This window comes from Pezoporus wallicus, unplaced genomic scaffold (assembly GCF_028554395.1).
Source record: "Pezoporus wallicus isolate ANWC-B61680 ecotype Strahan unplaced genomic scaffold, APGP_CSIRO_Pwel_v1 contig_7901, whole genome shotgun sequence".
Taxonomy (NCBI): Eukaryota; Metazoa; Chordata; class Aves; order Psittaciformes; family Psittacidae; genus Pezoporus; species Pezoporus wallicus.
The window spans coordinates 469,379-600,802 of NW_026641041.1; the positions used below are offsets into that span (position 1 = coordinate 469,379).

General features: G+C 43.9%; 1 protein-coding gene and 1 long non-coding RNA gene across 5 annotated transcripts; one reads left to right on the forward strand and one right to left on the reverse strand.

Annotated features, from left to right (window-relative positions):
• Nucleotides 1-3,690: 3,690 nt before the first annotated feature.
• Nucleotides 3,691-111,157, reverse strand: SFMBT2 (Scm like with four mbt domains 2). 4 transcript variants are annotated; one of them, XM_057421898.1, is made up of 21 exons: nucleotides 111,091-111,157; nucleotides 98,452-98,609; nucleotides 93,513-93,607; nucleotides 90,091-90,331; nucleotides 62,818-62,906; nucleotides 59,448-59,694; nucleotides 53,052-53,149; nucleotides 41,701-41,802; nucleotides 40,992-41,139; nucleotides 35,978-36,060; nucleotides 32,954-33,080; nucleotides 28,497-28,610; nucleotides 27,144-27,186; nucleotides 26,520-26,590; nucleotides 25,200-25,339; nucleotides 17,387-17,496; nucleotides 9,617-9,792; nucleotides 8,432-8,604; nucleotides 6,403-6,651; nucleotides 6,124-6,252; nucleotides 3,691-4,113 (listed from the first exon to the last, which is right to left on the reverse strand). In XM_057421898.1, the coding sequence occupies exons 2-21, from the start codon at nucleotides 98,555-98,557 to the stop codon at nucleotides 3,973-3,975; spliced, it is 2,682 nt and encodes an 893-aa protein (XP_057277881.1). In that variant the 5' UTR covers nucleotides 98,558-98,609; nucleotides 111,091-111,157; the 3' UTR covers nucleotides 3,691-3,972. The 4 variants fall into 4 exon arrangements, with proteins under 4 accessions (XP_057277881.1, XP_057277880.1, XP_057277879.1 ...); XM_057421897.1 differs by having other exon boundaries at nucleotides 98,452-98,621; nucleotides 111,091-111,106; XM_057421896.1 differs by lacking the exon at nucleotides 111,091-111,157 and adding an exon at nucleotides 102,641-103,000 and having other exon boundaries at nucleotides 98,452-98,621.
• A 9,881-nt stretch (nucleotides 111,158-121,038) lies between these two features.
• LOC130606000 (uncharacterized) lies at nucleotides 121,039-128,076 on the forward strand. The gene is made up of 2 exons (XR_008973849.1): nucleotides 121,039-121,853; nucleotides 127,918-128,076. It is a non-coding gene; the product is annotated as an uncharacterized LOC130606000 (long non-coding RNA).
• Nucleotides 128,077-131,424: the final 3,348 nt, after the last annotated feature.

Below are 131,424 nucleotides of genomic sequence, written 5' to 3' on the forward strand. Positions count from 1 at the left end.
TGATTCTGTCAAGGTAAGTGCTGAGGGGTTTGGGAAGGTAGCAGGGACTTGTGCATGGGTCTGTTCAACCTGACTGAGAGCAAGCTCAAAAGGAGCAGATGAAGATGGGCAAGTACCATACACTCTTCAACACCCTCCTTCTGCTCCAGAAATGCCCACCCTTGGCCCTATGCCTGAACAGAGGCCAGTAACAGTTGCCTACATCTTCCTGTGGGAGCAAAGTGGTCCCTATGAATGTGCTGAAGTTCAGCATCCAACAGCCCAAAAGCAACATCAAGGTTGCTCCTCAGCCCTGTGCAATGGTCTTGGAAAACCATGAGTTCAGCACTTCACAGTGATCACCTTTTGTAGCTGATAACACAACAAACTTCAGGCCTGGATGCCAAATTCAGAACAGGGGTGGGGAGAAGAAGTGGCATCACCAATGTCATCGGTGTATGTGAAGTTGCACCAGCTCTGAATTTAACTAAGACTAGAAAAGCCTTCCAGTGGCTTGTATTTCTACATTGCAAAGTAAAGTGACATTTACCCTAGCAAGATCAGATTTCCAACATCTCCTTTGAAGCACATTATTCCAAAGCCCTTCTAATGTTCCAAAATTGAAATGAAGTCCAGGCAAGAGTAAACGGTTCCTTCTGATCTCTGCTCAAGCTGTAAGTGGCAATTCAAGCATACCATTCATTTTCCACTTGCTTAAGAAATTGTCTAAGAAGTTCAGCTCCAGCTTTTCTGGAAGGCATTCAGTGCAACAGACAACAGGAGCCCAGTCCCCTATTTCTTCCCAACCTGCAGACTAAAAGAAATAATAAAGCATTTACCACCCAAGGCAATTTTAGGACACAGATTCCAGTCTATCATCTTCTCTGGAAGAACAGAGAGTAATAAATGAGACCAAACCGAAGAACAATAAATTGCAAGACAAATGGTGAGGAGAAAGAAACCTGAGAAAATAAAAAAGCAGGCGCAAGGTAAAATTAAAACTCTTTTTTTTGTTGTTTAATAGGTGAGTTTTAAATATGATTTAATTTCCCTGAACAAACAGTAAAGATTCCCATGTGCTTGGGTCTATGCTTCACCCATCCTTTGTCTGGCCACCATCAGAGCTGGTTGCTCTCAGAGTCTGTGGCTGTCTGCTCCCCGGCTGTAGCTCCATGAGTAGTTAGCTGCCATAAGAGCATTTACAGGTACAAGGTTGATGAAGAAAATAATGATGGTTTCATCCCAGGAAGTGTTAAATGTCTCTGACAAATCCCAGAGGCTGGAAACTCCAAGTACATCAGAGCAGCAAAGGAAGCTCAGAAGAAGGTGGATGTGCTAAGTAAAGAATCAGTGCTGGAATGTTGGTTAGAGAACAGCCATTCTGCTTCGCTTTCTTGAATGTCCTCATATGTCACTTCTCCTGGCAGCAGTCTTTTGGGAGCTATCTCCTGCTGACAGATGTTGTACCAGCCATTGGAAGGACTGTGCTCTCATTTTGCTGGGCACAATCCTTTTGTCTTCAGAGACAAATCAAGGAGCAACATCTTTAAGGGACCCTAAGATTGATCCAGAGGACTTGTCAAACCAGTTGCATGGACACAGTCCACTGCTACCATCAGTAGGAAATCCAGTCTAAAACCCAGTGTCTGAATGTCTGTACCACTACTGAAAACTTCTGGATTTCTGAGAAACAAAAAAAAACATGTGATACAGAGGTGACTACTTTTCTGTTCAGCTGGTTCAAACTTGAACAACAGGATCTTCAGTACGAGACAACATCAGGAACAGACCCAGTCCTGCTGATCTCTCAGGTCAGGAAGTTTCTGATGAAGTCTCAGGAGTTGGCAGGATCTGGCCCAGCCCGCAGCAGGTGCACCCATCACATTCCTCAGTGGAAAATAGGGAAACTCAATGAAAGACTGAAATTCCCCAGTGATGCATGGCAAATGGAGTCAGTAATTCTTGCTTAACACATGCTCTAGGGTGAATTCAGATGAAATCCAGCATATTTATTTCTGAGGCTTTTCCCCTTTAATCCCAGGAATTTAAGAAGGAAACTGATGAAGGAGAAAGCAGCAGCTATAGCCTAGTGTTAGTCAATAAGTTCTGAGCACACAGAGGTCAGCAGCATTATCTGATCCAAGGCTGTTGTCACCATATTGCATGTGCTTGAGGTGGGAGTTATCTGGCCATAAGGAGTGTCTTCAGATTTAGAGCTAGAAATGAGATTTCTTTTTTAAGAGGTCTTCACCGAGTGGGGTTTGGCATCACAGCATCAGAAGAGAGCTGTGTACAACTTCCAAGCTGAGTTTCCTGAGCCCAGGGAACAAGGGTCTGTTTACAGTTTGAGAACAACAAACGTCTGCCAAAGTCAGTGCTTTCTTATGAAATCAGGCTAAAACTCAGCACAAACCATCCAATTCACTTCTGAGGGAGGGATTCACTTCCACCTTAGAGCAAAATTCATACTTGGTCCCAGTTTGGTTCTTGCTTTAGGGAGAATTTTACATCACTGTGATGCCACCAACCTCTGCTGAGTTACAGCAAATCCAGGCTCAACATGTGGGACTAACAGGGTCATATAGCCCTGCAAAGAAAATTGGAAATATTTCTCCTATAAACACAGCTGAGGCCAACCCAAGGTGCCCGACCCATTTATTCACCCTCTCTGGTGCTTAGCCTGCTTGGCATGAAGCAAGTCCCCTGTTTTGCTATCTAGGGTAGCACTTGGGACAGCCTGGCTTTCTATAGACTGTGTTGGGCTGTATCCTCAGTTTGTCGAAAGCACCATGGTGTAAAAAGCCTGAAAAGACTGATGCTTTTTATTCCCACCTAGCAACCAGATTCATGAAGGTGCAAACGAAACCAGCATTCACCCAGTCTCATCATAAAATCTGAATAGCCTTTTCTTTCACACCCTATGGAGCTCAAAGTCAGGTCTTTCAAGCAACTTGGATTTAAAGAGGATGGGCTTGACTACGGAAGCTTTCATGCATATTCCTGTACAAGAATGCAGTACTGTACAGATCCCATCACAGAGACATTCAGCTTATTGTGCACAGCCAGCGTGGCTCAGGATGCGTTACACACACTAGGTTTTGTTGCACCCCAGTCAGTTCACTGTAGCTTTGTTTGGTACCGTACAAAGACTGTGGGTCGAGTCCTCTGTGATAAATCACTCGGGAATAACAAATAGCATATGACTGGCATAACTCTTTTTCCTTTTGTAAGATTGGAGAGGCAGGAGGAAAAAAGCCCATTGATCACTAAGACCAAATTTGCAGTAAGACCCAGGTAAGGCTAAAAATGATCACTTACATTTCAATATGAAAGAAGTGTGTCAGAGTTGGCTAAAAGAAACGTTCATGTCCAGAAACTGGCCTAGACAAACTATCATCATCTGGAAATGTCTGACCCTTCTCCTTGGGAATGCATTTGTCACTGGTAGCTTTGTTTTAATGAATGACAAACCATCAGTCTTAGATTGGATATAAGAAAGAAGTTCTTTACTCTGAGGGTGGTGAGGCACTGGAATGGGTTGCCCAGGGAGGTTGTGAATGCTCCATCCCTGGCAGTGTTCAAGGCCAGGTTGGACAGAGCCTTGGGTGATATGGTTTAGTGTGAGGTGTCCCTACACATGGCAGGGGGGTTGGCACTGGATGATCTTAAGGTCCTTTCCAACCATAACTATTCTATGATTCTATGATCTGATCTGTGCTGGCCTTGCACCACTGATAGGCTGGCGAGGCCCTTGAGGAGAGATGCCAGCAGTCTTTTAGTGTGCTTTACAAGTACAGAAAAATTAGTCCAATTTGTTGCTAGTTTTCTCTTGCAGATTATTGGGTTTTTTCTTCCCTCCAGATAAATTCCCAGTGCTTCCAATTCCACATGTTCTTGGAAAAGAAAAAGGGAAAAAAACCAACCTTGAACAAGTTGAAATGTTAAAAAAGAGAGGGAACAAGAAGGAGAACAGAAAAAAATGGGGAAGTGCAGTCAGTTGGCGTATTGTGCATAGAAAGCAACTTTTACTCGCTCGATCTGGTGACACAGTTTGATGGCTGGACCAAGCTTCAGCTCCATGCATTCCTGCACAGTGGGCAGTGTCAGCAACAGAAGGGCTTGGCCATCGATGTCCTGGGGTAGAAAAACACAGTGAAAATGGTTTTATTTGTGGACTCTGGAGGGCAAAAAGCATAAGCAAGAAGGGAAGTTTGCCCCCAGAATTGAAGGCAGTTTTGTCCTCTGCCTTTTTCTCCTGTTCTGATGCTGCTCTCATCTAGTTTCTTTGGAATCCCTCATGCTTTTTCAGAAGTTGTCTAGCATGTCTCCATAGGCCCCCAGTTTGGCAAAAGCCTCCCAGCTAATGAAATGCAGGACCAGCTCCTAAAGAAACTCTGCAGGGTCCACAGAGGTCTGATTAGTCCCATTTTATGAGAGAGGAACCAAAACAGGGCAGACCATGAGATACAGGAGGGAGCTGAATAGGGAAACTGATGCTGGTCTCTGCCAACTCACACCCTTCCACCACGTCTTTTGGCCATGATTTGCTCAGCACAGGTTTATGTCTGCCTTGCTCCATGCCATGTTCCCCGGTGCACCCAGGACCTGCCTTGCTCCACCTGAGCTGCTGAATAACCAAGATGGAGGGTCCTGGACCACCCAGAGCTATTGAACTCCCTAATGTCCCAGAAGCACAGAATGGTGTAGGGTGGGATGGACATCTGGAGGTCACATCCTTCCCTCAGTCATATCTATATACCAAACTCCATGACCTAGCACCCAGACAAAAGCAATTTTATTTGGGATTTCTGTTGGTTTTATGATCCTCCTCTTAATTAAGAGCTCAAGTCCTCTTTATTCTTTAATGGACTGAGAAGCAGACAACTACAAAACTCCTTTCTACCCCTTAGGAAGGATGAGAATGTAAGCACAGAAAAAGCACTGTAACTCACAGGCAACATAAACTCCCCAGGACAGCCCTGGTTAGGTAGCATTAAGCACAAGGAGGCTTTGGACACCTTATGTATGCTTTGATCAGGACTATCCACTGCCCAGGTTCTCCCTCCACTGAATCCTGATGGCTTGTCCCATTGCACCAGAGCTTCCTTGCAAATCATAAGGAAAAGCTCCAGTCATCTGTGTTTGAATAAAGTCCCCATAAAACCCTTTGGCAAAGGAGAGACAGGGTTGGCTTTCAGGCCCTGGAGTTACTCCAGGCTGATTAACAAATGGTCGGAGCACGCTGTGACATAGAGACTACAGCATCTCACTATAGAGTGTTTCAGCCTTGCTCTAGACTTCAACTTCTCCCAGTTCAAGCAGCTTTACTCAAGTACAGAGTCACTCATGGTGAAGAATCAAAGGTAGTTCAATGTGCAGTTCGCCATACCAGTGACTGCCATTGGCTATGGACTAATTAAGCACTCTTGCTTCATTCTAACTATGATTTCTTAGCATTTCCCTTTACTTTCACAGTGGCTGTCACTCATTAACCAAAGAATGGCTGTTTCTACATAAATATTACATGTTCCCACTGATTTGAGATGAAGAACATTGGCTCCTGCTCCTGAAAATCTATCTGCTTACTGGGGAGATGCCTGGCATCTCCTAAAACTAGGTCATCCAAGGGCCTGACTGCCACATCTTCAGGGGGATGTGGATGGGAAGCAGGCATCTACATCCTCAAATTATTTAGGTGTTAGTGACAAAACTCAGGCAGCCAGTTGTGGCTTCAAGTAGAAGTTTTCTGCTGCCAAGGCTGATGTTTTTACAGAGGGTGGAATCTATGAGGACAGGGGAGACAGCTTGCTATGTACCAGATACCCACTAACTGCTTCTACACTGAGATGCCCACCTATGTGACACCAGGATGGCACTATGGACCTTGGCATGAACTAGAAAGGTCTAAACCTTCTGCTTTTCACAAGGAATCAAGCTATGGGGTTTTTGGTCTGAGTATCAGGCAAGGCTCTGACTCAAGCCTCTAATGGTTTCCATGCCTTGCCAACTTGGCCTGATGGGATCTAAAGTCTGCTCATAATCTCTTTGTCAAAGCCCCAAGCCCAGCTACCAAGGTGGTACATGCTGCTCTGTTTTTGTGATGGGAATAGACACCACAAAGAGGTGAGTTATGAAGACTTCTACCTGCTCCTGAAATATTTTGGCAAGGGGTGCACAGTCCGTCAGTTTAATAAACCTCACGACATCAGTCACAGTCCACTCCAATGGATTACTGTCCAGGATGAGCTTCTCCTCCTCTTCTTGCTTAATTTCCTATAAAGAAAATCAAAAGGCCTCATAAAGAAAACTACCTTGTGTAGTACCAGGGCAAGGATGCCCTCCTCAGATGAGGAAGGCTTGGCACTGAAGATTGATTTAGGAAGAACACTGCTATTGCGAGTGAAAGCCTATGGACATACTCACTTCCTTGACCTGAGTACACTTCTCTGCCTCACTGTAGGAATGGGGTTGTGGTCTCCGGCTCCGTCGGGCTCTCTCCATGGGAGGAGGTCTGTCTGACTCAGTACTGCTCCTTAAGGTGACTGCTCGCCTGGGTCTGGTGGAGGGGACCTCAGCGGAGGAGGTATCTGTCTGGTCATCCCGGAGCTCTGAGCTGGTTTCCTCACTTCCTGTCTCATCCTCCATCACATCTGGCTCGTCATCTTCACTCTCCTGCACAAGAACCATCAGAGAAACAGGATCCAGGCTCAGAGATTAATGCAGCAGCAAATCAAAAGGCACTAGGTCAAACTGCATGTCCATCCCCATGCTGGTCCAGGGTAACATTTATTTTAACTGAATTAACTTATTTTCATTGCAGTGCTAAGTAGATTAGCCCTCAATTTAGATTTGTAGAAGAAAAAAAATGCATGACGGGCAAATCATTCATCTGTTTCTAACAAAAGGTCAACAGCAATAACTCATCTGGCATCAACTGTTCCTACATTGGGCTGGTATCTCAAATTGTGGCACTGAAGATGGGCATGAAAAGGGGAAATGGAAAATACTAAAAGGATAAAATGAAACTCAGGATGCTTGAGATTATGTAAAATAAGAAATAAGCTTGAAATTAAACCTCCACCTTGCTTCAGGTGTCATGGGTGTCACTGGTACAGGAAGGCAAGAAATTTGGGTGCCTTTTAAAAATATCTAAGATGTACAAGTGCATATTTGTCCTTGACTCCTTATCTGGCATTTCTGTGAAGAGGATTTCACCTGGATTTCCCTACTTTCAGCCCGACACTTAACTGCTGAAGGTTAAGCACAAATTTAAATCTAAGGGATATTGTACTAGATTCTTGTTATTTCTGTCACACAGAGCCTGCAAGCACACACCAACCGATGGAAACTGCATATTTGAACTTTGTATACATATATTTGAAATTTATATTTATGTGTATACATATGTGTATATATATAATTGTTCAAATGGTTTCAATAGCTTAGCTCTAATCAAAGCATAAGCATGTATCCAAGCCATATCCTTAGGTCTTAAGTGGAAAAGCAACTGTAGACAAAGTTATTTTGGCTGAAAGGTTGAAAAACTTGGCTAATGGTTGATTTAGGCTTAACATGAGTTAAAAATCTTTTGAAGCAGATATAATCTAAGGAAATCAAGCAGAACTACACCTAAATGAGGATCAAGTCATGAAGATGCAAGCAATCAACTGAAAACTAACTAAAATATTCCCCTCCAGCTGAAGTAGAGGGAATTTAAGTAAATCAGTTTTATTTCACATTGCACAAAGCAGCAATCACTGGCACTCAGCTGAGGAAGGGAAACCACACATAAATGTTGTCATTACTGTCATGGGAAAATCACTCAGGAACTGTACACATAGAACTAGGTCTGCTCCACCTTGTATCTGGACACAAATCACTGCTGAAGCTAGGACATACCACACAGCATACTGGAAAGACTGAGGCCTCAATTACTATGTATTTGGGACACAAACTATTTGCTTGTGTTCTAAAGCTTCTCAAAAATCTACTGGTTGATGTTGTGAGTCAAAGATACCATGAATGGTTAATGAATAAAATAAAAGCCCTTGAAACCACGAGTTATTATTATTTATTATAATTCTTAGAGATCTTGGACATGGATCACAGACGTTCACTCTGTGCACAGCACAGGCTCATCTGCCTGGCTACAGGCTTACAAGCAAGGAAAAGAAAACAAAGATATAATATTAGGCAGCATGTTAGCTAGTGAGCCTTATGAAGGTGGGAGCAAAGCCTCTAATTGCTAACTCTAGCATGGACAACGGTAAAAGTCCCCAAAATGTCCCAATAAAAGAAGACTGGCTTTAGAAGAACAGAACAGCAAGGAGGGATTCAAATGTGAACTGAAAGTGTTAAGGTTTGCTAAGAAGCTCCCCAAAAGCAAGATGCAGATGGGGAGACAAAAAAGCACTAAGGGTCTATTGTTGATTTATCCCAGAGCAATACATACTTCTGCAGAGCCCACAGCATTCAAATCAACAGCTGACGACCTCCTTTTCTTCTGCACAAAGATGGATTTCCGCCTTTTCCTGCGTCTGGCTGGCTTGACGTGTCCGCTTTTCATGTTGTTATTTTCTCCTATTGGTGGCTTAATGATTCTTTTCCTCTTCCCATAGTAATAAGCTGGAGAGATGGAGCACAATACCCATTAAAAACTTTAACACCAAGAGAAGGAAACTTCAGCTTGCTTCTTGCTACTGATTCAGTACTGCACTTCTAGGAGTGCTTTTACAAGGGACTTTAAAAGACACTGATTTGGAAAAAATATCCAGTTTAAATATGTCATCTTGGACTAGCACAGACAGCTACAGCTCTTGTGTGTACAGATTTATTGATGATGAGTTGTTCAGAGTTCAACAATAGGTACTTAGGCAAAGCTTCAATTAAGCTGAGCAGTGATCTGGAGGGAGAGAGGCCAACATGCTTCAGATTTGATCCAATGTACTTCTGCATGAGTTATATGCTACATACACTTTCAGTTGCTAATGTTTTCAGCAGAGAGTGGACCGTATTAGTTTCTTGCAACCTTTGTGGAAGAAAGACAGCACTTACACAACTTTCTTGACCTGTTTTGGAATCAATAATACCAGTAACATTGACAACAAAAAACTGTTGAACACATGCCTAGCTTCGGCCTTCCTGAATAGGCAGGAATATGTTTAAATATTACAAACCCTGAGAAGAGAGTCAGTGCTTCCAAATCGCTTCCAGCACCTCAGTATCATGATACTGGCTTGTGCTGCTGTGTATGCCAGAAATTATTCACTGAGTAGGACAGGATTCATCTCACCTAACAAAGCTGTCTCAGAGGTAGTTTAAATCTCAGCTGCAGCTTCCTTTTATGTGCTCCTTATATTAACTTTACATGTGAAGAAAAGGCAAAACTTCCAAAAATAATTACTTTCAAACAGATGTATTAGGATGAAGTGAGATGGAGATGCCTATTTCTCCGTACATAATATTAAGGGAGCTTATGGTGGCCTGGTCAGGATTAAGTAACTGCTCTTAGATGAGATGAATCCTACTCAGTATTAATGTTATTACACAAATCCCGTTCTCCATCACTATCTGGTGCAGAGTCTTCCACTGCTCTAACTCCCAGGTAGCAATGGGAAGCCTTTTGGCCAATACTCACTGTACTTAGTTTTAGTATGAATGGAGCAGTTCTCTGGGCAGACTTCAGCCACCAGCATAGGACTGAACAAGTTGGGGCAGCACTCCAACTTTGCACAGACTCTTCTGCAGAAATCTGCCACCTGATCCGAAGTCCTCACAATCTTAACAGTTGCCCTGTATGTCTTCCCTCTGTACCTAGAAAAGAGTACAAGACAGCTTCATGTCACCAACCAAGTGATGTCCTTCGATGCTACGGACCAGTCTCCTCTGTTAGGGAGATACCTTTCCTAATGATGTTTGGAGTGCCTCTCCTAGGAAGGCAGGATAGGTCCAATTGTTTTAGTGGCTCCATTTCAGATGGACTTGAGGAAGGAAAGGCAGGGTGAAATGAATCAGACGTGTGGACATGATTTGTTAAGGAATGCATACGCAGATTGAATGTATCTGTAGATGGGATGGAAAAAAAACACAGTAGGCTTGGTGAGGACACTACACAGGACAGCAAGTCTATATTATGAAAGGATGTTAAGTTTTACAGAGAGACATGCAGTCTCTCTTCATATAATGACTTGTGATGAGAAGCTTATATGCCTTGCAGAGCCCTCTGGTCACCACCCTGTGGGCAGGCTGCAACTGAAGACCCCTTCTATAAGCCCCCGATACACCTCTAGTCTTCTCCATTGCCATCTTTCTTGAGGCAGCTCTCACTTCACATTCCAGCTCACAACAAGCCCCCAGTTTCATTGTGCCAACTGTGGTTACTGGGGTACATACAATGTGAAGAAGTATCTGAGTGAAACTGCACTGTCTGCCATACTGGGACCAGAAGGCTTCACCAGTATGTGATGTGGGCATTACAGAACCTGAGGAACTAACCAGGAGTCTCTTGGTTAGTTAGCTGCAGCAACAGGCCCTAAAAACTGATTCCTACAGGGAGTGCTTAGAGCAGAAACTGCACTGAAATGTTTGCCTTAAATTTGTTGTCCATGTGCTACTAAAACATTTATTTCACTGTTTTATATGAAGTGTTTCTGAACAATAAATGGCTAAGAAAGACACAGTTACATTCCTGCTGGAATACGTTGTAGATGTGAACTCTGAAAAACCAATTATCCCTATAATTTATTAAACAGCAGCACCAAGCTATTGTAAACAGTGAGATAAGGTTGTTAAAACATCTCTTACACATCTTAGGGAACATAACACAAGAGGCAGTCATGCAAGAGCCTGGTACTAAGGCATTATAAATGTTCTTAGGTGAGAGAAAAGTAACAGACACAAAAGAGGAAGAGACAGTGGAAGAAAGATTACTGGATGGGAGGCAATGAAAGACAAAGATCCCTTCATGACAGTCATCAGGAACAATGAGAAAAAGCATTTGTAAGTGTATTAAGACTCACATTTCCCTAGCAGGGAATCAGCTGCTGATAGTCAGATATGGAAGAGGAAGAGGAGAAGGTGAAACAAAGGAGATGTGGCTGAAGAACTAAAATACTCGGTGTATGTCCAGACCCTATTCCCTCTCTAGAAGTTTTAATGAGCACAAAGCAACTGAGAAACCACATTTTGCTGCTTTCCCTCCCAAAAAGCTCTTTCCTGGTGTACAGGGAAAGGGTTTCCAATGGTGGTATATGAAGTGTTATGAAGTGTTATGAGGGGTATCCAAATGAAACTTGGGTCTGAGGAGAGCCTAGATCAATCATTCTCAAGTCACAAAAGACTTGATCCAAACTGTTACCTCAACACAAAACTCTTTCATAACCTAAACCAGCATTTCTGCAAGGCACCAGGCTCTAACAGCCCATGCGGTGCACAACCAAGGACCCCAGGTCATGGAGACAATGCTGGATTCATTCACCTGAATGAATGAATAACTTAATAAGCCAACACTTCATGCACCCCAACAGACCTGGACAGATGATGTAAAATGGAAAAAGTGTTCCTTCCACGTACAGGGAACTGTTATCCCAGCTTCCCTACAAAATAACTTCATAGGCAAACTAGCTAAAGAGGGTTTGGCAATATACCTAATATCAAAAGAACAAATTCCATGGGCATTTAAATATATACTTCTAAACATTTTATATTTCTTTTCAGTGTGTTTGAAGAGATTCCTGCCCTTATTACTTCTACAGGAGCCATTAAGTTTAATGACAGCCTAGATCATTAGGTCAGTAAGTCTGACTCCTGTGACAGGCTGCAGTTTCAGTGTCTTACCTTCACCTGAACCCCAACAACACGTTGGTTGGACTAAAGCATCACTTCCTCCCCTTGAGGGTCTCCACACTGGAAGAATCTTGGCAGCAGGGGCACCTGTACCTCTACCTCATGAGCCTGGGCCTCATTTTATGCCTGGATGTGTCTGTATTTAAGTTATTTATTTGTCCTTGTTCTGACTTTCACCACCAGGATGAAAAGACTGCATCTGGTTTTGTTTCCCTGCAAAAGTGCTGTATTCAGCTCTTCTCTTGATCTTCCTTCTTATAAGCTAAGAAGCTGCCTGATGGGTATTATTCAAGGATGGCTGACTTTTTCTGTGTGCTTCCTATTGTGTTGGCTGCCCAGAAAGGACCCATTGAACTAAACTTCCTGGTGAAAGAAAAAGATGAAACGAGAAAAATGAATAACTGACTGATTTCAGCCTGGTTTGAATGTAACACACATTGTAATTAACAGAATGAATGTCAAAATGGGAATCAACATGACTGTAGCAATCAGTCTCAATAAACCAAGGTGTTAGTACTGGCTGCAGTAATATTTTTCACATGGTTTTGGCCTTGGCAGCACCTCTTTCAACAATAAACCAGGTTCTAGTAATATTTTCCATATTCCTCACATACTAAAGATTTTTAATACAAACACCACCAACTGTAATCTGAGGGGTTCTAGGACAGCCATGTGGCAAGAGCTCCTTTGGATATAATCAAGAAAACCCTATTTCATTAGCACCGCTCAAAGAATTACCAATTACTGACACTCCTATTGATGCTTTCTATCTTCCCAACCACTTGTGAGCATTCACAGCATGGCAGCATAACATTTCCAGATTTCTTAGAAATCACTGTTCTTTTAACAAAGATTTTCCAGCTGAAGCAAAAGAAATATTTCTTTCCTGTCCACTTCCTTCCCCTCAGATACCCAAAACTGAGGAAACCCTTATGGCTGAAACTATTTCCATGAGAAACATCCTCAGAATATTGCTGATCCATGAGCAACAATATTAAGCTAATAGTACTTAGCTGGCAATATCATTCTTCTGTTGAAGCTCCCTTTGGTAATAAAAGAGATTGTGAGAACAAAATGCCTTCTAGGAAGGCTCTATTTAGGGATTGTGTGATGACAGCCTAAAATCTTGTGCTGAAGACACTTCAAACAGCAAGAACATTGAGACTACCCTCATTTTAAATGTCTCCTCATAAGGATACAGCCCACAGTTCTGATAATCTTTAAGACTAGTTTCAGCTCAGTAGCTAAAAAGCCTGAATTTCCTTTTGGGGAACCAAAAACTTCTATCTATTCTTGTGCAAGAAACTTCTGGTTTGTCTTATTAGCCTGAAGTCTGCCAAACATGAGAAATTATCTTCCTCCAAATCATCCAGTGACATTCTGTACTCTTGAAGACAGGACTCAGAAAGAGACCTAGAATTGTTCTGGTTGTAAGGAGAAGTCTCCTGCTGACTATGGAAAAAAAAAGGGTTTAAGTCATTCCACAAGGTCATAATGACTTCTATCTCCAGTATTTGGCACAGAAGACCACCAGTCCAAACTACTTCATCTCTGCAGTGCCTCAAGAAGTACGTGGCAGAGCTGATGTGGAATAAAAACCAGATCAGGAGGAGCACCGTTTTTATCTGGCTGCCACCTGGACTTCGTATCATTTGGGTTCAGTTGTCCAGTCAAGTTTTCCATCACCACATATGTTCAATCCACATATCCACAGCTTGGTTATAATGACTTACGGGAGACTCTGTCAAAAGCCTTGCCAAAGTCAGCATAAATAACTTCCACGGTTTCTCCTTCAACCACCAAACCAGTTATCACAGTTAACACCAGGCACAACTTGCCCTTCATAAATCCATGCTGATTCTTGCCACTCGTATATTGGTCCTGCATGTTCCTGGAAATGTCTTCCAGGAGGATTTGCCTAATAAACTTTCCAGGAACATTAAGCTGACAGCTTGTAGTAACTTTGATTCTCCTTCTTGCCCTTCTTGAGATGGAGGTGTGATTTTTGCCTTTTTCCAGACATCAGGAAACTTCCCTGATTATCAACAACTTTCAAACATGACAGGCTTGCAATGACACTGGGCAGTTCTCTCAAGCAGAGCTGGCTGCATCCCATCTGGTTCCACACTTGTGCGCATCCAGTTTGCTTTGTAGTTTCTTTTCCATTTACTGTGGGTAACACTTCACTCCCTCAAACAGTAACAGGGACCTGGGAGTCCTGAGAGCAACCACCGATAGCAAAGAACACTTTGAACACCTCAGCATCATCTATCATAAGTGAAAGGCTTCTAAAGCATCCACAGTGAACAGACTTTCTTTGATATGCAGCCTCATAAATAAGCAATAGTGTCTGTGATGGGGTGGTAAACAGTCCTAGAGTTCAGATACTTGACTTAGAATTAGGCAACTCTCAAGATTTCACCTAATGAAGGAGTGCAGGAATACTCATCTTTCTTAATTTGATCAAACGGGCTTTATAGAAGACCCAGAAGGTAAGTCTCTGCACACACCAGTCCTGTTCATGTCCAAAGTCCTGCAAAAACAGGTAAGTTCAAATAGCCCACTTACAGCCCTTAGAAACTAAAATCCTTAATAAAGTCCCTCAGGCACTTCATGTAAAATTGGGAAGCAAAATCTAGATGTAGGCACTTAAAGCATCGAAACTATAATGGTTGAATGCCTACAGCTGCGGTTGACCCTCATGAGAATTCAGAGGATCGGGCCCGACATTTCTAACTCATCATCACCAATAAATCAGGTTTGACTACTTTCACAGAGCACCAGCAGCACTGATGGGAAGCGACTGCCATCACACATTGAAGAAAAATCTCTTCAGACAATCTAAATTGTTTATCTTCTTTGCAAGGCTAGCATAACTGGTTCCACGCTGGTCACTCCTGAGAGCAGAGTAAACTAAGTGCAGGTTGCCCTAGGACGGAGGTAATGCATTCCTGGCACTGCATACTTTGGCGTTTGGGCTGATGGGAAAACCAGCCTTCTCTTCACCATCCTCCTCCCTCTCCTTTTTGCTCTACCCTCCTGCTGCCATCACCGCAAACAAACAACAACATTGTCAAGATCCAAAGAGTTGTCAGTTTACATCAGAAGGAAGGCGGCGACACGACATGTCACATTACAGCACAGACGCTCCAGCTGGCTGTAGAGCTGTCATCATTAGCAGCAAGACACCATTGGGAGATGGTGTAGTTGCAAGTCGGTGTAGACAGGCGTTTGCTCATTACAGGTCTCTGATTGAGATTCCGGAGCACAACTGACTGTCATACCTGATGTAACGTGTCAGGTGTCATTTGTGCATCTCATTTCACGACCATGTTTTCTTTTCTGCTTCTGTGCAACTAAATGCAATTAAACCTCTCATATGCTTCTTGATGAAGCAACTCAAGCAAACTCGGGAAGGAAAAAAGAAGAAAGTCCGAGGGTAGTCAGACAGTCTTAGAGCATGTCAACCCTCTGTTACCCACTCTTTAAAGTGCTCAAACTATCCATAGGCAAGCTGGTATGACCACCAAGCTCTGTCCCAGCTCTGAGCCTGTGATGATTTATTCCATGGTTTGATGAAGTTGAAAGATGCTGCCTGATGAAGTTGAAAGATCCTGCTTGATTCACTAAAGAGCTGAGGTTGTTACCTCCTGGGGCAGCCATCATACAGCAACACCTACACAACATGAGACTGAACAACATAAAACACAAAACCTCCTTGCTAGAAAGCAGTAATATGCTTTCACTTGGCAGGCTATATAGATCTAAGTTATATCCCAGCAGGCTGGCTGCCCTGTTAAATAGATGGGAGGAGGAAACAGATACAAGAAGCATCCTGGAAGGAAGTAACAGAGATGGAGGTGCTCATTAGTATGATTAGCACAGCAAGAAACAGTGAGGGAGGGCAAGAAACGATGTGATACAAATAAGTGACAGTCTTTAGGAGTGCACGTGCTCATAACTAAGTTGGTCTTCCTTGCGTAAGCACACCCAGAGTCAACAGGCTGCCTGGGATTGCAATAGATTGGGTTGTAGACATAGCAGACTATCAAGGACAAGACACCCCTGCACCCGAAGGTCAGTTAAACGTTTTCATTAGAAACAAGGATTAAAGCAGCCTTAAGAATCAGACTGCTGCTTTCGAACAAGGCAGATCCCCATACTCAAATGAGAAATCCCAACAAAGTCCTATTGTGGATACTGCTAACAGAAAAACTGCCCATACGCTCAATTCTTTGCAAGATAGGCTATCAAGATGGGGCACTACAACTTGGTTTCACAGCTGCTAAGTACCTGTAGGAGTGCATTATCTGACGTTTGCTAGTACAAGGTGTGGAATCAATGAAAATGAGGTCACAGACTATGATTTTTAATGTGTCACAGACACCTTAAAAATGAATGTTTCATTTTTAGAATGAAATTCTGCATGTGCAAGGATGACTTTCAGGTTTCCATCCGCACAATTCCAGTTGACAAACACAAAACCAGGACTCTCCACATGGGTGAAAGCAGCAAATTAAAACCAGGATTTTCTAGCAGCTTTTCATTCCTATTTGCAATCCTCCTGTAGAAAAGCAGTTTCGAGTACACAGAACAAAAGGTTCTCAATTCTCTCCCTCAACCACAGCACACATGAACCTTCTGCAATATCTGCATGGCCAAGAGCACGTACAATAGCAATCAACAGTGCCATATTTGACAGCCAATCATTTCCAATAACTAAGAGAAAATTGCTTTTCTTTGAAAAGGAGTATCAGAGTTCAGTACAAAGGGTGAGATTCACTGCATTTAACTACAGTACTCAGAAAGTCAATGTGACCAAGTCAGTCAAAGAAGATAGCTGTCTTCAAAGAACTGTTTGTTGACATCCATCTCGGAAGTGGGAAGAATTGCTCTTTGGAGGGACTTTTGAGAGTGCTTAGGTGAGACTCCCCTCTTTCAGAGAGACAATGGCTGTTGAAATACATCCTAAGTGTAGTGCCCATTACATAAAGAAGACATAAAGGGGGAGATTTTAAAGTTGGAAGGGGAAATTGAGTATTTTATGGATACACAGGTTTTTAAGGTGCTGTTTAGATGAGAACTGAAGCGTATATTCTGGAAAGGCCCCAAATTTTGACATGAAACTCAGATCTCTTCTTATTTTGTCCTAACACTCTCCTGCTCAAAAACGTGTCCTTGCTGTTTTGTTTGCACTTATTTTTGTTCTCACCAGGTTTCTGTGCATTAAAATGACAGGTTCTTTATGAAAATAAGTAATACTCCTACATTTAGAAAGCCAGGAATTGAGTTAATTCAATAGTAGCCAAGCTTACAGGAACAGCTTACAAAATTCAGGACTCCACTGAAGGAAAATGACATTTTCCATCAAAATCTGGATGGCTGCTTGGAGAAAGACAAGAGAAATGAACCATTCAGGTGAGTATTTCATTGAAGTTGCTAGAGAATGAGCCAAATAATTCAATGAAGCAAAATGATAATTAGAAAAGTAGAAATCTGACAATAGGAAAAAAAAAAAAATCTCTTTCTCTCCCAAACAAAAGAGCACACACTGAAGACTTACTTTGCTTTAAGTGTTTCCTCTTGGAAATTCCACTGAGGGTCTTCCACTAGCTGCAGTTCTCGTAAAACACTCCCTGGCTTGTAAGCTGCATTGATCACCATGCTGAGAACCTATTAAAGAGACAAAACAGACAACGCTGATGGGTTTAAAAGTAGTCCCTGACCACAGTGAATAGGAAACCAGGTGCTGCACAGGCAGGAGCAGTTTACAGGTGCCTATTTTGGTCCAAGGCTGCACAGGGTAAGTTTCAGATGCAATTACAGGAGGTCCCAGATTCGATGAATGTACCAAGCCTATTGTAGATGACACATTGGCCTGGTATGGTGACTGTATTAAATGCTGCTATCTAACTCCCAAAGTCTCACGTTAATCAATTTTTCTTTGAGACAGACCCTCACACTCAAAGGAGATTCCATTCACTGTGTCCACAGTTGCTCAATTTAATAGAAAATGAAAATACTTCTGATGGCTCAACCATCAGTCGTGTACCATTACACACAGAACGCCAAAAGGGGAATTCACATACTTGAGGCCAGCAATATGTGTCTTAAGTGTCTGAGTGCTGCGTGCCTTGACTGTATTAGCAGAATATTAATGAAGTCTGCACAAAAAGAGTTTGCAGGAGGTGTGCCTGAAACCCAGTGTGGGTCCACTCTTTACAACAAAACACATGTGCCAATCCATTTAATCCAAAGACTCTGAGAATAAAACCAATTCCTGCTGTTGGCTAAGGGAATCCAAGCTTTAGCAGTCTACACTTGGCCTACGGAGATAAATACAAGAAAAACAAATCTCTTAACAGCACCAGACCATGTGTTTGAACACTCTGCATTGTATGCACATGAATGACCCCACAGTGAGTCTGAATTGGTTTTGACATAATTTAGCTCTTTACCTAACGCCTGTTCTTAATTCTCTGTGGGCCTGCAAATGATTCCAGCATGATGAGTATTCAGTTTCCCCAGCACCCATGAATATGGTTCATCAGAGATTAAAACCTAACTAGGTCATACTGCAAAATGCAATGTGCTTTGAGTGGGTTCTGCTTGTTGTTGGGGTTTTGGGGGAGTTTTAGGTTTGGGTTTTTTTAATGCTTTTTCTTTCCTGAGTTGTTGGTTTTTGGGTTTTTGTTCTGTTTTTAAATCCAGCAACCTGAGGATTCACTCACATTTTGAAAACCTTGGATAATTAATAATTTTCAGGCAAGGGCTTCACGTAATGCTGCACAGTACCACGGAAAACAGCAGTGGCTTGAGTTGTTTAGCTAGGTTATTTATTAGAAGCAAATTTTGACTTATCATTGGGCCCTTGAAAACATTACTCAAAGCATGCTTCAAAAAAGTACAATTAGAGACACCTAAAGCAACGGCCAATAATAGCACCAATGTCTTATGCAGCTCTGATCATCTGTACATCTCGGAGCATTGTAAGAGGAATGGCAGGAGCACACTCCCTGTCTCACATATGGGGAACCTACCACACAGATTTACCCACAGCTTTCCAGCTGGTTCCCATCTCCTCACACAACTAGTTACTAAGTCATACAGATTCCCAAGAGAACAAAAGAAAGCTGAGTGAGCCCATCCAGTTGCTCATCTGCATATTTTCTTGCCTGCCTCTCACCATACAAACTGATGGACACTGGCTTCTGACACAGAGACCCTGAGACTCAATCTAAGGAAGCCAAAGGTGGGTTTTCAAAACACAACAAGTGCCTGGGTAGCTCCCACACGCATTCACAACTTATCAGATGTGTTCCCCTCTTGACCAGCAAATCCAGGGAGTTATTTAATGCCTATGTAGGAGCTTGTTGGGAAAGGTCTCCTTAAGTATGCTTCTAAAACGGCCCTACTTGCTGGTGGGAAAGCTGTTTGTTTCCCACAAACAGTGCTGTCCTGCTCCTTTATCAGGGTGATGGCGTTTGTAGTCGTCAGAACAGTTGGGAAATGAGCAAGAAAATAAAACCCAACCCTTTAAATAACTGCGTGACCACGTCTGGACGTTATCCCAGACACCTAATCAACTCCAGGCCTGGACACTAACAATACTAGGACTTTTCTCCAAGCTGGCTTGCCATCAGCAGGACTCTGTAAACTTCGAATCCAAGTTTTAAAGAGTGTTTTGTAAGAATAAACATTTCCCTTTTAGGGAAAATAAATTAATTTTTTTTAAAACCTCTGGTTTTTACTCTTCTTGCATCTCAAACAAGTCATTGGACTTGGCATTTTAACCCACAGCAGAAGTCCATCAACATCTTAACACTGTTGCCTTTAAAGATTATCACTTTATATTTCACACTATTAAACACTAGGGAGAAAAAAGAACACTGGTTCTTGTGGGAAAATTACCTTGATTAAAGCAAAACCAGTGAAGAAACCTAGACTAGTTTCCAACTTCCTCTGGAGATGGGAAGTTACTTCACCAGATCAGGCTGGTCATATTATGATCTGACTCACAGAGTTCCTTTCATCTGGAGTGTGACCAGCCTGAGATTTTGGCAGTTTATTTCATCCCTCTCAATCAAGAGTGGTTTGGGTGCATCCAGCAGTGCCCTGGAGCAGGGGGGTGGATTAGATGACACCAGTCTTTGCTGTTATGCATCTGTGAAGTTTTATTTTGATGCTGCTGAGTTCATAGGTTGGAGTCATAAGCATGATCACACAGCACCACTACAAGCCTCCACCCAACCATACAGGCCCCCTGACATCTTAACTATGAAGTTTTCCATATCACAGATTCACAAATGCCCTTTTCTGAGCATGTCTAAATGTGCCTGATCCACTGGGCAGTTCATCACCTTTCTTCTCATCATAGCTTCTTGGTATTCACACATTTCCCATCCCTCCACCCTTCTTCATTAATAGTCCCAACCTTGGATGAAGCTTTTTCAGGAGGTATAACTGAGAATACACAGTTCAAAACACTAACATAGAATCACAGAATGGTTTGGGTTAGAAAAGACCTTAAGATCATCCAGTTCCAACCCCCTGCCACGGGCAGGGACACCTCACATTAGACTATGTCACCCAAAGCCCTGTCCAGCCTGGCCTTGAACACTGCCAGGGATGGAGCATTTACCACTTCTTTGGGTAACCTGTGCCAGTGCCTCACCACCCTCACAGTAAAGAACTACTTCCTTGTATCTCCTCCTGTTCAGGAGCCCAATGATCAGTATCTTCATGAGGAGAAACTCAATTTTCCTCCTATATCTGAGATATGAGCCCACATTTCCTACCTATCAGGAGAAACCCTAACTAGCCTCAGGCAGGAGAGTAAACAAATTATTTTACTTGGAATAATGACACGTCTGTGGGACAGAAAGAGAAGGGAAAAGAGTTCTTTGGGATTCTTGCATTAAATGATTCACGATCTAAAAGTGAGCTTTTATCACAGTCAAGGTTGTAGCGCTTAACTCTTGACGTGCTTATGACAGTCCATGGCACTTCAAAAACACATATGTCCAGATGTAAGTTGGAGGAACTACTACAGATGAGCTGAAGTCCACAGAGCAGTCTAGGGGAGGATTTTAATGAGCCCTCTTGCTGAAATGCAGTTTATCTCTCCAGACAGTAGAGGTTTCTGCCATTCCAACACCGTATCTGATCACTAATGATCAGCCCAGCTCAGACACCTAAAGCTTTATGCAAGCTACTTAATTTTCTGAGCACCATGATTTAATTATGCCAATTTCTCCGAAGAAGTCCTGCTGTGCCCCAAAAAATTCCAGCTGCCGATTGCAATAGCTCCTTGACAAATGCTGGCTGATTTCTCCTCTTTGCATCAGCTGGACAGTCACATTACCTCTAAGTCCTTTTTCTCTTTAAAAAGAGAAAGAGAAAAGTGCCTTAAAAATAGTAAGAGCAATAAGCAATGAGGCTAATTAATCTTGACAGCACATTTCCCCAAGATCTAGTGGCTTATAAATCATCCGAAGTCTCAAAAAGACATTTCATTTTGTTTTACAATGTTGCCGTGGTAAGTTGTTGGCATAGACTGAAGAACTGCTCACAAGTACTTTGTAGATATTCTGACCAAAGAACTAAATCTAAAGCTGACAATCTGTTCATTTTAATTCAACTTAAAGCTAGCATTACTTACATAACTACTACAGGGTCACTATTTTTCAGCCTAGATGCAGCTGTTGGATGGCAATAGTTGATGTCTCCACTCTATCTGGATGCAAGTTTCAACTTTTGTTCCAAACAAGTATCTCAGGAATGAGATAAGCTTTGTAGCTGATGTTAAACAAGAGGCATTACCATCTCACTTGCCTCTTGGGGTGAAAGAAACCATAATAAGCCACTGGTCCCAGCAGAAACTTGGGTTGGCACCAGGAATAATGAACAGCTAGGCTTTAAAAAGAAGTTTGGCACTAGATAGCGGAAGAGTTACTTGTCACTTGCCTAAAGCTTGGCATGGATGCAAGGATACAAACACACAGAACTAAAATCAGTATTCTTGATCATACTTCTAAATAAGTTGCAATTGCTCTCAAGATTTTGCTTGGAATCTTGCTCAAGGGCTGCTATTCCTGAAGGTACCCTAGCAGCTTCCTCCTGCAGAGCTCATAACCTCTGAATCCAACACTCAGACAAAGCAATGGGGCAGAAATCAGGGGGATGCAGTAACAATGCAGAACTCAAGTGCCTGTTCAGTTGGAAAGGAGGTGCTGCACAAAAGCAAACCTATCTGTGCAGTCTCCCTCCCGATACCCCAAGTGAGAACAGCCCACACTACTCAAATGGAAGGTGGCGCTCCTACTCCACACTACAATGGTATCTTCAGAAGCAAGCAGTACTGATCCACAGCTATCTCACTATTAGCATGCTGGTGAGTAGCATCAGTTTATGAGGAGCTGGATCCAGAATGATGCTTCACTGCATCAATGATGGAGGTAAGGAAGGACAAGACGTTGGGGGAAAAGAGGGCTGAGGAGCATCATGAACCACAGTTGCACTGCACTTTTTGATACAACCCCCATGGTCGAGTGTGGAGGAAGGCAGAGGATGCACCCAAACCCCCTCAACCTAGACAGGAGCAAGGTCTCCCATCACCTGGTGCTAGCGGGGAGATGACATATCCTCTTGTTTTAGGTAATCCAGGCTGGGGAATGGGGCAGGAGTTGGTTGTTCCAGCTGGTTTTAGTCTGGGGCTTCCATAAGAGCCAAACACAGCAGCATCTCCATCACAGAGATTGCTGCTCACTGTGAACTGGCTGCTGACTGGCAGAGATTTTTAAGTAGAGCATCTCTAAAGGCAGTGAGTTATGGCTGGAGACCATAATTTGAAAGGGTGACTTAAAACCGGGTGATTTAAAAAGCTCTCACTGAATACTATTGACTCCACTCTTCCTTCATAGTTGTTTTGTCTTTCTAACCCTCTCCTGTGTGTTGTCAAGGGAAAGCCCATGTATAATTTATCTATTCCATAAAAGTTATGTTGATGTATGATTTACAATGACCTGCAATTCTCCTATACAGTGAGAGAGCGATCATTATAATGCATTTGCATTCCTGGGGCCACATCAACAGTGGGTGTAAAGCAAGACAAAGGCATCAAGCTCAGCACCAAGACTCATTTGGAGGGATGGCGACCCTTGTGAGCCCTTCAGCCATGTAAAGCCTTGTGGCTGTGGTCTTGGGCTGGAGGAGATATCTCCTGCACTATTCTCACCACACACCTTTGCAGTACTTTTGGGTGCTCTGGCAGATGCTAAAGATCATCATCTCAGTGTAGGGATGTCTTCTCTGCCTCTTCTTGCCTCTTTCACATGCTAGGTACCCTTATCCTCTCTGAGCTGCTGACACCTCTCATTTTGGCAGTAGCAGATAGAAACCACATGTATCTTCCCTACAGCAACATCCCGAATGTCTTCTCTTCACCCTTTTTAGAACTTGGACTTGGTCCCCATGGCCAGGATGAGCTTGAATTCATCTTTAAAACAGCACTGACCAATGCTGGGCCACTGCCATTGTCCTGCTCCTTGGGAAGTCATTCACGTCTCCAAAAGCAAGATGCCCATGTCGCGTTGACACTATTGCTCCTTCAGTAAGCAATTCTGTAAGGAGGCACAGCATGAGAAAATAGGATTTCTGCAGGAAACTCAGACTGGTTTCCACAGTTGTTCCCATTCTTAAGGAATCTGGAGAAGTCGGTGCTATCCTACGAAGCACAGCACTAAGATTCTAGGGGAGAACCTGGCACTGCTTATGTTTTCACAACCCAAATTCCAGGAAGAAAGGAGGAAGAAACATTAGCATAAGTATTGACTGTGCAAGCCTCCTGTTTCCCCCATGTTGCTTCTTCATTGCCTGTTTTTCAAGGAGCAGCAGATTGCTAATGCTCCCCATCAGCAAGCTGCTATGGACTTGCTTTCAAATTTGGCAGCTATCAACTTCTGTTCTGCAATCATTTTATCCTGCTTTCTGCTGAGGGCTATTTTTGACTTGTTTCTTTGAGACCCAAGTGTCCCACCTGCACAAGCAGCTGGATTAGGCTCTCTCCATGGCCCAGCTTTCAACTATGTGAGACAGCCAGCAGTGCTGTTGTATAAAGCAGTGCATGCAGGTGATGAGAAGGGAATGGGGACACAGGCGTCACTACAGTACAGAGGCGTTTTCCAAAGTGGGGAGTGATTTGGGAGGAATCTCAGCTTTCAGGTGTTTCTGTTAAGGGCTGGGATTTGTCTCCTTTCAGACAACTGAGGACATCCAGAGCTGGGCACTGAGGGTCTTGCAAATACATAAGATTCGTAAAAATCACAGAATGTTTTGGGTTGGAAGGACCTTAAAGCTCATTCAGTTCCAAACCTGCCACAGGCAGGGACACCTTCCACTACAGCAGGTTGCTCCAAGCCCCTGTGTCCAACCTGGCCTTGAACACTGCCAGGGATGGGGCAGCCACAGCTTCTCTGGGCAACTTCTTCCAGGGCCTCACCACCCTCAAATAGACACCTAGAAATTCCTGTGCTTTTCCACCAAGGGTAGATGGAGCTCAACTATGCTCCTGCATGCACATCAAGTGCAGTTCATATAGGTACAGACCTGGAAGTTGAAAGTTCTACATTTCTAGAAGACCCAAGTCAAACTGCAATGGTGTCCAAGGCACCAACGGCACCCTGCTTATTCAACAGTACCACACTGCTGTCCTCTGCCACCTGCAGTCACCTTGGCTTTCATTTGTACATGAACTGTAATCTTTGTGGAAAACATTTATTCATTTTTTCAAAGAGGTTAGCTTTATTCTAAGGCCACAGCAAGTGCTCAACACTCTGGCTTCATCCCAAAGCAAGCACTGATTGGGTCAGGAGGAAGAGAAGAGATGGTGGTACTCTGCCATCCCTGCTGCGTGGAATTAACCTATCCATATTGAGCAAAAGCTGGGCACACCACAGCTTCCACTCATCACAACACACACACCTCTGCTTGGCTTTCTGTCCTGATCTCAATGGTTTGGGCCCCACCAGACCACTTTCATATATACAGAGGTGTCATCCACACTGGATCTGCTGGCCCAACAGCATCATGGATGGCAACAACCACAGAGGTCAGTTTTAGGGACAGCTCCAACAGAACATGAATTCTCTTGAACACAGTTAGACAAAACTTGCTCCCAACCAACAGAACTCCCCATGTCTCAAAAATGTCACCTCTCCCATTAAAAGTCACAATGCACGTATGACCCTCTTGCAGTTTTGAGTTATGGAAACCACTACAGAGCTCTGGGACAATTTTAGGTGCATTGCTCTCAAATTCTGGGGCTGGCAACCCATGCTTTCCCCCTGAAATCCCCCCAAAAGAGAGCTGAGCCATACCTCTTTGAGGACCAGCACACACTTGCCAGGCCCGACAGACTGAGGTAGCTCTGCTATTCTGCCTTTGTTTAAATATGGACCTGAGAAGCAGCGGTGGTTGATGTAGAGCTGGGGGCAGCAGTATCTCCCATTGATGGTGCCTGCAAGGAGAAAGTAGCATTGATGTGCATGTAGCACTTCTGTACAATATATCAAGGGCCCTTCTTCTTCCTCCTAGATGTGGTAAGGAGGAAAGAAGAGTAAAGGAGGTACAAAATGTCTTCCTTGAGATAGAAGGTAGAGAAGCCTCTGCTCCTTGAATCCATCCAACACAGCAAAGTCAAGTGCTTTTAATAGCAAACGATTTGGCTGCACACCCTACTGAAAGGAGACTCAGGAAAGGATTTATTCATAACATGACCCGAGGCTCTTTCATAACTCACGCTGCAGATGGGTGTGAGGGACTCAGTTGCAATTTGCCAGAAAGGGAATGTATTAACTTCTTCTCACAGATATAGAATCAACTCAGGGAGAAAATTCAAGTGGAGAGTTCTACAAAGCCCTCTTCAGCTACTGTCCAACACAGTGAGCACTGTGGTGCCCTTCCATGACCCTACATGAGGTCTACAGAACAGTTTTCTTTGTCTGGGCTAATTACTCTGGGCTCCTTTATAGCCCATGGAGGGAAGTGGGTACATCTCAATGCAGTTCATCTACCATCCAAGTGGTTATCCACTTTTTGGTTATCATACCCAAAAAGAGCCCCTTTCTCCCCATTTGGTTGTAATGGGGCCCTGGGATGTTGGCTCAGATGTCAATGTGTGTCCTGCAGTCTGCTGGAATAAAGTGAGTTAAGTCCTGATGAGTCTAAGCAATTAAATAGATAAACACTGCACTCCCAGAGCCTCCTGCCATTGCTAAAAGGGAGAGAAATCTGCCTTTAGCAAAAGGACCAGCCATGCCACAGTGTCTTGATGCTAACACAGGGACCCATTAAGTCCTGGTGTAAGCATTTTCATTGATGCCAATTAAAAAAACACATCCATCTCCACCAGGGCTTCATTAGCCTGGCCTTAACATCATTAGGTGAAATGGGTAAGCTGCAGGGGAACTCAGCCCCAGCAAGACACAGCATTCACATGTGGAGGACAACACCCTCACATGCTGTACGTCAGAGACTCCTTGTAATGTTGGTGGGTCCACACCATTCCTACACCCCTGAGGATGTGGGTCCATCTCCAAACCCATATGACACAGTCACTCCCTTTTTGGGGTCATCCGCCCCCCATAGAAGCAATAGGTCCTTGAAATAAAGATCTTGCCAGTGCTGAGCAGCCTTACCTGTGGTGTCTGGCTGGGGAACCGGGCAGAGGTCATGAGGTATTTTCTCAACAGGCACTGTGGATGGTAACCTGTCAAACAGCAGTTTGGTGTATTTAATAAGTAGCAGACAAGACAAAGGGGCAGAACCAGTATTCAAGGCTGGACAGAGATGCACCAGCACCTGCCTGGGCTGAGGAATGGAGATACCACAAATACAACCTCATTTCCACATGTTTTATCATAGCCCAGAGCCTGCATACTGCAAAAGAAAGAGCCAGATCCACACCTCCTCCAAAGGTATACTCTGGTCTGTAAGCTTTAGCCCAAATATTCACACTTAATTCCCTTAAATTCTTGTTTCTAGCAAGTGCAAGGGCTAGACAGGGAAATGCCTTCCTGGTACATGTCCGTCTTCCATAAGCATCCCTTACTGGCCATCAGACACTGGCTATGCAGCTCCAACTGGTAACAAACACCTATTATAAAGACTTTCTAATATGCTCACAAATATTTCAAAGTATCCTCTTGTCGATTCTGCTGCAGTATCAGGGCAGTAGTTACCAAAGTCACTCTATGTATTACCTCCCCTGGAAGACCTGACGCATCCCTGTAGAAATATCACCTTAAATAACAAAAACTTACTGCTTTTCTGGTTGCACAACTGCAATTCTTCTCTTCCTTCTCACTGCAAAAATGAAGCAAGGAAGAAAAAAAAGCACACGTTTTTACCCTTCTGTCCTATAAAGTATACCCATAACACATAAAAAGTTGTATTAATGCACTGACTATAAAATGACTTGTAACACAATGAAATGGTACTTAATTACTATCGCCATCTTTTCTTGGTATTTTTTTAAGTCACTACATCATTAAAACCTACTTTAAAGATCTAATAATACATTTAATCCTTCCTCTGGAATGCTAATATTGTGCTTTATGTGTAGAAAAAAAAATTAAGATAAAAACACAAATATCTTTTCCTACAGAAACACATATGGGTAAGATTACATTTTACAAGCATGATTACCTCCAGCATCATTTATCCCTAGCTATAAATTGCGATAAGGCTGCATAATGTTGCCATAGCAGTATTCTCCCAAATTAGGCCGCGGCTGCTGATTTTTAACTTAAGCATATTTAACTCTTCAAAAGGGTTGACACATTTTAAAATTTGCCTTTCAGATGTTAATTAATATAAACAGTGAGGGTAATTTTTCATCTGGTGGCTTGAGACTGGAGTTGGATAACTTCTGCGAGGAACAGAACAGCACCAAGCTACTGAGCGCACAAGAACAGCCTTCAAATGCAAATGGAAAGGGAAGAAATTCATCTTAATACACACTGAAGGCAGGACAAAACACTACAAGGCTTAATTATGCTGAGAGAGATGTAAATTGAATACTAAGGAAATCTCTGAGCTGATAAGGGCACTGAAATAACTGGGTAGATATCCTGAGCAGGAGCAGAAACTCCCTTGCAGGAGGTCAGCAAAAATCTCTCAATTTAGATGGAGCAGATCCCGTTTTGGAGACGAAGCAACTGGATGGTCTCTTTATGTCCACTCCACCCTATAGTTCATGGGGGTTTTCCCAATTTGAGGTTCTATGTCCCTAATTCACTCAGCTACACAAGCGAACTTGGGTCAGCACAACAAAACCTGGTTTCACTCTGACAAATCCATCACAAACCCACAACCCGCAATCTCAATTCACATAACAGTGCAATCTCAAACCACGTAACAGCCTTTCCTGGTGCAAACAACCCCATTTTTTAGAGGAACTGATCGCACAGACAAGTACAAATCACATAATACCAGTGCTGCAGTCTGGTCACTAATTAGATTTATTGCTCTTTACTTACAGTACACTTACAGCCTGGTTACTAGTATGCTTGTTAGGTGGGTAGTTCTGAGAATGGGATTACAGACATAAGACAAACTCCCTGATATATATGTTGATGTAATACCTATGCTGCTTGAGGTTTCCATGTACTTACAAACAGCTTTGTGTGGTGGAGTTAGGTTATAAGCATTCGCCTCACACCAGCCAACGGGGAAAATGTCCATAGACTCTACATCAACTATGTACTCTGGAGAGGGCATCTGTAAACCTATAAACACAGATTTATAATGGAACTTAGACATGGAATACCAAGCTCAGAGCCATTGGAGCATTCATCATGAAACAAGCGAAGTAAATGATGGAACACGTGAAAATAAATCTGCATCCCTGCATCAAAATCAGGCTCCATTTCATCTTTAATTCTGCAGAGACAGCAATGACAAGGCTGCTGCATTTACAGTGCAATGTGATTCCAGAGAAAAGTCCCATGAAGAGCACTCTAAGGGTATGCAGCAAAGCAGCCAAAAGCCAATGAGGTAAAACGTGTGATTTTCCCCAGCAAGACGGGCTGATAGATCCTTGGGGTTGTTGTAGAGTTCACAAGTTAAATTAGCCAAAGTTGTTGGGTGCTTGCTCTTAAAGATGTACATAAGACAATGTGATGATAGGCCTTTATGCCCCAGTGCCCCTCCCCTGAAGAATTTTTGTGTGGTTCTGCCCTTAAGTCACTGTTTTTAAGGGTGGGAGATGGCCATTCTTCTGCCTAGAAGTGCCATGAATTCTCCTAGGGCTCCTCACTGCACATGAAACATGAACTGATCACTCAACAGTGGAGAGGCAATATAAAAGTCCCAAGTGGGACACATGCACTAAGATCTTTTTGCCATAATACTAAATCCAAAATCCCACTGAAAATCTCTGCTTAAAGCAAATACAGCTTGGTCATTATGTCTCCTTTAGAAGACATTCTCCTGTCTTGGTTTATGTGGGTCATACTCAAAAGCCCATTGCAGCAAATGGAAATACTCCTGCTGGCTTTGAGTTATTCTGAAAGCAACTCTGGCTCCTGAGCCAAGACACCATTTAATTACTCCAATTCAAGTCCTCTTGCACTGGCACAGCCTGGCCAGCAACTTCACCCCCCTCTGCCATTCCCACCCTAGGACCTACAGCTCCAGCATCAGTGTGAGATGATCTCCTAATAAAAAGAGACCGAAGGATCAGCAGCTTCCCCTACAGCATTCTTGCCTTCGCATCTGTTACAGCATCTTTGCCTCCTGCTTCAGGCAGCAGTGTTTGACTGTGCACAGCTAGATAGCTACCAGGAGCTCCCCACTAATGAATGTTCACCAAGGGCTTGCAGTGTAATTGAAACAGTAATTGAACTTTGTGAGGGGAATGGTGTTGAGACCGAGATGCAGCATTTGGATCAATCTTTTCTCTAGTAATAAACTTGGTGCACTTTGAGAGTGGCTGCATGAAAACCCAAAGGAAGGAGGAAAATAGGTGCTGGTGCTCACAGTGCTGGAGGAAGTAATTAAAAAAAAGAAATCATATGTCTGCATAGATTCATGGGTGTCTTCACGGTATTTTTCTGAGCCCTGCACCATGGTTACACTACACATTATACACTGAAGAAAGAGTTTCTATTCCACTGGAATATGGGGAAGGGAAAAGGATGGGATGAAGGCACAAGATACAGAACACAACCAATGCAAGGTCTCAACAGCTGGCATGCTCTGCAAAACCATTTCCCTCCAAGAGATGTCTGCTCAGTTTGAACCTGATGAAAGCTGCACCCTCCAATGGGCAAAATATTTTCGCCTAACACCACAAATCCAGCCAAGGAACTGATGTGAGAGCTACTGAAGTCAGTAGCAAGACATGCATCAAGTGAGCAAGGCATGGATCAAGCCCTAAACAGCAAGAGATCAACACATTCCCCACTGAGATTTCACCAGATCAGGGAAAATCCACTCTTTTCATTACTGTAACTGTTCTGTGGTGTTATTCTGACCAAATAAAGAGACTGAATGCACTTTTCTGCTTGCAAGCCACTATGGATGTGACACGAACATTCTGGTGTTGAAGTTTACAGCTGCAGCCACCCTGATGAGCAAGGAAGCACCATAATGTCTCTTCAGCTGTAACACCACTATTCCTCTTGTATGATATCCTCAAAGCTTCTCTGTCCTCCTTGGCACTGCTTCTTCCCCCTGGCAAGTGATAACCCTTCCTTCCACTCCCAACATCTTACTGCTTTGTTTGGCCTCACTCATATAAGTGGAAAACAGCTTGTTTGAGACTCATTAGTTTCAAATTCTGCTTTTTATGCTTCCATCTTCTCAGACTAATAAATATCCATAAGGCTTGAGAGGTTAAATAGAAGAGAACAGGGAGACTGAGAACAGAGGGAAGAAAAATTCCATGCTGCTATGAATCTTACAGGATGGGCAGAATAGAGCAGCAACTCTCAAAGGGAAAATTATGGAAAACCTTGCTGGAGAAGTGATTAACAAAAGGGTTTTCCTTAAATTCCTTGGCTCTGCAGAGAGTGAACATTATTACTTGTATAAATTCACACCAGAAAGCTTCAGCTTTAAAATCTAAAATGAACCAGTAAAAATTAACAATGCAGATGATCAGTAATAAAGCAGCAGAAAGTGATGGGATGCGCACAGCATCGGATCAGCCCTATGCTTCTTTTCCAGCGTGGGGTAACTCAACTGCTGCTCATTAAATGCTCACTCTGAAGTTTACAGAGTTTTGCTACTGTACAAAGCATGATTTATTAAGGAATGTTCCCTCGTGTCCAACTCGATGCTGCTTAACTACTGCGTACTGGTTTACAGCTGCAGTTTGGGCTGTTAAACAGGGCAACAATGAAAGCTTCAGATGCTCCCATGATAAATGGTGGGACCCGAGGCCTTCAGCGATGGGCTCCTATGGTAGCTGGGGAGTCTTGCTGCTACCAGAGTATAAATAATCAGTTAGAAACAATAGCGTATTAATGGAGTAAAAAAAAACCCATGCCACACACAGTTCAAGCCACATTTATTTTACAACTCTGCAAGCAGGGTTTGGGTTTTTTTTAATGCCTGGCTTTAGCATAACACTATGCATACTGAAGTCATACATTTCACCAGCAGCAAAGATTCCTCTTTACTTTTTGCAGTCTTTTGCATCTTCCCCTTTTACTACAGTTCTATTCCTGGCATCGAGATACAAAACATGAGCGTAAAGCATCTATGTATCAGGACTCAAAAGACAAGGAGATGCCCACAGCTATTTTTATGACAAGTTGTAAAGTCACCCTTTAACAAATTAGAAGTATAAAAGACAGGGAGAAAAAGATGAGGGAGGGGAGCAAGGTCAGAGCGTGAGGCCCTCTTCCTGCTTCTATCCAGGGTCTTGGAGGACTAGTTGATTTAAAGACCTAAGAAACAGCACTTCCTATTACTATAACAGGCAAAAGTTTAATGAACACCAATTCTCTTTGAAAGCATTACAGCTTGGGGGCCAGAAGGAAGAAGGATTCAAAACCCCACAAAATCTGTATATAAAAGTGAAGGCACCTGGCCATTTAAGAAGGGAAGTTGCCAAAATGGGTCTGATTCCTTGATCAGATATTCAACAATATCCTTACTAAGAACTGAATCTGCAGTAAGCTTTTTCTACCTCGAGTCAGAAGGCAACCAGTTATCTCTGATGAAAAAGACAAAACCTGCTATTGCACACAGCTCTGCTAAAAGCAAAGATGCAAAGCTGTAGCTGCTCTTCACACTGGAGATAACCACGAAGGAGACAAACTGCCCAGGGTGACAGCTCTATGTCAGGGATGGAGAAGGAAGACAACCCAGCTCTCCTACATCCCAAACCACCTCTTCTGCATTCAGGCACATGTCTGCAGCTCTGCTGTTACCACCCCTCAGCCAGTCCAAACCATGAGGCTCAGCAGCAAAGACACAAGAGGCATGAATGATTTGGCCTGCCAATCTTTAGGTCAGGAGGAATTTCTCCTTTGGTAGGCACCGAGTTGTAAATCTGAAAATGGGATTTATCATGGAGGTGTCAGGAAGCCTTGTCTACCATATAAAGCTACTTCATAGCGCTAAACACCACTGAACATCTACCTTTTTTACATACAGAACAAGCTGCTGGCACAAATGAGGTACTTTGGGTTATGTGACAATGTTTTTACTAACTTTAAGGGTTTCTGACTAGAGACCTTTTCTCTAGGGAGGGAAGGAGAGAGAAAAGGAAGGAATTACAGGGGTCAGGTGATCCCATGAGAGCACATTGGGAATAACAGTGGAAGTCTCAGCCACACAAGTGAGGCAAACATCCATTCCCAGGATGCAGTTCTATCATGTTGGCAGAGAGGAGGTTTCTATCATCAACAGAGATCACACTGACAGAGTCCGCATTGATGGGGGCATGGAAGATCTTTGTGTCTCCCTTAGGGAAAGATAATTCTTTATACCATATTATTGGTCAACGTGTATATAATGGAAAGGATGGAGAAAGCAGTTTTGTGCAGAGGATGAAGGACGAAATTAAGAGAGCGCTGGAGTGAACCGCACAAACACAAGAAGCCTTTACAGCACATACCTTCAAGGTGAAGCCACATTAACCGTCCTTTAACTGAGGTGACAGAAGCAACACATATCTCTGCAGGGTTCCTGGGGTTCACCGCCTCCAGCTTCATGTTCTTAGTAAAGCCACGGCTGAAGGATGTCTGAAAGAGTCAAGAGCCAACATGAAACATGGAAGTGCAGCACTGTGTGACTGGGAAGCGTAAGTTTAGCATGGTTTGATTTTCACTGGAAGCGCAGGATACACTGATGAACACAAAGACATTCAGATTCAAAATGGAGCTGCCCTGACCATCTGCATTGGGGTTTGGTAGTGGGGAATGCTACAGGGGTGGTTTCTGTGAGAAGCTGCTAGAAGCTTCCCACATGTTTGATAGAGCAAACACCAGCAGCTCCAAGACAAACCGACCACTGGCCAAAGCTGAGCCCAGCAGTGATGGTGGGAGAGCCTCTAGGGTAACATAGTTAAGAAGGGGAACAGCTGATGCACAAAAGCAACTGTAGCTGGGGAGAGGAACGAGAATATGTGAGAGCAACAGCCCTGAAGACCCCAAGGCCAGTGAGGAAGGAAGGAAGAGGTGCTCCAGGCACCAGAGCAGAGATTCCACTGCAGCCTCTGGTGCAGACCATGGTGGATTAGATACCCACCTGCAGCCCATGGAGGTCCATGTGGAACAGACAACCACCTGCAGCCCATGGAAGATGACATGTTGGAGCAGAGGGATGCCTGAAGCAGGCTGTGACCTTCATCCTTACCTTCTGTCCCTTCCAGTATCCCCTCTCCTTTCACTTAGTCTCAGTCCCTTCCCCATATCACCACCACGACTATCCCATAAAACACACTAACACACTGGGGCCATGCCATGGCTTCCTTTCCTTTCATTTTCCTCCTCTTTGTCCCACCTGTTTTGCAACACATCAGCTCCAAGTGCTTGCATCACTCTATTTGCACACAGTAGCATGACAAAATTCCCTCTGTTGGCAGAGATTTTGGCTAATAATAATTAGGATGGGTAGTAACTGTCACTAGCTCAAAATGACACCAATCTGTCATCCAGCAACCCCATGTGAACAACTGGAAGCCAGACTCGAATTCAAGCCTTCTGCTATGCATACAGCACCTCAGACCATGGGCACTTCACTGGGAGCTCTTTATGAGATGAAAAACTTCTGAATTTGATCTGCTGTTCGTAACGAGGCCTTCCAAGAATGTGCTGCTTGTCTCAGACATTGCTGGGACTGTTGCAAGTCTCGCTCAGCACACAGATCAGCTTCACCCTATAAAAGCTGCCAGTGGCTAGGACTGCATAAAAGCAGGCCAAGTTTGTTTAAATGCCTTTCATGTTGCCTAACAAGGAAACATCATTTATCATCACATGGGCTCCTTTCATTGCAATTCAGTGCTGGAGGCTATTTATACCGAATCAATGGCAAAACAGTTAGCTGGGAGTTTATTTTACTAAGCATTTGGTCATGTCAATCCATTTCATAACTGCTTCTCCTTGTTAAATATCCACCCCCCTGGGGGAAACAGTTACAGCACATCCACTTCTAGCACCACATCTAGGTGGAAGATGTGCCTGCAATACAGCTTCTATCAAAGAGCCTCTCATGGCCATGCAACAGATGAACCGACCTGCCAGGGAGGTTGGACAAGCAACCTGCGAGAGATTACATCTCTCTGCAGAGAACTGTTATTGAGGGTGAAAGAATAACAGACACATGTTCATCTGATGAACGTTTCCTTACAAAAAATGAAGTAAAAGTGCTTAGATCTGATTTAATCTTTGGATGCTGTTACACAGAGGCTCCTCTCAAGGCTGAGAGCGCAGATCCATTACCTGACAAAATGAAAAGAGAGAAAAAGAAAAGGGAGGGGAGCCTGCAGGAGAGATGTGATAATTGTCCCACTCCATTGGTGTGATGCAGCACTGTCCAGCTTCCCAAAGTGCTTTCAGGAATCTTTGCTTAAAGCGCACTGAGGCATAGCATGGCACAATAAATGGAGCAAAGAAATCCCAACTCTGATTTGATTCCCAAGCCAAACTCTGTTGATGATACAGGTCTTCTGAATTCAAAAAGTGTCCAAATTCATCAATTCACCATCAAAGGTCTGTTCAAGGCTGCTCTTGAGCCACCACCCATGAGGAAGGCCATGCAAAAACACGTCTGGTGTCTTGTGAGCCTGTCTCCATCCTGATTTTCATACACACCCTGTCTCTCAGTCTTCTAAGTAAAGTGAAAGGCTATGTAATGCCTGAAGAACCTGCTTGCCCCTCATTCACACACCAATAGATTTTGTCCATTTTAGGTACCACCATACTGTCAGCTCCTGATGGGATCTCAACTTCCATCAGTTGATGGGAGCATGAAGAGCAGCACCTGGTTACTGGAAAAGGCAGAAGGTTACATCTCTTTTTCACTGAGTGATTAACACGTCAGATCAAGCCATATTGGACTGCCATTCCCAGAAAACAGCCTGCAAAAGACTATTGCCAAAGCTCTGAATCTTGATGGCCTCCAGCGTAAAGGTGTTGCTCATGCTCACATCCCTGTTGCTGTATCAAGGAAGCACATGAACTGCTGGAAAGATGAGAGCGCCCATTCAGGTTAATCACCCCTCTCTTACTCTGAATCAACAGTTTCAACCTTAGCTTTTAAATGCATTTGGTTTGGTTAAATGTATGCCTCTGGGAAGAAGAGAGAAATGGGAAAAGGGCCAGATGATATCATGCAATTTTTTACCTATTGTTTCTTAATAGCATTTGAATTACTTGTAATGAGATCCTTCTTGTGCTAAGTGATCAGAGAAGAGATGAGGACCATGAAATCTAAATGAATCAGAAAAAGACAAGAGTAAGATACTTTCTCTTCTCTTTTAGGGATGGAGACCTGAAACACTTCTCCAGCTTGCTTTCTGTCAGACTTGTAGTAGAGTGGGAGAACCTCTCAAAGCTTTGCTGCCTGTCGCTTTCCTGTGCAAGCTGTTTTGTTTCACATGGATCAACAGGAGTGACACAAAGGCAAAAGGATAACTTACGTTTCTAAAGCACAGGTGAGGCGCAGCCTCAGCTCCACACTGCTTCTGGTAGTCTGCCCAGTCAAAGTCCTGGCCAGAGTAACCTGCAGTGTGACAGAACAGAAAGTGCCATCAGCCACCTCTTCACACCAGAGAGAGAGCACAAAATGAGCCCCAAGCAGACAAACACTTGTGTTCTAGCATCCCACCTCAGCGAGCTGTGCAGTGCCAGCAGGCAGGTTCTATGGATGCCAGTTCATACACCATGAGAGCCAATGCCAATGCTTCTCAAGCCCTCACTCACACACCTTCTGTATTTTACTTTGAAAACTTCAGGTCTGTGTTAAAAGTAATAAATCATGTTTATTTTCCCTATTTTCCCTTTCCTGTCAGCATCTCCCAGGCTTTAATAAACCCATAACTAGTGAGGTGTGTGTCTGTCCCAGTTTCCAGGTGGGACTGACCCAGGACTTCTTTCTCCTTCCTTTAGCTATCTAAAAGATGGGGTTATGGAGCTGGACATCAAGGATCCCAACAGCAGTGGACAGGGAGAGGATTAGCACAATCAGAAGCTGATCCATCCTCTCTTTCAAAGCATGAGATAAATTCTCTCTCTTCATGGATATGGATATACCCTCTAAGGCTGACTTTCCAGCAGCTCCGCATACATGAGCTGAATCCCATCATAGTAAGCATGTTCTCCAAGGCTGTATAGAAATCTGAAGCAGAACAGGAAAATGAATGCAGATTTCCAAGACTAAAGCCTCATCAAGTAGAAGATCCCTTCAGCCTCTGCTTCTAGGAATTAAAATGAGAAGCAACATTGATTTCTGTGAGCATCTCTCAAACAGTCTCATCACAGAAAGACAAAACAGAACTCTGCTCATCCACTCTTTTTACCTGGGTATTTAGGAAAAAAACATCTTGGAAGAAAAAGGGTTTTCTTATTTTCTTTTGGGTTGTTGTTTTTTGGTTTGTTTTTTTTTTCTTTTGGTCTGCCTCTTAGTCTATATTTTTATACTGCTTGAAACCAAAGAGTGCTAATCCTGTCCAGGGCCCTGTGATGACACTGTCAATACTAACATTATTGCAGAACTACTCTCAGTGAAGTCTCAGGACTCACCTAAAGGCCTCAGCCTCTCTGTGTGGCATCTCAGTTTGGCCTCATTTAACAGAACATCCCTTAATACCTTTTTCATTGATAGTCAAAAAGGAACACTCGAGATCAGATGGGAATTAATCATTTATCACAATGAAAATGATGACATTTTTGTAGGCAAGGACTGGAATACTGAGTGGAGTCACCTCACAGTCACCCAGAACCAAAACAGGAGGTAAAAATGCTGAAAAGAAAGTCTCAAGCATCCTGCTACCATGCAAGTGTATGGGATAAGATGAACTTCTAATGAGTGCCTGACAAACAAACTAATGAGATAAAGCCTTGAGCCAAGATGCCTGTCTCCGTGGGGCATGAAAATGCATAACAATTGGAAAGCTAGAAGTAAACATGCACAGGACAGTAAAAAAGGGGCAGTTACTTATAGAGAATGTTCATTTTTCATACAAAAATATATACCCTTGCATTGTTTTTTAACAACCAATTTCTGGAACTGTGTTTTCATCCCGCTTCTTCTTCCATCCCCTTTTTTCTTTCCAGTTATTTGTGTGCCAGATACTTTTCAGCTTCATAAAATGAAATGGAAAAAAGGAGGTGAAGTGCACATCACATCAGAAGGGGATTTGTCTGATCACATACAGATCATCTGATCGCATACAGGTGTTTGCAGTGGGAATGCCTGTAGTTTTGCCTGTCCCCCTGGGTCCCCTAAAGAGTCAACAGGGAAACAGGCAGGTCTGGAGGTGATCTGTCTGTCCTCCTGCAGAAGGAGCCTTCTGAAAGTCCCTCTTGCTCCCTATTGACTCCAGAAGAAGCCAGGGTGATGGGCTCAGTTGTCTACATAACAGCTATGTAAGTCGTAGCACAGTTGTCTACATTAAAACATATGGGGTCATCCACAGCTGCCAGGGCACACTGCCTTCAGGGACCCAAAAATCTGTCTGCATGTTCTCTCATCTCTGATTTAAATGCCCAATGGACAGGTTTTGAATCTTTACTGCAAGTGACACAAAATCTTGGCTGAGTGGATGGAAAAGGCACATTGACATGGTTTCAGTGAGGTATAAACACTTGACTGTGCTGTCACCACACAACCAACCATTGGCTTGGCCTGGAACCACTGAGATTGCTGGAAGACCCTTTGCTGTAGACTTCAGCAGGATCAAAACCTGGGAGAGCAGTTAGAGTTTGCCATAACTCACTTCAGTAGCCCAACAAGGATGAATCCAAGATGAGCATACTCAAGAACTGGCTTCAAACAAGTCTGGACTTGTATATGGCCTTTTCATAGAACATCATGATATAAGCTGCCTCCCTTAGCACACGGGGACGTACTATGTGCCCAGCACCTCCATTAGCATGTGATACTCACATACTGTTATCCTTTACTGCTCAGCTCAAGTAATAATGTTTAAAACTTTGTATGATTCAACTGTGCTCCTCAACCATGTCATTCCTCATCGTGTTTGCTCTCGGCATGGAAAAGCCCAGTGGTCTAATCAGAAGCAAATATAACACCACAAATACACTGGAAGTTTTGGAAGTGGCATTTCCTTGCTTAGCCTTATAGCTAGGAGCACCACCAATATGTTTTTCCCCCTCTTAATAGCTCATTAAAAAGGAACAATAGGTGTTACTTTAAAGGGAAGTGGTCTATAAATTCAGCTCTAATAAATATAAACAGTGCTTGTTCAGTGTTTATACAGCAGCAGTAAATGGGTATTCATTTTTGGCACTGTACAGGAAAATACTGCTCTCTATTTCTAGTAGCAAATGTTTGCACCTCCTGTTCATGACTCATCTAGTAAATGTTTGGCTTCAACAAAGGCCTGATAGGGGAAAAAAAGGCAAGAGAATAGGATATCAGACAAATAAAGGACTTTGAACCCAAATACCACAACCTGGCACGCTGTTCTGATGAAATCAAACCAGTTAATTTTAAAATCAGAAAACTTCCTTGCCAATCATAAATTAACCAAAAAAAACCAAGTCCAGAATACAGCAAACAAATCCTTCCAAAGAAAAAGTTCTTCTTCCATCACCATCTTTTTCTCCATGGGAACTTCCTGCCTTTCAAAAGCGAGAACCATTTGGGCAATGCTAAGTGTTGTCAGCATACTCTCTGTTAAGGGTGATGCTGGTTGGGAATGTGTTGAGTGCTGGGGAAGCAGGAGCCTGGTCAAATCTGGTCTGAGAAGGGGCAACTCTGAGTACCCAGGTAGAGCTGCCCAGTGATTTGGGTGGAAGTGGTGGGATTTCCTCCTCCTGCAGATCTGCTCTTTAGCTGCCAGCTCACACCACAGCCTTCTGCACTCCCACGGCACTGCAGCCCTCTCCTATCAGTCCTGGTTATTTCTTTCTTCAAAGCTGGTATTACTCTGCTCAGAGAAGACTGGCTACCTCAGTGCGGGCTCGGATCATTTCCCTGTGCTTTCTTTTTTTGGTGGTTTATGGTTTTTTGTTGTTGTTTTCTAAAACAAAGAAATCATTCTAACAACTGATTATATTTTAGTGACTCAAAGAGCATGTCTGCCAACGAAAGAGGGTTTTGACACCAAAGGTGCTAAAATGCAGTTTGGGCGCCCAGCCCTCTTGCATAGTAAGAAATACAGGAATATACAGCATGTATCTATCTGCCACTTGCTTTATGCCTTTTTAATAGCTTCCCCCCAGTATTTCTGATCTGACAGCAGAAACCAAAATTATTTCATCAGGGGAATGAGGGGAGACTTCCTATATTTTCTGAGGAGCTCACGTGGACCCCAATCCCCAGGCACCACACCAGATAACTACTTCTCCTTTAGACATCACTGGCCAAGTTGAGAAATATCCATACAACAGATGCTACAGATACTTCTAAAAATGTTGGCATTTAAAGGAGAGTTCAGATGCACCTGGCCCACAAAACACCATCTCAGACAGGCTTTGTACCAGCATGGACTGGAAAATACTGGGCCACGAACATGTAAAGAGAAATGTCTGGCCTATGTTCAAGACCAGGTTGGACAGAGCCTTGGGCAACACAGTCAAGGGTGAGGCATCCCTGCCCATGGCAGGGTGCTGAAACTGGATGATCTTAAGGTCCTTTCCAACCCAAACCATTCTATGATTCGATGTTCTATTTTAGTTAATTAGCTGGCATGGGAGAAGCTGCATGTGAATTTGGGGTGGCAAAACCAACACATTCCACTGACTTTCATTTGTAGCAACTTTTCTAGCCAAGTATCAGCGAGCAGTTAGACAGGAATTATCCTTCCAATGGGATTCAAGCAGGAGAGAGTCTGCATCCAGACAGCACATTTATGTCAGTAAAAGCAACAGGGTAATCACGGATGCACCGTATGCAGATGCACGCACAGGACTCCAGGACATTGTTGGGAATTTCTAATCCTGTGTGCTGAAGAGATATGCTGGATACACATAAGAGGACTCTGAATGTGGTAGGGAATAACCCTTCACTTCCATGGGCTTGGCAGCAGCATGTTTTTTCCAAAATTAAGACAAATCTGTGTGTACAAAACTTAAGCGTTTGGGGGTTTTTTGGAAGGGGGGGCTTGAGGAATTTCAGGGAGATGCCTGGTTTGCCTCTAGTATGATATGATTTTTAATGCTCCTTTTGCTCTCTACACACACAAAGCATCACTAACAGGCATTTCATGGGAATACACTAGGTTTCAATGCAGCCTGATTCAGACTGCATTCTAAAGCAGGCTGCACACGGACATCAATCCACCAGCAAGACTTGCTTGCAGAGATGTTCATGGGCTGGTATGAGCCAGAACAGCTGCAATGACTCAATAGAGCTACTCTGGTTTCAGATACTTATGGTGATGGTCTGCAATGAACGCATCATGGTTTTAAAGGCAATAATAACAAGCAAGCTTCCTTCAGAGGAAATCAGCAAGAAGGAATACAAACCCTTGGGAGGTGTGAGATTGACTCCGTTTTTAAGGCACCACTGTATTGGCAAGATCCCTAAGGAATCCGCATGGCAAAGCATTGAGATTTTGCTGGGTTCAGGCCTCAAATCATCAATGGTCACTTGTAAATAATGATTGTTAAAAACCTAAGGGGTGAAAAAGAAGAAAACAAGACCAGAAGTTAAATTCTTTGTAACTTTAAGGAATGTGGACAGCCAGGCCCTGGAATCAAATCATTCATGGAAATAACCCACTCTAACCTAACACTTCGCATTAAAGTGTTTCCACCAAAGAAATCAAAGCCTGAGTTTTAGACGTGGGTAAACTGAGGCAAGGGGAAGCGCTGGGGTTTATGGTCACTCTGTGTGCCCATAGCTGAGCAGGGACTGGAGGCAATCCTATAAACCCTACAGCCTCTCTCTCTTCTCCTTGAAAGTGTGGATCCAGCTAAAGTGTCCATCCACCTGCTTTATTTCAAAAGGCTTCCCAGATGTGCACAGAAAACACATATACATGGAGGGGAGATAGGGATAAAAGAGGGATCCTTTTTTTTGCATGGACGTGGTAGATGGACATGCCTATCCCCACTGGATTTATGGGGATGTAATTAGCTGGTGATGATTGTGGGAACGAATTAATTCATTAATTGGGAACATCCACGGATTTTTAATGTCAGCTGTTTTCATCCCTCTTTTCTGGGAACTCACCTTGGTCACTGATGCAGGACAGATATGAAATGGCTCCCTTATATTCACCGCCTCCAGCTTCATCCCCACAGTGAAGAAGTGGTTTCGCAAATCAGCATGGTCCTGCAGGAAGAGATGGGAAGAGAAGCACATGGTATGCCTGTGCCATCCTCAAAGAAGAGGTCAGCATATCTATTTGAAATGCATCCATGTGGATTTTGTCACTTAGCTGATTAGGAGACTGACTCCCAACTGGCTGCTCCTGGTCCTGTGCTCTTTCCATGCCAACCCAACCACACAGAGGGAGCAGCCTCACTCCTAGAGGACAGATCTGCAGTACCAAGCCCATCATATTTAAAACATAATGTGCATCCATCTTGTCAACAGCGTCTAACCTGACTTGGTCAACAAGGAGATCCTGACACCAAAATGAGGACCTGTCTGAGAAATGAGACTGGTTTAGGGACCTTAAGGAACATCCAGTTCCAACCCCTGCCACGGGCAAGGACGCCTTCCACTAGAGCAGCTTGCTCCAAGCCCCTGTGTCCAACCTCGCCTTGAACACTACCAGGGATGGGGCAGCCACAGTTTCTCTTCCAGGCCCTCACTACCCCACAGGGAAGAACACATTCCTAAGATCTGACATCCCCTGGGGTAATGCACAGCATGGATGCAAACAGCTCAGGGTGGCCCTTATTTACCCTGATGAATGTCCAGCTCCTGCAGGGCACCAAAAGAATGACCTGGACTGGTTTCCATGCGCTGCAAAATGGAAAGATCTTCTCTTCACCCAGGAGACTAAAGGTGGAGTAGGGCGCAGACAATGAACTTGGACCCAAAATGTGGGCAATCATAGAACATGTCGGTGAGACACGCAGCTGTGCTCAAGTACATGCCCACCACATTTTTACCCAGGATCAAACCTGGCTGCACCCAGAAAACTGCACAACGAGGGCTTCACCCCACAGCTTTGAGGTGGCAGCGGGATACAGATGTGAAATGCAGAAGCAACTGAGTTTTAATTCCCTGATTTGCCACCAGTTTGGCATTTAACATCCAGCAAATCACTCCATCCCTCATGACCCGTCTAAGACGCATACAAGTTGGCATCCTAATTCCAGAGTAATTATCATATTTTGCGTTCATTCAATAAAAATGTCCTGCAGTATTTCTAAACCATCTGTGCATTAGCCAATACAAGCACAAAAAGAGATGATGTTATATTTAACACACACATACAGGCGACTCCAAAATGCATGCAGAAAGCTTGCTCTCTACTATGTGGTTAGCAATATCATTCCCATCTACATTCATTGCTACATGTTGTATTCTTGTTCTAAAATGATTTTCTATTGATCCAAAGTTGTATGTCATTGTGCTTTCTTTTCCCAAGAACTGTCTTCATTTGTACACTTAACAACTTCTATTTTGGGATCTTACATCACTGGTGCTAGTAGAGATAAGGATTTTTACAAGCTCCAAGCATGATTAAATGAACCGCTATTTTCATCTCACCAACCTGCAGCATTAGGGAGCCTTTTCTGTGGGAACCAAAAAGCAGCCAAAAAAAAAATCATAATGGATTTAGTCTCACAGAACAAGCACAAACTCACGGGGAAACTGAGGAAGATGGAGTGAAAATGGCCCAGAGCCCAGTGAATGGCTGAGGAAGGAGAAGACATTCAGGAGTCTGAGCATCCTGCAGTGTAGCATAACCATCAGCCATACCTGTGCTTGCTGGCAGTCACTTCCACACCACTAAAGCCCCAAAGAGACCAGAGACCCATTTCTAGCAGCTTTGCACAGTTTCATTGAATAGAAGCAGGAACAGGGGAAGAAAATCTGGCTCCTTGTACACAGAGATTGCCTAGCACCAGGGATGCATCAAATGGACAGGTCACCAAATTGTCATCTTGGGAAAAGGTGATGGCTGCAAAATTCAGACCTCACCAGCTCTGAACTTCAAATTTCCAAAGGTAAGAAGCATCTGTGCCGGAGTGCTGCCGCCTCCTGCATGAGACACTCGATGTCTCTTAATCCTTAAGGTGAGATGGCAAAGAAAAGGCAGCTTTGCAAAATGTACATGTGGAAGCAAGCTCACCATGCAGCATCTTCCCACCAAGAAGTTCCAGTATAACCCAAGATCCACCAAAGTACTTAACAGTGTTTATATTTAAACATGCAAGTAGTTTTATCAACTTTTGAAGTGATTTGTTGATTGAGACCAAAATATATCAAGACCAAACCATATTACTTCTCATTTTTATTTGAATCTTTTTTTTTTGGTTCATCTCCTGGTATTTGTTTTGGCCTTTTTCAAAGGACAAAAATAAACAGGTTGAGAAGAAAAAAAAAAAAAAAAAAGAAAGCTAATAACATTTAAAGCTATTTTACTTCAACAGCATATCCCCTTTTCTCCATGCACTATGTACCTTAGGATCAAGTCTCCCTTCTCATTCAGCATAGCACATAAATATCTTCCCCATTAAATTAATAGCAAGAGTGAACTCAGAAGGGGAGTTCATGGGATCTCAGGTACATCTCTCTTTTGAGGGTCAAACCCCTCTTTGAAGCAGGAACGTACATTAGTGTGGTGAGGTGCTGTAGAAGTAAAAAGCCTGTCTGTGTTAAATGTCATTTTTGAGATGGAAAAGCTTTCATGGAGAAAACGCCTTTGTACCGTATCTGGTCAAAGCCTGGATGTTTGATCTTTCTCATATATTTGCTAAAGAGAAGCATCAAAATTTACCAAAGTAGCCACAAAAGGAAAAGAAGATCCAGAAGATAATACTATCAGTATTCACCGATTCCAGTGCTGGAGTTGCCTCAGCCAGCAGGGAATTACTTAGGATTTGGCATATGCTCCTCTTCAGAAGTCCAATTAATTTACATAATTCCTAAGAATAGACTCCACAGAAGCGATGGTAAAGCTTTTAATTAGTATTAGGCTCAAAGTGAATAATGAACTGCTCTCTCCCCCCTTTATTCACATGGACAGGGAAGGCGCCTGTTTAATAAAAGCAGCTACAAGAAGAGGAATTGAGGGGTGAGATTTTCCCCTGGTCCCCACCAGGCTCTGCAGCCAAGCAAAAGAAATGCCTAAAGTGATTATGGGTGACAGAATCCAGTCCTTTATCACTATTTCATGGCATTCAAAGCCACCTAAGAGGGTGTCACTAGCCATTATTTTCTACCAACATCTTCAAGTAAGCTTCAATTTCCGTTGAAATGGAGATGAATTTGATCAGTTGGAGCATTTTATAGCCTTGTGCATGGTGAACCTTTACTCCTACTGGCAACCAATGCTTCCCAGGAGCAGCCCCACTAACCACAAGGATTTACACCAGCAGATTGCCTGTCCTGGGCTTCACAAGCCCTGTGTGGGTGACAGAAATGCCCTCTGAGCACTGAGGAGCAGTAAGGTAAGCTGGATCGACTATCAAGGATGCAGAAGAGTCCCTCAGAGCCAAGTGAAAAATCATGCCACAGAAAGCACAATGAATTAACATGGCATGAGCACCACAAATGATGATTCAAAGGGTCACAACCTCTAATGTGATGGATCACAGCATATGATGATGCTCATGGGGAACAAATGGAAAAGTGTATAACCTTCCACTGAGCTACTATCACTTGCAGCCCAAACCTGCTGTGAAAAGCCAGGGCTGGTGCAGCTCTCACTACGAAGCAATTAAACCCAGCCCCAGACTCATAGTTTTAGAGCAGTATGCATCTGTAAACATGCCAGCGTGCACAGGTTGTGACCCTCCAGGCCACCTGAAAGAGCCCTTTGCACCATTGCCTCTAATCTTCATATGGCGACCCTCCTGCAAAAACACTGATGAGCTTTGCAGCAGCCCACTGCATCCAGCATCACCTGCAGGGCTAAAGGCTGAACATCAAATAACAAGTCAGCAATGGTGCTGGGAGGAGAACCAGGCTCCTAATTCCCAGCCCTCTTTTTTAGGTACTGAGATAGCCACTTGAGTTTCTCCTTCACAGCTAACAGGCCACTAGCAGTGCAAGTTTCAAAACTGATGCAGGTTTCAGGTGACTTGGGAGCCTAAATTTCATTCCAAAAGAGATCCACAAACAGACTTACAACAGCATTCAGACTCTTTAAGGATGCAGATAGGCTTTAAGAAAGTACCTGTGTGGGTGACATATTTAAGTCCTAATAATAAGGTCACTAAGCATTGGCTTTAGGTTTTGGGCTCAAAAAGATGTACTTTAATATCATGATAGTCATTTGTTCTTTCTGGTACCTAAATATCTCGCTGAATCTGGCTTCTAAGTATTTCCATTCAACAAAGGTCATTTAAGTGTAAATAAACTCAGATCTGTGCATGTCAGAAGAGTCAAGCTCCGGTAATTTTACAGTGCAGTGGGTAAGGCAGATAGAGCAGGGGGACTTGGCTAAGCTCCTTTTGCCCATGACATTTAGGAAGCTGTAATATAGGCTGGTTGCTCTAGCTGTGTCCACAAACCCAATGAAGGCCATCACCTGCAGATTGTGAAAAGCTCATTTTAAGCCCATTCTGCTCAAGGTAGAACATTGGAGTCGTCTCATTTTAAACCCAGCAGCTTACACAGAGTATAGATAAGAGGAAAAGGCTCTAATGTGAACTCTGATTTCCAAACACCCTAAAAGTCAGGGGTCTTTTGGTCCAGGATAGTCAGATTCACACCAATTACAAGACTGCAACTCCATGCAAAATTCAGAACTAAGCCTGAATGCTGAAAAGCTGCAAAGTTGAGAGGCTGATGAGAAACACTGAGCACTTAATAAATGACTGAACTGAGCCTCCTTTAACCCGCACCAACTGTAACAGTGTGAAACGCTATTGCCTTCAGTCACATCTCTCCTGGTTTACCCTACTAAGACACAAAAGAAGTAGGCCCCATCTGCTATGATTGGAAACATATTACTTGATTCAGTTTTTGTTTTCAAAGAGAATCGCTTCCCCCCCCTGTGTTTTTTCTAATTCTCTCAAGAAACTGGCTGTTTCTAATAGTCTAATTTTAATCACAAAGCTCATGTGTGGTAACCAGTCACAAACACAGTAATAGCAGTGGTTAAACTGCCTCTACAGGAATGTGACATTGGCTTTTTAATTGAGAAATAAATAAATAAATAAACCCTCTCAAATGCAATCCTCTGCATTATTTGCAGATGAATCAGTCTTGTTGTGATTCAACTTCCTTGGCTAAACACGGAGTGATTTACCCTGAAGGCACATACGTTCTCTGCAGGGAGACAGAAATCCCCTGGTAACACACAACATGAGCAAATTGTCTCTTGGTTTGACAAGTGCAGTCACAAGAAAAGCAAAACGCAGAGATACGGGGTGGGAAGTAAAGGAAAGGGTGCTGGGAGGGAGGCTTTAGAGATACAGTGGCCCTGAAGTAATGAGCACAAGAGCCAGCTACAAACTGCACCTACTGAAGAGCCCCTTAAAAACTGCAGATTCTTCTGCCTAGCATCAAATTTAGCCCTACAGATTGTAAGCTCCTCTTGTTGAATAAAAAATAGTTGCCATAGAAACAGCAACATTGCAGAGTAGCCGGTCTAAATCCAAATACACCTGCTCCGTATGGCTTGGCCCAACGCAGATGGCATTAGAGCAAAGATCCCCTCCTACACAGTGCCTGCTTAGATTCGCCTAGGCACTGGAAGCACATGCAGCAGAGGTAAAAGAGACAGATACGCATTCACCTGGGGTTTTTAGAGGGGTTTGGGTTGGGTTTCTTAATGTCTTAGAGCATTCAGGACCGTCACACCACTGCACAGGCGTTCACTAATAAATCCTGGTTAGTAGTCACAGGATACTAGAATCATTAAGTATCCGGAGCATGAGGAAAAGCAGAGGGAGCTGGGTTTGTTGAGCCTAGAGAAGAGAAGGCTCAGGGCAGACCTGATCAATGTACATAAGTATCTGAAGGGAGGGTGTCAAGAGGATGAGGCCAGACTCTTCTTATTGGTGCATAGCGACAGGACAAGAGGATAAACTAAACAACCGGAATAAACTAAACCACAGGAAGTCCCACCTGAACATGAGAAAGAACTTACTATGAAGGTGACTGAGCATTGGAATAGGTTGCCTGGAGAGGTTGTGGAGTCTCCTGCCCTGGAGATACTCAAGAGCTTCCTGGATGCAATCATAAGCAATATGCTCTAGGTGACCCTGCTTAAGCAGGGAGGTTGGATAACATGACACCAGTGGTCCCTTCCAAACTCAACCATTCTGCACAGATGCTATTTCACAGGTGGGAAAGTCAAGTGGAAAGGAAAACACACAGGTGGGAACACCTACCTGAGTGGTCCACAGAGATATCACCAGATTCCATGTCACCCGAGTGGCACATTTGACAGCGGAGACATGCTTGCTTCCAAGAGCCATGAAGGCTCTTTACATCTCAAGGACCTTTGGGGTATACACCTAACGATGGTCTTACAAAGATAAATGGCTTTAATGATCTGAGACAGGAGCAGGTCAAAAGGCAGATGAACAACAGAGGGATCAGGATGCCATGCATGTCCCCCAGCCAGGCAAACAGCAGTCAGGGAGATGGGCTGGCGAGTGCTACGGACGGGGAAGAACAGATGGAGTATAAATAACCTGGCAGCCTGCAAACAACAAGGCTACTCACAGGTTATTAAAGCACAGTGGGCAGAGCAAGGCCCAGCCAAGCCGTCAGTGCATGAAAGGGCTGGTGGGATTCGGCTTCCAAGCGAAAGCAAAAGCACGTTCATTTTAAGCTACTGCATTGGCATGTGCACATCTAGTAGGGGGGAGTGAAGACAGAAAAACCCCGATGGACTTCAAGTCTATTCATATAAGCCAGGTGAGGATTGCCTCTGAGCAGAAAGGAATCCTTGGGTTGCTGTATCTTAAGCTCCTTCAGAATACCAAATAATGGAAGAAGACACCCTAAAACACCCAAAGGGTTTATTAACTTTGAAGAGGTGTTGTCCTCCTTTTAAAATAAAACAATCAGAGGCTTGGAGCAATCGTCTGTCTTACTCTTTGCACAATTAATCTGATGGGAAAATTGTAGTTTAGAAAAGGGGAAGGAGTCCTGTTTAATATCATACTTCAGAGTGTAGAACTAGAATCATCACTCTGTCCTCAATTTCAGGAGGCAGTTCTTGCCTGGGTGATAGGTGGTCCCTCTACCACTCTCCTTAGGAGAGATATGTCCCAACAGATTCCTTCCATGTCCTTATTTTTACCATTAATTAATACCATTACTGGTAACAGGAAGCAACCAAAAAGCTCAAATTAGAACTAGAGCACAATGGGCTGGGCATAGCATAGAGCTTTTTTTGACAGAGAAAGAACTATTCTGAGCTGGACAAAAACAATGACACCTTTGGGAAAGGAAGACCAGAGAGTGGAGACAAGAGGAATGGGTCCAAAGGCTATCCTCAGGAATTGCTACCTATCTTAGATAACACCTCTCCCTCCTAAGCATCTGTGCTCTTCAATCTGTTTATCAGAGTTTGGGTTAGGGATGTGGCTGGGGACAGCTCCATCCAAATTAGTCATCAGGACCCACTTTATAGCAATTGGAGGGAACTGGGGATAAGATGCCCATATGCAACACCTACAGAAAGATGGTGAGCATCCCAAATCCTGTCTAGAACTCAGTTGCCCAAACAGAGGTGTCCGAGGCGAGCTGAAAGACACCTGAAGATCCATGACATCTGCATGGGACCCACAGACAAGGCACAGGAGACCAGGGGAAGCAGAATGGGAGGTCAGAGAAGATCCCTAGGACATTATCTGCCTCTCTAGGGAACTAAATCCCATGACCTGGGCTTTAAACAACCTGGTCTACTGGAAGGTGTTCCTGCCCATGGCAGGGGGTTGGAACTAGAAGAGTTTTAACGTTCACTCCAACCCAAAAATTCTGTGATTCTATGTGTCTAGCATTCTTCTTACACAAGCTACAGAGCTTTAACTCTAAAAAAAAATGCATTAATTCATAAATACTAGGGCTAGAATGTGCTGTGTTTGGAGTCTGGCTTCCTGATGCAAGGCTTAGAAAGTACCAGTAATGCCATCGCTGAAGCAAACCACTGAAGTTGTCACACTTAACTTGAAATCAGGCCCCAGCAATAGTTTCAACATCTTTATTAAGCTCTGGCTGTTTTTTTAGGTGTCCTCTGAATCCTAAGCCATTTATGACCAGTACCAAGCATGGGGGATCCCTACAGCATGCTGAAATCAGAACAGAAACAGCAAAAGACACATCTTCTTGGGTTGTAGCCTTTCAGGTGGTTTTGTGCTCCTAAACCATTCAAACACCCTTGAAAATCCTGCCTGCATTTTGCTTTCTTTAAGGCTCAAGATGCTTTCTGAATAGAACAGGTTGACAAAATAGCAGGTGTGCTGCAAAAAAAGCTTTTGTGAAGAAAAAACTTATTCCAAGATGTGCAGTTTGCAAAACACTATGTTTAGTAGCTATATAATAGCAGCCTTTTCTGGCAGTTGAACATCACATTCCTTCTCAAAAGATCCTAAAGCATTTTACAAACACTTTCAACATATGGCCAACTGTAAAACAGCACCAGAATAAAAGCAAGATCCTCTTTGCAGCCTTCCCCCTGTTTGCAACGAGGCTGGAGCCTCTCCTTGAATGCCAAGTAGGTATCAAGGCATTTCTACAAAGGATTTTTACATCTGCTGCCGAAGACCACCACACACAAGTCCATCTCTTTGTTGGTGATTCAGGCTCAAACCCATGTCTCACAAGGTCTCAGGTGGAACCCAATCCTGTTACACCAAAGCCAAAGAGCATCATCACCAATGCCAACAATGGGGTGACAGACCCGTAAGAGGAACCACTTCTTGAGTACAACTGCAGATCTGCTTTCCCAGGAATAGCAGCTAGGACCACTTTGATGGCACATTAGTGACAATGCCCAGCCGTGCACAGCTCAAAGGACATCAGCAATTTAAGTCATAATCCAGCTGAATGTATAGGTGCTCACCCAGGGCCTGCTCTTGTCTGTGGAGCAAGCACACATTGTCACTAGCTACTCAGTGATGAATTTCTGTAGGAAATGGGGAATATGCAGACTACAACTTGGTGTGCAGTTTACCATGTCCAACAAAGTAAACATTTCCAGCTTTCCAGAAGATTTTTAACAGTTGCCAGCTGTCAAACCCTGTGTTTTACATCTCATCTAACACATGACAGTTACAGTAGCATAAAGCCCCAGGCACCATGTAGAAACATTACTTCTGTGCTGGGTTTGCAAAAACCAATAAAGATTAATAAAAGTGATTTAAAAAAAGAGAAAAATTATAAAATGATGCCTTGGATTCAACACTTTTCACTGGGACCTGGGATTCTCCTTGAAGGTCCCACACATAAATATTGGCTTATCTTGTAGGTCAGACACCTGTACTCTTGTAGTCTCCTACAGCCTTTCTGTAATTCATGTTTAAGTCACTACCAGAGGAAGACATGCTCAAAGGCATGGACAAGCTCTCATATTTTCTCTTTAATCGAGAGGCATAAGATAGGGTTGATTCACCCTAAATGGGCAGAATATTTGTGTGTGATGTCCACACATAAATGATTTATTCAGCCTCCTGCCTTCCCAGCACCAGAACTTAGGGGCTTGAGGTAAAACTAGACACCGAATTCAGCTCACCTTGTGCTCAGCTTTCACACTGCAAATAAAGAAGCCCTATTGACATAATCCTGTCTTTTTGTCACATTTGGCCCCAAAGCAACTCTCCTCTTGGGCCAGTGTTTTGCATTGTCTTCTAAGAAGAACATGTTTGCAAGCTCCAACTACATGGCAATGGCAACTGGGATTTGCTGAATTTAATTTATGACCCTCATGCAATAATTAAAGTAAGTGGGTATAAGTCTGTCATGCTGAGAAGAGGCAGCAGAACAGCTGTTAGTTATAAACCTTAAAAAAAGAAGGATGCTTTATGAGCCTCATCAGAAACATTCTTCACTCTTTCATATTTGCAGCAATAAAATTTACACATTAGGCATTCCCTATTGTGATTTCATCCCTGCCCCACACAATGCTGTTTTGATCTCCAAACTTTTGCAAATGCAAACTTTAATAGAGTTGGCAGATAGATGTGTTACGAAATACATGGCAGAGAGTCAAAACTCTCTGCGCATCACTCCCATCACAGCACAAGGCTGCTCAAACCCCCGTCTGTGCAGAAAGCCAACACACAAATCTTCCCACTTCTCCCAGCCCAGCATAGCTTTCACACTGCAAGCAAATAAGCCACTGACTGGGCCATTAGCAAATTAATGCATTCCCAAATTAATGTTGCTAATTCAAGTGCATCTCAGCTGGGTGAGGAGCCTGGATTCTTCATAGGAAGCTGTTGGCATGTCCCTGCAGAAAGGGTGAAGGTGGCACCAGGGTTTTGAGGCATGCCAGGATGGGACACGATGACTGCCTTCTTCCAGTTATAGGATGATAGGTTGGAAAAGACCTTTAAGATCAAGTCCAGCTGTAAACCTAACACTGCCAGGTCCACCTCTAAACCATGGCCCTAAGCATCATACTGTATCAGTGTTTTGGGGTGTTGCAGGGCCATGATGCTTAAGGGCAGAGAAGGAACCTAGAGGCTCCCCAGGCTGGATGAGCCAGGAACGGTGGTGGGGATGGTACTGTGATCCCCCAGGTACCCAAGCCAGAGGTGACATCAGAGACAGCGCAGCACCATGCCCTTTAACACACCTCCCTGAGCATCCTCTCGCTCATCACAGCAAGGATGTAACAGTTAGAAACCAGACAGGCACAGCTGAAGCCGTCATGATTAACAGCAGTGCATATCTGGATGGGAAATTAAAACTGGTGCCTCAGGGCTGAAGCACAACTCTAACTATTAGAAACCAAAGTGAGAAGGGGGAAAAAAAGAGGTGGGGAGATGTCAAAATTATCTCCCACTTCCACTACAGATTCCTGAAGGAAGTTTCTCTGCCTTGTGGCTTGTGATCACATGAAAATTTAGGTTCAAGGGTCACAGAAATCTGTCCATAGAAATATGTCAACTTTCATATTTGTAGCTTTACAATTTCACTGTTGAATATAACACCTTTGCACAGGTCTAACAGAGTAAGACACATTGAAAATTATGTTGGAGCAATCAGTGCTCACCACCAGCCCCTAGAAAACACTGACTGCAAGAAATCAGTTCTCAGCATGGAAAATTCACATAGAAAACTGCGTTTTATACCAACATCTCATTTGTGACCTTTCATGGTTACATATAAGAGCAACGGCCCTTCCTGCAAAAGTTTAACATAAGTCACAAAATACTCTGTGATATTTACACATCATGGGTTCTGTAAGCCAAGGAAAAACAGGTTTCTTTTACCTTGAACACTTCCATTGGAAGAGGAAAATTTGCTGCATCATTAAGGGATTTTTCCAGAGCGCATTTCCATTCAGATATTGTCTTCAAGGAACAGATATCTAAAGTAACGACAACAACAAAACACAACAAAACCAAGAGGTGACTGTTTGGGAATCAAACATTTTTGAAAGACTTAGGTTTTTACATCCTAAAAATGGATAGTACAAGTGAAATGAATAGCGTGTATATTCCAAGCTGTACAGCACGGATAAATTCAACACAAAAGCAACCAGCAGGGGCACATTTAAGGAAGATTGTATTTTATATCCTGGAGTAAAACCCAGGAAAATGCACATCCTTCATTTTCTGCTGAAGAAACAAGAAGCATAACATCTTATTACCTGAAAATAACAAAACTCTCCTCTGATTTTCAGTTCTCAAAATAGCTGATGTTTTCCAGTTTGAGGAGCCTCAAGTCTTCAGCCAGTATTAGTTACATTTGAACAAAATCAGAGAAACCTTTACCAAGCCTTCTGTTCATTGGGAAGTCTTTTCTTATTATATTGCAGGCTTGGAGGGGTTTTGAGATGGGTTGAGGGTAGGTGTGGGAAGGAACATTTCGACCCAGCCCCATTTATTAGTACCACCCTCAAACCAGAGCATCACACCACTTCAAAGACTTACACTTACGAATTTTCATCATAATACTTCTAGGCAACATCTTTGTGCAAATTCACATTGCTTTCAGTGAGCTTCTTTAAATAGGTTTAATATTATTAAATCATTATATTAGCAAGCCCTTTATGGTTCAGTGCAGCAAAATGCCTATGATTCATCAAAGGAAACAATGTAGGAAACAATACTATGATGAAGAACATGATATTGGATTTACTTCTGCCCTAGAAAACACATTGTTACCCTGCACATAACAAGTTATTCATATCAAGGTCTTAAGGAGACAAGATAGGTAGATAGATTGCAACAATTATTAAAATGGAAATGAACATTTCCTCAGTAATAAACTTGAGCCTCGATAAGCGGTGAACAGTGTGAAGCTTTCCTTTTGTCAGTTTGGCTTCACACACTTATATCAGTTCAGTTCAGCAGAATTTGCATTTCAATTCTTTACATCTATTAACTATATATATTTACTAGCTACCAGAGATTTACCACTGTAGCTTACAATTGGGAAGGAGGAAATAAAACATATGTATAAAAAAAATGGAATTGGCAAGCACTGTTTTCACCTAGCACCAACAGTACAAGAGAATTTTATGCTCTGATTTCAACAGATTTAAGACCTTATCAAAATAGGATTTGCAGGATCACTCACTGGAAGTGGATGTACTTATACTTCCACTATATCAAACCTCCCTACTTCAGAACAGACATCAAGGATATGCATATGAATTTAAACACACTTAAAGGGAAACGTTAACCTTTCACTTTCAATTACTTAACTGTCTGGTTATTAATGGGAATACACATTTCAAGTCTCTGTTTACAGCATAGGCAGCAGTCAAAAGTGTTAAGAAATGCACTCTTTACCTAACTGTTCATTATTTTATAGCTTTGTTGCTCCGGTTCTCCCTTACTTTCAGGAGCTCTGATCAGCTCCAAGAGCAGGGAAGGAAACAACCCACCTTGTTGCTTCCCCTTTGGTTTAAATGATGCCAAACAAGGAAACAGTCAATAGGACATGATTTTGTCCCGAAAGTTGCAGCCACCCTGTTGTTTCAACTAACAAAAAGTGTGGGTTTTGGGAAAGGCTGTTGGATGCCTCCCTGCTCCCTGGAGACAGTTAGCTGAAAACAAACCCTCATTTTCTCCCATGATGGCAGTAGGGAAAGAATAACGTGACATTTTTGGTGACTTTGTCCCAAATCAGTGACAAGCAGCAGCAATTTCTTTGGGCAATGTCAACAAACTCCAAGAGATAAAGACAACTCCAATGGTTTCAATAACCAGCAAGCAGTATCATACACACATTTAATTAGCAGCAGCTCGCTTATGCTGGGGAGTATATGGACACTAAATTGCATGGTTAAACACAGTGCTTTATGCTCTTTTAAGTGATAGGGTTGCAGGTAATTGAACAAAGTGAACTGTGTCAATTTTTATTTAGGTTAACAAGGAGTGAGCAATTAAAATGACTGCCAATTTGTCTTTAAATAGCAAGTAACATAAAAGGAGGCAATCTCTTCCTGCATAAACAGTCAAGGCAAGACCATCAGTGCTCTGCGTCAAGCAGCCTGTGCCAATTTGCACTAGCGAGAAGGCTTATTGGATTCAGATACACCTCTGAGGGGAAAAATAAGCTATGAGCCCTTGGCCTCAATTAAAAGGGCTCGTAAGACAAAGTCCCTGAAAGTTGCCACTTGAATACAGCCAGGATGCTATTTCCTAAGGACCCTCTTGCACATTCTTGAACATCAAGCGGGTGCTAGGATATGGATGGCTTTAGAAAAGAGATCTCTCCACCCAAAATACTGCAGACATTTGAATTCATGGGTCTCCTTTATATGAGGTGCTCTGCATCTAGAAAGACTGCCCTCAAACCGCTATCCAAGGTGAAACCCATCCCAGCAAGTCCCAGAGGTGGATCAACACAGTAAGATCACAGCCCAGACACACAAGGAAATAAGTAAGTTGAAGGGTCACATGCAGTATCCAAGTCAAGGGTAGGCAAAGCACTGCCACAACCTACCAAACTGATGTGTAACTCAACATCCTCATCTGACAACAGTTGAACATGCAGCCTTATCTGGGAGGAGCTGCCTGTGCTCAGCACCTCTTCAGAGGAGATTCATAACAGTTTTTACATAAAGTCCAAGGCTGTTCCTGTTAACAGTCAAGGAGTTGCCTTAACTGGCTTCAGATGTTCAAAAATTAAACAACCAGGCATGTGCTCATTAGTTTCAACCCACCCGAGTGGAAAAAATAACAGGCTTATGAAGATGTCACTTCATCCGAACTATGTTAGACATGTCTTAGGCATCCTGCAACCATAAAGATACAGCAACAGCTCATGCTGAACTGTCTTTCCTATGCTTGCAGGTGAATCTAATCCCTGATGTGTAAAGAAACAAGATACTGCCCACTGAGTCTCCTTCCTAAGAAGGTCCATGCTAGGTCTTTCACACAATAAAGGTCTTTCTAGTATAATCCTATATATTACATAAGTCACCAGGAAGCATGTATAGCAGGCAAGGATGTGTCCCTCCCTGCTCACTCTCCTGGCCACGGGTCCTTAGGAAACTGAATCCTTTGACAATTTGTGGTTTAGTAGCTTCATCCCTGAGCTTTTTTTAGAGCTCTCTGCTGCCAGCATCTCATCCTGACAACATTCCTGTCCACTCCCTCAAAGATTTCTTTTGCAGACTCAAACTTGAAACACATCCCATAAGATCAGCCACTTTCTGTCATCCTCCTCTGGATTAATGTCTCATATGCTTTATTCACCCATTGTGCTTTATGAACGTTATGACATTAGGTGGACATCAAATGATTAGACAGATAGTCCCCTATGTCAGAAGTGGAACAAACAGCATTCATGCCTCCAGAAACTGTGTTTCTGCAACTGCAAAAACTCCAACCAACATTCCTGCCTCATCAGATTCCCCTTTCTGACTGGCTACTCCCTGGAGACCAGAAGGGAGAAGAAAAGAAAGACCTCTGGGGGCAACATCCAGGAGAAGACTTGTGAGAAAATGAAAGGGTTCAAAACCAAAGGGTTGTTTCTCAGCAAACTCCTGTGAGACACAACTTTAGGAGATGTAAAGGAATGACCACCTATTTAAGTCAATGGAAGTCAGGAAAAAGAAGTGAGCATTGAATTCATTAATACCAATGTTCATTAAAAAGTGACCAGAGAAATGTTGAGGAGAGGAAACGGGTATCAGATGAAAACAAATGAGAAGAATGAGGTCTTCATCCCTGGCAGTGCTCAAGGCCAGGCTAGACAGGGCTTGGAGCAACCTGGTCTAGTGGAAGGTGTCCCTGCCCGTGGGATTGGAACTAGATGAGCTTTAAGCTCCCTTCCAACACAAACCACTCTATGATTCTAAGAGAAAGAAATTTTAAAAGCAGTTAAATCAAGGAGATGGGAGAAGAAACATAAAAAAACTGGCAAATAAAGCATCCAACAGCAGGTTTAGAGAACCCACAGAGAAAGAAGCACAACTAGATAAAAGGAGGAAAGAGCAGAAAGAGAATGAAAGAAACAAAGAGGAAGCACAAATCTCATTTGGGCCATTTCTGTATTGATCCACCAAACCTATACAGGCCAGGAGAGTTCAGAGACAGTCAATGAAAAAGTGTTTCTCTGGAACACAAATACTTTCTAAAGTAACAGACTGAGTCATATTCATGCTCTCCAGCATTCGCATCTAATTTAGAAGTGATGGGGAACATTGATTCCTACTGATTAGTGAAGAAAAACACATGCTTCCAAAAAGCATCCAAGATCCCACGTTAGACCCAAGACCCAGACAGACTTGTGAACACAATTGCTTATATCATAGTAACCACTCTGAATGGGGTGCAATAGACAGAACCCATATCAGAAACATTTACCCAAAGGAGGGCTACCTTTCTGCTATCATTTGACATCAATGGAAAAAATTCACCCATACCACAAGGAAAATGAAGCACAGACCTGAAGAAGTTGTTCATTTGCTCCCGAAAAGGTGGAATAGACCTGCTAGGCCTGCACATTAACAAAGGAAGCACCTTATATCTCAATGTAAACTGAGGCATCCAGATTGGAGGTAGAAATGGGGACCATGCTCCACGAGACATGGCCAACAGCTTTGTTGCCCCAAGTATAAGCCACAGCTTTATGAAACACACAGATGGTACACACCTTCTGCCCGAAATAAGACCATGCATGCAACAGTCTAAGCTGTCATGTTTAACCAGACCCCTAACTCCAAGAGAAATCGAGTCAAACAACTTGACAACCAACTCAGCCAGCTCCAGTCCTACCAAAACAGAGCCAAACTCCCTAAGTAGAGAGAAATCCAATTGCCCAGAAACTTCCACAAAGCTTTTACCACTATTATTGGGTAGTGGAGAAGATCCATCATCCCAGTCATTCCCCACTGTAATGGGATATAGCCTGGATGCAAGCGTATCTCGAAAGCCAGCTCCAGAACCTGCCAGCGAATGCCTTTGCATGCATTTCCCCAGGAAGTTTCAAGCAGCCCTGTGTCCCTACTGTGTGCTGTGGTTCCTACACCATATCTCTTGCTTGCTAAACCTTAGTAATGCTTAGCTTTCCCCTACACCCAGCCTGGCCATCATTCTCGCCCTGCCAAACCCAGTCCTTCTGGAATGTGATTCCAGCAGACTCTGCTCTTGCCCAGCCTCCTGTCTCAGCTTGCTTCTGCCTGACTCTTAAACTTAACCTCCTGTCACTTGACCTTCTCCTACCCCTGGACTTGTGACTTCCAATTTATGCCCCCAGACTGGCTCAGCTGCAGTCCCTATCTCTCTCCATCCAAGGTGGTTCAAACACTAAATTCAGCTTCTCCAAACTGCAACCTCCTGATGTTGAATATGGTCTGACATACTGCAAAGACTTCACTTCCTTGGAGAAAAGGCAGGACAAAATCTGTGATCTTTTGAAAGCTGGAAGACCCCATCTACCCTTACTCAAAGGAGTATTTTCTTCTAGCAACAGACACCCCAAAAGCCCTTGCTGGGTAGGGCTGACATGGACAGGCAGACCAACCCACCACCCTCACCACACTTTCAGTCTGGTTACATACAAGGCAGGTCTCAGTTGGTAGCTGTACAGCAGTGTTACAGCAGAATACGGAAAACTTGTGTTAAGAGGGACTATGAGCATCCCAAAACACTTTCTCCACCCATGGGAAATTTCCCAGATGTCTACTGCTACTCAAAAGAAATGTGTGTAGCCATGGAAAGACACAGGCAGAAGAGGTCTTTGGTTGAAGGGAAAGCAAAAGGAGTCTAGTATATGCTGAGAGGTGTCACCTAGGACTTGATTCTATGAGTTGGACAGCAGAAGACTGGCTCCCTGTGAGGCTTCCACCAAGATGCCTACAGCATGGCCAGAAAAACCTGGCCACTAACACACCATTGAAAAGGGCTGGGCAAGCAGGCACATCCTTGAGCTCTGCTTCTGGGCAGAAAACTGCACAAAACTGCTTTTATTGGACACTGCTTCCTTCCACGAATAGGCTAAGCTAAACAGAATTTATTAAATACATAACAGAGTTTACCTGACTCACTTTGAAGGCACCTTAGATGGCTTTCACATGGCACCTGTGTTATAGCTAGAAACTACTGTCAAAGCAATGTGAATGCTGGAGAAGAAGAAATGGGTTGCACAAGTATCTCAAAACATCAGTAAATGCCATAAAGGGTTAGTAATTTTAGGAGGCTCTTTACCTGCAGGTGGGTCCATTCTGTATTTATTCTCTTGACACCAACCGACTGGTCGAAGTCTGCAATCCAAGTAAAACAACCACTGGTCATAGGATTCAGTCTCCTCCAATCCCACATAGCGAAGGCGTAATCTTCCTCCAACATTTTCAACCACACTAACTATCCAGTACTGAAAGGGATTCTGGGAATCCTGCAGCTCTATTAAGGAATCAACTGTAATGAGGTCTACAGGGTTTTTTCCTCGCAGAGGCTGTTTGAATAGAAGCAAAACTCCTTATTTTAAACTTTATTTGAAGACTTCTCAAGGAAACAGATGACAGCAGAAGATTATTTTTGTTTTTCACACCATCATCCAAGCGATCAGCAAACAGTCTGTTCTTCTTCTATTTTACCCAATGTCTTCCAAGTGCAAATTCAGAAGTAAAACAGAAAACAACAGTTGTGCTAATTTCTCAACCGACATCATCAACAACAACAAAGAAAGAATAATAAAAGGTGGAACAGCTCATAAGGCACATTCACTTCAAGTTGCTCCTGAACAGCTCAAAGCCCAGTTATAGGGAGGATTTAAAACCAAATTCTCATTGATTGCAGCTACAAGAACCAATCACAGGGCTGGACAACTAAAAGGTGACTTCTTTGGGCATGACCCTGAAATTGCCCTCTATGTGCTGATGTTTCACATCAAAGGCTTTGCCTCATTCCTGTTGGCAAATAGGAATATATTTGCTACAGGCTCTATTCCTATAAAGCAAATTATTCCCCATGGACAAGAGTCCATGGTGCTTAATCCAAAGCCCAAAGCCAATGGCAGGCTCCCACCAGGTTAAACGGTCTTGGGATCAAAGCACACAGGGTTTGTTGGGTCAAGCCACCATGCCCAAGAAATCCCAGTGACTGAGGCTATTTGCTTGCACATAGTGCTTTCTGTGATCCCAGTTTTGCAACCATTTACACATGTGCTTAACTTTACACCTGCAAAGCTGCCAACCGCAGGCATTAAAAAAACCATGAGATGCTTTGCAGAACGATACCTCTGGGGCTCAGTGGGTTTATTTTGCAGTTAGTTTTCTTCTTTTTTCTTATATACAAGTTCCAACCCTTATGCAATTTCTTCATTCCAGGGCTTCAAGAGCAGGACTAAAGAACATCACAAGAGCTGGGAGCACAGGTCCCAAAGGAGATGCTAAGCATAGGCAGAATATGTTAAAAACAAGGTTTTCCATCCATAACTATTCTATGACTCCATGATTTTTTTTTTCTTAGTGTTTGTCCCATTTCTACTTAATTGATAAAACCTCTCACAGCATATTTTTAAATATGAATTCTGTAAATCAGAGTCAGTCCAGGATGGTTCTTTTTAGGGGTGGGTAGAAAAAAAAGAGAACAGAGGGCTTTTCCTGTTGATTTTTGAAAGCATTCAAAATCTTGAAATGCAAATAATTTTCACATCTGCAGCTACACAGTGAGAATTTGGTAAAAAATGTACTTAAAATTAATTAAAACCTTATCATGTATACAGTTTTAACCAGCTCTATGATTAATAGATATTTCTCAGAACAATATATTTGCCATTATAAACCACTCCTCTACAGTGTAAGCTACAAGCACCTGTAGTATTCAAGTACTATTTCATGGCAAAACACAGTGTCAGAATTTAATAATATAATAGAAATCTGCTTTAATGGTTTTTCTCCTCTCATACAACTGCTTCATGGCAACAAAACATTCTTTAATAGGAAATGATGGCGCAATGATTTAACTTCTTATAATAAATCCCTGGCTGTATAAAAGCACCTATTGCTTCTCTGATTTGTGTACTAAATTTTAAGCCAATGGGTTTGTCATTTACCCCCGAGAACTGAATGGCTAAGATTAATTAACGGCTTGCATGAAATATTAACATTTACCATGCAAGAACTCTCTAGATGCATGGCTAGCATGGAAAACTAGATAAATAGAAGTACCACTACGTATTGATTTAGCACTATGAAACAATCTGCAGCACTCAGGAACAGCAAATCTGCCAACAGGGGGTCACATTGCACATTGCACAACACAGACAGCACTAAGCACATATATTACACCAAACACCAGAAAAGGGTCAGAAACTGTTTCAAGCCAATGCAATGTTTTCTCTCTCTCTGTATTTCTGCCTGGGGCTGCCCTTTTTTCCCTCTGCCTGTGGAAAGGGAATGGAGAGGTTTGTGATGGCACTGGCATACAGGAGATGGGTGTTGGACACCACCAGCTTTCTGCATATGCCACCTGGGAGTGGTCCATGAATGAGGATGTGACAGACCTGAGGACGTGCATTACTTTAGATGTGTGAGGGCTGTTCAGATAACAGACTGGGGGAAAAGAATCCCTGATGGCACACTATTCATTCTCCCTGTCGTGCAGCTTGCACTGCACAGGCATGTGGAAAAAGGATGCAGCTGTGGCTGTCCCTCTGACCAGGGACAAAATGATCAAAACTAGTGCCCTGATGTGTGCTTGCTACCAAAAAGCCAACATGGGCTTTTTGGAAGCAAGCTTACACGAGGTAACAAAGGGCTTACACAAAGGTAAACCACCTCTGTGCCTTCACTCTCAGCCTAAATACAGAGGGCCAGGGAGGATTATCTCCCGCAGGATAGACTGTCTCCTCCCCAAATGCCCACAGAGCATCCACATTAAATAGGGCAGGTCCCTATGAAGAAGGTGCCCTGCTCCTGTGGTTTCAAGGTGAATACGCAGGATTTTTTGTCTGGGATCTCAAGGCATGCTGAGGCTGCACATGGTGCAAGTCACCCTGTGAATATGATGCACAGACTGGGCTCTTGGCCATATGGATGCATCTAAAAAAACAGACCCTTCTCTCCTGCATACTGACTGAGGTCATCTCACCCCACTTCCCTGCTATATCTGTTGTGTTTAGGTGGCAGGAATGCCCTTGGGGGAGCTATTTCCATGGATACATAAACCCGATAGTGCTCCCCATGAACCTATTGAGTCCCCTCTCCAATCTGTGTCATGTCTTGAAAGCTCAGGTCACCACTTTGGTGGATCTAACTGGGCACCGAAGGGCTGTGTCTTCTTTCCTACAGACTCCCTCCATGCTCTTCTTCCCCACCCAGCCTTTTTTGAACACCCAACTTTCTAAGCACCACCTTCCAGCCTGAAGGCAAACCAAATTCCCCATCACTGCATCAGGAGGAGAAACCAGCAGAGTCAAGACAATCTTGCCACCAACATTTTGGCCAGCACTGGATCATTTTGCCTGCTTCTGGCACACAGATGCTGTAAGCACACAGCCCTGCACGTTGGGAACACTGCTGCAGCATGCACACTGTAACACCATAGTGGATAGAAACTGCAATCTAATACATACGCCTTCCAGTAAGTTTGCAGGTGCAGTCCGGGCGCCAGTCAAATCGTGTATGAGAAACTCCGTCCAGTCCATGTATTTCTCTTTGATTGCTGGAGAGGGGGAGGAAAGAAAAGCAATACTGAGCACAGCAGACTGCAATGGACTTGCACACGTATCTCAGAAACATCTCCTTAGGGTTTGCCAGCTCTGCAGTTTCAGATACAATTGTATTCCAGACTATGAGAAAAGCTGGTTTGTTGTTCAGTTCTCTTAGGCAACCCATTACATCCCAAAATAAAGGGAGGTGTTGCTCCACCGGAGTCACCGGCAGTGATTTACAACAGCATTGACTTATCATCTCCATCTCTCCCATTCAAAATTGGCCACCGCTTGTGTAACAGCTCGTTTCCTGCTTACCACATAGGCTCAATGTGATTTATAAAGTCCCTTTGTACGTTCAATAATGAACTCTGAGAAAAATAAAGCTGTGCAAACTTTTAGTTCCTGGACAGGACAACAGAAACTGCAGGTGCTTTCCACCACAAAGCAAAGCAAAAATCAACCCTGAGGACATCATATGTCAGCTGCTGAGTCAATACACTTGCAAGAAGAAAGACTTACAGAATTTACTGGGAACATCTATTTCATTTCAAAACAGTTTGATTTATTTCTGAGCTAAACACTGGAAGCCTGTGTTACTTCATGATCTTTATCCACACAGTTTCCAAGATTTAAACTGAAAAATATACATGCTGTCTCCAGGATTCAAATTCTGTTGAAATCAGGAAAAGTCATCAGGTACCAAAAGGCAATTCAGCAAATTTCAGCTTCAGAGATACAGATGATTCTTCGAATACATCGTGCATTTGCAACCAGAAACCCAGCCACCAGATTTTGATTCCCCCTGCCTGTAAATGGGAATTAAATAACACCAGAAACGTTTTTCTCTCCCCCAAAACTCTTATGTGTGGGATAGCCAACAGTGATATAGTAACACTGCTAACACAGCAACACCCTTAGAAGGGAAAAATCACATGCATTTGAAAACTAAAATATTTCCTCTGAACAAACAACTGGATAGAATCATAGAATCATAGGATGGTTTGGGTTGCACAGGATCTTAACATCATCCAGTTCCAACTCCAAGCCACGGGCAGGGACACCTCACACTAGACCATGTCACCCAAGGCTCTGTCCAACCTGGCCTTGAACACTGCCAGGGATGGAGCATTCACCACTTCTCTGGGCACTCTGTGCCAGCACCTCAGCACCCTCACAGGGAAGAACTTCTTTCTTCTATCTAACCTGAACTTCCTCTGTTTCAGCTTGAGCCCATCACCCCTTGTCCTGTTGCTACAGTCCCCAATGAAGGGTCCCTTTACCGCATCCTTGTAGGCTCTTTCAGACATTGGATGTTTTAGAGACCATCACCCCACAGGGCAGTCCAAGAAGGGCTGCAATTAATCAGCATAGGTCCATAATAATTAAATGATAGCAGCCCTCATGGTTTGCTCAAAGGAAGCAGAGTCCTTTGCTCCATGCTTCAGGGAAACACCGCATCAGTCAACCAGGAGCAATCCATTCACTTTCACACACATCAGGGTGGGATTTCTAAATGTTTTCAAAGCTCAGTGACTGCGACTTCTCAGTCCTTCCCAGAGATGGGTTTCAGCTACTGCACTGCCCCAGCAATGCAGAACCTGACGCTGTGAACCTCCAAGAAGGTGCCATCTCAGTGGTTAGAGCAGGAGGACTTCAGACTGCAAACGCAACAGCAGTGTGGGCACAAATATTGCTACCGTTACCAAACCTGAGCCTTCTCACAACGCATCCTCAAGCCATCTGCTGCCAAACACTGAACTAAAGAAACGCAAAGAGGGAGCGCTGCGTTTGCCCAAGGACAGTTATGCGACTTTGCCATATAAACTGGCACAACAGCGCTGGGCTTCTATCCAGCACAGGCACTTAGCACACTTGGACACTGGCCCATGATAAATTTCTATCCTAATTACCTTACGCAATCCATACATTTGGCCATGAACACACACAGAAGCTGTGCCCAGCAGATCTTGCATCAGACTTCATTGCTGAGTTATGCTCCTTCCCAAAAGCCAGTTCTCTCAGCGTCATTGAACTATACATCCAGTTTATAGACCTAAATGACTTTAAAAGTACATATAAATGTATTTAAAATTAGAAAACCCTAAAAGTGCTGGACCCAAGCCTCTAAGTCTTTTGTAGCACTGATTTTTGCAAGATTTCCAGGAGGCTTATGAGCTTTACATTATTTAAGATGACAGAGCAGCCTGAGAAGAAATGGTTTATACATGACACTTTCTCTCTCAACATTCCTGTTGCATACACCTCATCAGGTCTGTCCACTTACATTAGGATAAAGAAAACAAGCTTGATTTTGGCAACAGTGAGAAGACAGTAATTGCTGTAATGAAGGCGGCTGCAGTCCCTCTAGTTCAGACTTCTGCCTCTCGCTGCGAACAGCACTTGGTGCATCAGAGAAAGGTGCAAGTTGAACTTCATTTTGGCTCCTACCCAAAAAGTTGTCAGCCAAATTCTGAATGCCAGAGCTTCATTACTAAAGAATGACAAATGTGATAAAAAGAACACGGTTCGAACTTTCAAAGCTGGCAGGAGAGTGGGGGAAACGGGATTTTCAGAGTTGACAACAGATTTCAGGGGGCTTCATTTCCAGATGCCTGATTTGAGATGTCTTAACGGTGCCCAATTCACAGATCTTGCTGTCAGTCAGTTCCCCCTCTAATGCCTCACACAAAAACCCACAAAAAAAAACCTTTCCCTTTTTAAAAGGCTTGCACCTCACCATTTTTGACACCCAAATAAGATGGCTCCTCTCCCTCATTCAAATCTGGATTACAGGCTTCCAGAGTCCAAAATTGCCACAGTGACCTTATTTTGGTCTTCTTTTGCAGTGTAGATAAAGGGACTCCGAAAACCTCCAGGAGAGAACAGACTGCATTGGAAGTTTTAGGAACAGGGATCTGCACCTTCTCTTGTGTCTGTAAAATGCAACCGTCCTTCTCAGTACTACAGTTTAAGTCACTGCAATGCAAATGTTAATTTTCAGTAGTAATGAAGTGAATCTGGATCATCACAGTATCTGCAAAATCCTTCAAGGACCAAGCAAAATGTTAAACAAGAATATTCAAACTAAGGAAAACCTGCTGGGTAAATCAGAATAGTGTAATGCAAGGGCGCCCAACCTAAGCATTCGCTGGTGAATCTGGAGTATCAGGCTCAGTACCTGCAAACTGAAGCACTGATTTTCAATGGCCAGTTCACATGGTTAGCTACAGGAAAAGACCCAACTGAACCTCTTCTACTGCACAGAGGCTGGAAGAGCTCTGCTTTCAGAGCCCACCTGCAGCTGGCTGGCCGACTGGTGGTATGGGAAGGTGGACAGCTCGACTAGTATTGTCACTTTCAAAACAATTTTTCCTTCCTTAAATAACCTCAGTGTGTCACCAGTGGTCCATAGGGCTCTAGATATCCATAGACAGATATCACAGTTATCACAGATATCCATGTTTTCTCCACTTTTCAATGGCTCTATCTTCCCAGAAAACCCCTGTAAACTCTGCTTATCTACAACCTGTCAAGCTGAATGCACATCCAGGATCTCAGTTAATTCAGTTAACATCTGCAGCACCATAACAGGAAAGGGGAAATGCACAAGAATTAAAGGAAAAGAAACCTCCTCATCAAATCCTTTCAAAGAGAACCATGCAGGGAGGTAGGTCCTCCTACAAAAGCCACAGAGGTCCTTCAAACCTTCAAGTGCAAATACTCTGACAAAGCCCCTCCAAACACAAAAAGTATGATGAGCACAAGCAGTAATTTACATGCACAAGATTGATGTCACCTAATTCATGCCACCCCAACTCTTACTGAACTGCACAGACTCAAAAGGTAGCAAGAAATATTCTTAATAAGAAAGCCCCTGGTACTTCTGCCTGGTTGGCATAGGAGAAAACATCCCTCATTCTTTGTAATGGGACTATCAGCCACACTACAGCAGGACTTCAAATAAGCCAAATGACAAAAAAGCATTTTAAATATCCTAGTTACATTGAAGCTACTTTGGAAATTATATCCTAAGCATTGATGGCAGGCTTCACCAAGACAACAGTAACATCATCACACTCACTGGTCCTCTAGAGCATGAGGCTTAGATGCTCCTTGAGGACAGAGATTGAGTTAGAGTACCAGTATTGCTATGTGCAACACACCCATCTTAGCACCAGTCCCATAGTCCTGCATAGGGTCCACTGTGCACAGTGGACTGATCTAAGATTGTGCAATGGTCTGAGACCCTGGGAGCCAACCACCATCCAACTTATCACAGTGAGAGGAAATAAGAGAAGCAGAGACACGGTACCAGAAAAAAAGACTCAGTTTAGTGATCCTACTGATGCAAAGGCCTGAACTGAATGATTAAACACTTGGTAATCAAGAGAAGAAACAGGTATTAGCAACACTCACACCATGGAAAAAGTACTGGTCAGAGCTTGCACCAGATTAGACACAGTACAGCCCAAACATAAGGCAGGCAGCACACAAAGCAATGCTCCCAGCACACCAATGCTCTGATAAGTGCTTTTCTTTCCAGGTTTAGCAGGCAACACCACAGCCCCATTTGGAGCTGCAGCATGTGTACGCAGATGTGCCCGTTTCCTTTGGATCAGGCTCAGTTCATCTTGGAGCCAGCATGGGTGGGCTGTTTTCACACCTCTGCAGCTTCAAGGCCAAAGGCTTTAAAGCATCTTCCTGCCATAAAAGTGCCACAGAACCACCTGCCTCAGAGAAAAGCATCCCAAAACAGAGGCCAGATATGCACACTTCTGGGCCGACGTGTATCCATATCAGAGCCAATAGCTCTGCTGCAGATTGCACTCATGCAGGAGCAACTGCACAGAGAGGAAAATCCATCTGGACCTACAGAAAGACCTGAGAAAGATCCCACATTTCTCTCCCCAGTTCCTGAGGAGCAGTTGTAGTGCAGCAAACCTCAGACTTAGCACAAGGTGGGTTGAGGCTAAGCAAAGTAAAAACCAAGTATCCTCATTCTGCTGCAATCTCTGCAGCACACTACCTTTGTCTCCTGAAAGAAAATGCGAAGCCCTCCTACCTCATTCAATGAAAGGTACTTATTTCAGAGAGCACCTTCTAGTTTGGCAGGTATTACAGCAGATTCTTAATTTAGAATCATAGAAATAAAAAGGCCTTTCCAAATTAAGACTATTTATTTCCACAGAACTCATGGTAAAGGTTATAAAGCTGAGCTCTCCTTTCCCAGGCCTGAACTCCATCAAAAAGTGGATCACACCCCAAATAATAATAACTCTTCTCACTTCTTTCTCTACTCAATTCACCCTGTCCCCAGCCTCTCTGACTCTCATTCCTCTCTCCCATTTCGACTCCCTGCCATTTACTCACTTTTACTCATTCATCTCATTTTTCCCAAGCAAAGAACTCCAGGCTGTGGCTGAACTCGATTGTTCCAAACCCAGGCACCATGACAGCCGCTCTGGTCCAGGCACTGCTGCAACCAGATGCAGGATGCGCAAAGTGCCATTAGCGCCACTCACAGCGCACCAAGTTTTCACCATCAGCTCCTCAAAACCAGCCCTTTCCCTTTGCACTGTGCATGCTGACCATGACACCATGCAAACAGCAGCTGAAAAAGGTGACAGCGCTGCACATCCTGCATCACCGTGTCCCCGTAATCCCAATAACCACATGCCTGAGAGCCAGGACAGTGGCTTCATTCCCAGCACACACTCCCAGGCTGCCCCTGCGATCCTGTAAATCTCTGTGCTCTTCCTCAGCCACAGCACCTAATGGGTTCAGATTTATCTGCCTCTCTAGAGAAATAAGAGATTAGAAGAACATTTACAGTCCCATGAAAGCACTGAGTCACAGGCGCTCCGTTCAATGACTATGAGATACTATTATCACACATTCTTTTTATCTAGTCTCCCAGTAGTTGCTGTTTTTCTTAAAGCCACTTCTCCCAGGTCATGGATTTAGATGAAAATCCTCATTTTCTTTCTTTTTCCCCTTTTCTTGCAAGAACAGCACACTGCAAAGCACAGGAAAACCTCTGAAATAGGAAAGACTGCGAAGACAATGGAAAGACAATGCACTGGTTGGGGGTTTTGCCTTTTATGATTGTGGGTTTTTTTCCCCAAAACCACTCGACTGACAAGAGCCAGACTCAGAAATCTGAACTGTTGTATTCAGTAAAACAAACCAATAGTAGCACAACTACCTTACTGGCATACAGCACCTAAACAAGCTACTTCTCAGAAACACCTTTACACACCCCATGGATATCCTTGCCCTTCACAGCCAAAAGGGAAGGCATAAGATGAGCAATGCTTCTAGCCATCAGGGACCAACAAGCAAGTAGTGTGCCATTCAAAGCCAGGTTGAATTGGGCTGGAGCAACACGGCCTAGTGTGAGGTCTCCCTGCCCGTGGCAGGGCATTGGAACTGGATGATCTTCATGTCCTTTCCAATCCAAACCATTCTATGATTTTATGATTACTTTAAAATAATGCATGATAATACAAAATAATACACAATCCGTGACTGAACACTTATGCCCATCTATCTACCTTACCATTTGAGAGTACTGAGTACAAGCTTATAAGCAGAAGGACAACCTAAACTAGTCCGTCTGAGAGGACCTGAGCTGCTGCCACCAGTAAAAGGGTCAAAGACAATAATATCAAATTCTGCTCTTTTTTGTACTTGCAAAAATATAGCAAAAAATCCTTTTCATGTTGGGTTGCTGTTAATAATGCAGGATCACCAGCAACCTGTCGACACCTCTACTGGAGAATCCCCACTGGACCCCATCAACCTCTAAAAAACAGAGTTTCAATTTTCTCTTATGTGAAGAACAACATCTTAAACAGCTTTCTAAATGGATTTTAAATCTTTGGGATAAGTCTGGTAAGTGACAACACTGCTTTTGGTAACTATTATTATTACAAATTTAACTCCTTCCTAGGACTGCAATGAACAAAAACAGTTAACAAGAGAATTCACAGCTGGAAAGAACCTGAGCAGTTCTTGTCACTCTATTATGAAATAAACTAAAGTATCAAGATCTCAGAAAAAAAAAACTTTTCTAAATAAGCGATTCAGGATGTTCATAAGTCTATATACAGCTGTTAAGATATTTAAGATATACTAAGTTAAACTTGCTGGAGATAGGAACCTCAATCCATCCCACTTCTACCAGTTCAATGCCACTGCCAGCAAGAGATGCTTAAAGCCCGGAGAGGGCCAGCCAATCTAGCCAGTGAGTTAGCTTCACTGGGGAGAAGAGGGGAGGGAGATGGGGGCAACCTAAATGCTTTTATGTAAACACATGTAGCATGGGGAATAAACAAGACGAGTTAGAGACATGCACATGCCTGTATGGCTATGATCTTACTGGCATCATCTGGATGTGGTAAGATGGCTCCGATGACTGGAGTGTTGGAATAGAGGGAAATAGGCTCTTCAAGAAGGATGGGCACAGGAGATGAGGATAGGATGGCACTCTCCATAACCTGCGGATGGATGAGGAGCTGACCAGTGGTTATAGCAGCTCTGCTCTGGGGCCAGGCTGAGAGCTGGGCTGGGTCAGCCTGGAGAAGAGAAGGCTCCTGAAGGGGAGACCTGAGAGCAGCTCCAGTGCCTAAAGGGGCTGCAGGAAAGCTGGAGAGGGACTTGGGACAAGGGCCTGTAGGGACAGGCCAAGGGGAATGGCTTTAACCTGCCAGAGGGGAGACTGAGCTGAGCTCTTAGGCAGAAGCTCTTCCCTGGGAGGGTGCTGAGGCGCTGGCACAGGGTGCCCAGAGAAGCTGTGGCTGCCCCATCCCTGGCAGTGTTCAAGGCCAGGTTGGACACAGGGGCTTGGAGCAAGCTGCTCTCGTGGAAGGTGTCCCTGCCCATGGCAAGGGGCTGGAACTGGATAAGCTTTAAGGTCCCTTCTAACCCAAATGAGTCTGTCGTAATATGATAAGATATACAGTTTCTGAGAAGGTAAACAGCATACTGAAAAAATACAGAAATTTGTAATACTGGTAATTTTTTTTTTTATTTTAAAGCTGTCACATATTTAATGCAATATTTATGTGTTATAAAAGTCTCAATGAATAAATGTTATAACTATGTTATAAAGGTCTCAATGATAGAGTCAAAATGAGATGTCTTTATATCAAAATAACATAGAATGCTAAAACAATTTGTTTAGACTTCACCCATCAAAACAATTTGTCAAAACTGACATATCCTCACAAAATATTTCCATTTTGATAAAACAGTATTTTGACAGAAAATGGTTGAATCCAAACACTTCATTCAGCTTGCTGAACTACATACGTCCTTGTGAACCAGACTGGATGTGAAAGCAGGATGGGGAGGTGAGTGCTGCCCCTGCTCCCATGCCCCTAAGCAAACGGCTCAGGCTGTGTCTCTGCTGCTTTTGAACCTCCCCAAGTCCTTCAGGGCAGGAAGCATCCTCCGTTGCATACACTACAAAACCAGACCCTCCACTAGGCATTTCCAAAGTAAAATAAATGAAAAATTCATTGTTAAAAAGCGATTTAACTGCATTTTCTATACAAATGACTCTTTGGTTTGGATTATTTGTGGGCTCCCTGGAAAAAGCCAAATGGGGCTGGAGACATCTTCAAACAACCTTCTTACTTAATGCTTCAAACAGTTTTCTGTTCTCATACCAACAGAGTTCTGCGACTTGAATCGGATCACAAAATAATGCAAATGCAGTTAAAAAGGAACAAAAATGTGCATCAAAAGCTGTTCATATGATTTCCTAACAATGCAGCCATAAATATCAAGAGATACCAACTTCACAGCTCCGGCATCACCTTCTATACACTTGTCTCAAATATGAAATCCTTCAAATTAAATATTATATATAGGAGATTTTCAGGGAAAACAGAAGTTATAAGCAACAGTCCATCAAAGAATACATGTCCTCAGAATACACTCCTGGAGTCAGCACACAGAATCACAGAACAGCTAGGGTTGTAAAGGACCATAAGATCATCTAGTTCCAAACCCCCTGCCATGGGCAGGGACACCTATAAATATTATGTATAACGTGACCCAATAGATACTAATGTACAAGAGGCTAATAAACAGATATTAGAGGAAGTATTAGAGTAGCCCTTGTACACTGCTACATGCTGCTTTAAGCAGTCGATTATGTACTTGCTCTTATAACTATTATTCAATACTTTTTAGTAAATAAAACTGAAAATGCTTAATCTTCAAATTAATGTTATTTGTTTAACCCACAGGAGTTTCTTCATAAAATCAACAATATTCTGCATCATTTCTTAATCGTCTTCAAAGTACTTGGGGCACTCTGTTTTTTCAGGCTACCCCAAAACACCCTGATCCTGTTTCTAAGAGAAGACAACTGGTTCTGCACTTTTTATGGCATTGACCCAATGCATACAATTTAATCCTTGCATACCCAATTCTGCATGCAAGATTTAGGAGAAACCTTGATTAGAAAATGTAGAGAGAAGTAAAAACAAAGAAGATATGAGTTAGGTTCTCACCTTAAGAATTCCCTTCTATGCAATTACACTGAATTTCAGTATAATGTGACTGTTACCCTTCCTGCTGCCATTCAAGGTTTACAGAAGTGATCCATTTCTATTCTCTTGGTCAAAATACACAAGTTCACATGCAAACAATTGTCCCACTGTCCACAGGAGACTTGATTTCCTAACATCCTTTGAGCCCTTCACATTATTCCCCTCAGGTTTCTCTAGTTCTTAATTAACTGTTATCTTTCAATAGTAAAAAAGCAGCAGGTGGTTTGGGAGTTGCTTTTACTTTCCTGAAGCTTGCTCTGGGCCTATGCAATGTCTTCAACCCAGCTGTGGGAACTATGGATGGAGGAAGAAAAGGACATGGATGTGGGATGCTGTGCCTGCTCAGTGTGTGCAGGCAGGGTGAGTCAATGTTACTCCATTAAAGTTATTGTTTTGAATCACAGAATCACAGACTGGTTTGGGTTGGAAAGGACCTTAAGATCATCCAGCTCCAACCTCGTGCCATGGGAGGGATACCTCACACTAGACCATGTCACTCAAGGCTCTGTCCAACCTGGCCTTGAACACTGCCAGGGATGGAGCATTTAGCACTTCTCTGGGCACCCTGCGCCAGTGCCTCACCACCCTCACAGTAAAGAACTTCCCCTGTTTAAGTTTGAACCCATCACCCCTTGTCCTATCACTACAGCCCCTAAATCATGCTGGATCTTGCATTAATTCTCTCCATTAACTCACTGCAGCTCAGGAGACCTTGCAAGTCACTTTGCCTAGCAAGAAGTAACTGGCAGGAAGGTCACCATGGCATTTCCATGTAGCAGGTTCAGGTGTCTTCACCCCAAACACAACATTATGGACACAAACCCACTACTCTTCCTGACAGCCCACTGCTACAGCCTTCTGCTTACAAGTTAAACTGCTCAAGATCAGAAGAGAAATTTGCCTAACAAATCCCAACAGCATGATGACTTGTGTGCTACTAACTTGGATCAGCCTGCCTTGGCTGACTGAGTACAACGGCCTCTGGTACCCATCCTGCATGCAAGCTGCAGTAAATGATGTACTCATAAGTACTGTGATTAATTAGCTCACTTCAGTTAATGTCAATACTCTACTTCCACTGGGTTATTTAAAAAAGGGGAAAAAAGGAGAGGTGTGTTGATAATGGGAAGCAGCTCTGCTCTGTCTTGGTGGTGTTATCTATCAATTGCAATCAGATTATGTAGATAAAGAACAGCAGCAAATTTATCGGCTCTATTTGCACTTGTCACATCTGTTTGCTGCAGGAAGACGGCATGCAAGCACAAGCAGCACCACAGAGCCAGGGACCGCCAAGATGCAGCTCTGCTCTCCCTTGGGAGCATGAAAACAGGGGAGGAGGGAGAGCAAGACACAGGGGGTAGATGGAGAGAGGTGAGAAGAACTCATCTCTTTCTACCCTCAGCCTTTCAGGGATGCAACCTTATCATTCACCCAGTCCCTCGGCATCACAAAGTCACCTGCAGCCATCCAGCCTCAACAGGGTGGTATTCAAGGGTGAAGCATCCAACTTTTTAGAGAGCATACCCTGCAAAACCCTATTTATCTATTTTTTTACATTAACTTCTCCTGGAACATAACTCTGAAACCTTGTCATGCAGAGCAGGTACCAAACAATAGAAACACCCCCATTACACCACCCTGAATTTGGAAAAGCAGCTGCCTGGCAACTTACTTGGAAATGCAAGAGATCCTGCAGATCCAAACATTTTTAACTGGGTCAGTCATGTGTTCTCATATCTGCAGGCATCAATGAAGGCTGATTATCTGGAGAGGGGCTTTTACAAGAGCTTGTAGTGACAGGACAAGGGGAAATGGCTTTAAACTGAAAGAAGGGAGACTGAGATGAGCTCTTAGGCAGAAGCTCTTCCCTGGGAGGGTGCTGAGGCGCTGGCACAGGGTGCCCAGAGAAGCTGTGGCTGCCCCATCCCTGGCAGTGTTCAAGGCCAGGTTGGACACAGGGGCTTGGAGCAAGCTGCTCTAGTGGAAGGGGTCCCTGCCCGTGGCAAGGGGGATGGAACTGGGTGAGCTTCAAGGTCCCTTCCAATCCAAACCACTCTGCGGTTCTATGATTACTCTGCTTTTTTGTTAGAGCATCCAAAATAGTAAAAAAGGGCCCATTTTATTCTCAGTTTTCTATACATTAAATTAGGAGTAAACCTGATGCATAACTACAAAGGTCACAGTGTTTTACTCAGAGCAAGTGGTTTCTGCTTCTCCAAGATTTCTTACCTAAACAGAAATTGTACGCTCTTCACGCAGTGCAGTAACACTGCTCACTGCCCAATTCAATCCTAGGTGTGAGGTAACTAAACTTTATTGTTATCAACAGCAGCCTCAGAAATTAAGCAGGAATGGCTGAATTAAATGGTCTCAGACGTGCACACACAGAGCTCCTGAAAGGTATTTCTGAAAGCCAGGCGATGCCCAGCGTCTGAAAGCTCTGAACAAACCATAAAACCATAGGGGTTCCTCCATCATTAGTATCAATGTCCATTAGGGTGACAGCTCACTGTGAAAATGAGCATCCAAACTCCAGCTCCCACCACTTAACCCCAAGCCTCCCTATATGTGCCTTGATTATTTTTACCTCAGCTTGCATTAAGCACCACGCTCAGTGCTCAGAGGAGATGCATCATGAGCGATGAGAGCTCCAGCTCCTGATCTTCAGACCCTAGATTCTTAATGAACACTTTGTCAAATCAGCAGTTCAGGATCATTCAGGGAGGGGGGAAACCTGCTATTTTGATTGTACTTCTAAATCCATTTTTATCCCATAAAGATAAAAGAAATAAATGAATAAAATTGGAAGAACTCTGTTATCCAGGCAAAATCAGCATCTTAATCAAGGTGTGCAGGTCACAGACCTCAGACTGTGACTGCAGGAGACAGGTTATGAGCGCACCTATACAAGACGCTGGTACATACCCCAGGTTACCTGTACAAAATTGCACTTAGAGGCAGTTGCTTCCAAACTATAACACATTCAGGTGAAAATCAAGAAGGCATTTAGTCATGCCTGCAGGTACAGAGAATTGCTGTTGCAGGTAGGAAGAGATGCACAGACCCTTTGTTAATTCTTGATTTAAAAGTTTCAAAAGACATAAGGAAGAATGTATGTGTGCTGCTTGCCCAACATCCACCCTGGTAAAGCCTACATATAGCAACTACATATGCTCCCTGCATCCCAGAGATGCAGAAAGAGGAGAAAGGTATGTCTCAAAAGCAAAATGCAAAATCCTGGATAAATCCCCATCCAAGTTAGCATTCACAACCATAGCCAGAACTACTGCAATACAGAATCATAGAATTATTTAGGTTGGAAGAGACTTTTAAGATCATCAAGTCCAAGTATTAAATTAACGCTGCCAGGTCCATCACTAAACCACGTCCCTAAGCACAACATCTCAGCTTGCTTCATAGCCTGAATTAGTAGCTCTGACTACTGTTGGGCACTCACTTGGACCATGCCAATAGTTGTTATGAATTACTATAGGGGTCTTTCACATAATAGTGCACCACACCAGATCTCTTCTGTGCTCAAAAGTGGAGTTACTGGAGGAAGGGAGGTCTGGAGGTTACTTGATTCTGACCCAAATGCCAAACGCTCTCACTTTTGCAAGTAGAGACAAGAGGCATTTTTATGCTGTATCTTTGGGATCTCATAGGCCAGTCCCAAATGGATTCTGTGGCATAACAACATCTAAAACTTATGTGCTGTTCTGTAAGGGGATGTCACTGCAGTATAAATACTGTGCCCAAGGATCTGACCTCACACCTCCAAACTCTATCCAATTATCTCACATACTAAGTGTCTTTCTCACTTCTAAATCCTATGGTCCCTTTCTGAAGGCTATTCTTTGGAGACAGCTCTGTAAAATGAAACAAATTCACTGCAGCACAATGTTCTTACATAAAGCATAAAACAGTTCACTGCACAATTACCTTTCTTAACTGGCAATGCTGTCTACAGCAAATACCCACTATGAACAAAAGGATCAAAACATCCAAGACACATAGAGGGACCTGATACCTACTAGATGATCTTAAGGTCCTTTCCAACCAAAACATCCAAGATACATAGAGGGACCTGATACCTACTAGATGATCTTAAGGTCCTTTCCAACCCTAACTATTCTATGATTCTATGATTATAAATACATTCTGGATTTGTTGGTTTTTTCATTTTCCATCTTCTACAGAAGGATCAGAATTAGTGGGGATGATGCTGGCAGTTTATTCTATGCATTATATTGTTTAATACACTACAGAAGGATCACTAAGACAGCTCTTTCTTAGCTCTAGTGAGAAGCACCAATTAAAAATACAAAAAGGATGGAAGCTTTGGTCAATGCTTAAAGTTTTATTTTCCTGCAAACAAATTCAGACATACATGAACAGAGAATAGCCAAAATCACAGTTTCTTACTTTTTCTGCCTTTGGCTGATGCTATAAATCTAGATTCATCTTACCCAACAGCTACACCCGTTTATAAAATGTATGCATCTAGTCTCACATTATCTGAAATTATTGGTGCCATGGCAGGTAAAACTGGAAGTCTCAAACCGTGCCTTCTTTTGAAGACAGAAGCAGTGATTTGAAAGAAAAAGCAGGCCATTACTCATTTCAGCCTGAAAACCCAACACAAAGACAAAGAAGCATCTCAGAAACAAGAGACAGAGGGAGACCATGTCGGACAGGACACTGGTGCCATGATGGCCAAGTTGGTGAGGAACAGTGCTGCAAGGGACAGACAGTAAAGCAGGATGCACTAGGTCTAATTTAAGGATTGGCCCATGGCTGTCCCTAAATCTCACTGCTCACATGCAGAGCATAGACAGAACTGGCAATCTAATCATCCCCATGACCCAAGAGTGAGCCAGCACAACCCCAAATTACCATGGAAAGAGCCACAAAGCCTCATTCACCAGGACTTCACCTTCTGACAGCCCACGAAGCAGAAACGTGTTTAAGAGAGAATAAATAAAAGCAAACAAACTAATTTCACACTTTGCAGTGCAGTGTGTAATTAATCAGAATTGCAGTGCCAGCTTCTAATGATCAAATCCCATTTAATCACTTTGGAGCCTCTCGGCTGTGTGATGCTAGTACCACAAATCAGAACCTAGAGGGCCTTATGAACATTCATCATGCATTCTTCCCAAAATTAATGGTACAGTCTAAGCACAGCCAAGCCCCATGAGGTGCTTAACATCCTATGCACAAGGTGTAAATTCATAATCATCATCATTGCGACACCATCAAAGAAATACTCCATCAAGGCTCATTCTGCACTTGTTAAACATGTGTTTTCTTCACTTGAAACTAGAAAAGGGCTTGAACTATAAATCCCAGGATCAAAACCAGCCCCCAGACTTTGAAGAGTTTAGATTTGAATCAGAGATCAACGTGGAACATTATGCAAAGGATCATCTGCAATGAGAATAACAGAGTGTTACAGGACTTGAAATGCCAGCAGCTTTTCCACAGTGCTGCAAACCTCCTTTGAATTCTAAAACTTCAGCTTCTCCATCACTCTGCATCAAGTTGACTGGAGATGATGATGCTGTGATGGAACCCAAATGCCTTCACTTAGAAATTAAAGGCTCCCAAATCTTAGTGCAGAGCCATGGTTCATTCAGCTGGTTTGTGACCAATTAATCTCATCCTCATCACAATGTTTCCCCCAAGTTTTTTGTGTTTCTAAAAAAATTCTGTAGCTGTTCTACAGAAAGAGGCTTTCCAAGTGGAGCCACCCACTGAGGTCCAGGCTCAAGAACAGCAGCAGAATGGCTAAAAGCAAAGCAAGACCCTGTAGAACAGGTAGTAGTCAAATGCTCATAGTGTAGATACTTCACATGCGCAGGGACTCTTCAGTGACCTTCCTAGGGCTGTTCAGCATGGGAGGATTATAGCATTTCCCTTTCTATAGGCTCTATACTCCTCATAGAATCACATAACAGTTTGGCTTGGAAAGGACCTTCAGGTCACCCAGTTCCAGCCCCCTGCCATGGGCAGGGATGCCTCACACTAGACCATGGCAGAGCTTCTTCAGTAAATGTGCAGCATACATAGCAGGATGGCTTCCGGAGTTTGGCAAAGTCTTCCATGGATGCATGCTCTAGATTAACTCCAGCACTTTAGGAAGTAGCTGCGTCTTTACAGCACAACCTTAAAGTTCTGACTTTCCTCTCATTTCTTTATCCATTCCCAACAGCGAGAGAGTTGGAAAAATCTTTTTTTTTTTGCTACAAATGCAGGAGATGGATGCCCTGCCTCACAACACAAAATAAACCATCAATCAGGAAGGGTTTCAACATGTCCTTAAGCCTATATGCTTGTTGGTTTCTTGGTTTCATTTTTTCTTTTGTGACCAAAATCAAACAGATATGAGAGAGCACACAAACAGATCCGGAAACAAATCATGTGGGTATTCAGAGCTAAAGCTTTCCAATGTCATGTAAAAGGGCCAGAACTGACCCATAATTTGGAATATGGGTTACAGGAATTGGGATTTAACTATTATCAGGAAAATGCATTATAAGAGCATTACTTAAACCTCTACACTGCGTAACAGCTATGTCCGTGGGCTCCAGGAGCATATGGTCTGCCTCAGGAAGCAAACCCTTCCATAGTGACTGGGAGCCCACATTATCATGTGTAATGAGGGAAAAATCCAGTGCAAGTCACAGCTGGCTCGGGATCATGCTGGTGCTTGCATCTGCCACTAGCAGCTTCCTGAGTCTGCTATATACATGCTCTTCACAAGCAAAATCTGAGGTGTCCCTAGGTGTATCTAAAGGAATGCTCTGCTGGAGACACGACATTAGATATCCTGGCTTGTCCTTGGCCCAAAAGAGCACAGAAAATCCTCTCAGTTCTAATAGATACGATTTAGTCTGATCAAAAAAGGTCCATTGAAGAAATGTGGACACCAACTTCAGCATGTGATGGATGAAGTCCCTTGTGCTATTTACCCTTCTATTTACCTTCCCAGCTCTTACACCAATGCACAGAAAGTCACCTCCTTCTTTGATACAAAGACCCAAAACTGTGCCTAACTTGGAATATGAACGGTAGGGTTTTTTTTAAGTCTCCACAGATGTCCCCAGTGATGATTATTTAAGTCAGTCAATGTTTTACTTATTATATCACCACATATATTAACTACCTAGGCCTAGTCTTCTAACTGAGATGGCATTTCTGTTCTAAAACTCCTTGGGGGGAAATTATGGGAGACTGGGGAAGGGAAATTATGTGTAATTACCACAAATAGCTACTTAAAATCTCTCAAACTGATCATTTTAAAGAACATTTTATTAAAAAACTCATTCAGCAGGACATTAGTCAAGTTGACTATGTCAGAAAAAGGGTGGTTTGCATACACTGTTATGCTTTCAGGGTCAAGGCACTCATTTTCCTATGGCTTCTGGGCCTTCCACTGCTTCAGAGCACATGTTCCATGCGGTGGTGTGAGTGTGGAAGAACAATTCTGGATGGTCACTGATGTATATTCAAGGTGCAGATCTCCAGAATCATGAGGGAGGTGAACACTTCAGGGGTATTTCCTTGAATAATCCTTGTCGTCTCCTCAATGGCTACAAGTCTACAAATGGGGCTGTAATTACTCTGCTTGACAGTTGAACAGATTCTCAACTGTTCTGCATTTTGTTCTGTTCACATGGTCTCCATTAAATAGATAGCTGATGTTAAATGGTTGCTCAACACAGAGCAAAAGTACCAGTTCTTCCATGTTACTGACTCCTCAATCACATTTTTTTATTAGGAGCCTCGCTGGGACTTTAATTGTACAATAACTTACATCTTTCCCTCCCTTAGCACTTAAATGTCTTGGGAATCAGATTTTGCTGTTCTGTGCAATGGACGGAAGGCGGGTTTTGCAACAATCATCACCTGTAACGGTCTCCAAGGTACCTTCTGAAAATCCACCCTGTTTCACCTACTCCTAAAAAGCAACTTGTACTAAGTGTCAGGTCCGAAACCAATGGTTTAGTCACAGCAGCGTCTGCAGGGTTATCCTGCAGGCTGTGATCAGAATTGTAAGCAGCAGAAGGCAAAGTCGTGGGGTCTCAACTGCTCATCTTTAGCCCTTCGAGCATCCTTAACGGAGCTTAAGTCCCACTGAAATGTTCTTTCCTTGCAGAACTTCGGGCTGATCAGTCAACTATTGAAGCTCAGCACTACTGCAAGGAGTTTTGCTTCATCATTCTTCACCAATGTTGAACCTTTTTGCTGTGCAAAGGGCTTGGGCTTTCATCTACACAGACACAATCTCACACATTGCCTTATAACACTAAAAAATAAATTAAATATAAGTCTACATGGGTTTGGGCAAACCAAGTTTCCTCAGTTTCTAACACAACCCCTCTTTTTTTGCCACTGCCATACGGTGACACAAACTCCATGGTGATGTACTTCATTCAGCCAAGAGGGATAAATTCCAGTTCCCAAAGCTGACCACTGCACAAACTACTGGCTCCAGATCAATGATTGAAGTGGGAAAAAAAAGATACAACTAAAGAACAGGAAGTACTTCTACTCCTTTTCATGGCAAACAAAGATGAGACATGCCCCATTCCATGCACTTGGTCCCAACCCCACCACCCCTGCACAAAGGTGCATCAGTATCCAAGTTTGGGCTGATCCTAGCTCATTGAGCAGCCCTGCCTTCAGTAGATGCTTTCCCAAAGTTAGCTCTACCTCTCTGATCAACCTTGCTTTTACCTCCCTACTGTGCTTTATTTGCTCCTTACGTGCATGGTCCAGCTGTGAAAGAATCAATTGGCTTCAGCCCTGCTGTTCCCAAGGAAAAATCAGGTCTCTCAGGACTTCTTTTTAAAGTATTGCAAAGACATGGAGCACAGAGCTAATACACATCCTGGTCATTTGTTATCACAGACAGCCATTAAGCAACAGCACCAGCACGCCTGAGCTCCAGCTTTGCCAATAGCCTGAGCTTGAGGAACATTTTAATCTCTCTGTATAAATCTCTGCAATCCAGTGCGTAAGTGTGCAAGCACCTCTGCCCACATGGGGCCAGACTCCATGGCACTTCTCACTTCTGGCTAGTTCTAGTCCTTCAAGCAGTACCAAACTGGGTACTGAAGTCTTCCAAAACCCAAAAGATGCCTACTAGTTTACATTCAGAAATGACCCACATGCTCAAGTGATCTCCCTGCCGGATAATGCAAACCTCAGCTGGGGTCCCGTAACACCTACAGCTATGATGGTAAAGGATGGCTGGCTCCTCAAGCTGCTGGATAAGGAGGAAATCCGTGCTCTGTGCCTTGAAACAGCAGATGCACACCACAGAAGAAGGATGAAACAAATCATTCCTTGATATTCAAGCACCTTCTATACAGGAGAACAGGTATCAGGAGAAAACAAACAGATCCGAGTACACAGCTATGTACAGAAATGAACTAATATCAAGCTTGACTGAAAAAGTTGATTAAATTAGTTTAATTTAAAAGCCCAAACAAACCCTGAAGGAGGTTCTTTGTTTATTGCTTTCTACCGACAGCACACGTTCCTGAAGAAGCACCATGTGGGCATGAAATATTTATTTATTCATTAAAGCTTTCATAAAGCTCCACACTATTGGTTTCACTCAGGATATATTTATAACTCAAAGTCCACAAAAATCACTGCTTTTCTTTTCCACACCTCCACTCCCCCTCCAGATTGTTCGTAAAAGGATAAGGCTTTCAGTTTTCATTGCAATAAGCCTGAATCCACTGTTGCTTGTACACAAGGTGCTGCTGCTTTAACCATAACAGATTCATAGTTCAGCTTTCCCTGTACCACCCAAAAGGGACCGTGACAGTACTGCAAACCATACTGCTGCTTTACAGCGTTCCTGATAGCAACATCATTCATTTATGGAGGAAGGCACCACGTACCAGTCACAATACATGGAAAAAGAAGTCAGGACACAGATAGTCCACCCAAGCAAGGGAAAGGCAGTCAGAAAGCACATTCATTTCAGTATTGGTATGTCCAAGTTATTTGTTATCAAACTTCAACCCGTCACTGAAACCCCTTCTTGAACCCTTCCTTGGCCATCAGCCAACCTACAGATTAAACCCATGCTCCAAGTTGAGCTAATAACACACTAGCATAAACAGTGCTATATTATCCTCAGTGTTTGTTGTAGAACTCTGTAATACTGTTTTACTAGGTTTAATGACTACATAGCTCAGTCCAGTACAGGAACAAGGATAGGTTACACTTCTAAAAGCAAGTACTTTCCAACCATAAGTGAAAAAAATCCAGGACTTGCATTAGGAGTGTGCAGGTACAATTGCATCAGTGAAACTGTCACCTCTCTATGAAGTTGCACTGATACTTAACCCTGGTGTGAGCTAAATCTGCTTTACCCACCTAATTCTAAATAATTAAAAACACCCTAAAACACATGCTGAACAGGCACTTTGGGTGCATTGCAGGGTGCCTCATCACTGAGTTCATCCCTGTCTCGTTGGACCACCGCTGTCTGGTCAGGCCTGTTCCTGTTTCCCTTATTCCATTTGCTTGTGAGAATAAATAAATAAATATAAATACAGCACAAGCAGATGTTGCTGTCCCTGGAAATGAGGCTTGCCGGCTGCTTTTCTGCTGAAACAGCTTCTTACTGGAAAATTAGGTTTTGATTAAAGTGTGTTCTTTTCTTGCTTTTAATAAACAGAGCCTACTTCATGTGCAAGCTTTGGGGTTGTTTTTTTACTGGAAACCTAAACCATCCTGTACAGCTTTGGCTTTTCCAAATACCTGATCCTCAGCAATGGCTGGGTTCCCCAGGCACAAGAAGTCTTCATAGAAGACATCTCAGGATGACTCCACAAGGAAAGACCAGATCCCTCATGAGAGAAAGTCTAACCCACCCAAAGGGACCAGAACCCACATATGAATCCTATAAGGCATCGGTGCAACTCAAGTCAACGTTTTGAGTATTTAATCCCAGAAACAACTGTCCTGACATTTTTGAGGGGAAAAAACAAACTAGTTTTCGCCAAATGAAAATACTGAAGAGAACAAAGCAGAGAGACTTTGCATTTATGATTTCTGTGAAGAGGAAGAACACTCACTCTAAGACAGTTCCACCAAAAACTCGAGAAGCACAACGAGTGACCCGAACTGATGAGGCTTCACCCTAGGGGAAATCTTCCCTTAGCAGAAAGCCTAATAGTACCCCATGGCCATGGATCACTGCAGAGCCAAGGCTGTGAGCCTCAGGATAGGTATGTTCCCTAAGGACCACCTCCACCACATTCCCAATAATTGTGACACAAAAGGATCTATGTTTAAACAAACATTGATTTTTTCCCTTGATAGCCTTCATCACTTATGGCAGGGGAAGTTCTGGTTAGATATAAGGAAGTTCTCTACTGTGAGGGTGGTGAGGCACTGGCACAGGGTGCCCAGAGAAGTGGTAAATGCTCTATCCCTGGCATCCCTGACACGGTCTAGTGTGAGGTGTCCCTGCCCATGGCAGAGGGTTGGAACTGGATAATCTTAAGGTCCTTTCCAATCCAAATCATTCTATGATTCTATGACATGGCTCCTACTAGGGCAAAATTCAGCCCAAACACCCCCCAGCTCTTCATCCAAAGCTGGAGTAATTTTTACCTCCCCTCCTCTCCTCTCTGCTGCCATCATTAGGAGAGCAAAGCAAAAAAAAAAATGTTATTTTTAATATGCTCATTAAGTGTAATCTGCTAAATGTTCTATGCCAATGCATGAAGCTGCCTACTATGTTAATAGAATATTTAATTGACATTTATTGCTGACTAGTTACTTATGCTAACGTCACCCCTGCATAATTAATGGCCTGCTAAAGTCGACTTAAAAAGCGCACATAAAACTCTGCACTACGAGTCATTTACAGTACTTAAAGAAATCCTGCAGTTTATTTACATTAGCTTAGTCTAAGCTTGGTATTGATGGAATAAGAGGATGAAAACCGGGCACAGAACATTAAAAAAACACAAACTATACACTACTTTAGAAATACCCACAGTCTTTGAGAGTACAACCTGCCAAAGAAGATTTCCGAGTTTCATTTTAGCTGGCTTAAGAGCCCAGTTCTTAGCTGCTGTAAAACAGCATAAGCTCTGTGAACACCAACTGATTTTCTCCAGCCTCAAGCTCTTAGGAAGTAATATTTCAGGTGAGCCTTCAGTGAAAGAGCTACACAGGGGCCAGATCTGCTCTCAGTTACACCAGTAGTTGGGCTCGTCTCAGGTAACTTGGTGGAGGAGAGCCAACTCTTCACAAAGACGAAAGAAGAAGTCCACCCTGCCCATCTGATCCCTCTACCAGCACTGTCATTACAGCCCTGCAGGTATAGCTTAAGCGTTATTTCCTCTGGCAACAGATACCAGGAGAAAGTTGGCTTTGGTTAATTAAACCATTCCATGATCCCATTTTCTGAGAGAGAAGCTCTGGAAGCCCTCATCCGTTTTCAGAAACGTTATCTCTGTGTTACTGAAGAACCTGTGGACAAACTCTGTGGACACAAGTAACCCCAAAAATGATGCTGAAAGGCAAGTGTATGAGGTGTGCCCCTTAAGAAAGCCTTCTGTGCACCTAGGGAGTCTTGAATGACACCAAATCCACACCTGCAGCAGAAAGTGACTGCTCAAGGCTTCCTCTTCTCTTTGATCCTGTATCACCGTCTCGCCTTACTGTTCCTGCTCCCCAATCTCTCTCAATCCCACTACTTTCTGCTGTAGCCCAGCACCAGCATCTGTTCTAACCACTACACCCATCAGTAATTCCACCTGAGCATTAAAAAAAAAAAAGGAAAACTTGGCTCAAAGTTAACATTTCTTCAATCTACCTATTCATCTATCTGACCTCTTGCACACCAATCTGCTGTGCAACACAGCAGACCATCTTTTGACTATGCAGAATCCACTGAGTCCTGATGCCGTTAAGTTTTGACATGGTCAATGAGATCTACATCTCTCCTCTCTTACACCTCAAAAACCAGGATAGATTCAGATAATGATATTTAATAATAGTGATAACAACAACAACAGTAATAATAATAAAAGCAACAAGTTGTCATCTGAAGGCAACCCGGTTTGCATGGCATGAGTTTCATCTTCTTTTTCATCCATACCCTCCCCACAATCAGATCTAGCACTGAGAATCTGACACTTCCCTCCTCTGGCCTGATCTAGGGTAAAAGTTAATCTGACCTGAGATACACATGAAAACCTATTTCAAATAATGACCAAACGATGTCTGCCTTCATGGGAAGCCTGGGCAGGAAAAATGCTTTAAGTCCACCACTCTTAATGGCGTATTTGATGCTGAAGCTTGATAAAGCTCAGCACTATGCAAAAGAGAGTCATTTCACCCCAGGATCAAGATTTGAAGCTTTAGTTCTCCTTGTATCAGTGTAACAAGAGAAGTAAAACCTGCCTTCCTACACATAATCACAGTGTGATTGATCATCCTGATCTCCAAATCCAAGTATACATGGTGTTCAGAGGTTTTCCCGTCTGTACCAGACCATTATAAAGTCAAAATATAAACCTGGTTCTCTCCCTGCTGTATTTCTTCACATCTCCGGTCTCCTCCATCTCCTGGTTTACACAGCAAGCAGACCACACAGATCTGCACGCAGAAATGCCCTATCTGACTTTCCATCTGTCAATAACATTAAAGCAGAACCACCACAGCAATTACAAGTGTACACAATAGTCTTGTCACCCAGTGTCTTTAGCGCATCCCAGAATGCATTAAGATAGTGCCAGGAGAGATTCAGCTCTGTTGGCTCAGCTGTAAATCTGCAATCTGTACAAAAACACCCAAGTGTCAATCAAAAGGCGTTCCTGCTCTCCGCGTGGTTCACAATGCATAATTTAGCTGCTACGCTTGTCAGGTTCTCCACGCTGCTCTTCTACCCGATGGTAAACGTGTTCATGAACCCAACTGTCATCAACAAAGGAAAACAGCACATGGAAATACTAGGCTGAAGGAGGCAAGAGGCCTCTTTTCCTTTCACCGTTAAAGGAATTGCTAGTAAGAGAAAGTTTAGTTAGACTTAAATTTTTAATGCTCAGTGCATAAAACACCCCGAGGGATGGAGGATGCTGGAAAACAACCACATCGGCTCTGTGCTGAGGAGGAGGACAGTGCTTGGGTAAGGCACAGGAGGAAATAAATACTGTTGCTGTATCCGTGCAGAATAATACAATAGGGAAATTTTACTAACTGATGGAAAATCTGCTACATCTCATCCCCACAGTGCAGAAAACAAAGCTTGCTACACCACCACAGTCTTGTCACTGTCAATGAACTTTGAAGCAGGTTGTCCTTCCTCATATGAATTACAATTGCTTCTCAGAAAGGATGAAAATCTCACACTCAGCTACTGATGGTTTACACCACAGTTAATATGTAATGAAAAAGAAATCTCTGTCCCAGGACATTACTTTAGAGCTGACCAGAGGCAAAGCTACAGACCATAAGGACAGCTTCACACTTGCCTCAGCTAGTTCATGAATAAACATCCAATTCATTCAAATGAGTTCTATATTAACTAATTTAAATAATTTTCATTTTGCTTTGAATGGTAAACAGATCTATTCTGCCAGGATAGCTGAGTTTGCAATTCAAATTGCACACCGATTTGTAATGAGAAAAATATAATTAATGGCAAAGCTTGAAGTAACTACAATTTTACTCCTTTGATTTCCTGCAGGGAGGGAGGGGATGGAGGGTGAAGCTCGTAGGCACACACACACCATCCCTTGATAAGCCAATACATTTCATTGGAAACTCAAGTATTTGGCTTGAGCACTCCTATCCTATTGCACTGCACCATAACGACATGGGAGGACATAACATGACTTGACATTTTCCTCGCAGGCCACTGGCACCATGATGCAATGCTAATGTCACCCAATAAATAACCATGCAACAGTCCATAAATTAAATGACTTCCTTCTATTGGGATCATAAACAATAATTATTTGGCAGCTGCCCCTTAAAAGCTCTGTGTGTGCATTAAATCAAGCTCTATTGATTTGCTAAACTGAACCAGTCTATTTTCTTGCATCTCTTTCCCATCTAATGAAATCCTTCATCCTGTCACTATGTACCATTCTTGTCTGGCATCGCATTTATAAGATGAGCACTGATCAGTCCAATCTGATTCGCAAGCAGAAACAGAGCATTGTCTCAGTGTTGGTATTCTGCCCATTAAACAAGCTCTTCTTGGCAGATCTGCTTTTTAACCAAAGCCTTCAAGTCCTGATTAAAATCAAACCCTAATGACAGATAGCTGGCCCTGGCCATTCTGCTTGCATGGTCTTGCCAACAGAAATGCTCCTTGTAATCAAGATGTGCAGAATCAGGCCCTCGTAAAACGGGTCCATGCAATCTGAAGCTGTCTTTCCTTTCTTCCACAGGTTTGACACAAAACAATGTGCAATGCTAAAAAGGCAAAAAACCTCCATGGAGTTCACAGAGAACAGCAGCTTCTCTTTTACCAATGCAAGACTTGATCCTGCAGGCTTCACCAGACAGAACTCCCAGCACCGCAGTGAAGTTTGGCTCATTAAGATACATCCACTGACCAGCAACACAATTAAGCACGGGACAAACTCCAGACATCTGTGTAAAATAAGTCTAGTACTCACAAGCTACGTATAAACCCTGGTCAGAGCCCAGTTCTCCTTACAGAAAACAAGGGGCGCTCCTGAAAACTCAGCTTCTACCTTGTGGTGTCCCAGTGGGAGACACAAACCCACCTTTGACCACAGGCAAACCCTGTTGGGCAAATACCCAGTGGAGCTCTGCGATTTACGAACACATTTAGGACCTCTCTTTTTGGCAAGTGAGAGGAGTCCTGAAGCCTCAAACCCTCCTGGGCATTTTAGAGGCCTCATTGCAAAATACACCTGAAGCTCTTAAATGTTTAAATCTCTTTTGAAATTATAATCTACACATCTATTATTTCTGAGAACTATACTAAGACATATTCAATAGAGTTAATTCGGTGAGAATGGGAGTGGGAAAACCAAAACAAAACAGGGCAGCTGCCCAAATTTAAATTCCTGGTATACAATTACAGCACCCAGCCAGAGGAGAAAGGAGGTTTGACCTACTGCACATTTGCAGTCATTCAAGCAAGACAATTCACACAAAGTAGCCACAACCCAAAGAGCAGATTCCAACACTGCCATGAAAAGCAGTTGCCTCCCGTTAGAAGACAATCGTTATTTTCTGTCACAACTGTCAATAGGATCTCTTACTCCTTGATCCTCACATTTTGAGATTTAGTTTACAGCACTCTACACCCTTCTGGTAACACTTGTTATAATCCATGTAATAAAAGATAGTTCAAGAGACCAATAAAATACCTAACCCCTCTCACATCAGCTTGATTTACTAGCGATAAGCCAACAGATTTCTCACCCATATTTGTCTTCAAGACTTCTCTATTTTTAAGCAATCAATCCTCCGTTTATTCAAAACACATAGACCAGAACAAAAAGCTCAGAGTTTAGCTCAGAGTTCACCAGGCACAAAGCAGGAACATCAGCTCTGATTCACAGACCATGTCTACAGCACACTCAGTGGGAAGCCAGGCAAGCCCTACACCAGGAGAAATCACACATGGCCCACAGCTGGCACATATGCTTTTTTCAATGATCACATAAAATAGAAAGTAAAGAATAACTTCAGCAGCAGAACCCATAAATGAGATTTTTCCAATGCTTTTTTCAATGATCACATAAAATAGAAAGTAAAAGAATAACTTCAGCAGCAGAACCCATAAATGAGACTTTTTTAAAAGCATGCATAAGTTAGAGGCTAAATTTTCATCTCTTTTTCCCTTGATCCAGAATAAATGGGATATAGGGGAGGAAAATGCATGAGTAAGAGTGACAAGTAGCCCTCTGCTTGGAGCTATGTAGTGGTAAGGATACACTGTTGTTCTGCTGATGTACATAGCAAAAAACCCAATATTTTTCAAACACACTGGGAATCAACTTCTGTTACTAAGAAACTGTCCCACATGGGCCATTTAGTAATGTACAGCTCTTGCATTCAGCTTTTGTGCACCTAAAAGCTGATAATCCGGACATGCTCTAACCTATGATGACCAAATTTTGCTATCGTTAATCATGTGTATCTAGTGTTGGAGTTAAAAGCTGCAAGAATCTGGCAATGGAAGGGTCTAAACTTTCAGGGCACAACATTTGAGTGCACAGCCAACTTCCGATTTTGGCTACACCCAAACTGATCTTGCTTATTTTGGTCTGTTCTCACTTTGGATGTCACCCTGCAAGAACAGGTCAATTTTCTCCCCTAACTGAAAATCACAGCTTTGCATTTCAACAGCGTTTCCTTGTTAAGACAACTTCTTACAGAAGTGCCTTCTGTTGTTAACCAACTAGGGTAAAAATGCTTTTGCTAGAGACTGGCTGGCAAACTGAAACACCCATTGACCTGTGGGAACCTGACCCTGTCTGCATCACCCAACACCAACTGATGATGTGAAGCACCCATTCCAGATCATCTAGAAGTCTGGAGATGAACCACCAGTCCAATATTGGAGCATGACCCTAACAAAACACATAGAACTCACCATCTGGAGGCATCAGGACCTTGTTATTCTGTGTACACCAGCCAACAGGGTGAAGATCTGCTGTCATCACATCACACCAGAAATCTGCCCTGCGGTCATCTCCATAGCCACAGTAACGAAGCAGTAAGAGCTGTCCACACGTTGTAATGATGGTAGCCACCCAATATGTGTCTGGATTGCTCTTGTTGGCCACTTCTAATTTCATCCCTGGTTGGAAACTGCTTTGAAGGCTGATTTCAACCTTACAAAATTAGAAAGGCATGGTGTTACCTTTTCTTCTTTGCAGGGAGAGCCCCCTTCCCAGCTAAGCAAGATGATGCTGTTCTTAAAGAGCAGCTTTGAGGTAGGACATGAGTTGATTGTGCACCTTAATCCAACCACCTCCTTCACAGTCTGTCTGGGCAGGACCATTCCTATCTCACTGGCATATACCCCATCATGCAACATCCCACACGCTCCAAAGAGGCTCTCCAGCAGTGGTAACCTCAGCTGCACTACACCTGAGGGAGTGTGACTGGTACCCACCTTCACATCATAAATCTCACTAACGCCTGGGAGAAAGGCAGTATAACTCAAATGAGGTTTCATTTCCCACTGTCCAGCTCTGTCAGGCAGATCACAGGACACATGCGAGGTAGAAAGGCAACTAAGCACCTCTAGGAGTTTAGCCCAACTATAATAATTAGTCATATAACAACACTGAAGCACCTCTTGAGGTTAGACAAGCATCAAGGGCTGAATGCTGTGCCAGGCAGACAAAGGAGAGTGCTTTCACTAAATCCCTCCCCAGCAGCTCAAGTCTCAACCAGCTGCTTCTCCCAGCACCTTTGTATATAAGATATGACCCAGTGCTGAAAAGCAAATGGCTGGGGTCACTGTCCTGCCATCTGACAGAGGTATCACTTCCATTTACCTTACCAGTGACACGTTACATGTAACTTGCCTTAAGACAATGGAGATGCCAGCGCATCTCTTCTAGGACACTGAAGGGACTACTGTTAAACACTAGGGCCTGCTCTTGGCACATGGTAAAGTATCTTCCAAGGCCAATGGCATGTCTCTAGCTGATGTTGATAAAGAGGAGGTAGATGCCAGTCCACTGGTTCAGGTGTCAGCCTTGTCTTCAGAAGACTATCCAAAACGTAGCCTATTACTCCTTAGGGGATGCTTAAGGCACTAAAAAGCCTGTAAGAACCTGTCCTTATCTCCTACTGAAACCAGAGAGATTATAGTCTGGTTTAAGCGTATCTCTGATTAAATTCTCATTTAAACACCAGGTTTAAATGCATTCTGTTCACAAACATAAATGTAGTATCAATCATCAGCATCAATGCCTGGAGTCAGGGTATAGTTGAATTGAGGATGGAAGAGATCTTTGCAGATCGTCAAAGACTGAAGAAGGTCTGTGACATCTGCTACTTTAGCCATAAGATACGATCTTAGCTCTTGTGATGCTAAGGGTCCTCATGAATAATCCAGGATTCACATTCATTTGTAGCTTTACTCCTTGCACTCATTGTAAGTAAAGACCAATGTGGTATCCTGGAGGCAAGGGACTTGTGACTGGAAATCCCATGAAGAATGGAATCAGACAGCCAGATAATACAATCTTTAACAACTTTCAGGTTCCTGGCCAAGCCATGTTTTTGTTAAGGATCATGTTTCAAATTGTGAAGAACAGTCACTAAGGAGTATTCCCAACACTGAGTTGTCTCACACTGGAATTTCCAGGACTGAGGTGCAGTGAGACACCACAGTCAGAAGGATTATCACGATGAGGTGGGCATCTCCACACTCCTAAAGACACCATTAAGGCCTCCATGAAGCATAAAACTTTCATCTGATTTTGGTATTTGTGTTCAGAACTGAGACAAGATGCTCTCTACAGACAGCTACTGGAGCAAGGATAAACTCTACAATAACCATTGCTCTGTAATTCTGCAGTATAGGGAATTATTGTCCTTCATCCTGCAATAATCCATTGTTGTTAAAATGGAAGCAAAATAGGGAATGGAAGATTGTATTGTTTTTTTCATATGTAGATGGAAGAGAGGATTTTTCATCACTGCAGCTCCTTGTCCCTTCAAAACAAGCCAAGAAATCACTTGGAGACAAAGCTGGTTTAATGGCATGACAGCAGCCATCCAAATAAAGACTCCTCTTTAAGTAGCAACCGGTTCTTCAGGAAGCTTCCTTGTCACTGAAGCACAGCTACGTTGCTCCCAAAGGATATCTACACCAGCAAGCAGGCTCAGTGTAAGGCAATCCAGAGCATCACAGCTAAAACCGTGCTCTTTCCGCTGAAGATGTCCACATCCTCCAGAGCTCGCAGACCAGCCAAGTGAAGCTGGGAGAAGAGCCAGCATGACTGACAGGCAGCTGTAACAGAGCAGGCTGCTGCCTACATCTGATGGGTCTGGTAGGAGGATGAGCAGCATTATCCTCATGGGAACTGCAGCTGAGGACAGAGAATCATGACTTGCCATGGCTTAACTCAGCTGAAGGCATTGCAACTTCTGAGTAGGTCAGCACAGTCTTGCAGCTGAATGACAAAGATGTCCTGCAAAAATCTAACCTGCACACCCTTGACTGTGATGAAGAGCTCATACATCAGCTTCATTGCTGTCCCATGGCCTCATGTGACATCACATGGAGATTAATAGAAGACATTAACCAACTGGTGTTGGGTGAAGATGGTTCCAAACAACATCCTTGACTGTGACAGGCACTGCTGGGAGACAGAATCCTTTCTTCAAAGTGTGCTACGATAGTCTTCATCAATGAAGATTTCAGACTTTGAACGCCAGCTGCACTAACACGGACCAGAGCAGCAGACTGTGCTGCAACTATCACAGCTGTCTATATGACGTATGTTCACCCAAGAAAAGCATCACCTACACATGTACTTGGTTCTCATGCTTCTGAGACAGCGTTTCCAGGCAGGAGGCTTCCTATGGTTTCCTAGGATGGTTTCCTATGGGGCATGCTGGACACTAGTGCTGAGTGACCCAGCTAGCCAGCAAATCATGTATTAAGAGCACAGCTTTGGAGAAGTTAGACACTCCTGTGAGATGAATCTCTACAGGTTGGGATGGACAACAAGGAAGAAATAAGAAGGGAAAATAGATGACGAGAGAAAAGGGAGTGCATATAAACAAAAGGAAAGCAATAAAAGCCCTCAAAAAATGAAAATTTGAACCAATGGCAGAGGACAAGGAAATAGCATAGACACAATGCTCTGAGCTGTGATCACAAACACACTAAGTTCCCCTAACACCAGCTGGGAGGCAAATCCCATGCAGGTTGTCACATGCACAGAGGGATGATTTCTCCCCTGACCACACTTCAGTTCTCCAGGACCCACACGAAATCCACACAAGGGAACACTCACAACACCCACGAGGCTCAGGCAAAGCACGTACGTGTTTGAAGGAGGTGTGGGGAGCAGCGCTGGCTCCTGTTTCCTCCAGGAACTCATCCCAGTTGAAGTCTGTGTCCTCAGTGCTGGAACCCTCATCTGTTGAAAAGCAAAGAAAGAAAAGCAGCCTAAAACACAGCCAAAGAAGGGAAAAGTTGTGGCAGAGCGTTCAGGGTGAGAACAGCCACCAGTATAAACATCAACACAATGGAAAAGAGAAAGCTTGTTTTAAAGAGCTGTGATTAACTGTTTTGACCAGCTCTTGCTATGCTTTCAGCAGACTTAGGGACTTCAGCAGTCAACACTTTGAGACCAGAAATCCCTCTGCTTTCATGGCAATAGGGGAACAAACGCATCACACTGCAAAAAGCACTTGTGCTCTTTCATTTCGTACTTGATGACTCTCTTGCCGTCTGTCCACTATCACAAGGGTGAAGTGGCCCTACTCATGTCCCAAAAGTGGTCATGCAGCACTGTTAATTACAGCAGTGTCCTAGTGATAATATTACAAGTTGATTACATTGGCTGAGCAATGTGTAAAGCAAACACCCCAACCCTTGGGGCTGGGGAGCCCCATTTGCAGACCTGACACCCTTTCCTTTCCTTTCCTTCCTCATCATCCTTCCACCCAGAAATCTCAGCTGAGGCTCTCACATCTCTCTCTTCCCTAAAGACTACCAAAATCCCCCAGAACCTCTCACCAGACCGCTATTGTCTTCTTGGTTCCTGTGCTTGTTCTTGCCCCACTTCAGATTCAAGGCTCTGCATCCTGCCTCCCCTATCCACACCACTGCCCCACTCAATCCTCCCCCACGGTGAAGGACCTGACATTACTCCCGTTTCTTTTCTCTTCTGAGTAGAGCAGAGCTGAGGCCTCAAACCATCGCTGAAACACACACAGCAATAACTAAAAATAACTCTTCTCTCACTTACAGAAAATCAGCCAAATCTGATTGTTTTCATTTTGTTCCCAGGCAATCTTGCAAACCCAGTTCCATCCCCAGAGCACGAATATTTACAGTCGAGCAATGAGCTCTTTGCAATAAGCATTTATCAGGCAAACTCTACGAGACCCTTACCTGCCCAAACATTCATCAGCATGGTCACGATGGAATTAAAGTGACTCATGACAAACTGAATTAAGAAACCTCCCCAGACGGTTTTATGAAGAAAACAGCAGGTTAATTTATTGCAATAATTGCTACAGGTCTCCAGTTTTCAGGACTAGAAAATTATGGTGTGCAATGGGAATCTCTCATTATTTGCTGCCTATGGAGCCAGACCCACATAGGAGAGGGGGGGAAAAGTAGATCAGAAGAGGAGTTTTGAGGCAGGGGCGGTGGAGGGTGAAGATCTATCTGGGAGTTTAAAGAGGAGCACTGAGCTGTCTGCCCTGTTAAACACTTGCTGCATCAAGTCTAAGTCCAATTCCCTGCCTTATACTCAAATAACCTGCTTAAATATGAAGCTGTAAATCAACATTTGTTCCCATGATAAAGTGACTACCAGTTCACTTTTCAGCTCAGCAAGACAAGAAATAACCCAACCCCATGACTGCAACCTGAAAACAGACAAATTCAGTGTAGAATAAGGAATGGACTTTCTTTTGCAACCAATGTAAAAAACAACCAGGTATAGAAGCTGGCGCTACTTGAGATATCTGACCCAAAATCAGAGGTTCGTTCATTTCTTACTGAAAAATGACAGCTTAACCACAAGGTAGAAGCTTGGTGCAAAAACTGCTGTTTCCCTCATCTATACCATGCAACTCAGATGATCAGGGAAATTTTCAGCCTTAATATCTGCAACTCTGTGGAGTTAATCCAGAGATTTCCTTGTCTGAGCCTCTAAAACAGAGTCTGTGAGCAGATGGGCAGATACGGTTAACCATTCCAGGTTAAAATTACTCCAATGCTTAAGCAACTTTTTACCCTGATCACAGACAACCCCCATCCCACTAAAAGGCAGAAGCATCTGACACAAAACACTAGAAGTGTATCCCCTCTGCCTCCTTGCTTCCTGCTTCTGCTTCCATCTGGGCTGGTGGTGTTGGGATGGGCTGCTCAACAACCTCAAGGACTTCTTCACCCCAGGACATCTGATATGGTCAGGACATTTCCAGGTCAGCCATCGACTCTCTTCTTGTCTACTCAGATACTTCCATTTTAGATCATGACATACTTCCCTCTACCCATGAGACTCTCTATATATTCTCAGATTTTATTCCTGCTTTTTGCTCTCACCTGCTCGGTGACTCCAGGCACATACCTACCTCCTTTTCTCCAGCCTTCCTTGGTACTCTTCTGGGAAGGAATCATTCCACAGAGCCAGTGGAAGCTGACATTTTTAGGCAGCTCAGTCTAAAACCTTCATCCCTTATAGGCAGCAATGTCTCCAGGGTGGCAAATTATTCTCCAGAATTTGCCAACAGCACTTTAATTATATTAGCATTGCAGATGCTAGTTATGGATGCAACAAGCCCTCCTGTACCTCATAATCTTATTACCCATGACCTTACTCTGCCACATGCCGACACAGACAGACTCACTGCCTCCACTGTTCCCACAGCCCCAGTGGAAGGTTCATTCACATGTAGTGCTGGAAACCTCACAACAGCATCTGTTAAACAAAATATCACCCAGATCTCTCCTTTCTAAACCCAGACAAGACAGGCTTCAAGACCCTGCTATGAGGGAGGCAGCGTTAGAGCTGCAGCCTTCCCTCCCTGTCAGCCCATTTCTCTCGACGCATCACAGGTCTGACTCCTCCACCGTGTTTTATCTGCAGACTTTATCAGGAAATTACTTTTACAAGGCCTGTAAAAATAATGTCAGAGTACTCATTTATCACAGCTCCAGCCTTTTATTTTGCTTCGTTTTATCACAAAGGATTCTGAAGGGACTGGACATTTCCAAAATACCTTTTTAATGGACTTTGTTCCCTTCTAGAACATCCAGAGCAGAGGCAGTGTGGTGCAGGGATGAGATCAGCCAAGGAACCCAACCCCATCCATGCACTTAATGGGACTGTGCACAACTCACCTCATCCATCAGATCCCTACTGCTGAGGAGCAGAGGACACCTCTTCCCAACCTCCCGCAACTGCCTGGAGACCCCCCAAATTAAAAGGTAGACAGAGAAATGCGACATCTCTCCATACATGACAAGGAAGATTGTGTCTGCCTGAGAAGCAGTTATCCCAAAGCTGATCTCTTTGTCATGCCTCAAGCCACGCGCTTCAAGAGCAAAGTCCTGGCTATGCTGGAGAGCTGCAAAATCCCAGATGCCAACATTTCACAGAGCACCCCCTGAGATGATAAATGCGGCATCGGGCCTATTTTACGTATCCTTTCCAATTACTGGTACTCGGGCCCACTGCTCTTCCCTAATGAAAGAGTCAAGGCTGGCCAGCCTGCAATACGGTGATGTATAAAGAAGCCCAGGATGACAAATAAAATCAACAAGTCATTATTTGTGAGCCTCTCCATGGCTTTAGAGTGCTCATGCATGGACACTATAAAAATGCAACTGTTCCAACTGTTAACAGCCTCCTGGGGGGCTTTGGCTATGGGAAATAAAGGCAATAAAAGAGCTAAAATCTGTGGCTCCAGTAACATGGACTTTTCCAAGGCTTCACTGAAGAAGAACCTATTTGTGGCAGATGACTTAGCCATCTTAGTGATAGCACATACATACATTCAAGACTTTCTGAGATTCATCACTGCTGAGGGCATCTATTTCCATGGAAGTAGACTTCAGGTAGCCATTTAGAAGCACAGACCTTCACTGGCCATTTATACCTCAGGATCCTTTTGTTAAGAACAGCTCTTACAGAAATGCAAGCAAAAGCATTCAAGTACCTGAGCACCAACACAATGTACCACAATGCAAAGAGGAAAGCTCTTGTACACATTAACTGACTGGCAGCTCAGTGCTGTTCTCCACAAGTCCATCAATTTAGCTCGTCCATGCAAACACAGAGCAAGGATGAAGTTGCAAGTTGTAGCTGAGCCACATTAAGCAGTTCACTACCACTGGGAGAAATCCCATTCCCACCAGCATGTGCTCTTCCTCCAGCCAGTTCAACCCACAAAGCTGGCAGAAAATGATTCACTTGTCTTTTTTCTGCATTACCTTTCTGCTGGGTTACTGAGTTGACTGATTCAGCCCAGGCTATGATGGGCAGCAGAGGTAATGCCAGAGAAGAGACGGGATAGAGAGAGGTCTCTCATTTTGTCATCAGAAAGTAGATTGGGCCTAGCCATAATGTGCAACTTCACCAGACAATACAGCCTCCTCTGTTGGAGCTAGATAGGGGAAATTAAAGCACATAATTCCAGCAGAAATCACCAGAAGCTAGCACTTATTTTTCTGTATCTACCACAGTGATGCCCAAATCTAGCACAATGAATGCTCACTTTAAGGTGCCCATCCTAGAGCATTACAGAGCATCCAATCATAATCATCAGCACAAGGACAACATGGAACCAGCTCTCCACTGGCTGGTCTAATATTTGTGAAGCACTCTCACCTGAAGCCCTCAGAAAAGTTGTGAAGGAGATGAGGGTGAAGGTCAAAACAAAGGAGAAATGCTGTAATTCCTGAATGTTCATCTCTCCTCTCTAACCACAAAACTTCATTAGAATAAAAAAGGGTGGGGAAACTGGAAGAACATGGTATGATGTCCCAGGAAAGGCTTTCCATTGGTTTTTGTTTAAATTCTGAATAGTTGCTATGCCTTGTAGAAGATACCCAGAAGAGAAAAGCTCAGATTTCCTAACCCATCAACCATGGAACACTATCCAACCCATAAGACTCACAAAGGGCCTTCAAGCTGTACAACCATTCCCAATGTTCCCATGGTAACATGTTCCCACCTCTACCAGCCACCAGTTGAAGGACTGTAACAGTGAAGACAACCTATGGGGGTGAATGAGAGCTCACCTGAATCAAACTGTTCCCCGTTGCCGTTGGCCGGGCTCTGACCCTTCTCTGGGGAGGGATGCTGCGTCTCTCGCATGGTGGCAATGAAAGATGCCCTTGTCTCCATGGTATAGAGGAAGAGGCTTTGCCTTCCTAATTCATCCTGCAGTAGGGAGTGCCTAGAGGACGAGCTAGAAGAAGGAGAGAAAAACAATGAGTGATTTGTTCTACCCACATCAACCCATTCCCTCATCCTTTCCTAACAGTTTTCGAGTTATTCCATGTTGATTGTAAACCTCCGATCCTGGTCTCTCTTCTATGGTGAAGCCACAGTTGGATAAGGAGATGCAACAAAGGGCCTTAGTGGCAATAACATTATCAGCAACAACAATAATAACAACAGAAACAATAGTGAGGTAAGAAACAGCACCCACAGGATTCACATCTCAAAGTTCAGCCCAGATCCTTGTACCACCAACAGAAGGGGAAGGATCAACCCGTAAGGTGGCACAATCCATGCCAGAAAGAAAAAGGCCAATTCAACCATCCTGCAGCACATCCAGCCCTTGCCTTCCACCTTGTTGCTGGCTAATACTGTATGTGTTAGCCAGCACATATAGTCTGAAATAGATCTCACTCCATAAAGATTCAAGCTTCCAAAGGGGGCAATTCTGAAAACGAAACAGAGGAAGCACTGAAGGGAACATAATTGGGAGAGCATGAAATAACTAGAAAATAAAGTTCAGCATGCAAAATGCAGACACCCTAATGAAACAGTGCTGGCTACAACTGGTTTTTGAATGAAGACCGACCTAAGGTAACTGCAGCAGTTAGTGCCACGTACAGTAGTAAATATTAACTCAGGTGTAGACTGGGTTATGGTGGCAGAGGAGATTCTTCTAGAAGGAATGACCATAGTAAATACAAAGTGGAATAAAACCATGCAGAGATGAAAAGTGATATGAGAAGGGAAATACAGACTGACTAGATCTTGAGTCAGACACAGGACTAAATGAGCACTATATTTCTAGTTATAGTAAGCCACCAGACAAGCAATATCCAGAGATACACCTTCAGGAGTAGATTAAAAAGAACTCCAAAGTGAGCTTTTTGTAAAACTCTGAGATGGTGATGAATTACAAGGTGTCAAAGGAGGACTGAAAAAGAGAAACCAAGAGCTTGGGTTATAGGCACAGAGGGAACCAGCTATTCACACAAGATATGCTAAAGCAAAGACAGATAGCAGGGAAAGTGTGTGTCCAGAATATATGATGTGCAAGACTGGTCTTGCCTATTAGTGGATGCCTCCAAGATGGGCATGAGAGAGAGGACTATGCTGGCAGCAACACCATCGAATGCTCTGCAAGAAGCATGACTAAGAGCAGGAACAAAGTTTACTGCCAGAGGCCAGGCAAAGCAGGAGGTAATAAGATTGTAAAAATATTATGGGATTTTTTCAACTTTTACTACCCAGAAGACATATTCAGAAAGACCAGATATAGTGGTTATAAAACAGAAAGAGAGAGAGTGTTCTGTCGTAGATTCTTCATTCCCAGTTTTTAAGGCTGTTCCAATGAAAACTGCAAGGAAGAAATGCACGTGTGTGAGCAGTTTTAAGATGAATTGAAAACAATGAGGAGCATGTCCAGTGCAAGTGTGATATCCATTAACTGAACCATGGTGGGGCAGTCTCGCTGGAGTGATCACAACAGCACTGGGGTGGCTGCAATTAAACCATGCTAAAATCACAGGTGTTTCACTGGTAGTGAAACCAAGGCAGACGATACAACCCCCAACCAAAGGTTGTTGGGCAAAGTTAGACCCATCAACAGTGTGTGTTCCCCACCCTAAAGGCACCTGATAATGAAAGGAAAAAAACACTTTTAAACAAGAAGACCATAAACCAATTCTCTCTGTGGAGTCCTTAGTATCCTTTGAGCACTCCATAAATACTAACAATCACTTCTCCACTGCGATAGCCACTACAGCTTTTCATTTTTATTCCTTCTTGACATCAGACTTGCTAATGAATTAAGTGTATTGTATACTATGAGTATTTCAAGTGTAGCTAACCTCAGAACGTATGTATCACAAGGCCAGGTTGGACAGGGCTTGGAACAACCTGGTCTAGTGGAAAGTGTTCCCTGCCCATGGCAGAGGGGCTGGGACTGGATGAGCTTTAAGGTCCCTTCCAACCCAAACCATTCTGCGATTGTATGACCACTCATCCCCAGTGTATATTAAGTTTCAATTATGAAACTAGAAGCAATCAGTCTACTGAAAATCAAAAAGCACTTCTCCTTTGGTGGGGAATACTTCTGTAAATATCATTAATAATAAATTGGTTAAGTATCAGGATTTTACATCAAGCTTGTTAAACGTGAGAGGAAGGGAGGTGTCAGCTGAAGCTAAATCTTGGGTGGATTCAGCTGTTTCCATTTTTGCCTAGGACTAGACAATGACGGAAGGCAATCTGGGTCTATTAGAAAATGACAGAGAGATCAATTTAAACACAACAAATCAATCATCTTAAACAGAACTCAGGGGTAACAATATAAATACCAAGAAGAAAGATATGCTCATGGTAGTGTACTTAACTCTTGTGATGCTCCTATGAGGCTGATAAGACAAAGTTATGAGCTGATAAAAAACTGAAGGTGTCTTATCAGATGATGACAGCATTTGCAGTCAAGCTCCAAATCTGACACCAGACCCATAGGAAAGGCCCATTACACTGCACCAGGGAATTTCCCATCAGAAATGGAAAATGGAAGGGAAAACCTGCAGAAACCTGCTTAAGGTGTCTGCAACATGGCTGGGATCCATCCTCAGTGGCTACATCTGGGGCTGGGCTCGTTCAGTTGCGCTCAATTCAATTAAAAGGGGGCAGTGCAGAAGGTCTCATCCAAATTCAGCAAAGTCATCAACATCTCGTTTGCATGAGCTATGGAGAACTCACTGGTTATGAAATGTCATGCACATTTCATCCACATCCCAAGAAACCTGGATGGGTCAGAGGCTAAAGCTTATCTTCTTATTTTGGGAATAACTAGGTTAGCATTTATTGTAAGAGAGCATTTAAGTATCTTCCCCATACAACGTGGCAAGACCGAACTCTTACACAAACATAAGCTTCAAGCTACCTCTGAGCCTTGGTGTTGATATAACTAACTGGTAAAGAAAGCTGACACAGGGTATTAATTTTTCACTTCTTATTAATTGCTGCTAATTAACGCTTCAAACAGAGTCCCCAGCCATGCTGTTAACAGTAGCATGCTGACTGGCCTGCAATCATCAACATGAAACAAGCAGCACACATCAATGTACTCTGATTTCTCTGCCAGTCCAAAGAAACCAGCTTAAGGACCACAAGCCACATTGCCAGCCTCTAAAGCAGGGGATGGGAAATAACAGCAAAAGAGGCTCAAGGTGACACTGCACTAGGCAGGAACACAAAGGGAAATATTATGACATGCATCTGAAAGAGCAGGGAGGGGGGAAATTCCCTGGTTTCATATCCCTTGTTCATTGTTTCTGCACAGTGGTGGTTCAAACTGACCCGATTCTTCCCCCAAGCAGCTCCCATTCCCCTGGTATTTAAATTCAGATCCAGACTCTTAATTCACAGGCAGAAAAAGACAGACAATATAAAATATAAAAAAAAGGAATCTCTTTTATTTCCTTCTTCCCACAGCTGTCACTCTCAGCCACACCATTATCTCAAACACGCTGCCTTGTCATCTGTACCAATACTGGCTTTGTAGAAGTGCTGGTGTTGCCTTCCATTTTCCAGTTCTCATCTCCTGTCTTGGTTTTCTCTCCTTCGGAGTAAGCCCTGTAAAGGGAGGTCCCTTACCCCCCACACACAAATCCAGCACCCTAAGGCTCTCCCTTAAGACTTATTCCTCTAACGTATGCTTGGTTAACTGGGATTGACAAAAAAGTCAGGCTAGTGGAACAGAAGATGTAAAAAAACCCTGCATCCTTGAAACCTCCTTCCTGGATCAGTTGTGCTGATGTACCGCTGAGTCCTGAATGGTGGAGAGGCAGAAATCCCACTGCTTTCCCAACAATCCATGCCCTGCCTCCAAAATCCTGTAATGTTCATTGACTTCTGATGGTCCCACCTCTCGGGATGGAGCCACTTGATGAGTACAGCAAAGCTACAGCTGTACTGTATGGCCCTCGGTCCTTGGTGAAGAGCTCCTACCAGGGATGATGACAGAGGAAGGGTGGGTCCATGGGCTCACTGAATTCCCAATGCTTGACCCTACATATGTTGGTCTGTAAGCAATCCATGTCTTTATCGAGCCAAGTTGGAAGGAAGCTGAACTTGGTGCAGCCCCAGCACACTTTCCTGGTGAATTCACCTTCTGATTTCAAGCAGTCACCTTAAAGCTGGGTGTTACCACAAGCAATGTAGCCTTCACTATCTTCAAGCCTTCTGCAGGAGCAGAAAAGCCACTGCAAAGTGATTAAGGAAACCGTTTTGGAAAAGTGAGAAGATCCACATGCCTGAGCAGTCACGAAACTGAAGCAATTGGTGCTGATGCTCTCAGGAAGCAGCATAGGCCTGCCCTACCTCAACACAATTCCAGAACTGAGACGCTCACTCCAGTTTCCTCCTTTTGCATCCTATTTTCAGAACACATCAATTTTTAATGTCCTCACTAATGTTGCCCACCTGGTCAAACAGCTTTAGATTGGTAAAAAGGAGGCACCTGGGCCTGAGCAGATGGAGCAAAAGCCTAAGTAAGGCATAGGTGATACTGGACCACATCTTGGCTTCATGGTTCACTTCACCTTGAGGTTTTCCAGCACAGCAAATCCCCATTAAACAGCACTACAAGAAACAAAGCCCACCCATCCTACCCACCTCAGGTGGGATATGCTTCACCTGGTCAGCCATTTGCAGCTAATCAAGAGAAAGCATCTCCAAAGGGCAATTTGTGGGTTCCGAGTCAGACACCCAAAACTTGGGTGAGATTAACTTCTGCCCAAGAAAGCTGTGAATGCTTCACCCCTGGCAGTGTTCAAGGCCAGGCTGGAGCAAGCTGCTCTAGTGGAAGGTGTCCCTGCCCATGGAAGGAGGCTGGAACTGGATGGGCTTTAAGGTCTTTTCCAACCCAAACCATTCTGCGATTCTATGAACAACCCTCAGAGGGTGCCTGTGCTTGTTAAGACTTTAGACACCCAAATTTTCCAGCAAACAAACTGAAGAAAAGAGATGCTCAGATGCCATACGGTGCCGGCCCTGTATGTGGAGCAGGGTGAAGGTGGACTCAGCCCTGTGGGACTACACCTAGGATGCACTGCAAGTGGCAGCCTGCCACAATATTTACACCCCCTGAGCATCTGCACAATGCAAATGGAGGCTCCTTCGGAAGGGCTGCTGAACACATCAAGGAACAGCTTTCACCTCGTAGAAAAAGAGCCTGCCTCTTTTCTCAGACACAGCACCAGTTGGAAACCTTTAAAGGACCCCTTCTTCCAAATTCCTGCCCTTCTTTTTTATTATTATTTATTTGAGAGCTTTCCTTCGTCAAACGTTTTCACTTGTATCAAGTGACAATTTCTCTTTCATACTGCACACCCCACCACTGTGTTGGTTCAGATGTAGTCTAGGGTGGAAGAAGCAAATCCCATCTTATCTGGAGAACTAGGAATGTTCACAATAGTCAAATATATAAAAAACAGCTGAATAGAAAGCGTATAATGTTTTCCCTATTCCTGATGCATCGAAGAGGAAGGGTTGGGTTTAAACTGCAGGAGGGGACATTTGATTTGGGCATACGAAGAAATAGCTGATAATGAATATGGTAGGATAAACTTCAAGAAGAGCCTTGCTTTTGGAGGGGCTAGGATGCTGATCGGTCCAGAAACAGATCTTGGTACAGCTAATCCTGCCCTGGGATAAGAGATGGTCAGTGTAAGCCATGGAGGTCCCTTCCAGCCTCCTGCTCCAGCCACTCAGTAGGGCTGAACCTTCTGCTCTTGAAGTCAAGCATCAACATCATTTGTGCAGTGGCACAGAACATAAATTACTAAGCCTGGAGAGAAAACATGCAAAACTAGGAAAACATTACATCAGGGACAGTCTGGACTGTCCATCCCAAAGGGGAAGGACAAGAACCAAACCCCTCTGAGGACACGTGGCGGAGAAGCGGCTGTGTGAGGTGGTGACAGTCCTCCGTAACTCAGCAGGTCGTTGTTCTCCTCCTCTCTTGCACCAGGGCCGAATAACTTATCCTTTATGCCAACAGACACAAGCCTGTTTCACAAAGCAATTTACTCATCCTCCCTACCTGGAACACCCGGAGTCCAGCATACACACAGTGATAAAGAACAGTAAGATAAGGTAACAGAAAGTCAAATAAACCTAATTAGAGAAACTGACTTGTTTACAGCAGAAAGCCCTGCAATGTTAGGCAAATATATATATATATATATATATATATATATATATATACACAGACAGATACACAGACTTAGGTGTGCATCCCACTCTTAGCTTGCCAACAGCAAAGTCCAGCCCCAAACCACCCTGTAGTGCTGTCACAAACAGCCAGGCAAGGTGAGTGGGTGCCTCTCTCCTGCCCTGTGTTGCATTACTGATGCTCATGTCAAGCAGCTCTAAAATCCCCTCCTGTCACAGCACTGACATTTTACATCCTCTTTCCATAGATACAGATGTCAACATCAGGTGTCAGGCCAGGGAAAGGGAGGTCGCCATGTATTAAATAATCTCATTTCTATCTGCTACTAGGTGTCTGTCACCACCTCCATGATTCAACAGACAGTTCCCATGATGTAGCCCCACAACTGGTACCTCTACCCATGCTAAGGACTCAGCACACACAGACGACATTGGGAATACAGCATATTGAAGATCAGGCATCTTCTAAAGCTCTCAGCTGAATCAGGACCATGAAGAAGACCTAATCAACAGCCCCCATACCCTTTACAACAGGCAAAAGAACCACAGGGAAGAAGCACAGCGGCAGCATCAACCATCTACAGAGCCCTTCTCTTGCCTCTGTTTGAAATGGAACTGAAACGAGGAAGACTTTTAGATGGGTAACTGGAACACAACTTCTTATCATCCTGAAGTATCTCATCTCAAAACACCAGCCAGACCCCCTGAATGGGACCGATGACATGAGCAATAGAAGTCACCCAGCAGGAAACACAAACCACTGTTTTCATGGACTTCATTTCGGGCCCAATTCACAAGTCCCTCATCAGCCAAAACTCCCATTGGCCGGGGCAAAGAGTTCTGCAGCAGTCGGAGCCTTTCTCCAAAAATAATGTGAGATGCAAACCAGAACCCAGGAAACATCTACCTGTGATTCCAACAGTTTTTAGGAAAAATGCCATTTTAGGTCTTGGCACCATTTGGTTCATTTGAACAGCACAGCAGATCAGAGTTTGGGCTTAGTCCTACACACGCTCACATCCCTTTCAGCACCTCACATCTAGAAGCAGCTTCACTCACTGGTAGGATCTGCCAAAGAAAAAGATGCAGCCCTTGCAGCCACCTCCTGCTACCCCTTGGTACAGCAGCAGGATGAGGAGGACTCAAGTGCATGTGAGGGCAGCCAGCAGACCCCTGTCAAGTTCTATCCAGGACCACATCCCACAAGATCCTGTAACTTAAGAATCCAGCAAGTCACATTTACTGGGCCAATTCCACTCCACTTCTCTAAGGAAAGACAAACTGGATTGATACCCTTTTATTCCACAAGTGGCTTCTAAGAGATGCCATGGTGAACAAGGTGAGCTGCTCCAGGACATCCAGATTTAATGCTCCACCATCACCCATACAATGGTGCATTGTGGAATCCGGTCTTACACCTGCACTGAGCTCCCACCCTGGACCTTGCTCAAAACACCTTCCAAGAAACAGTTAAATACTATTTTGTCTTGACCTTTCTTTAAAGGGATGTTTAGTGCATCCAGGAAAGCTACTGCTTTCCAACCAAGTGACTTAGAGTTCCTTACAGCTTAAGGATCCATGGTCATCTTGTCTCACCACCTACACTGCAGGGGCAAGATAATGTCACCGCCTGGATCTCAGCAGAGGGACTTCATCTTCCTTGCCAAGCAGATGAACACGCTTCCCGATACTATTCAAACCGGGTCTCAGGACCTTACCCAAGCAAACAGGACCTCCTTGCACACCCCACCCCAGTGATGTGAAGAGTATTAATCATGAAAGCAAGACTCATGACTGAGAGTAAAAATAGCAGGGATTCAGCACGTACCTTTCTGTAAGCCTCACACCTACTCAGACCTGATCTCTCGGTCAGCTCTCAAGAACTGATTGGGTTTTTTTTCCTTCCTTTCTTTCTATTACTCTTTAATTTTAGAGCAACCATTTCTCATGTATGAAAATGGAGTCACTGTGACCACATTTTCCAAAGCACAACACTCTGGTTGCATCTTGCAAAAGGCCAACCTCAAAATAAACTTGTTCAGGAGTTCTTTTAAATGTCAGTGAGAGCTATTGCTCCTGTTTCTGCATCCCCTGTTTTGCAACCCAAACATGTTTCATCGGTGTAGGAGTCATACCTGAGACACAGACAATAAATATAGAAAAAAAACCCATAGGATGGGTTTGGTTTCATCAGAGAAGGTTGCCATGCAAAGATCAACAGGTTCAAATGATGACTTTTAAACACTGACAAAGTACCTTAGGCTTCTCTAATCCTAAAACAAACCTGCTCCTGGGAACCAGCACATTACAATGACAGAACAAACTCTGTATTTGCAAATAGCATCACTATGAACAACAGCATCACCACTGAGGACGCTGTAGCACCAGCTCATATACTCTGTATGTGTTACTATTCATAGTAAGAAAATACCTCTGACACCTCCATAGCCTTCAGGTCATCTAAAATGTGGGCCCTGTGGTCACCACATTGATTGTCTCTTTGGGGTCACCACATTGATTGTCTCTTTGCACCTTCAGAAACATGCCTTTTTCTCCTCTGCTTCAGGTTTTGGCTCCTTGTCCCAGGTTTTGGAGCTTTCCACAACTCATTTACTTTGTCACTTGGACACAGGAAGAGACCAGCACCTCCTTCAAGCACCATCACCACCCCTGAAAACCTGCCTGGCCACTCTCCATACCTTCCCTTACTCCACACCAACATGACTTTAGCCAGCAAAAAGTCCTTGAAGAAACACAACGGCACCTTCTCTACCGTGCCTTGCCCTTCAGCAAGTAACATCACATCCCCTCGTTGATGCATCCCCGAACAGTGACTCAAAATACATACATGCATTTCATGGGCCAACAGCATGCTCAGCACAAGCCAAGGGTGGGGGAAAAGCATCCCCAGCCTAAAGAGTTGATGGCTGTGGTGTTTATTCTATTTCTAGTAACACTGCCATGAAGCTTTAACAAATGCTTCATTAAAACATCAACTGTCTGTCCAGACAGTTAGTTACCAGTTATAATCACAGCTATATAGCTATACACTGTCTTCTACAGATGTTCTTACATCTGTGTGAAACACACTCTCCACCTCTGCACCGTCCTTGTAACATCTGGTAAGTATCTGTAAATGTTTTCTCAATATATAAATGAAATGATACTGCCTTGCTTATAATGCACGTCGTGTTCCACTGCCCAGTGTGCCCCTTAAATCATTAAAAAGGTATTTCCTCATTGTTTACAATGCACTACTCTCTCTATAGCTCTGTATCTAGCTCTATAGCTCTGTATCTATTTAAATGGCTTTTAGATTTGCACTTAGTAACAGATTACACCAAGCCTCCATCTTATCACAGGAGTTATTAGGACCTAATCCTTCTTAAGCACTAAAGTTATTAGACTTGTGAGAGTATTTTCTTCCATAAATAACTTGCTGGAGGTACAAAGAACAGAGGGGGGAAAAAGCTACTCGTATCCCTGCTCACCCAGGCAACAGTCCCAGCCCCAGAGAGAAAACCTGCCTGCTCCTCCTTTGCCCCTAAGCAAAGGAGATCAAATTTGTCTGCACCTAAAGGCTTCCTGCAAGGAAAAGCAAAGAGCACCAAACCCTGGCCCTCACCCCTCTGCCATTGATGGAGAAAAGGTTTGCTTGGTGGGACCGCAGCTAACCCTAATGCAGCCTCACTGGTGCTGACGGAGGGGTGTGCAGCAGCTTTGCGCATCAACAGGTCCCCCTTTGAGGGAGACAGAAGATAGGGGGAGAAAAGTGGTCCCATCAATACAGCCTCTTTGGGTGATGTGGATGCCCCACATCAGGGACACGGCTGACGAGGCTGCACATTAGGCTGCTTTTCCCATCTTTAAGCAGATTCCTCCAAGGCAAAGTAATAAAAGAGAAGCAAGGGAAGAGGGGGGAACATCCCCCCAGGTACAGAGGGATCCCCAGAGACCTTCACAACCCCTCTCCAGTCCCCACAGCCACAGCACACAACTAGGCAAAGCTGCTTCTCTGCTCAGACACCAGGTCACTCTTCAACACCACTTTCTTCGCCAGAGCACCAGGGGCACAAACTGATGTTAAAAGCTGTTCTGTTCATGGGGCAGCAAATTTAGGGATGGAGAAATGCAAGGGGGAGAGGAGGAAGACAGATTCCCATTTTGCAATGGCTTCCATCCCTTTCTACCCCACAGGCTGACACCACTCCACTGCAGCTCTTGGATTTTGCCACCCAAGTTCCGCTGCCTTCCAAGCCGCTTTGCTTATAATTAATGCTGTTTTCTGCTATTTTGATAAGAAATCCCAATCCTCCTCCTACCTGGTCTTCTCCTTTGTGCCCCTCCCCACCACGATGCTCTGCAACGCAAGTTTGCAAAGCCTGGTCCTGGCAGAGGCTGGGATCGGGAGAAAGGCAAGGGGAAAATGGGGTAGGAACATGGAGCAGAGCCCTTTTGGAAGCAGAAACCTCAACGTGTGTGACAAGGTGTGCAAACAGCATCTCAAACTGCTCCTGCTAAATAAAAGCATGGTGGGTTTCTGGAGAGCACCTCTAAGAGGTACAGGCAAATGGGCAGGCAGCTCTCTCCCCCTACATCCATCATCCTTCCTGGCTCCTCCATCGCCATTCAGGCACAGCTTGTGATGCTGAAGCATCCCATCGCCTCCCACAGCTACAAACCACAGATGCTTCAAAGTTAACATCTTGCAACCACGGTGAAACAATCCCAGAGCAGCAGCAATGAAGTACTCCCTGCGCAAGAACAAGGAAGTTTCTCTGCTTCTGAGGCAGCCTCACTCCTCCTCTCTGCTGGAAAACACATTTGCGAGAGGCAGCTGAGAAGGGCACAAACAACTCCCTGAAAACTCCTCTCCAACTCGCTTTGCAAGAGCTGTCTTTCGCCTCCCATCGTGGGCTTTTTTAGGGTCTCTCTGCAAAGAACAGAGCTGCAGCACTCGCTGCAGCAGGAACTGGGAAAGTCACTTGTCTGGCAGCCAAAACTTCCGTGTGCAGCTATTTCAGACAGTTTGCTAAAGAACAGAGGGAAAAAAAACCAAACCCAAACCAAACCCACATCCCCAGCTGACTGCACCGAGGCAAGCAGGGAAAGCATGACAGCTCCAACAGGACATCTCGTCCCACGACATGTCTGCTGCTGAAATCACTGCTGTGTCTCTCTCGGCATACTACTACTACTACTACTACTATTATTATTATTAAATGATTATTACCATGGCAAGTCTCCAATCCAAAGGCAAACCACCCAAACTCTCACCTCCACATGTCCACATCTCAGGGTTTCTTCCCAACACACACAAACACCCCCCTTCACTTTTCCCACCACTGAGTCCTGCGGGAGGGGGGAGACACCCCGAGAGGACGGATCCCATCCTCTCCCCTCCTCACCAACGCACCACTCCGAGCAACAAGCGGGTTGAGCCCAACGTGTGGCACCGCGTCTCTCCTTTTTGCCTTCCCTCAAACTGTTTATTTTACAGTTTTTAAAGACACCTTAACCCGCCATGTTGAGCTGACAAGCTTTATAAATATTCATTTACCGCAGTTCGGGGAGCGCTACGGGGAAAACACGTATAGATCGGGGCTGCACATTTTGGCACAGCTGATGGCTTGCTTTTCTACTCTTTCTTCCCTTTCAGCCGGATTTTTCTTCCTCTTTCCCTTCTCCTTGCAGACTGAGAAGAAACGCACCCGCACACCCAAAATAACTCTTTTTGAGACGTGGATCGGCGTAGGAAATGGGAAAAGAGGTTGCACACTCCTTTGAAAGGACAGGGAATACTTTAAATACATAAAAAGAGAGAAATAAAGAAGGCAGAAGAGGTGGGGGGAGAAGGAAAGACATCTAAAATGCGATACAATGAGGTAAAAAGAAACCCCCCTCACGGCTGGGATTAAACACCGAAACACTGCGAGCCCTGCCCGTGGTAACTCCGGCGTGCCCAGCCCCAGATACCGGTCCCGGCCGGGCATCAGCCCGAGCCGCCGCCCGCCAGTACTTCCCGGCAACTCCATCGCCGCTTTTCCTCCCCTTCGGATAAGGGGCGGGGGGGGGAAGAAAACCCACACCAGCTTCCCCGCTTCAGAAACATAATAATTAACCCTTTAAAATATTTAGGAACGCGGAAAACGACCCAGAAAGGGCAAAACCTGATATATAAAATAAAGGGAAATACCCGCTGGAAGGGGGGCGCGGTACCTTACCTGGGTAAGTTTGGGGGGATTTTTTTGAGGGGAAGGGTGTTTTTTCTTGTTTTCGCTTATTTTTTCCTCCCCTGAGCAGCGAGCCCCCGCGGTGCGCGGAGCGATGCGCGCAGCCCGGAGCCGAGCCGAGCCGAGCCGAGCCGAGCCGAGCCGTCCCTCCGCCCGCACCCGCGGCGGACTCATTCCAATATGGCATCCGCGCAGTGCGCATGCCTGCCGCTCTTTTTAAGGCTTTTTTTCCCCCCCTTTCTCTCCATTTAGCAGCCAACTCCTTCTGTGACCTTTTTCAGCAGTTTTTTTAAGGAACAAAATAGATAAAAAAAGCGAAGAAAGAGAAAAATCTCACACAAATTCCAACCCCCATCGCCCCGCTGCGCGCCCGCGCAGCCTCCTCGCCCGGGGGCCGTGGGAAACGCGCCGCAATTAGCCAAGGGAGGGTTTGAAAATCACCCGTGAAAGAGATGCCGCGGTTCCGCGGGGCGCGCAGCGGTAACGCCGGTGTCGCGCTCGACGCGATCAAGCACCGTCTACAGCGTTTTCTACCGGCGGCTCCGCATCCGATCTTCCCCTCCCCACCGCGACCCTTCATTTCGGGGTTTTTCCCCCTTATTTTGGGTAGGGGAAAAAGCTTCCAGGGAGGGAGATGGGGAAAGAAAGGGACGATAAAATGCCCCCGCGGCCCCTCCCGTCCCCTCCACTTCGCCAGGCTCCTGCGTTACCTGATTATTCCCTGGTGCAGCAAATAAATCCGAAATAAATAGAATTAGGAGGGGGAAAAGCAGGCGAAGGCACAAGGCAAGATGCGAAATCAACTGGTGCAGGCACGGGAGCAACTTTCTATCGCTCGCTCGTTGGGTTATTTTATGGTTATCTCTTTCTTTAGCGGCTGCAGGGGGTGTGCGCGGCTGTGATTGGGGGGTGGGGGTTGCACGTACAGCCACACTGCGGGATTTTCCGAGGTTTTTTCCTGATTTTCTTTTTCCTTTCACGGAAAACAGCCTCGGTGCAAGGGTTGGACCATTGCCTGTGCCCCCCACCCCCTGGTCCTGCTCCTGAGGGCGCCAGGAACGTCCTCAGCGGTGGGATGGGGCTAAACCTGCTGCCAGGATTATTTGGGATGCTTCGGCCGGTGGTACCCGGGGCTTTCCTTGCCCGAGTATGCTCGCAGCGAGGCTGTGGGTGTATTCTGCAGGGATTTCACTCCCTCTCTTCCCTGCCCAAGAACCATAATGCTTCTCAGTGGGGGCATTTTGAAGCCCTAACTCCCTTCTCCTCCCAGGCAGGCAACAGCGGCATCCCTGGTAGGGCTGAGGTTGCAAGAGGATGTTCTTGAAGCATCCTCTGGGATGACACTTATCCAACAGGTTTGGAGGAGAGCAAAGGGAAGGGGTATCACAGCAGCGAGTCCTGGACTTTGTGCTGTCCACCCTGCAGTTCACCCCAAAAGCTGGGCTGTCGAACTTGCATCTCACCCCACAGGCTTAAATGCAGTCGTTGTCTCCGCTTGCTTTTCTCCTGTCATTTCTGAGCTGAGGTTTGAAGTTTACAGGTGATCTCGTGAGCCTCCCTTCTTGCAGGAGCAATGGGGTGCTGCAGGGAGGGAGTCTCACACCATGGAACACGGCAGTGATTTCCGCATGTGGCCCCAGCTTTTTTCTACCCTGCTGCAGTCACCAGCACCCTTTACACTGGTTCTTGATAGGGATTCATTGCTGAACCTCCCCATCCCCTTTCTCCTCCGCTCTCCTCATCCCCTTTCTTCTCTACCAGCCTCTCACAGACACATTAGCACAACACTTTTGTGCAAAAAGACAAGCAAGGAGTGCAATAAAGATGAAGAAAGGTGTCGGTTTTCTTTCATGGAGAAGATACTGAAGACTGGAGGAGACAGCAGATATGGCAGGCAGTGGATTTCTTCACCACTATCCACGTTCTTGCCATTCAAAGCCCACCTCTGAAAGGCCACGGAGACAGCTTCAGCCCCTCCTGTTCCAGCAGAGAAAACATACAAATCAAGCAGTTCATGTTTTCCAGTCTTTGGGGTGGATGGGATTTCAAAGGGAATACTGTCAAAGCTTCAAAATGGGACCAAAAACCCAGTAGATGCCAGGAGAGCATTGAGGCCCCGTTCTTCTAGATGATCTTGAAAGCGGTTGGCATTTTCAGCATGGTGACATTTCAGCTTTTCAACATACTTTTGAAGGAAAGATGCTCTGCAAACTCGGTGTCTGTGTTCTTTCTTCTTCTAACCTGTTCTATATTAGGTTACACTGAGATTCCTCTCACTGCAGCATATCTTGATACAAAGCTGGTGGTGGGCAACACTTCCACCATCCAGCTCAGGGGCACAACCACCATAGCTCCCACAGTGTGTCAGATGTTTCTCCATCTCCTTTGCATTAACACCAGGTGTTTTAATGCTTTACTTCCATTCACACTTCAGCGCTCTTTGCAGGAGCTTTGGTCCCACTGACCTTTCTGGAGCTTCTTCTTCCCTCTTGGCCTTGTTTTTCTCTGCCCTGGCCTCTATTATTTAGAGGCTATTTCTGAAGCACTGACAGTGCAATTGTCCCTGTGCGTAATGATGTAGAAGAAAGCATTATCCTTGTCCAAAGAGTTTGTGATCTAAATTAGCTCCGTGCATGGTGTCCAAAGAGGTGGATTCAAAAGAAATTAAAATAATCAAAGCTGAGGAAGAAAGACCCTTTGGAATGTCTTCTAAGTGGCTGCTACAACAAGACTTTCATGTCTGAATGAAAAGGTGCAGATCTATATCAGGTCTGATCTGAAGATGACTGTAACAGGTCCTGTTGGCAGCAAAGACTTTGGATCTTGCTCACAGCTGAGAATACAAATTGGTTTAGTGGACATGAAATGCAGTAATAGCTGAGAGATTTTGTTTTAATGCTACCTTTTAGAGCATCACTGGGAAAAAGAAAGCACTTTGAGATATACTGAATTGTCCTGGTGTAGTATCTCATGATACAAAATGGATTTAATCCCTGGTGAAAAGAACACACTGAGGTTAGCTCCAGCTTTAGCTGCAGTGTTCTGTGTTCTCAGGGATGTATCTTCCACTGATCAAAAGCAACTTGGCTACATTATCACTGCTATCTGTGCTGTTGAATGCCTCATCTGTTGGCAGCTACATGATGCCCAAACTTATATTTCAAGTTGGCAACAGAAGTTTCACATCTGAAATTTCTCGTTGTTAGGTTTAACAAAAAAAACCTACTTTTATGCAAATAGCACTGACAAAGGAAGAGATTTACCTGAGTACCAAGTACCCAAGCTGCAGTGGTCATCCATCTGTCCTTGCCTCTGATGATCACCCCCAAAGGATATAACTGTTCACACCCCAAGTTTGCCATAGGTGAACAAGAGAAGCATGTCCAACCCAGTGACATTCAGAGAGTGCTGTTACCTTAGATCAGATATCAGCAGTTCCTGACCTCTGGGATAGATTATCAATACACAAAACCTTTCCTATTTTGCAGGCTGTCATCTTCAGGAGGAGAGGTGGGGATGTAAAAAGGTCCCCTACACAAAGAGACAGAAGCATGCACACACACAGATGTTAGAGCATTAACACTCCCAATTTCTCCCTTTTTTCCTGGCATCAGAAGAGAAATGTCCTGGGGGGCATTATAGGATTTGCAGATGGATGTGAATTTCTGGCTTTGGGATCAAGTTTGTGCTCCCCTGCAAAAAGCAGCAAAGCTGTGCAGCTGCACCAGTGTATTTTGGGATTTAGAAATATCCAGCGTATGAGCTGAAGCAGGGACACTGTCTAACAGGAACTTGGTGTCAGAGAAGACACCCACAGACACCCATCATCTGGGGCAACCTCCATCGCCAAATGCAGCTCCTATTACTTGTCCCTCTGTGGAATTGCTCCTGGAGTCACAGTGAAGCTATTCTGCATTTTCTCCCCTCCATACAACAAACTAGGGCCTTTATCTTCTAAGTCTTCCAGTATTCAACCCACCCTACAAACAATCCTTACAAGATGAAAAGACACCATAGAGCATTTACTTCATGCCGGTCTCGGGACCAGGGCTCTCACCTACTTTTCTTTTTATTCATCAGCCCTAACTCGGGGAGAAGTAGGTGGCTGGAAGCTGGCATTAGGATGCAGAAAGACTAGTTTCACAGTGCCATCTCCTGGAGAGGGATATCACATTTAAGCTGCATTTTGCAGGTACCTTCTTAGGTCCGATTTACCATCGTGTGCTGGGCATTTTGAAGGCAAGTGATTACAGCATGATCTAAAGACGGGTTTAGCACAAGTGAAGTTAATCCAAGGTTTAAACTCCCTCATTACGCTTCTCAGTAGAAGTCCTGCTTCTTAAATGCTGTGAACTTCGAATTGGGATTCATAAAAGGGTTATAGACACTGCTTTACACCTCTTCCCTGCATGCAGTGATTGCAGAGGTATCCTGCAGGGATACACAAGGGATACCATGGCAAAGGAATCATCACCTCTTAAATGGGAAGCATCAGGGCCAAGCATCCCTGCAGCCTCCAGCTGACCTGCAGATCCCTGCCCAGCATGTGGAGACCCACACGTCAAGTTTTCACTGCAGCTTACTTGCCAACTTTTATTCTGATTAGAAATCACTGTGCAGGGGTTGTGACTGTTCAGCAGATGGGCAATGACTGGGTTTAACATCAGCCAGAAAATCTGAGCCAGTGCATCTCTCTGCAGCTAAAGAATGCCTAGAAAGCGTGGTCTCAGTGCTAAACAATAGCTCTTTCACCTTAGCAGTAAATGGAAAGGAAGCACATGTTATATCCAATAAGTCAGAGCGCTGAGGTTCAATACTGAGGCTCGTGGGTATGAGTCTTATCGATCATGCCTGCACTATGGAAGAGATCCACTCTCCTATCAAGAATTTGCTTACTTCCACCATTGATAACAATTTCCTTATTTATTTTGAGTGTTTACTGTCAGGAAAACACCTCCTGGTTAATGTATCCAGCTCCTACAGGCTGGTGTTGGGAAGGGAGGCTGGGGAAACTGAGGCAGGTGGAGCTGTGAGACCTTGCACACAGATGTGCAGTCCCACATAAAGGCTGTAGTAATGGAAATGGATTTAGACCTCAGATCTGGGGTAGCATGGTGCTGTGGTTATAGAGTTCACTTCGCACTGGTGTTTCTGCCCAACTCTGTGATGCTGAACAAGTAATTTCTCCATTTCCCTTCCTTTTTATACAGGAATCTCCATAATGGCCAGACAAGACCAAAACCTCCGACGGACAAGGATGACCAGGAGCTCTCTTCATGTTAAGAGCTGTAAATTGTGCCTCACGTCTGCATTACTCATCATCGCTTCAGCACCCTGATGGGAGATCAGAGCAGTTAGTGTGCTTTGAGTGAATTCTGTATCATAGTCCTTCTTCATCAGGGACTGTAGCGATAGGACAAGGGGTGATGGGTTCAAACTGAAACAGGGGAAGTTTAGGTTAGATAGAAGGAAGAAGTTCTTCCCTGTGAGGGTGCTGAGGTGCTGGCACAGAGTGCCCAGGGAAGTGGTGAATGCTCCATTCCTGGCAGTGTTCAAGGTGACATGGTCTAGTGTGAGGCATCCCTGCTCATGGGAGTAAGATAATTCCTATGGGAATAAGTATATAAGCAATTTATTTTATTTAAAAACCAAAGATTAAAATCATGCATTTGGAAGCATCTCCCTGAAACTGACTCTGAAATGGGCTTGTGAATGGCTTTTTCTCTTTAATGGCTTCTTCTGTATTAAGGAGGAAGATTAAGAATGAAATACCACTAATTGCACATAAGGGCCCCGGCTTCCACAACAGTGTAACTGTACATTGTATTCAGCTCAATCTCCATCTGCCCCTAAGAGCATAATTGATTCTTTATTTTAATTTGAAGGAGCTGACACTTCTATTTCTTCACTGCTGCGTTGCTAAGCATATTTAATAAGAGTGGTTATGAGTGGAGGAGTCTACAATATGCCATTAAAGGTAATAGGTAACATATTTAAGGTTATAATGAGCTCAGGACTGAGTAACTCAGGGATGAGGATGGAAGGTGTATAAATACTTTCCTTACCAGGACTCTGTTGAGTAAGACATAGCTGTGGGTTAATAAATAAAGAAGTACATAGAGGGGGTTTGTTTTCATGAAGTGGGTTTTCTGATCTCATTTCAGACCATGCCCCTTTGGTCCTGCCTACAGGTGACTGGTTTTACTCTACATTGGCTGACCTCTGACAAGTGGCAGCCTCTGTGCCTCAGTTTCCCCATCTCCACAATGGAGAGAGGAGTAGTAAACTTTGTAAACTGCTTGAAGAATTCACTGATGCAAATGCCAGTATCCTGTCCCTTATAAGTGAGCCTTGCCAACCCAATGAGCCTTTTACTCAAAAGCAAACCCTGTGGCTCCTCTTCTCTTCCATCCCTTTTCTCCACTCTCCAGTGATACAGCTATGCAGGATCTATTCCCTCCTGAGATAAATATTCCTAAAGCCACATCTCTTTTAAAAGCATCATGTGCTCATAGGTCTTACCTGCACCTCTGATAACCCACAAGCCTTGAGAATACAGATTCTTGACAAGAAATACCTTAAAAACTAATATTCCTGGCCAGCTTGCGTGCACAGACAATGCTCAGGTGCAGCACAGTTTATTCTGCTCTCCTGCTCTTCCTCTTCCTCAGTCTTGCTGCTGGGCAGCTCACTGAGGTGTGCAGGGTGTGGAGGTCAGTGAGGATGAGGAAGATCGCAGTTATGGTGACCCATATCAGCAGTCAGCCCTTATAGACAGGGGAGGATTAACAGAAAATAAAGTACCTCCCTGTGAAGTGAGATGTTTTCTCATTTGAATCTGGAGGGTACACAGCAGAATGGATGGCATCCATTGCAGGTCTCTACTCAGAATTAGCAGTTTGGGATTTCCCTTTCGTCATGCCCTGGAGCTCTCTCTGGACTGCTGGGGAATCAAACCACATGGATATAGTTTTAGTGACAAATACAGTAAAAGATACATGCAGCAAGAGTCCGATTCTGCTCTGGAGCTGTTTGGATCCAAAGACCCAAGGGAAGGAGTAATCCCTGCTTCCCTGAGATCTTGCCTATAGAAAGGAAGCAGCTTGTTCCTGCCACAGTTACACCATGAATATTGACCAGCCACACACCGTAAATACTCATTTTCTCCCAGGTTTTCTTTTGGATTGAACCAACCAGCTCCCTGTGAGATGAAACTTGGGTGCATTCAGGGGTCACTTGCAGGATTTCCCTTTGTAGGCAGCGTGACCCATGATAGATTTACCTCCCTCTGTCCTATATGGCTCTCCAACACCATCCCAGTAAACCTCAACCTCAAGTACCCTTAGGAGATTCTGCCAGGATCCCATGGGAAGGATGTGCCACATAAATGCCACTCAGGGACTGCATTTTCTGTTATTTTGCAGTGAAAATTAACTCTTTCCTTAGAGCCAGAGAGATTCCTTGTTAATCCCAGAAGAGACAATGGTCAAGTACCAAAGCAAGGTGAACACGGCAAGGTGAACAAGGTGAACATGAGCTGAATGGAAGTGACTTGGCCTGGAGGATGCAGAGCTCCTCTTACAGCAAACAACACGAGCAGGGTAGATGCAGCCAATATGTCCCTGGCACTGGGCAGGTTTTAGGGGGTCTTCTCTAGGAAAGGTGTGCTACCAACAGCTATGATATTTTAACATGAAAAATCTCTCCTCCTTCCTTTCCCTGCTTTTGGACCACCTCACATCATAAGTGTGAGGTATAAATGCAAAACCTTCTTGGCATGATGTCTTTGAGAACAGAGTAGGTTGTAGTACTCTGAAAAAAAGCTTTTGTCTATAGGAACATGGCTCTGCACTGGGTGAATCACAGTTTTATTTGCTCAGCTAAAACAGCTAAAACAACTCATGCTTTCTTGTTCACATCTACAGTTCCATATTGAAAAATAAAAGAAGGATTTATCCAATTTTTCTTAGCCCTTATCTCAATGTTCCTTAATTTACCTCTTTACAATCAAAAGGATGTTGCCCAGTCCTGTCAAGAAAACTATTTGCTGAAAAGCATTGCATTTACAGTAGTGTTTAGGTAACCAAATCACGATCCAGTCTAGTATTAATTGATTATGTTACTGTCTGTGAAATATCCTATTTATCTAGGATCCACAAAAGGCAGCTCATTACGTTAGCATAAACAAAGAGTGCAAAGTAGGAGCCATGGCAAAGGGGGGTCTATGGAAGAGATGCCACCAAGACAGGACCGGGGCAAATATTCTCTGTTTGGAAAGCAAGAAGTTAGAAATGTCAGGGATGAAAGCTCGTGTGACAATGTCTTTGCTTAAACTAGCAAGTGTAATGTCACTGCTGCATAATTGGGATGTGTCAATGGCTGTGCTTGAAAGGTTTATTCAGGTGGGTTGCACCTCCCTGCATCAGTACAACACAGGCTTCACAGCCAGTGCTCTTGACTCCTATTTGGCTTTGGAAGAAGCATATCTACAAAACCCTGCCAGTGTTTGTAATGATGCCTTTTCACAAGGTTTCTCCAAGCATAATTCTGTGATAACCATAAAACAAGCTTCACCTATTTATAACCAGGGGATAAGTGGTTTTTCTGTTATCATGACCAGCCCAAACTGGCCTAGGAAAACCTGGAGAGCAAGGCAGAGCATACAAGGAGGAAGAGGGGGAGATGTTGGCTGTGGGCAGGTCATTCTGCATTGCCTGTCTGCATCCATGGACTGTCTACAGAGTCTGGACCATCAGCCTGATGAGGTGCCTGGGATGCAGCTCCAGCTTAGCACACATCAATAGGTTTCATCAATCTGGGCATCTCCATGTGGCTCAGGGGATTGATGGAAATGCCTAAGTAGTTGTGGTCTTCGGTCTCTGACAACTCTTATGTTCTTCTATTATAAAATGACTGGGGCCCTGCCCAGTAGAAAGATGGGAGTAGTGAGCTATGTCCATGAAGACAGATCCTGATCTGATCAGTGTGACAGCACAAGGCAGAGAATTCATGTTCCTCCTCTGCTAAGTGACAACAGGAGCCAAGATAGGGAAGGAATTTGGTTTTCCTCATGACAAGCTTTTAAATAGACTGGATTTTAAGCTCAATTTTCAAGAACCTGACCGTCTAGAAGTAGCTTTCCAGGCATGGAATTAACTTTCCGGGCGTGGATGGACCATGCTTCCTGACAGAACAGGCTCCAAAGGCACTTCTCCAGCTATTTCAGAGCACGCTGCTACAGCAGAAAGTCAGACGACAGAGCATGAAAACTTGTTCAAAAGTGTTTGCACAGCAAAAGGAAAACTTCAAAAGGAGCCAGTGCAAATTCAGACCCGGTGGGAAAGGGGCAACATTTCCCTTGGACTGCTTGGGAAATCATCCCTGTGTGCCCTTGTGAGGGCAACCCATGTGCCTACAGAACAGCTTTTGGAAGGATTAGCACCAGTGCTTGCAGGTTGGAGGTACAGAAAGGTGACTTTCTATGTGAGTGGTCACAGCCCAGCAATCCATCGTTAGGCCATTCTGCCTCCCCATTCTTCACTTCACCAGGTAGTTTGAATGCTAATCTGCTTAAATGCCTTTTTATAGCTGGTAGCTGGAGGCTAGTTGAGTTGAAAAACCATACAGCCGTTTACAGGGCTGCTTTAAGACACGGCATATATTATGTATGAAGCTTTATAACAACCATCCATATCAGAGCTGATGGGGAACATGAAAGCAATACAGCAGCACTCCTTCCTGCAGCACTTTGTTACAGGTGACAAGAGATAGGAGATCCAAAGGCTGAACAAAACCAGTAGCAGGAAATTATTTTCCTAAGAGACTCCTACAGAGTGTAATGATAAATAAGACTTTTAAAGTTACTGTGAAACAAAGGGACCCTTTAATTAAAAAGAACCTGATCCCTTAAATGTTGAAGGTTGTATTCATCTGTCTCAATTAGGATATATTGAGATAACTGCATCTGAAATATTAATCCTCTTTGTAACTGGTGGAGCAAATCACCATAGGGACATGCATAGGAAACTCGTATCACTCCACGGTAAATAACAAATGTTATTACTGTGCTTGGGAATTCTAATTCCCACATTTGAGTATCTGTTCCACTCATGCCCTGCCTCAGCGCAAGGAAAACTGGCTCCCAGGACCAAAGCAGCTGTGAGGCCCCAAGGTCTGGAGCTTCAGGTGGAAAGAGCCCTATATCCAACTGAAGTCCAAGAATAAATCCTGGCCCTTAGGATTCCCCATAGGGTCACTATTCATATGACAAAATTACTACATGCACGTAGGGGTTTCGCTGCACTGGATCTGCACTGCTTTGAGCACCTTTGAATTCAACCCTAAATGAGTGCTATAACTTGGAGAAGTTTTCCTTACAAAAGACAGACTCAAAACTACCTTAAACTCACTATTGCTGTAATCTTTCCCTATGCACACAGAAATCCTAATCATCCTCCTCCTATCCCAAATCAAAGCTATCAACTCCCATCTTCATGTTTCAATGCTAATTAGAAACAGAAAGTCAGGGTTCTCCTGGAGTTTAAACAGTTTCGCTTTCGTGCCAAAGAGGAGCACAAAAGTTGAGTTTCGCTCTCAGTGGTTTCAGCTTTTTCTTTTCTGGAGAGCTCAAGAGCCAGCTCTTGTGAATTAAAACCAATTCCCATCACTAAAGGCTTCTCATTTACACCCGCAGAGCACTTGGGCCAGCTGTTCCATTTGTGTTCTCACTCCTTACCATGGTGGTCTACCTCCAGGTAAAGCAAAACTTGTATAAACGCATTATTAGAAGCTCATGAGAAACACACGTGGGTGTAATGAGACTGAATGAAAATACATGTAATGAAAGCTTGGAGGGAAAACATTCTCTCTCAGAAGAGTGTTATCACATTAGCGCTGGTTATGGAGAACTAATGTCCACTTTAAGTGGTATCAAGAGCTGGAGCGATTGAAAGACAATAAGAAGACAATGAGTAATGAATCAATTTTATTGTGTGCTGTTGAGCAGTCCTGGCTGGAAGAGAATGCGTTGGTATGGCTCAATAAAAGGGATGGATGGGAACTGACAGCAGCAGGGACAAGCACTCCCACACTTTCTGAAGAAAGAAATGATTTTTGAAATTATTTTTGCCTTAGCCAATAGGATTCTGCTGAAAAAAAAATGGGATGTTTTGTTCTGGAGTTCAGCAGACACAGCAGGCGAGCACCATGCTCTTTATGCAGAGAGAAAATACCAGCTTTATTGGAGAGACAAACTCACTTTGCACCTTTCCTGAAGCTGGCTCTGCTGGCGTCCCCAGGAAAGGTTTTGCGTCGCTCAGATCTCTTTATGGGACTTGTCTCTGCTGCCGTATCTCCCTTTTTCATACACTCCACCCCTAAGCCACCACACTCCATTTCACCTCCTAGGTTTGGTACAGGTTCCTAATTCACACTCGCATCCTGATGCACACACACCTATCCAGAAGCGTAGAACACACTAGCACTGACCTATCTAAGGCTGCTGAAACACATTCACTGTTGAAAACAGGGTAAAATGAGCCCACAGAGACATTTATTACTTCTACAGCAAGGCTGATTCCTGCAACCAAGCAAGATCGGGTGTCCTTACTCTAGGCTGAATGGTAGCAACTGTTGTCTTCCAAAATGACAGTGATGTAGAGACTCTCTGATTATTTGGGACCATTTCACACACAGGCTTCCATCCCCAAGTCACTGCTGCAGTCTTCCACTAATATATAGTTCGCCAATTTAGGCTGCCCAGATGGTCATTATGTTTAAAAAGGCACCTCCAGAGGGTGATCCCGAGCACTTCTAGGTATTGGTCCCACACAGAAGGACTTGCAGGCTGGAGAACTTCATGTCTTTTCCTGGAAGAGCAGTCCAGGCAACAGGCTTAAGATAGATGCCCAGTTTCTCCTGGCTGACTCTGATCAAGAGTCCCCAGATGTCTTTGCAGTGCTTATACGGTGAGTTTTGTCTTGGGAGTGGACTCAAGACCACCGTCCCCGTGCTGTAATACTTGGTCAGAGAAGAAAAGCCAATGCTATTTCATTTCCACCACAATGAACAACTTCCTTTTCTTACTGCTTCTTATGTTTCTATGTTTTTCATCCCTGTTTAATTCTTCATCAAAGAACAATTTAATTTCATAATCTCACTGACCAATATTATTTCTCCCCTGTGTTAAGCTGCAAACATCTCTGATAGCAAGCAGATACCATCTGGCCTTTGGGAATCCCTGGACATTCAGAAGTTTGTGTTTCAGTTGTAACATCCAGAAGAGAGGAGGCAAGAGAACAAAAATGTACATCCTACATCAGCATTAAGCTATCAGGTCAACTGTTACAACGGCGACAGCACGGGTGAAAAAAGAAGAAACAGCAGAAAAAAGTAGAAACACCACTTAGGGTGAGTCTGAAATAAGCATTGAATTCAAGAATAAATCCTTATTGAATGGTATATAATAACAGACCTACTCCTCCCAGGCAAAGAGGAAAAATGTCAGTTTTGGGACCTCACCTTGAGCTGTGTCAAAGGCTAAGATCTCCAGAGAGGTCATGTGGGAACAGATAGCAAAAGTCACTAGGCACAGATCTCCTTGCAAAAAATTAGGTTCCCAGCCTGTTGAGTTACTGTTCAGGTGAAATGAGTAAAATTTAAGTCAGTTAAGCCTTGTTTTCAACTGCATGCACCACAGGGAGATGGTTCTAAAACTTCACACCTTCACTGGTGCAACATCATGAGAAAAACTTCGAAGAGTAGATCTGGTCTCAGGCACATGAAGTGATTTGTAAATCATTCTGATAAATACCAATTTTCTATCACTTTTTGTTACAAGAAGAACTTTTTGCTATGTTATATTATGAAGAAACACATTCAGGTTTTTCCTTCTGAACCATCTGTAGGAAAAATCACCTTGCGGATGCTACTTGCGTAGTTTACAAAAAGCCTGCAGGCATCTTTCCATGGGTACGCTTGTGTATGCTCACCTAATTATGTTCCTGAATGAACCACTCCAGCAATAAACCTTGATTCACCTACAGACGCTTTCCAACTTCCAGGAGCCATATGTCAAATCAGTCCCTAAATAGAATAACCTTTGCTCAGCTTCCCCAGGGAGCAAACACTGGATCAGAAAATCAATGTCTATTTGTCACCAACTGGCTGAGTCCAGAAGTGCTTGCTGGGGAGCTGTGAGTGTGGGGACAGAACTGCTCACCTATTGTATGGTTGTCTTCAAGCAAAGGTCCCTGGTAGCTTTGATAGGACATTAAAGTGACAATACTACATCTTCCTTGTCCAAATAGCAGGCAAATAAGTCAATAAAAAATATTCCCATTAGAAAAAGACATTCCCATTAGAAACACCTTGTCATGTTGTAAAATAAGCCTATCAGCTCATGAGAGGGAAGCTTGGTTTTGCCCTTCTACCACAAAGAAGGGAAAGACACCCTCTGCCTCAGAGTTTTAACCATCCCTTCTAGCTTTGGAGAACTCATCTATTCCTAGGAGTCACACACAGCTTGATATGTACGTGTATGACCAAGGCTCCCTCCAAAGTGTAGAGGAGGCCACCGTCCCTGCTCTGAAAGCATTGCTGTTTCCCACACTGAGATAGTGGCCATCTGATACTAGGCACCTCATTGTAGCAGAAAATGAAAAGCTATAGGTGGAAGAGGAAGCAGATGAGATGCATGTGTCAGCTGCAGCAACAGTACAAGCTGAAGCTGCAAAGCTCTTTAAGACCTGCTCCTCATCGGCCAACCCTGTCAAAATACATTGTGGGGAGGTCTGCAATGCAAACAAATAGGCAGCTGCTAGAAGGGGACAGATGGGATTTCCAGCCAAAGAAAAAGCAGGCACAGGCTGTGGTTCTTCTCAACTGACTGTGGATGTTTAGGATTAAGGTGTTCAGGTCCCATGAAGGGAGATTGCACTGTTGGAGAGCAATTAATCTCATTATTTCAGACAGCAGTATAAAGAGGATTCTAAGGAGATGTATTCTGTGATTCTAAGAGGAGCTGTAGAGAACTCCGTTTCCCTCTGCCGCCTCTGGAGGCAGCTCAGACAGGTAACAGACTAATGGTCTAACTTTGGACAGCTAAAATTGACTGAGATGAATCCCACCCCACTGATATTTGGGTCTGAGTGACAAGAGTACTGCCATACTTTATATACAAAAACCCTGACCAAGGGTGCTGCAGCATCCTTAAGGGCAACAAGAGCTTATAACCATTATCCTTCTTTCTTAGAACTGACACCACCTTAGTCCTCTCCTTTTTTATTTGCATGTTGTCAGCTTTGCTCTCTCATCTGATTTTTCAGCAGAATCAACATTTTTTTAATCAGGATATATTCTTGGTGATAATATTCTTTTCAAAGGGAAATTTGTCTTTCTTTAGCTACTTCTGTACTTGGAGTTTAACTTTAGGTAGATGTTACCTACATCCCTCTGCCTTTATATTGTATTTTTGTATGAGTTTGGATTAGATGACCAAAGACAGGTCACCGTCTTGCCCATTGCTGCAGGCTAGTGCTCAGAAGTAAACCCAGTTTTAGATTGCATCAAGACACAGAGGTGTTTCTTTCACAGCCTGAGCCATTGACCACAGTTCAAGATAGTCACAGATGGACCTGCTACCCTTGCCTCACCAATGAGGGAGCAAGCTTGGTTCTGTTTGTTCTGGAAACCTTCGCAAGAAAGGTCCTTGCAGACACTATTGAGAAAATAATGATCATAGATAATAACAGAAATCAAGGGTTTGAACCATAATGAAATCTGCAACTATGGAAAGTATTCCAGGCAGTTATGGAAAGCAAGAACAGAGCTGCAGGGTGGGATGGGTATGTATAATCATCTGCAGTGGCTGCTGTCCTGCTCCTCCAAATAGTTTTCTCCTGCTAAAGATGGAAATGCAGTAAAAGCCCCATGACTCCTCTGGGATACAGCTTCTCTGGGCAGCTGCCAGGCATTTCAGATAGCTTTGCATCTGCACAGTGCAGGGTTTTGGAACAGAGAAAAGAATACAGCCTGGTCTGTGAGCTGTGCTCTGGGGCTCCCCTGTAATCAGGTTCAAAGCTCCTTTTGTCTATCCCAGATGTTAAATTCAGGCATGGGGTGAAAAGACACAAGTTGAGAAAGCCTAGAAAGCCACCTTTGACTGTATGTCTGCATCTCAGACACCTTACACTGGTCAAAATGCAATATACCCAATGTCCTGCAGTTTCCCCCCCAAGGCCCAAAGGAGATGGTGAGCTCAGTATGTGTCTGTATTTATACAATAATGTTTCTGCCCTAAGTTGCATGTTGACTGTTTGTGGCATGAGTCCAGTGTTTGGGAACTGAAATGTGAAAACATATCTGTAATGATGGACTCATTCAACTGAGGTTGTTTTGTATCAGATCTCATCTAAAGAGTGTTTTACAGATCTGAGCTAACACCAGCTGGGGCCAGGAAGAAGATTCCCCTTGAACCCAAAAAAAACCAGAACTAACCTAAGTAACCTCATCACTGTGTTCATTGCTTCGGAAAACCCCTGGATATCATCATAAGTGAAAAGTAACAACAGTAAAGTTATTATTTTAAACAAAAGGCGTATTTTAGAGCAACTTGTCAGGTCTCCTGCCACAGGAGAAATGAGCAGTTCCCCCCCACCTTGATATTGTCTTTGTGACTTGTTTCCTGCTTAAACAGAGGATTGAACCCAAAACAGAGATCCCAGCAGTCAATCCTCCACAAAGAACTGATTTGGGCTATTCAGTTCATCTGCCTCATGCACCATTTGCCTTCTCCAGCACAAAAACAATGTTTGTTGGATGATGTACTGGGATGAGACTCACACTGGCTTTTTTCCTGGATAGGATCCTAAGTATCCCAATAAAAACAACATAGGTCTCATGGCTTTTATTCCTCCCTCTCATTTAATGTTCAGTATGATCATTACAGACTCTCTTGTGCTTCTCGTACAGCCGTCAAGAACTTGGCAATCTCTGCACTTGACTTTTATCCTGAAGAAAGAGTGCGCCTGTTTCTCATCAAAAACCAGCTAGAAGAGGAACAAACAACAGTTTTAAGACAGCTGATGGGTTTTTAGTAATCCCTTGAAAGAAACACAGGGGCAAATTTTACTACATTTCTAGGCTGAAGTCAGGCTTCTTCCTGAACCTTAAAAGGCTTATTTGCACAATATTCATTGCATCATTTCTAAACCTAGCACCTTTAACACCCCTTTTCCTGCACACCCAGATGTTTCTCTGGAAGGAAATACCCCTTTTAATCCAAAGAGTGAAACTTAGCCAGAGGGTCTCTTCTGAAAGGTGTTTTGTACCCATACGGTTACGTCATGCTCCTAACCTGTAGCTCTGCAGCTGAGATTGCACCATATATGCAGACCAGAGTGCTCGAGGAGGGTATTAGCTTCAAGTTAGGCAGCATTTGCTGGTTTGGAAATACCTCCGGAGAGGTAACTGAGGTCTCTTTCAGGATGGCTGTGTGCAGCCTGAATCAAAATATCATCTCTCCTGCAGCTGTGAAAAATGCATGAAAGGAGGTAGAAACGATGCCTTAGCTGTAACATTTATAAAACATCAAGGACGACTTGTGAAGGAACCTGTGGTTTTCAAGTGCTAATGGAAGAAAGCCTTGGGAGCAGGGAATACTCACCAGGTCTTGGAAAATGAGCATTTGATTTCAAGACTCTTGATGAGCGACAGAACTCAGGGGGAAAGAATCAAGGTCCTCTCTGGTTCATGCTACATGGATTTTGTGCATATTTAACACTTTGTCACTTGGGTAGGTCTCCATTTCCTCATAAATAGTTACCCAGGCAGTCAGATCCCAACATCCAGTAAAAGATCTGACAGGACTCATCCAAACCCACAACCGTGTAGAGAAAAAGGCTTCCTTTTCCCTGGGGAAATTTCAGGTCTGCCAGAGAAATGGAAGAGATGTAAAGAATAAAACTGTATTTGATTTGATTTTTCTCTCTTTACCCTTTTTTTCTTGCCTGAAAAGAAGTTTGATTCCCCCTAAGTGGAAGGGTGTGAGACAGGGAGATGGGCAAGTGCTGCCGCCGGCTTAACACGATCCCTGCCTGCAATAAGCCCATGTCGTGTCTGCCGTCCAACCTGGCCTTGAACACTGCCAGGGATGGGGCAGCCACAGCTTCTCTGGGCACCCTGTGCCAGCACCTCAGCACCCTCACAGGGAAGAGCTTCTGCCTAAGAGCTCAGCTCAGCCCCTCCTCTGGCAGGTTAAAGCCATTCCCCTTGGCCTGTCCCTACAGGCCCTTGTCCCAAGCCCCTCTCCACATTTCCTGCAGCCCCTTTAGGCACTGGAGCTGCTCTCAGGTCTCCCCTTCAGGAGCCTTCTCTTCTCCAGGCTGACCCAGCCCAGCTCTCTCAGCCTGGCTCCAGAGCAGAGCTGCTCCAGCCCTTGCAGCATCTCCATGGCCTCCTCTAACTCAACCCATCCACCCTCCCAACTCAAGCAGCAGTTACCTAGCTGTCCCTGAGATAGGATTATCTAAAATAGATGGAAGTTCTTAAAACCCTCAAGCAGCAGAATTTCTCCCTCTGCCCCCAACAACAAAGTTTTATTCCTAAAAAGATGTCTTGATGCCAATCCAAACCCACTTTGATGCAGTTCAAATCCCAGAGCATTCAGCCCATGCTGCAATGGCTGTAAATTCAAACATCATCTTAAGCTTGAAGGAACTTGTATCTGGCTTGCTCTTACAAAAGATGGGACCCAGCCATGAATTGGAATGTAGTATACTCCCAAAATTCAGCCCCATACCAGGGGGGTACAGAGAGCAAGCTGAAATTGTCCTGTTATTTCTGGTTTATGGTTTGAGAAGAAAGTTTAGTTTTCAAGAAAGAAATTGATCTGAAAATCAAATTTTGAGCCTTTCAAACAGTTCTATTTGTATCTAAATAGTCACAAGTTCCAGGATCATCTTACCAGCACAAACACCGCATTCTAGTCCTAAAGTTCTGGTGTGATGCACTTGCACGGTACCCATGAGGAACTCTGGTTTCAGGCAATGTTAAGTGGCATTGCAGTATTGCTGCAATAATAATTAGATGTCCTACCAAAAATGAATTCACTCAATAAATCTAGGGTTGCCTCTGGGTATGCTTAGGTGGGTGCCTGTACTCCCGTTAGACACTGCTTGGTTTTGTCCTGTCATCTGTTAAGATACAGGTATACAGGTTACTTTCATTTCAGTGGCAAAGTTGATTTAAGAACTCCCTGCCTCTTGCCCCAGCTCTGCAGTTCACCACCCTCATAGACAGTGCCAGGTTAAACTTTATTGGAGTTTCCCTATACACAAAGTGATCTGAGATAAGGGAGAGCCAAATCATGTTACTTGCAGGGCTGCTGCCCCTTCTGGGCTACCTCCAAGCTATTGCATTGGAGACTAAAATAAGGCCATGCAAACCGTTTGCTCTGGTTGATCAAATAAACTCATCTCACTTTCTACTGTGATGGAATAATTGTGGTCCACAGAAAGCGTCCTCAAGATGTAAAGAATGGAAAGAACTGCAGTTGTCCTCCAGTTTACTCAGAGGAAGAGGAAAACCCAGAATGATTTACCAACTGGCCCAAGATAATGTACAAATACGGTAGCAAAGCCAGCCACTGAAACTGGAGTTCCAGTCCAAACCCTTGACCATTAAGTCATCATCCATCAAGCTGGAGTCCTACCAACAGTACATTAACTATCTGGTCCAAGATGGGCTCTGCGCTCCAGGGGTAGAGTAGAAAGGTAGTAAGGGGATTTCTCAGCTGTCATGAGCTCTGTGCAGAACTGAGGAGTGGGGTCTGGCCTCCAATTCCTAGCACCAGTAATGATTTCCGACCATCACTGAAGTCCATAGCCACTGAGATGGTGTAGGACCATCATCTCTGTAGGGACGTAGGGTGATATCTGAGCTTGAGAGGGTCAACCCTGATGCAAACCCATCATCCCAATAGGGATGGTGGGACCTGTGAGAGGTTCCTCTGTGCTTCTGTAGGTGTTTTGCCTCCTGAAACAGGTGATGAGATGGCCATGTAAGACCAGTGGGATGTTCTTAAAGGGGTGATTTGCACAGCTGAGGTGTTCTGAATGAATGAAAGGAGAAAAGGAGATTGAAACCTGTCTCTTTCCACAGATCAACACAGCCCAGACCTGAAAAACCACTGTTACCTTCCCTTCTGACTTGCACAGCCACAGGTGAACAGGGCAAATGATGTTTGAGAGCCTCATCTCCAAGCCAAACACAGCATGTGAACAACACCACAGGCCCTGTAAAGACTGAAATCATTCCCATTCATTCAGAGCAAGACACCGAACATCTGAAAACCCAGCTAAAGCACTTACTGGCAGTGCACAAGAATTACCTTGACAATTACTCCTTGGAGTATTCTGCAATACGAAGTTTTGGCTGATAAAAAAAAATTGGTGTTGGCCTCTTGCTTATGAATATAACCTAGAACTAATTGTTAAATGTGTCAGGCCTTCTAAAACATGTAATTCAGCAAGAATGAGGTCTATCCACTATTTAATCAGCAGGGATCATTGCTGCTGGCAGCATGAATAAAGCCTCTTCCAGCTATCAGTCAAAGGAGGTTTTCTCAAGAGACCTTGTTTTCAGAGGCAATTTCTCCATCAGATGAGAAATAAAAGCAGATTAATGATTTACACGAGTGTCATCCTGGAAAGGGCAGTTTGCTGTGCCCCCCTCCAATTCACCATAATAACCATCAGCAGACCTCCTCATCCCTACCATCACACTGGGGACTTTGGGGGTACAAAACACCTGAGTGCTTATGGGGCAAGTGAGTCGAAGAAAAAGATGTTGTGCTATAAGAAACCAGCACTCATGATTCTGTGACTCTTTTCTGATGCATGGGGCCACCACTGAACTGCCTGTAGATGGAGCAGGATTAGTTCATCTGAGAGCTGACCAGAATGGTCAGAGGAAGATGTCCTTCAAGAGGGTATTTCTCTCCTGTGGTTGTGAAAGGAGCCAAGAAATACCTCAACAGGGGACACAAAGCCAGGTGAGGGGGATCTCACCCAAAGGTAGATTGTACAGAGCAGTGACCAGTGGGACTTTGGACATGGAAAAGAATCATAGAATGGTTTAGGCTGGAAAGGACCTTAAGGTCATCCAGTTCCAACCCCCTGCCATGGGCCGGGACACCTCACACTAGACCATGTCACCCAAGGCTCTGTCCAGCCTGGCCTTGAACACTGGCAGGGATGGAGCATTTACCACTGCTTTGGGCAACCTGTGCCAGTGCCTCACCACCCTAACAGTAAACAACTGGGAAGG

Excerpts from the sequence above, each read along its gene's own strand:
- SFMBT2 (XM_057421896.1), bottom strand. The coding sequence starts at position 102,729 with ATGGATTGCTTACAGACCAACATATGTAGGGTCAAGCATTGGGAATTC. Across the intron at positions 62,907-90,090 it reads GGTCCTGATGCCTCCAGATG|CAATCAAAGAGAAATACATG; the intron begins GTGAGTTCTATG and ends CCCCCTCTCCAG. Across the intron at positions 27,187-28,496 it reads TCCACCACACAAAGCTGTTT|TGAGAAGGAAGAGAAGAATT; the intron begins GTAAGTACATGG and ends TCATTTTTGCAG.